The sequence below is a fragment of the Callorhinchus milii genome, unplaced genomic scaffold (assembly GCF_018977255.1).
Source record: "Callorhinchus milii isolate IMCB2004 unplaced genomic scaffold, IMCB_Cmil_1.0 Scaffold5, whole genome shotgun sequence".
NCBI lineage: Eukaryota > Metazoa > Chordata > Chondrichthyes > Chimaeriformes > Callorhinchidae > Callorhinchus > Callorhinchus milii.
In genome coordinates, this window is record NW_024704746.1 from 45,475,406 (window position 1) to 45,619,584 (window position 144,179).

General features: G+C 44.3%; 2 protein-coding genes across 3 annotated transcripts; both read left to right on the forward strand.

Annotated features, from left to right (window-relative positions):
• The first annotated feature begins 2,856 nt into the window (after positions 1 to 2,856).
• LOC103179399 (uroplakin-3a) lies at positions 2,857 to 9,792 on the forward strand. The gene is made up of 7 exons (XM_007894673.2): positions 2,857 to 3,000; positions 3,185 to 3,328; positions 5,754 to 6,003; positions 6,436 to 6,518; positions 7,531 to 7,663; positions 8,303 to 8,494; positions 9,598 to 9,792. The coding sequence occupies exons 1-6, from the start codon at positions 2,943 to 2,945 to the stop codon at positions 8,469 to 8,471; spliced, it is 837 nt and encodes a 278-aa protein (XP_007892864.1). The 5' UTR covers positions 2,857 to 2,942; the 3' UTR covers positions 8,472 to 8,494; positions 9,598 to 9,792.
• Positions 9,793 to 16,901: 7,109 nt separating this feature from the next.
• Positions 16,902 to 108,926, forward strand: bicd1a (bicaudal D homolog 1a). 2 transcript variants are annotated; one of them, XM_042335659.1, is made up of 9 exons: positions 16,902 to 17,114; positions 57,804 to 58,016; positions 68,901 to 69,053; positions 78,242 to 78,679; positions 83,735 to 84,844; positions 86,440 to 86,591; positions 92,580 to 92,787; positions 103,795 to 103,870; positions 108,896 to 108,926. In XM_042335659.1, exons 1-8 carry the CDS (start codon positions 16,902 to 16,904, stop codon positions 103,840 to 103,842), a joined length of 2,535 nt encoding a protein of 844 aa, XP_042191593.1. In that variant the 3' UTR covers positions 103,843 to 103,870; positions 108,896 to 108,926. The 2 variants fall into 2 exon arrangements, with proteins under 2 accessions (XP_042191593.1, XP_007892866.2); XM_007894675.2 differs by lacking the exons at positions 103,795 to 103,870; positions 108,896 to 108,926 and having other exon boundaries at positions 92,580 to 93,035.
• The last annotated feature ends 35,253 nt before the right edge of the window (positions 108,927 to 144,179 follow it).

The following is a 144,179-nucleotide window of genomic DNA, read 5'->3' on the forward strand; positions in this document are numbered from 1 at the left end:
ACTCGGTGCTGTACAGTCTCTTCCCTGGCACCCACAGCGAGACCCACATGGAGTGCATCTGGAGGATCATCAACTCGATGACAGAGGCCCTTTGGCTCCCAAAACTAGTGGTCTTCCAGCGGAACGAGGTGACAGAGACATCCTGCCTCAGGCTCGCTCACGCTAAGATCAGGGGCTACGTATACTGAGGGCCACACTGAAGCTCGGCTTAGCCACGGCAAAGGCCAGATGGGGCCTCACCCCAGCCGGAGCCGCTCCTGCTCTAGCCAGGCCCACATTAGCATCCCATCCCAATGAGAGGGACACATTTGGGTGCACTCACCGGGTAACTCACGAGGGCACCCAAAAATTGAATAAATGTGTGTAACATGTAAATATACAGAGGAATGCTCAAGATGTAAACAAAGAGCATTCCGTAAAAGAGGGAGTGCCGGGCATTTCCCAACTGTCTTAAAGGGATAATCAAAAATCAAAAAAATGTGTGCACAACCTGCACGCTGTGAACCTGTCTACAATCACCAATGAGAGGAGAAGGATAGGGAGGCGTTCTGCAACAGAATAATATGTTGTGTCTTTTCTGTAATGGGTTTGATACTGTCTGAGACAAGTGTAAATATCAACAAATATATATATTTTAATTAAAGTAAAAAAATGTGAGGTTGACTTAATCATTCTGTATGATTAGTTCTGGTAAGTTGCCTCAGTTGGTATTACTCCTACCTCTGAGTCTGAAGATTGTTAGCTTCAAGCCTTATGTTGGAATTTTGAGCATACATCGAGGATGAGACTCCAATTCAGTATTGGTGGAGCACTGCCTTGTTAGAGGTGACTGTCTTAGAGATGTTAAACCGAGGCCTCATCTGCATATTCAGGTGGACATTTTATATAAATAATAGGACATTTTAAGATCCTATGCACTATTTGAAAAGAAAAGGTAGTTTCTCCTAGTGTCTTGGCCAACAATCCTCAAGATAAAAATGGTTGTTCATTTTATGATTGTTTGTAGGCTACTGTTGTTTACAAATGTTTTACTACAAATTGCAGTCACTACTTTACAGTAAACCATTTGAAGCACTTTGAGACATTTTCATGAGGGTGAAAAAGCACTATATCAAATGCAAGGATTAATATTTACGTTCATGCCCCTTTAACATACAAGGACGTTTCAATGGTATCAGTTTGATTTAAGCTGAAAGGCTCATGTAAATCACCACCACTCATCTGCTTTTGCCATTTCAGAATAACAAAAGATTTTGTATTGAGGGCCAGTGTCTTTAATATGAGAAGTCTGTGTGCTTTGAAATGTCTGATCCTCATATACTGTCTTGTTTCTGAAACTAGTACTGAATCTTAAACTCACACATCATGTCCGCAAGTAGCACGTGTTCAGGGAACTGAGAGGTTTTGTACTTGTGTTACCCAGCAAGTTTGAATGACATAAAGAGCTGCAGAAATTGACCATTGTTGGCATGACCATGGATTTCTTTGTTAAAATCAGGAAAACAGCAAAGCCCAGATAAGCTCTGCCCTTTGCTATCCAGCTTTCAACTGTCTGGTCTTCCCTTAGTTACACTCACCACATGCTCCACTAACTTAGTTATCACTTTCAGTTTCACCCAATTCCACCAAGACTTGCTGAATTCCTTCGCAATCTGCAACAGTGTGAATTTTCAGTCAACAATGTTGTCAAATTATAATCAGTACATTTGATTTAACGCCTTATTACATTGAAACCCAACCTATAGTCCCAGCTGAGATCAGCTACTTTGACAACCGTGCCCCTAGGGTGAGTTCCCAATCCTGTTCTATAATCAGTGATCTAAACTGTGTGCACAACTATCTCAGCTCTGATCTCCCCAACATCCAATAGGCTGCTAAACTTCACTATCTGTGACGAGACATAAAGAATGGTGACTTGGGTAACACATAGACAAATGTGCCTTCAGGACAAGAGAGGAGAAAACAAATGCTTATTTAAGGCAATAATATGTGCTGCCTGTGGTCAAGTGAGCTGACACTCACCAGTGTTGCCCATCTATTACCACAAGCATTAGTTTATTCTTTGAGAAAGTGTGCCTTGCAGTCCTCTCAAAAGTTATGGACATTATTATGTAAAGAATGGACATTCCCATTTCTATTCTGCTCTGCGCACACACATACAACCAACAATAATAATAATAATCCTTGCATTTGATATAGCTCCTTATCACAATTTGAGACGTCTCAATCTATCCAGGGGTCAGGCTACCTGCTTAAAATCCAGCAAACAAAATGCCGAAACATCACACTGTGTAGACTGGTGTAAAGTAGTGCTTTCTACTTTGTCTGTTTATTCATTCACTTGATAATTTCATGCCTTGAATTTCATACACTGCTTTATAACTACAATGATCAACAGAATCCTCATATACTTGTTCACACACACATGGATGCTTTTTTTACAAATGCACACTTACATGCTCAAATGTACGTATAATCACAATTACATGTGCACCCAATTACATGCTCACACGTATGTATAATCATACTCACATGGACACTCATCCAAGAGGCATATCTTTCACACATGCGGTCATATTTACATACATGCATGAACTCATCATGCTCATATACACAACACGTACACTGAAACTCTCATTTCCTGCTCTATTTTTAAAATACATATATATATATAAATTGTGCAACTCGATTGAACACGTGGAAGAATGAAGTAGGTGAACGAATTTGATCAGGTGAGTTTGGAGACAGATTTAAATGAGTTGGGAGCCATCAGACCGGTTGGATGAGGGTCTGGGAGAGAGCGGATTGGTTCCTGTGGTTGGGTGACTTGGCGAGACTGCTGGAGCTGAGGGTTATTTAGAGTTGATCTGCTCTCCCGAGTTCATTTCACAGGGGTTGTTGGTGGTGGTGTGTGTGTTTTTTTTAGTATATATATAAAAGGAATGATGAAGCCTTCATTCATTTTATTCAGTCTCCTGGTGCACAATGCGTTCTGCAGAAGTAAGTCATTTCTGCTGCTATTTCCTTTTCACTCTTTTATCACAGAGTTTACCATCCGCTGGATCCTCAGCAATAATAATCCTTGCATCATTTGATAACTGTTCATTGAAGAAGAATTTACTTTTTTTTGTGTGTGTGTTTTTTTTCTCTCTCTCTTTCTTTTCTCTGACTCTTTCTCTCGCAGTTCTTCAGTTCGAGCCAGAAATGCCCTCCGTCTCTACCATCGATGGCCTCCGCACGGCCCGCACGGTGACCCTCTCCAAGCCGCTGTGCGTCTTGCCCACCGGGCACATGATTGAGCTGCTGGTCGTGCAAGGAAACGTGACCCGTAAGTGTTTTAACGATCCCATCCACCCCGTGTAGCTCTCGCCGGCTGGTTGCTGGCTTCCCTTAAAAGCCTCTCGACCATGCAGGCGCTTCATTGTAAACTCCAAGCCAACCCCCACCACCACCTCTAAACCCCCATCCCAAACCCCCAAATCCCCAACAACGCGCACCCGCCGCCTGTGTGGGTGGAACTGTCGCTAACTTTTTCTGCAACGTTTCCAAAATGATGTTCGCGGGTCTGGGACAAACTGATCCAAACTGGCGAGAACGCCAACAGAGATCACCTTCCACAGAAGCTGTCGGCAGCTTCATTCAGTCATTCAATGCTCCTTCCTCCTCTCTGACTGTTGAGCAGATGAAGTGCAGAGACAAGATTTTGTGGTTGTTACGAACACTTGGTATTTGTATTTGTTTTCTACCTAAGATTCTACCTATGTTCTTACCCAACATCTCCAAAAATAATCGTTTTGCAGCACAGTTATTGAATCCCAATTGCCCCATTCAATACTATAAAACAGGGAATCATAACCCCAGGTTTGTGGATATCTTTCACTTGCCTGCGCTCCACAGATGATCTGGAACCAACTGGGTTAATTGGTTCAGTAAATCAATCCTTCAGCACTGCCTGACTTGATGCATTTGAGTCACCGGAATCAATTTGGACAAGATTCTGTGTGTGTGTATGTGTGTGTGTGTGTGTGTGTGTGGGTGGGGGGGGGGGTGAAGAGTACCGGAAATAAACTCCTTCATATGCTCTGGTTGCTCAAGTTTGCTTTTCATTAAACAAGGTGTAGGTTTTAGTCCACTGCAGTCATTGATCAAAGAGACATCAGCACCGGTCGCATTGTTCCTCACTGAGAAACCTGTTGTACCACCACATTCCAGGAATACTTCCTCTCCCTCCCCAAATTAAAGACAACTGCAGTGCTGTTAACAATGGAAGACTGGCGTTCTTTAGAAAAAGTCAGAAACTGGCACTTTTTAAAATAAATAAAAGGCTCTGGCATCCGATCAGCAGCTTATTGGTACAGAGTACTGCTCAAACCATCTAAATTCCTACACTTGCTGTACTGGTATTGGATTCTGCTTCCCCAGCAGTTTTAACTTGAACTGAGGATTCACATGAATTAATCCATGTTCTTTCCAGTATCCCGACGATGTATTTATATTGTGCCCTTCATGTGAATAGTGAGTTGGTTGGATGCTGAGCAGGAGGAAGGGGGAATTGACCACAGGAGCAATCCTACAGGGAGGTTGGGTGGGAGGAAATATGAGGCTTCCTCTCACTTCAAGTTGGTGTTTAGTATTTCAACTGTTGGGTGTCCCCCCTGGTCAATTGGGAGAACACTTGATTCAGTTTATGGTTTAATCCCACGTGAGGACTTTGAATTCAATCTAGGCTGATATTCCAATGCAGTGTTGGGGGAGCCCTGCAGTTTTGGGGGTTTCAGATGAGACATGAAGCCAAGATTCTGTCTGTTCAGGTAGATATTCAACATCCTGTGGTGCGACTTGAAGAGAAGGGAGTTTCTCCTGGTGTCCTAGCCAACAATACTCTCAGATAAGATCGGTCATTCACTTCAGGGTTGTTTCTGGGACATTGCTGTGTGCAAATTTGCTGCTGCAATTGCCTAGCAATACTGTTGCTACACTTCATGGTAAAATCTTGTGAAGCACTTTGAGACCTCGTGACAACTTGCAGAGGTGCTGTATGAAATGTTAAGGATTTATATATAACTAATGATGGCTGTGGTTTATTGCAAACGGAGGAGGTTGCTTCATTCTTGCCACTGGGACAAGCAGTTACTTGTATTGTCTTTATCCCACTGTAATGTGTGCAATATCATGGTGATTTTTATGTCCATTTAAAACCCAAGTGGATTTAGTAGAATTTCAGCCTGGGATATGTAACAAATTTGCTGCTGCAGTAACGTACAAATTTTGCTGACAAACTTTTCTATTTGGTTGGGCCATGCACACCAACGTTTGTACTGTGTAAAATGAGAGTTGGGGTAATAATAAGTAATAATAATCCTTATAAATGATATAGCGCCTTATCACGTCTTTGGGGCATCTCAAAGCGCTTCACAGAATATACTGTAAAGTCAATTGACTGTATTTTGTATGAGAAACATGGCAGCTAATCGCACCAGCAGTATCCCATAAACAGTTGTGGATTGAAGTGACCAATCTTTTAAAAAATAATTTTTTGAAGGAGCTATTACCCCCAGGAAAGCGATCCGCTAATCGACCAACAATTGGATTCCTACTTACAGTGAGGTAAACAGAGGCGTGTGGAGTAAGGAAACTTGCCCAACATGCACTACGGGGAATCGAACCCAGATGTCTCATTTGCGAGGTGATACACACTGCTCTAACTAATGAGCTATAGGACTCCACAAAATGTTATTTACATCTGTTTTCAGCAATCGCAACAAACCTTGATGGCACTTACCAGGCAACTAAAGGAGGGGCAACTGGCCCATACCGAGCTGCACGTTTTGCCAACCCAGAATGTACCTCTTCCAGCTTCACACCCAGCACAGATCCCACAAAGATTCAAACATTGATCGATCGCTATTTCATCCGGGTTGGAAGTGATACCCAGTGTCTGAGCGGAGGGACTGCCCAGTCGGTGCCCTGTAATGCACCACTGAATGAAAATGTAAACTACAGGTAAGGTGACGAGATCCATGGTGTACAGTTACATACTTGACTAAATCGACCTTTCTTACGTGTGAACCACCTGCCCCATCGCTGTACATTTTATGCGCACTAAGATCAGTCATTAATTCTTATAACAATCCACTGACCTTTAGTGACTAGTCCAAAGATTCAATGCAGACAAAACTGCAGAGGCTGTAACTGAAGTTATCTATTGCCTGAAGGAAAGGTAACCTATGAAATAATAATTTGATACAAAAAAATGCTGTGGTTCAGGACATTTTAAAACTCCTTTCCTAACAGACCTGGGTGGGTAGAGACCAGCTAATGATCCTAATCCTATTCTACACGGATTGTCAGCTTGTTTTTCTTGTTCAAAGATGAAGCACAATGTGTTCGCCATACAGTTTAGCACTAATTCACTGCTCGTTCTAAAATTTTTAGGTTCAAGTACGTTGCCCGAGACCCAATAACCTTCATTCTTAGGGATGAAACCGTCTGGTCAAAACCAATAACTCTTCTGCAAGGTAAGTGCTTCACTTGACTTCTGAAATTTTAAGCATGACTGGTGCTGATTGAACAATGCATAACACACTACAGAGGCGACTGCTACTTGTCGTTTCTCCCTTGGCCTATGTGATCCTTTCTCTTCCCCCCCCCCCCCCCCACACCGGCCCACGCTGATGATAAAGCCCCTTGTTCTTTGTTTTGCTCGGCTGTTGCTCCTTTTTGTTTTTTGTTTTTTTAAGTAAATTCCCCCAAATTGCTTCTAGGCAAGACGTCTGATTTGTGCAGGTCACCCACAGTGATTCTAAAATTGCGACGGTACCGATTTGAAGACTATTTGGGAAGTCTTAACCCATTTAGCATGCAGATTGTGAACTCTGTCTCAATATTTTTTGTCCATCTCCCAGCTCTGCACAGGAATCCTAACTTTGGTTTTAAGGCAAACCAATCCATTCTTGCATGTGAAATAACCAAGATAACAGAAGGAAACCATTTCACCTGTCCAGCCTGTTCCACCAGTTTCTTTGACCAAAACGTGTCTCTTTATACTATATTGCTGCCTTTTCTCCAGCCCTGAACGCACTTACTTCCCAAGTATCCATTTGTTTTTAGACATCATCATTGATTCTGGGACAATGCATTCCACAGTCTCGCAAGCCTGTGTTCTGATCTGCTTCTAATAAACTTGGTGCTAATTTTAACACCTTGTCCCCTGTTTCAAACTCTACCAGTGAGAAGAGTTGTCCAGTATGTTGCTTGCTTGTCAGCTCATTATTTTAAATGATATTGTATCTTTGGCTGAAGGTAATGGGGTCACAGGCTTGAATCTTGAGTCTATTAGTCTTGTCCTGTGTATTTACAATAGAATTGTTACAGCTGTAATCCTGGGGCCTACAGTTGTTCCTGACCAGTTAGTGTTGTTGGGAAATGTGCAACGTTGATATCGTCACTTGCTATATTCATAGTATGAACATGCAACTATCCCTCAATTTTTACAATAAAGTTTAACCAACAAACCTTTTTTCCCCCCAGTTCAAGATCCTGCAAGAATTATTACTTGGCCTGGTGCAAGGACTGGAGGAATGGTCGTCCTCACAACCCTTCTGGTTATCATTCTCTTCCTTCTCCTCTGTGCCTTTGTTGCTTTTCTGTGGAGAACGAACCGGTGAGTTTTGGGTGAGCATATATTGTTGTATGATAGAATATGTGGACAAGAGTTGTGGACAAATTAGTTTTTTTTTAAAGTGATGTGGTGGATGCTGTTTGTCCAAGGAGATGACAATTCTAGTAACTATAACCTGGTGATTTCCCTTCCTTCCCAAGATTATTTCCAAAGCTTCATTTCCTTACACAATTTTAATGTAACTTTATTTCCTCTTGTCAGGCAATGAACATAACTTTGTTCAGCCCACATTTTGTTTGCAAGGAAGCTACTTGTAGATTGCTGCTTGAATGGGTCTTGGCAAAATATTATTGTGTGGGATCCGAGGCCTGAATCTGATCTCTAGCTTGCTCTATATCAGGGGCAGACTGGCTACACAGGAAATCAGAAAATTTCCAGAGTACCTCTTTGTTTGGCTCCTGATGCTTACCACCCCGGAGACTGACATCCGGATGAGTGACGGCTTGGACTAGTCAATCGTCACCCAGAGTCTGCCCCGCCTGATGTCACCGTCTGGATCCCAGGGAGCCAGTCAGCCACTGCTCTAACCTGATGCTACTCAGCTAATTGTAAATAGTGGCAGTGTTGTCGAATTGACCATGCACAAATCTTCCATTTCCGCAATGCCTTTTCCTTCTGCAGGTTTGCAGAGAAAAGCTCCTTGTTAAGGCCTACTGAAAGTCAGTACCGCACACATCAGAAAAACCCTGTTTTTGTTGAAGATACCTACGCAGAAGTAACTGAAAATCAAGGTGCACAACCTGAGGAGCAGCAGCGTTATAGCACTGCTACTCCAACACCTTCAGTATAAGATGAAAGATCTAAAAGGTTAATGTGAGTAAAGGGAGAGGGTTCTGAACTGTTCATTTAACTCCTTGCCTATCTATTTTATTTAATTCAGCCTCAATTATCCATCCATCTTCTTGAATACTAATCATAAAATTCTTAGCTACATATTTCTGTAGCTGTACATTCCAACATTATTACTTTCAAGTTGCATTTCTAACCAGTTTGTCCTTTTTATTTCATTTGTTCATTTGTCTTGACTTGTATCCATTTTTGAGTGTCAAATAAATTATTCCCCAATAACTGGGAATGAATTGGCCTCTTCAACTGCCGAGTATTTGATGTAAGCATTACAGTATTTGACCTCCTAATGATGGGGGATAGAGGGAAGAGACCTCATTGCCCTCCTCCACCATTACCTCTCCCCTTGGGCTGCTAAGACCCCAATCCATGCATTCATCACATCCAGGCTTGACTCCACCAACTCTCTGCTCGCCCATTACCTAACTCTTCCCTTCACAAAACGCAGTTGATTCAGAACTCTGCAGCTCATGTCCGTTCCCGCACTGGCTCCACAGCCTATTACCTCCATTCTGCTCCACTCACCCTCCATATCCTGAGGATTCAGTTCAAGCTACTTGTATAAACTTTAAGTCACTCCATGGTCTTGGCCCACCCTACCTCTGAAACTTTCTCAAACCATACAAACCCAGAGACTCCCTCCTCTCAGCAGGTCCTTGCCTGCTGCAACCACTTGTATTTATATAACCCACTTTGTGTGAGGTAGCATCTTGGAGCGCTTAGATGCTATATGTCCCCCCCCTGCCCCACCATTGGGGGTTGGACTTTCAGTCTCTCTACCTCCACTCTCCGGAACTCCCTCCAGCAAGGTCCACTTAAAAACTTTGCTCTTGGATCTCACATTTGATTGTCTTTCCCCTTGCCCTCCTCTCCCACCCTCAGCTTGGATGCAAATCCTGGACTGTCCAGTGCCTTGAGCATCCTCCCAATGTGAAAGGCATAAGATAAATATTAATTTGTTGCACACTGAGTTGCTCAATTAAAATACCAGGTCTGTATTTGTAAAATCTTAACTAAGTTTTGAGCAGCATATGTGATATAATTAACTTCTATTCTTATTTTCTCTCCAGGATACAAACTAAAGACTAGATGAGCTGCATATGACTGTTTGTTAATTTTTATATTCCAGAATAAGCTGCATGATGGAGCCCAAAATTTTGTTTTGTTAGTTACTTTAGAAATTGGTGTTGATTTTGGGTTGTAATTTTTGGGTGTTGAGGTTATCTTTGTAAACACTGCTTGTATTAAACTCATGGTACACCTGAGTTTTTGTTTTATGCTTCTGAGTCTTCACTTCAGCACTTGGGGATTGGAAGTTAGATGTAAACATGTTACACTAAACTCCTAAGACAATGTGTTACTCCTCGGAGCTGAATTTTATCCTTGCATTTGATATAGTGCTTTATCATGTCTTTGAGACATCTCAGCGTGCTTTATAGGGTGAAATGCAGCAGCCAATTGCACACAGCAGTATCTCACAAACAGTCATGAATTGAAGTGACTAATTTATTTTTTTGAAGGAATTATTACATCTGGAAAAGCGATCCACCATTCGACTGGATTCCTACTTACTGCTAGGTAAACCTGTGTGTGGAGTAAGGAAACTTGCCCAACATTTTCCCCTTCTGGGAATCGATCCCAGGTCTCTTACTTGCGAGGCGAGTGCGCTAACCACTGAGCTACAGCGTTCAATTTTATACCTATGAGTCACAGGCTTAAAAATGTTTAAGCAGGTCAATCATCAGCTCCCTTTTGAGTTATAAAATAAATGTCAGTAAAGGGGTTAGACTCCAGCGGTTACCCCCACACACACTCTGGTGTCCCCAAACGTTGGCTCTTGCAAAGCTGCGCCTAATACTTTCTGGAATTAGGTAAGCAGGATGCGTCCCTCCAGGGAGAGTGTGCATTCCATTCCAACAATCTCTGGAATTTCCATGTGTAGGTGGGATGCCTGGAATTCTTGGTTTGAATACCCTTAAGCATGGTGATAGTTTTCTGCATGTATCAGACACTGAGCTGACTCCCAAGAAATTGTCCCTGCAGCTTGTCAACTGCGATTACTGCTAGTTACTTGGGAAAGTGAGCCCTCTTTTAGTTACTTGGGATTATGCGCCCTGTGTTGGCCGTTTACTGAACGAAAATCATGACCACTTTTTATAAGTTGCTGGAGAAAGGAGCTGTTCCTGTGAGAGACTGGTAATCAAAGTGGAAAGGGGCTGCCTGCATGTAAATGAAGCCAGCAATGTGGTTCTTTTCAGTGAGCAGAGAGGCTGAGTAAGTTTCAGAGGAACTGAAAGCAGAAGTTGGGAGTTTGACTTGCAGCCGCACTTCAGAATCGAAGAGACTAATGCCACTAGAGGATACCCTCACAGTCAAAATTCACCGTAACAAACTCCATTTTTCACTTCTCAATTCAAGCTGTTGAGTCAGAGGTGAGAGTGCAACCAAAGCAGGAGGTGGGGGAGGGTCAGCAGGGTGTCAGACACTTGCGGAAACCCATCACCATGCTAAAGAGTATCCAAAACAAACTGAGAATTCCATGCATCCCACCCACACATGGAAAATCCAGAGATAGATTGTTGGAATGGAATGGGCTCTCTCTCCCTGGAGGGATGCATCCTGCTCAGCTAATTTGAGAGTGTATTAGGTGCGTGGTAGGCACAAGCCAAATCTTGGGGACCCTAGAGTGTGCGTTGAGGTACTCCTGGAGTCTAACCTGCTAAAATTGCCCTTCGGGACTGTGCTAAGGGGAGAACAGCATTCCGGTCATTCTTGTCCGTCTTCAATATAGAAAAGTCGCAATACAGGTTAAGCCTGATGCGCCTAAGAAGATGTGTGTCCAAACAAGTCCATTTCATGGTTCTGAGCTCCTCGATGGAAAGGCGTTGAAGAGGGAGTTTGTAGGACAGGATTTAAAGATAGATTGAGAAGGGTGAGATGGGAAGGAGGGAGTTCCAGAAGTTCAGGGCATAGAATCTAAAGATGTGGCCACTGATAGTGGCACAGAGTGGGCAAGACATGCAGGGTGACCGCTGGGACTGATCCAGGAATGATGAAATACACCCTCTGCTGACCACAAAGTCTAACTGCGCCTCCTGATGGTAGTTTGGTGAAGGAGCCGGGCAAAATTTCGCAGGTGACACTTAAATCAATTCTTTTGGAGCTGATCCAAATTAGAAAGAGCCCAAGAGAGATTTATGAATGTAATAATGCGCTGGAAAAGGCTCATATTACTGGCTCCTTTCAGAAAAAATATATATGATTTTTGAAGAGCTCAAAGGCTGAGATGTGAAGGTGAAGGGGTATAAGAGTGATTTGTGTCCTATACTGAGAAGAGGTAACTGCTCTTCCTATCAACAACAACTTGCATTTATATAACGCCTTCACTTGGGGTAGCGCCACGGGGTGCTTCACAGTGGCAGAGTCTGACAATGAGCCAAGGAGGGAGTGGGAAGGTGATTGTAAGCACGATCGAAAGGGAGATCTTTAGGTGGGATTTACAATACAATACATTACATTTGTATAACGCCTTTCACAGCGGGAAGACGTCCCAAGGCTCTGGACAGTCAGGGATTTGGACCTGAGGTGGGGGTAGGGATTGGGGAGGGTGGAGGGCAGAGAGGTCAAAGGCTCAGTTGAAGAGGAGGGTTTTGAGACACTCCGTGAAGGAGACAAGGGAGGGATCGAGGCGATGGGAATGTGGGATGGAGTTCCATAGGGTGGGGCAGAAAGGCTGAAGGCCTGCCTGCCGAGAGGGCTGGGCGGGGCACATAGCCTGATAGCCAGAGCCTGATGAGCGGACAGATTGATTTGAAGAGGAGGGAGAGGGCAAGGTGGAGGGATTGGGGGAGAGAGTTTCAGAGCTTCGAGTCATAGTGGCTAAAAGGACGGTCACCGATGGTGGAACGGAGTGCACGAGGGACAAATAGGAGGCCAGAACGGAGGCAGCCGGTGGTGGAGCAGGTCGGAGAGGTAAGGAGGCGGGAGCGAATAAAATGATTTGAAACTGATCATGGGCTTGGTTTGCCGGTCGGCGGAAATATTTAAAACGTGACAGGCTAATTGTTCAATACAGAATTCGATTTGAATCCCAGAAAAACAAAAGTGTTAAAATCCCAGGATTTCAGATCCCAAATCGTCCACTGTGGGGTGCTGATTTGCAGTAAACCCGTGACACCACCGGAGGACGCACTTACACCCATTGCACCAGAGAACCTTTGAAAGTTGCAGCATTTCAGGCCAGTCGGCGTGGCCAGTGCCTGTGCGGGCTCTCTGACACTTGTTATTTACTCCTCTTTCCCTATAACCCTCACTTAACAGCAGAGCAGTTGAAACTCACACTCTAACAAACTCAGCCATTTCAAACCTGCGGAATTGACCCGCTTCCCTGTTTTCTGTGGGCTGAAAATAATATTGTCGTGGAAAAAAGATTTTAAGAAGAGATGCACAATATAATCTCTTTTTTTAAAAAAAAGCTCCAGAGTGGCAACAGACCTGGAAAATACTATGATTAAAAAATAATAATAACGATTTCGACGACCCCTATTTCACATGATGTCATCCTTTGTTTACCACCAAACAATTTCACCCCTTCCCAGGTAGATTTGGGAATGTATGGGTAGGAAAACGACATTTCCAGGTTGAAATTTTGCTGTTATTGCTCTTGCTGTCCAGATGTTGCACAGATTGTATTTTAATTTCTCAGACAACAACTAGCAAAAGATAATAATAAATTAGTCACTCAATCCGCAACTGTTTGTGGGACACTGCTGTGTGCCACTGGCTGCCGTGTTTTGCCCACAAAATATACAGTCAATTCAATTTACAGTATATTCTGTGAAGCGCTTTGAGACTTCTCGAAGGCATGATAATAATAATAATAATAATAATCCTTGCATTTGATATAGCGCTTTTCACGTCAGGAGGACGTCCCAAATAATTCATTATATCAAATGCAAGGATTATTATTATTATCATTTATATAGTGTCCCTCACACAGGGTAGCATCCTAGAGTGTTTGACACTGGCTAGTTGAAGGGTACATCTGAAACATATGTTGTGCCAGCTGATTGAGCAGGTCTATGGATACTCTCCCTGCAGTCCACAAGGCCATGCCAGTAGATTCTATTCCTTCTAAATTACATTAATTTTCTCCCATGTCTCCCAAAGACCAGTGATTCCTGTGATTTACACACAAAGCCTGCTTGTTTCTATTTCATTTCTAGATGTGCAAATCTTTCTGATCTGTCCCAGCTGTGCTTGGAGCTTCCCCACTAGCTGAGTGGATAGAGGTACCAGGTCACGGAGAGAGAAGTGCAGGTTTGATCTCTGCTGATCTTTGCATTTAGGGTCTACGATTGGTCTCGGGGAAGATCAGACCGGGTTCCTGTTTCTGATCCTGTTGGATCAGCCACTGCGCCCCAAAACTCTTCCTCTATCCCACTGACTTTCTGCTTCCTTCCCCATCTTCAGATCACGCCTGAAGACCTTCCTATTCGACTGTGCCCACGGTAACCTCGCCTTCCCCCCGGCTCGGCTTGGTGCTCTGCCACTGTCTGAGACACTACCTTGTGTAAGGGACGCTATATGAAAGCAAGTTTTTGCTGTTGGAAGGAGTCTGCAACATTCACCATCATGACTTTCACACTTGCAATGACCACTTGGGTGTGTTGCCTGTGAAATGATACCACAGTAGGAGAAAACAGGGGTCAAATTGCTTGCGGACAGGAGCGGGAGAAAGAAATTTAAAGGAGCAAAATTGATGGGAAACAACAATCTCTTTAGGATCATTTTATATAGTTCTACATGTTTTCCTGGATTGCTAAAGTTTATGGGATGATTTATCACAAGTTGTATCTGATTGGTTGTGTGGGAACTGAGATGCTGAGCTGGAATTTGATTTTAATTGTTGTATTTTGGGATTATTGAGCTCTTGCTTTTAGGGTGATGGGATTATTTTAACATCGGAATCTCTGGCTCTCTCAGCAATAGAATTGCACTGAGATACCCAAAGTCTATTGCTAATAAAGTTAACCTGGATAATAAGATCCAGATCTGTGCAAGATGAGTTCATTGCGGAGATATGGATTTATCTGGGGGACACTGAGCTGTAAATTCAGAGTGACCATAAAGTCGTAATACCATTATAATGTTTAATAAATCTTAAAGGAATTATGATATATATAATAGGATGGATATCATGACCTTTTGATCACCCTGTATATGTTTGATGAATTTGTTTGAGATTGTAATCTCTACCTCTCCAATGGGTTTATCTCGCGATACTGAACTCCAGCACCGTGTATAATGGGGTTATCTCGGGACACAGGTACAGTGTATAATGGGGTTATCTCGGGATACAGGTACTGTGTATAATGGGGTTATCTCGGGATACAGGTACTGTGTATAATGGGGTTATCTCGGGGTACAGGTGCTGTGTATAAGGGGTTATCTCGGGACACAGGTGCTGTGTATAATGGGGTTATCTCAGGATACAGGTGCTGTGTATAAGGGGTTATCTCGGGATACAGGTACTGTGTATAAGGGGTTATCTCGGGACACAGGTACTGTGTATAATGGGGTTATCTCGGGACACAGGTGCTGTGTATAAGGGGTTATCTCGGGATACAGGTACTGTGTATAAAGGGTTATCTCGGGACACAGGTACTGTGTATAAGGGGTTATCTCGGGACACAGGTACAGTGTATAATGGGGTTATCTCGGGACACAGGTACTGTGTATAAGGGGTTATCTCGGGACACAGGTACAGTGTATAATGGGGTTATCTCGGGACACAGGTACTGTGTATAAGGGGTTATCTCGGGACACAGGTACTGTGTATAAGGGGTTATCTCGGGACACAGGTACAGTGTATAATGGGGTTATCTCGGGACACAGGTACTGTGTATAAGGGGTTATCTCGGGACACAGGTACTGTGTATAATGGGGTTATCTCGGGATACAGGTGCTGTGTATAAGGGGTTATCTCGGGATACAGGTACTGTGTATAAGGGGTTATCTCGGGACACAGGTACTGTGTATAAGGGGTTATCTCGGGATACAGGTACTGCGTATAAGGGGTTATCTCGGGATACAGGTACTGTGTATAAGGGGTTACCTCGGGACACAGGTACTGTGTATAAGGGGTTATCTCGGGATACAGGTACTGTGTATAAGGGGTTATCTCGGGACACAGGTACTGTGTATAAGGGGTTATCTCGAGATACAGGTACTGTGTATAAGGGGTTATCTCGGGATACAGGTACTGTGTATAAGGGTTATCTCGGGATACAGGTACTGTGTATAAGGGGTTATCTCGGGATACAGGTACTGTGTATAAGGGGTTACCTCGGGACACAGGTACTGTGTATAAGGGGTTATCTCGGGATACAGGTACTGTGTATAAGGGGTTATCTCGGGACACAGGTACTGTGTATAAGGGGTTATCTCGAGATACAGGTACTGTGTATAAGGGGTTATCTCGGGATACAGGTACTGTGTATAAGGGGTTATCTCGGGATACAGGTACTGTGTATAAGGGGTTATCTCGGGATACAGGTACTGTGTATAAGGGGTTATCTCGGGATACAGGTACTGTGTATAAGGGGTTACCTCGGGACACAGGTACTGTGTATAAGGGGTTATCTCGGGATACAGGTACTGTGTATAAGGGGTTATCTCGGGACACAGGTACTGTGTATAAGGGGTTATCTCGAGATACAGGTACTGTGTATAAGGGGTTATCTCGGGATACAGGTACTGTGTATAAGGGGTTATCTCGGGATACAGGTACTGTGTATAAGGGGTTATCTCGGGATACAGGTGCTGTGTATAAGGGGTTAACTTGGCTGCTGAGCTCCAGCATCGTATCAATGTTCCTTCGGGATATTAAGCGTCGGCATCGCACATACCCGGGACTGCTCCGGGAAGCGGAGCTGCGAGCGCTGCGCTGCGCTGCGCGGGGATTGCAGGGAGGGGTCGGGGAGGGCTGAGTCCCGGGAGGACGCGCTCTGTGGCCGCGGGGGGGTGAGGGAGGGGGGGGAGGGCTGACGTCAGGCGGGAGGAGTTTGGTCGCTGGGCTCCTGGCGGCCCCCCCGCACATCCATGGCGGCTGTGCTCCCGCTCTGCGCGCTGACCGGCCCCGCTGGACCGGGGTGGGGGAGGGCGAGAGGCAGTGCAGTGCGCCCTCCGCGCTCCTCATGAGCCGTCCGCCCCCGTCGTTCCCATCCTGAGCGCTTTCCCGGGAGGATTTGAGGCCGGGACCGGGGCAGGTGCAGGGACAGAGAGGGGGGGCTGCGGTGGTCGCCACAGCCATAGCCACACAGCCACAGCCATAGCCATAGCCACAGCCATAGCCACAGCCACAGCCAAGGCGATGGCTGCAGAAGGTGAGGCTCAGAGCCCCGAGCAGTACAGAGCCGAGATTCGCCGTCTGGGCAAAGAGCTGACAGACACCACCCGAGAGAAGATCCAGGCGGCCGAGTACGGGCTGGTGGTGCTGGAGGAGAAGCACACCCTCAAACAGCAGTACAATGACCTGGAGGCTTCATACGAGACCCTCAAACACGAGCTGGAGCAGCTGAAAGAGGTAGAGGAGCGCCCTGCCCTGCCCTGCCCTGCCTTGCCCTGCCCAGCCTTGCCCTGCCCGACCTTGCCCTGCCCGACCTTGCCCTGCCCAGCCTTGCCCTGCCCAGCCTTGCCTTGCCCTACCTTGCCTTGCCCTACCTTGCCTTGCCTTGCCCTACCTTGCCTTGCCCTGCCTTGCCTTGCCCTACCTTGTTTTGCCCAGCTCTGCCCAGGCCTCCCTTGCCCTGGCCAGCCTTCCTTGCCTTGCCCTGGCCAGCCTTCCCTTGCCCTGCCCAGCCTTCCCTTGCCCTGCCCAGCCTTCCCTTGCCTTGCCCTGCCCAGCCTTGCTCAGCCCAGTCCCCATTAGCCGCAACACCCGCCCGATCAATCGCATCCCCTCCTGCCATCCTTCAATTCCCCATTTTCACTGCGGTGAAAAATGATCCTCTTCCCCCCCCCCCCACCCCATACACACACAGACAGACCCCCTGATGTATGTGTGTGTGTGTGTGTGTGTGAGACACCAACCTGTGCTCTGGTGATATAAATCAGTGTCAGAAGTCACCAGTTAAACCGACCATTCATTCATTCATTCATCCATCCACCCCCAACCTGTCCTCACTGGGGGAAGGTCCGCACAGACACCACTGTCGTTTTTTAACAAAAATCTATAAGTGTCAGTGAAGAATAAATGTGTATTTTGGCCACTGTTTTTTGCAAGTGTCTGAGTGAGATCGGTGGGTACGTGAGCGTTTCTGGCGTGACTGGGTATAAAGGCAATGCGGTGTAGAGGATGTGGGAGGCAGTCAGTCAGTCAGTCAGTCAGTGAATCGCTTGCTTTACTGCTGCTGTTTCATTCCCAATTCTGCAGCTTCACTCCGAGCCTGGAAAACATGACGGGTTTCTTCCCATCTCCTGGAAACTGTGTGTTTTTTTTTGCTGCATTGAGCTGATTGGGTTTTGATATTGTTTTTAAATCAGTATGAATTTTGATCTCTAGGTTTGCTTTGTATTTCGACAGTAAACGTGAGTCGAGAAAAAAAAAAGCCTTTCCTGGGGATTTGTCCACCAAATCAATAGACTGGTTGGTGTTATTTACACATTGGTGCTGTCAATGAGCCAAGTCCTAAACCCTTCAAAAAATGCAGCATCAGGAATCAGGACATCAGAGGCTTGAGGCTGGTCTGGGTGGAGATGGCACATTTGCTGTCTGTATTGCCAGCCTCTGCCTGCAGACATGTCTTAGTCATGGGTCAGGTTCGGTTTGCAGAAGAGACCAATGTGCAGAGGATAATTTTGAGGTTCCTTGGCATCTGATGACGCAAACACTTACTGTTAAATGCTATTCGGTGTTGATAGCGGAAACCTTCCCTGACAGCTCACTGTCTGTCACATCACACTCTCAGTGCAGGGGGTCAACAGCCTTGATCTGGAATGAGTGGGCATTTACATTGAACCTCACTGGTTTCACGAGAAAAGATGAGTGTGATTTCCACAGACCCTCACACCCCCACTCCCCCCATATTGCATGTGGATACTTGTGTATTATATATGTGCATTGGATATAAACTGGAGGAAGGGTCAGGGCGTTTTGTATTTAGTGAGATCCATCAATCAAAATGCGAGTGTCGAGTCCAACCCCTCTGATACTGTCTCAGTGATCCTGTCGTTGCAAAAATCATAATGTGTATGAATAGTTCATGATCTTCTACATATTATCTGAACCCAGAGAATAGATTACAACCAGGAAATCTGTCCTCTATTCTCTTGATGTCTCCTAAGTATTTTTTGTGTGCGGGTGGGAGAGAATACACTTGTTTTCTCACTGTGCCCCACTGCCTCGTGATGGTTCTACACAGCGATTACCAGTATCTGATGTTGTTGCCGTCAGTTTAGTGAGAATGAATAGTCTGCAATCGGTTACTAAGAAGATTTGCGCCTCGGATCATTTCACGGAGTTCGTTGCTGTGACTGCACAACCACCACTCCAATGTCATTACCTTTGAGGGGCTGATTCCAGACTGTTTTGGGGAGTGTGGACATAGGACAGGAATTACAACAACGATTATTCTGCTGACTTCTGTTGAACTGGGAGCTGAGGGCTGAGGGCTGCAGTTCTCAACTGCACGTCCTTCGTGTCTGGTGCTCAAAGTCTTTCAAAATACACCCACATACAGTAATTAAGTCAGTCGGATGTGGAGGAGTTTTATAGGAGGGGACTTTATTCAGGGACAGGAAGAGTGTCTACACTGGACCTTGTGAGACCTGGATTTATTTTTACCCGTTGTGAATGAAGCTCTTCTGAGCTCAGTCTCTGACACTGGCGATATCTCCTCTGGATGAGTTGGGGCAGCTCTTGGCCACTTATCAGATGATCACTGTGTTGCTCATAGTGCTCTGGGACGCTACCCAGTGTGAGAAGCGCTAAATAAATACAAGCTGTTGTTGCTGTTGTTCTGCATGTCCTGATATTGGGGAGGGAGGTGTGAAATGATCCATATCTGACAAGTGGGCAGGGGTGTGGGGAATGCTCCATGTATGGGAGTGGGGAGGTGGAATGCTCTATGTTGGGGGGGGGGGGGTGGGGGGGTGGTGGTGGAGTGGAATGCTCCATTTTGGGAGGGAGATGATTATTGGAAGTGCCTTGCCTGGGGTCCAGGAGGGAGGTAGCAAATCTGCATTTGTCTGATAAAAGGATGTCATCCAGTGGTAGGGTCGAGGTTGACACAAGGAACAGAGATATCAACTCAGAGAGTGAGTGCCTGTTCCTCATCTCCCTGTTTGAAAAAAGAAGATACGTAAGCGGGTGGGGGTAGAGATGAGATTTATTAATAATAATAATAATCTGGAGTAGTGGGGGGAGGAAGGGCAACACACAGCGAAGTCAGTCAGACCTCAGCAGGTGCAAATCCCCAGTTGCCTTTTGTGCCTCGTGTGCATTTGCAGCTTGTGGTGAGTTGTCTACCCTCAGGACCTGCTGGGGAACCACTGGCTGCTGCTGAGCTGTCAGGCTGACATTCAGTCCAGTGCTTCTGATAATTGGCCACGTGAGAGTGAAACTGTAAGTGCTCAGCAATGGCAATTAGCGGCACTGCTCCTCTCTGTTACTGGGAAAATCTGGTTTATTCACACTGTTACGCTTTCAGCCCTGAGTGGTTGTGACGAAGGGAGCAAGTGACACAATTTGTTGTATCACGGAGTATTTGCAACTATGAAATGCAAGAAAAGCTGTTAGATAGACTTGGAGGGGGAGAAGTGCGGATTTCTGACCGCCCTCTCGGCCAATGATGGTGTGTGGTGTGGGGAGATGAAGAAGAGAGTAAAGCAGAGTGACACAAAGTGATGTTCCCATTGCGTGGTGGTGGGTGTTGACAGGCTGGTACATTGTACCACCACACAGTGACCATTGTTTGTGTGGGAGTCCGGACAGTGTGAGTTGGCAGGTTAAGGAGGGACATCGCAGCCGAGTCTGATCCTGTCCACGCCTTCTCTCAGAGCTGTCTGGATAGTGAACAGGAGTGGGAACCTGCTGACTATTCACGCTGTGTCTTGTGTGTGACCCCAGCACTGTGGTGCAGCTCCAGGCTGACAGTACTGCTCCGTATTGTGACACAAGTCAGGACCCACTGCATAGTGATAGGGGCTGCAGAGAAAGAGGCAATGTCAGGATTTAAATCAGGTATTAAATGAGGCTGAATTGACTCTACTTTTTAGTAGCAGTAAATTTGCTGTTTTATTTTCTCCCTCCAATCTTCTTTCCTTCCTGAGACATGTGTGTGATGTCTGCTGGTCTCCAGCACGTGTGTGTCATGTTTGCTGGTTTCTAGCACATGTGTGAGATACCTATTCTGAGGGCGTTGCTTGTGCTCGTTCCAGGGGAGGTGTGGATGGTGCAGTTGGTCAGAACATTGCCCTTTCATCTCCAAGACCTTTGTTTAAATCCAGCCCAGATTGATGGGATGAACCTATTTGGTTGGATCTGACTGTGTGGTTCAGAGGTGTAATGCTCTATGAGCTGACCATTGTATCATCTAGTGCTTAAAGATCAGACTATAAATATTCTTACATCAGTGGGTTGCCCTCTTTTAACTGAATTTGCAACAAATGCTTGGGATCGTTGGTGGCTCAGCAGGTTTACACAGAGAGTAGCTGAGCAGCACAGATTCAGAAAGACACAGATTCAATCCCACATCTGTGCTTAGGTTGCTAATCTCACCTGTCTTTCGTGGCCTGGGTTAGGGAATGGAAAATCACAAGGTTTCCCACTTCTGAATACTCCTGGTGATCTCTACGAGAAATGCTTGGTTGTTGATCAAGTACAGAATTGGGCTTGACTCTGAGAGTCCTTGAGATCAAATAGTCTGTCGACACCTCCCGCCGAGATTTAAGAGTGAATAAATGGCACCTGGCAAGGTTCTGAAATATCTGCGAAACTGTTACCCATGTATGCTGGATCAGTATGGAGTTGGCAATTAGTGGAGTATGGAGTTGGCAACCCATGCATCAGTATGGAGTTGTTCTACAATAGATCTATAAGGGTTCTTCCCTTCACTCTGAGATATTTCAGTGTTAACCATCATCACTGTTGTTAACGACACAGCTAATTGCTGGCAATATCACAAGGAATCGCACGTGGTTGAGATCAGAAATGAAGTGAAGAAATGTAATAAATTGTTGACGAAAGAGATACGTGAATGACTAGTGGTGTCAGGTGGTTAGTTACAATATTACAGTGAGTAAATCCAGCGCACAATATTGCAGTCTTCAAAGCAGCATTCTCAGTTTCCAAAAATGTTGCAGTTATTCCACAGATTTATTTTTGTGTCTGGGACACACGGTTCTGGACAATCTGATCCTCTATTAAAACCTACAGTTTTTTTCCTGCTCTTCTTTCTTCTGTAAAGGCACTGTCTTGCAATGGGAATAGCATGGTTCCAAGCGGATGGCTGCCTTTCAGTGCCTCGTCCATCAGTAACTGTAAACATGGGAGCCAGAGGTCCGCTGGCTCCCTATTGCCGAATGGATCAATTTCACGATCCTTACACTCGTTTTCAAATCGCTTCATGCCCTGGCACCTCCCTACCTCTCCGACCAGCTTACTTCCCAACCCATTACTTGTTGCTTCCGCTCAACTGGCCCCGGCCTCCTGCTTGACCCACGTGCCCTCCATGCCACCATCGATGGCTGCACTTTCAACCACTATGCCCTGAAATTCTGGAACACTTTTCCTTTATCCCTCCGTCTTGCCCCTTTCTGCCCCAACTTCAGGTAGCACCTGAAGACCTTCCTCTTCTACCATGGCTCCCCCTCCCCCTGGCTTGGGTTCATGCTTCACCACTGTCAAGTTCTTTGGGATGCTACCCTGCATGAGTTGCGCTATATACATGTAAGTTGTTGATATTGTTCACTGCCTCAGATCAGTAAATCCAGCACAGGTTTGAGATGGAACCTGGCACTTGTGGGAGAACATAACTGCGTGGGGAAAACCTTCCAGCTCGTTTCAGAATTACTCAATTTTCTTAGCATTTGGGAGCCCCCAGACTTGGTAAATTGTTCCTCTCATTCCAAATGGAACCAAAACAAACAAAACCAGCTTCAAAGTTAAGAGTGTATTGAAGACAAAGTAAGCAGATGTGGGTGATTGCTGTCACAGAAAACGTCCTCTTAGATCTCCCTCTGGCACCCAATGAACCTGGGCTCTGTCGTCTCCTCATAGGAACAGCTCACTTGACTAAGAATAAGGTTGCTTCTGATGGGGATGAACCAGTCCTGGATCTGATAGATCTTGTCAAACAAGATGTTACAGCATGGGGGAGGATCTCCTCGGAGATTAGGACCTAGATTGGTAGGTACTGCTGCCTTCTCCCTCTCCCCCCAACCTTCAGGTACCATCCCTGTTTTCCTTGAGAATAAGACCCATCTGCTATCATCCCATACTGCTGTCAATGTTTAAATAATGGTATCTTTGGTTACCATTGAATTAGAAATAATAACATTTACTGTACCATACCTGTTTGTAAATAAGAAATCTGTGTTGCCCTGTTTGTATGTTTGTATGTCAAGCGCTCTGGGATGCTACCCTGCATGAGGGTGCTATATGAATGCAAGTTGTTGTTGTTATGTTTGCCTTTTGTTCTATTTTGTATTTTACTCTAAATTAAAACATCTATAACAATTTTTTTTAGCAAATTCTGGATTCTCTAGTAGTAGTCCTGTAGCTCAGCGGTTAGACCCTCGCAAGCAAGAGACCTAGGTTTGATTCCAGGCAAGTCGAAACCTTGGGCAAGTAATAATAATAATAATCCTTGCATTTGATATAGCGCTTTTCACGTCTTCTAGATGTCTCAAAGCGCTTCACAGAATATGCTGTAAAGTGAATTGACTGTATATTTGTGGGCGAAAGTTTCCTTACTCCACATGCCTGATAATAATCCCTCAAGAAAAACAAACAATAATAAAATTGGTCACTTTAGTCCACCACTGTTTAGTGGGACACTGCCGTGTGCAATTGGCTGCTGCATTTCGCCCACAAATACAGTCAATTGCCTTTACAGTATATTCTGTGAAGCGCTTTGAGATCTCTAGAAGATGTGAAAAGCGCTATATCAAATGCAAGGATTATTATTATTATTACTAACAAAAACAGTAAACCTCGAACCAGTTGTAATTTCCAACCCCACAAAACCCCAATGCCTACACTCTGCACAACCTGTTAGTTGACTTCCTGGTCACGAATCTGCCATTCACTGGATGGAAAGTAGCACTCAGCTGGAAGCTGTAAATAAGCTATAAAGACTTTACACATAAAATAACCATTTCTAAGACGCCTCCAGCTTCAAGTTAATTTTACCTGTACATCAGTCTGTCACTCTAAAATGTAAGTCTTAGTAAGCCAATCTCTTCGATGCAGTGAGCAATCCTTAATTAGGAAGATCAATCTGCTGCATTATTTTTCCAGTTGTGAGAGGGCAGATCTAGGGCAATCCAAATGGATGCTGCCACTGCAATTGTTCCCTGCATTAAACATCCAGTGCGTCTCATAGGAGAAAAGCCAAGCTTCACGTTAGCAAAGCTGGAGACATCAGATCCTCCCCAAGCCTGGCCTTCTCTGACTGGAAAGTGATTGACACCTGTAAACCAAGATACGTAACCTTTCCACACCACTTTATGCTGGAAGAAGAACCCTGTTCAGCGAATCTTTGGCAACACTCGCTCACCCATAGCTGACTACTGGCCTCACAATTCTCTCCGGATGTGGATATAAACTGGATATTGTCAGTCTCTGGGTTTACATGATTTGATATTCTGATCGAAAGGGTGGACATTATTACCACTCCCCAAGGTAGGAAGCTATTTATCAGCTCATGGTGAAGTCCTTTGTAGCTGAGTATTACGCCATCAGATGCAAGTTAAGGTCTTATCCATTCTCCCAGGTTGGCTTCTAAAGCCAGTAACACTGTGCCTCTTGTCAAACCAGGAAATATGTTACAATGTTTAAAGCAGATCCAAGGGGTAATGAATATTTCCTAAACGCTCTGAAGATCTGTGTTTTCACAATATCTTCCATTTCAGTTCTATCTCATTCATTATCTGGATCTCCATTTCTTTCTACCGCTTATTAAGTCAAGATCCATCTCAACAACAACAACAAAATTACATTTATACAGCGCCTTTCACGTCGAGAGGACATCCCAGATCTCTTCTGCAAAGTTGCTTCCAAGGATTTCCTAACCCAGACATCACTTTGCTGCCATTGTACCTTGGAGAGCTCCCTTCAGCCCCAAGACATTCACATGAATGTGAGGCAGTTGCCAATCTTTTCAACCTTAAAAACACTCTTAACATTCTTGTCAGTCCATTGAGTTTTGCTGCCCACAGGGTAGCTCAAGAATAGGTGAGGGAGGAAATTCCAGCTCTGGTGCAAAAATAGAGTGAGGCTTGGTTTATCTAACTCTAAGCAACTTGGATGTTATTCTGTATTGAATTTTTTCATTACATTTCTGCAGCAGTTTCTTTTTCCAATATCCTGCAGGGTCACTTAACAATTTGTAAGGCACTGTCATTGGAGATTACAAAAAAAAGTGTATCAGTCACCTGGGATCTGTAAAAGAACAACAGGATCGGGTATGGAGCCATGTCCCTGCAAACAATCTATGGAGATGAAGTGGAGTTGACTTGATGTCCTAATCCAAGTGTATCGAATGGCAGTCTGGTTAATCTTGTACTGGAGAACAGCACTTTAACTCTGCCTGGACAAAGGGAGTTTATGATTTCATTCATCGCTCTGAGAGGTTACCCAGTGTGAAGGACACTATATAAATGCAAGATGTTGTTGTTGTATTGCAAGTTAATGCTTCCAAGAGTTACTGCATGTAATTAAAGAAATGCTATAGCTATTGATTGTCCCCACGCATTTCTTTCTAAACAACTCAGCTTATACTTTAAGCAATTTCCTGAGAGAAGCTGCTGGGTGGGATTAGCCCAGCCCTCGATGCTCCTCATCTCCGTGAAGCTTGAGCACCATGAGCTGAGCTCAGAATTCCCAACAAGCACTCTAGGTTCTCCTGTTGCTTAGCATTTCACTTGGAAGTGACGTATGGGGGGAGGGGAAGTAAAGCAGGCCATGATCCTGCCTCGGTGGTCTCTGGCATCTTCAGGCAGAAGGCCTTGCACCCGCCCCTTAAGTTCAGATGACAGGCCTGATGGGTGCTGAGTGGGTGATAAACAGTAAAAACATATTTACACCACCTGGGTAATAAACTAATTCTGGGCTGTCCACTCAGTTTAAGTCATTAACCTGAAGAGAACCCAGATGCTCTCGCTGTTGAGCGCCTTGTGTTGAGTGTGGCTCTGCTTCACTGCGCATTGTGCTCTGCGCATATCCATTTAGCTTGCAGCAAGTACGTATTGTGAGCAGATAGCCTGGCTGTACTCCAAGCCTGTGCATTGATGTATTTTTATGGTGTTGCAGCTTTTAGACTCTGATGAAGTAATTCTGAAGTAGATTGCAACCGGCACAGTTCCTGATACTGGCTATAAAGAGGAACTTGTTCATTGCTCTCTCTCCCCAGGCTCGCCCACCACTCCTCAAACTGAGGTCCTGATGATCAGGGAGGAGGGAGGAGCGGGGAGTGAGACCAGATGATGTAGGTATTCTCTTTTGAAGGAAGCTTTGGAGAATATCTATTCCAGTATTCAGTATTTATTTGTGAAAAATAATCTCTCAAAATGATTTGAGGTGTAACAATATATTTTTTTGACCCCCTGAAATCCTGGTTTTAATATGTGGTTGGGAATTTTTTTTTCCAGTTGCCCTTTCTTCTCTCCTCCCGAGAAAACTTGAACTCAAGAAAGCGGGTCTTTGGGGAAGCCACCAGATAGTGGAGGGACACTTTGGGATGTGCACTTCTGTGTTATACCTGATTGGAATGTCAACTTCCCATTGAACACTTCCATTTACGACCAGATAGTGGAGTCTTGTAGCATAGTGGCTGGAGTACTCGCCCTGCCAGCGAGAGGACCCGGGTTCGATTCATAGGCAGGACGAAACTTTAGGCAAGTTTCCTTACTCCAGACGCCTGTTTACCCAGCGGTAAGTTGGAACCCGGTGGTTAGTTGATTGACGGATTGCTTTTTCAGCTGATATTAATCCCTCCCCCCAAAAATATATGAATTTTAATAAATAAAAATTTTGTCACTTTAATCCACGACTGTGTGGAGGACACTGTTGTGTGCAATTGGCTGCCGCGTTTCAGCCAAAAAAATACAGTCAATTCACTTTACATTATATTCTATGAAGCGCTTTGAGACGTCTCGAAGACGTGATAAGGCACTATATCAAATGCAATTATTATTATTAAGATGCTGTAGTGGACAGTCAGCGTTTTATATCTGGAGAGACCAGTGGAGCCACACTGGATGTATGGTCAGGAGGAGATAGCACTGGATGTATGGAGAAGAAACAGTACTGGCAATACTGGAGATATAATACTGGATGTTTTGGGAGAGATAACATGAGATTCATTAAGGGGAGAGTGCCCCAGAAATACAAGGGGATTGATAGACTGGAGGTTTGGGAGATATAGCTGTGGATGTTTGGGGAGAGGTAGCACTGGATGTTTGTTTGGGGGAGATAGCACTGAATGTTGGAAGGATGCTCTTATTCATCAATCATTGCTCTATAAGAGGGGTTGGTGATACAGCTGTAATGTCACTGAGTGAACAAGCCAGGTGAAAAACCCACACGTGGGTTTGAATCTCACTATGGCAGTTGCGTAGTTTGAATTAAATTTTAAAAAATTGATAATTTGAAGTAGCATCCAAAAATGATCGCAAACTCACCAATGTCCTTCAGGGAAGGAAGTGCCCTTCAGAGAAGGTCATCCTTACCTGATCTGACTACCACGTGAATCCAGTCCCGCACAACCTGATTGACGAATAACCACCTTTAAAGTGGCCGAGTAAGTCACTCGGTAAGAGAAGACCCTCCTCTACCTACTCCAGACAGCCAGGGATGGACAATAAATGCCGACTTTGCCAATGTCACCAGCATTCCGAGATGAGTGAAACAAAACGTAGATTTGTGAGGATGGATAAGAGAACCAGTTAGTGGAGAGGAAGCTCCACTGTCCTTTTTTTGTTATATCTGTTTGGTGCCAACACAGCTGGAAGTCTAACAATGTAACTTAGATATTGATATACATCAATGAAAATATTCCTGGTAATTTAAAGATTATAATACAAACTAGAAAGGTGATTTATCTGGCAAACAGAGATCAAAAATTCACAAGAGAGGATTAGATGAAGAAAGTCCTTTGGCCTATTTGATCTCAAAATATCCAATTTACTGCTCTCCCATCACAGGATCAAGTTGTTTCTTGAATGGGTATCTTGATCTCTGCCATCCTTCTTGATAAGCAGTTCCACTGAAGTCAACCCTTTGTGCAAATAAAAACTAACCAGATTCGGTCCTGTTTGATATAAGGGAGCAGAGCAAGGCTCTGTTATATCGTTGCCCTCATACCTCGGGGGCTGACAGCATCACCCTTCATGGATGCACTTTACATCTCACAGAGCCAATACAGAACCTCGGAGTTCTGTTCGACCTTAGTTGTCCTTTATACTACACATCCATGCCATGACCCACTCCTCCTTTCCCCACCTCTGTAACTATCTCTCACCGCAGGTTGCCGAGACCCTGATCCACGCATTCATCAAATCCAGGCTTGAATACGCAAACTCCCTGCTTGTCGGCCTCCCTAACTCCTCCCTCCACAGCCTGCAGATCATCCAGATCTCTGCAGCCTGTGTCCTCTCCTGCACCAGGCTCCGTGACCCCATCCTTGCCCGACTCTACTGGCTCCCCATCCCTCAGAGGACACAGTTCAAGACCCTGGTCCTCACCTTCAAAGCCCTCCACGGCCTTGCTCCTCCCTACCTCTTTGACCTCCTAACCCCTATCAACCTGTCTGCTCCCATCACTCAGCGGGCTTCGGCCTGCTTCACATCCCCCGACTCGCCCGCCCCACCATTGGCGGGGAGCCTTTAACTTCTCTGCTACCACCCTCTGAAACTCCATCTGACAGTTCCTCTGCCTCAGCCTCTTGTTTGCCTGCTTGAAAACCTGTTTCAAGACCCTCCTCTTCAACCATGCCTTTGGTCACCCTCCTATTCCTACCCTCTCCCCCCTCGACCCCTTCCTGATCCCTATCACCAGCTTGGGTGCGGGTTCGTGACTGTACAGCAGCTTGGGACGATTTCCTGATGTGAAAAGCGCTATACAAATGTAATTTGTTGTTGTTGATCTTCTGAATCTTCCACTGAGGTTCGTGATCACTGCAGCCATACAAGAGAAATGCCGGTGATTCCTCCCATCACTTTGTGTGTCTCACCAGCCAACAGTTTTTGGCCATTCACCGAGTTGAATGGATTTTGTGTCAGTCACACTCTCACGAGGCACGTATGGATTACATTTCTTCTTTAAAAGTTCAGCGTGGCTCTGCTTTTCCTTCTTTCTTGTCTCAAAAATAATTGATATATTCTCAACATCTTCTTCAGTGCCCACAACCCAATCTCCTGTAAGCAATATGAGATTATCTCACTTCTTCTTTGTGAAGATGACTCAGTCTGTGACATTGAATGAGAGACGCAGTGCCATTAACTGGTAACATGCTGTGAAGGCCACTTTGCATTGTGTTAACAGTCACCTCTGACTCACTCCTGGTGACGGCCTTGAAGGTCTCACACACCAAATGGTTTCATTCTTCTTCTTAAGGGGAAGATTTTCAAATTGTTGACCCCAATTGATATTTTCAATGTCCTATGTGTCTTAGATCAAATACAAGGACATTTGATGAGCATAATGAGCACTCGACCCATTGCCTCAAGACGATTGCATTGTTTATTGTGGCATAATAATAATAATCCTTGCATTTGATATAGCAATTATCCCATATTTGAGATGTCTCAAAGCTCTTCACAGAATATACTATAAAGTGAATTAACTGTAAATGGTGTGGGCAAAATGGAAGGGAAAAGCAGTTATTGTCAGCAAGGAGTTGGTATAAAATTAGCACAAGACCTTTACTTGGGCAATATAGCAGCATTCCTGGCAATGTGTCCTAATGGAATCTTTTGTGACACAGGGAGAGTGAGAGGCTGTTCTGAACACACATGTTCCATGTGACACACATGTTCTATTCTGAACACACATGTTCCATGTGCACTGACCTCTCAGACAGTGTAAACTGGGAGACATGCTGAGATCTCCCAGCAATGGGGAGGGAGAAGTGAGGGAACAAGTGGAGCAAAATACAATAACTTCTCATTATGAAATATTTGTGCTCAGCATTCTTTCTCAAATTCATTCTTCCATTCAGCTTCCAAATCAAGATGGCAAATAAATTATTTATCAAAATAGCAACTGGTGATAGTGTACTGAAGAGATAGGATTGAAGACTAGCTGCAGAAATCGAGTCTGCAATGATTCTGCCTGTAAGGGCTTTCCCAGCATTTTAATACTAAACCCAGCTGAATGTGACTTGCACATAAGCAGTCAGCTGTGGCAGTACCACTTTCACACTAAGAAATCTCAGAATGATGCCACTCTGAAACCAGCATTGCTGGTGAAGGCCTAACCTCTCATTGTCCCTTATGCTTCCTGTATGCAAGAGCCAGGGCCTGCTCAGTATACCCTGAGGTTTTTGCCTGAACATAGGGTGGGGGGAGAAAAGGATAACCCACACAGACCCACATGTGCTATCTATGCCACGGCACATCAGAGCTCTTGTGCTCTGTACAGCTGAAGTTTCTGGGCTGCACATGTCCTTGACTTTACTCAATTCCCTTAGATTTTTTTTAAATACACAAAAGTCTTGTGAGCGTACAATCTGTCAGCGTGTGATATTCATTTGGACATCTGATTGCAGATTGACTTTGCAACCAAAATTCTGCGATTCTAAGTTACCAGAAATAACACAAATGGAATTTCCTTTGACTGGAATGTGATATGTGGCTTAAAATGGATTAAAAACCTTAAGTCTTGTACTCAGAAATTAGAAGGACATTGTGACGGGACTTTTTTTTCACAAAGTAGATTGGCAAAGAGCTAAGGAATAATCTTCTTAAACAGCAGCTGAGCCCAGGGGCTTTGTTTCAGGAGCTGCCCTGTCAGAAAGGATTTCCATAAAAGATTTATTCAGCGTCTTCTATTCGGAGCTGAGTGGAAGAATCCATTAGACTGGGTGAGCAGTTATTTTGACTTGTGGACTGTACAAAGTAAATGTGTATTCTCAGGAAGTGAATACCTGAATTACCTGGAAAGCACTGGAATTACTTAATATTTTGTACATAGTCAACTTTACCTTGATGAGATACTTGGTGAAAGTGTGAGTGATATTTTCCCACCAATGCCCTTTGCTCTTCTGAAACCAGTCTACTGACTCTTCCTAGGCCTCTCAGTTCCATCATAGGTGTCCAAGCCTTCAATCACGATGCCCAACTGTCTGCAATTCTCTCCCTGAATGTTTCCCCTCTCCCTCCTTCAGAATCTTCTTAAAAGCCTGACTCCTTGAAATTCCCTTCCTCTCTTCCATTCTCAATACTCTATAGTCTCTGTGTTTATCTGAGTTGTGGTGAGGCACTGTTCATTATGATGTAGGAAGGTACCAGGTTCATCAGCACAGACACGATTGACTTCTGTCTGTGCTATAAACTTTCTCTGATTCTGTGACGTTTGATCCCTGATCAGTACACTGATCTCGGGTGGGTGGCATGCTAAACTTAGTTTTATCCCTTTTTAGCTGGAGTTCAGGCTTCTGACCACTGTTCAGTGACTTGCCAGAATAGGTGGACACTTGGTGAAAATAGGATCAGGGATGTCATGTTGCTTGCAACTCAATCTGGGCTCAACTATGAAGAATTACCTTTTGGGTGAGCAACTTATCAAGGGCTAGAACTGCAATGCAAGATGAGTCAGTGTCTTCAGGAGAGGAGGGAAGGGGAGGAAATGATAATAATAATAATAATCCTTGCATTTGACATCTTTGAGACATCTCAAAGCGCTTCACAGAATATACTGTAAAGTGAATTGACTGTATATTTTGTGGGAGAAACGCGGCAGCAAACTGCACACAGCAGTGTCCCACAACAGTCATGGGTTGAGGGGCCAAATTATTTTTACATTTGTTTTGAAGGAATTATTACCCCTGGAAAAGCGATCCGCCAATCCACTAACAACCGAGTTCCTACTTACTGCTAGGTAAACAGAGGCGTGTGGAGTAAGGAAACTTGCCCAACGTTTCGCCCTGCTGAGAATCTAACCCAAGTCCTCAGGCATGCGAGCCGAGTGCTCTAATCAAGCTACAGAACTCCAATAATTTCTGTGTGGTTCAGAAATGCATATTTATTTAGTTCTATCAAGGTGACTTGTGCCAAAAAATAAATACACTAAACAGTAGTCTTCTTATACATGGGACAGTTGTATTATACATCTTTATAATAAATCTTCACATTCAGCTCTTCTTCCCGTGATGGATTCCATGAAAGTGATTTCTCATCTTTCCATCTATAAGAATTGCAGAAAAAATAAACTGAACTATTTGCTCTCAGACTCAGCCATTTCCTCTAACAAGATCTCTGATGCACAGGCAAACATCATTACATCATGAACTATGATTTTAGTGATAAAGAATAGAAATTTGGGGTCACCTAGTTTTATAACACAGGAATGATTCATTGTGGATCTGTACCATGTGATTTTTTTTCTCTCCCATAAATAATTTGCCAGAGGTTGGCGACAATAGATGCAAATGTTATTAATAAAAATCCTTGCATTTGATATAGCGCTTTTCACGTCGGGAGGACATCCCAAAGCGCTTCACAGAACACACTGTAAAGTGAATTGACTGTATATTTGTGGGAGAACGCGGCAGCCAATTGCGCACAGCAATGTCCCACAAACAGTCGTAGATTGAGAATGACCAATTTATTATTGTTTTTGGTTTTGGAAGGATTAATATTAGGCTCTGTGTGGAGTAAGGAAACTTGCCCAAGGTTTCGCCCTGCCTGGAATTTAACTCAGGTCTCTCGCTTGCAAAGCGAGTGCTCTAACCACTGAGCTACAGGACTCCACGTTCTTGTGCAAAGCTTCATGTTGTTAAATGGGTGACGTGAGATCAGCTGGAACTCATTGCGTTTGAACTGATATGTTGTTTTTACTGTGAAGGAGAAGTCTAGAGATCACCCATGAGTGATGTGTGTGTATGTGTTTGTGTGTGTGTGTGTGCATGTGTGCAGTATATCAGGTGCTGTACACTTAGGATAAAACGTAACATATTGAAAGGTTGAAAAAATATAACCTACAAGAGGAAGCTTTGAACAGTTGAGCCCAGATCTTTGTCACTGCCAATGAACAAATTCCTAGAGTGTATTTGCCTGGTGGTAAACACACATTGCTACGATGTGCTAGGAGGTTGTCATGCTGACAGTGATGGATAGTTAGCTCCGCTGCTTATTCAAGACTTGAAGACAGGTGCTTTTGTTCCCATCTCATTGAACGAGAGTGGCATTGGAATTTCATTTCACTCCATAGTGCAGGAAAATTTTATAACTTATTATTGCAAACTCGACTGTCCAACATCTTGGATGTTTCTTCCAATGTGAATTGCACAATATAAATGCAATTTGTTGTTGTTACTTCCTAAATCTGGTGCTCAGGTGGTGTTCACCTTTGGTTTAAAAGTTTGTGTTGCAGATTGGAGCAGGAAGTGTGGTTGGTGTGCAATTCCACAGTCTTGAGTTAGAAAGAATGATGCATTGTGACTTGATTTCAACATAGTGACAATACAGTATGGAGCTCAGCATTACAACTCTTGGCACCCAATGCTGGCAATACTAAAATGAATATCACAGTGATCACTTACCATGTACCTTTAGTAAGAATAGACAGACGCCCCATTCAGCCACGTTGACTCAGTTGGTAGCGCTCGTCTTTGGCTCAGAGGATGAAAGCTCAAATCACATCTTGACCTCAAAGTCAAGGCTGACATAAGAACATAAGAATCAGGAGCAGGAGTAGGCCATTCAGCCCCTCGAGCCTGCCCTGCCATTTCAATAAGATCGTGGCTGATCTTCAGACCTAACTCTAATTACTTGCCCTATCCCCATATCCCCTAATCCCTCTATTTTTTAAAAATATATCAGTCTCAGCCTTGAAGATGTTCAAGGACTGAGCATCTACAGCCTTCTGGGGTAGTGAATTCCATAAATTCACTACCCTCTGAGTGAAGAAATGTTTCCTCAACTCTGTTCTAAAAGGCTGACCCTTAATTTTAAGACTGTGACCCCTGGTTATAGATTCTCCTACCAGGGGAAACAGACCCTCAGTGTCTACTTTATCAGCCCTTTAAGAATCTTATATGTTTCAATAAGATCTCCCCTAATTCTTCTGTACTCTAGAGAATATAGCCCTAGTTTATTCAGCCTATCCTCATAGGTCAGTCCCCTCATCCCAGGAACTAACCTAGTGAATCTACGCTGCACCCCCTCTAGGGCAAGTATGTCCTTTTTTAAATAAGGAGACCAAAACTGCACACAATACTCTAGGTGCGGTCTCACCAAGGCCCTATACAGTTGCAGCAAGACTTCCCTACTCTTGTACTCTAAACCTTTTGCAATGAACGCTAACATGCCGTTCGCCTTCTTAGTTGCTTGCTGCACCTGCAAACTAACTTTTTGAGACTGGTGTACAAGGACACCCAAATCCCTCTGAACACTAACACTATCTAATCTCTCCCCCTCTAGAAAATAATCTGTTTTTCTATTTTTTCTACCTAGGTGAATAACTTCACACTTCCCCACATTAAATTCCATCTGCCACCTACTCGCCCACTCCCCTAGCCTATCTATATCCTGTTGCAATCTTTTTGCATCATCCTCAGAGCTTACTCTCCCACCTAGTTTAGTGTCATCCGCGAATTTAGATACGTTACATTCAATGTCCTCGTCTAGATCATTGATGTAAATTGTAAATAGCTGAGGCCCAAGCACTGATCCTTGTGGCACTCCACTAGTCACATCCTGCCAATTCGAGAATGACCCGTTTATCCCTACTCTCTGTTTTCTACCCGTTAGCCACTCTTCAATCCATGCTAATATGCTCCCATTAATCCCGTGGGCCTTAACCTTGTGCAATAGCCTTTTGTGTGGCACTTTGTCAAATGCCTTTTTAAAATCTAAATATGCTACATCTACTGATTGTAACCTGCTAGATACATCTTCAAAAAATCTCTAAAAGATTAGTTAAGCATGACTTCCCTTTTGTAAAGCCATGTTGACTCTGCCTAATCTTGTTATGGTCTTCCAGGAATCCCATAATGACATCTTTAATTAAGGACTCAAGAATTTTCCCTACCACTGATGTCAGACTAACTGGTCTATAGTTCCCCATCTTTTCTCTCCCACCCTTCTTAAATAGTGGTGTTACGTTTGCAATCTTCCAATCAATGGGAACCATTCCAGAATCCAGAGAATTTTGGAAGATCAAAGACAAGCCATCCACTATCTCAGTGACCAACTCTTTTGAAACCTTAGGATGTAGGCCATCAGGTCCAGGAGATTTATCAGTTTTAAGACCTGATAATTTACCTAAAACCATTTCTTTGCTAATATTAATTCCCCCAAGTTGCTCGTTAACATTGTCTTCTTGGTTCCCCTCTATTCTTGACACTTAGCTGTAAGCGCTGTCCAAGGTATACCGTCCTCTGGTTAATAATAATAATAATAATCCTTGCATTTGATATAGCGCTTTTCACGTCGGGAAGACGTCCCAAAGCGCTTCACAGAACACACTGTAAAGTGAATTGACTGTATATTTGTGGGCGGTTAAGATATTAAACTGAGGTCCTTTCCAGGTGGACAATGAAGGTTCCAAGACACTCATTGAAAAGGGAAGGAGAGTTTCTCCCAGTGGGTCCTGGCCCACAATCCTCTACATAAATCAGTTATATACTTCCATATTGTGTGGAAATATTTGCTGCATTCCTCTGCTTGACAGCAATTACTTGTGAAGTGCTTTGCATCATGTATAGATGCAATATCAGATTGCATTTATTTTTATTATTTTGAAGTCTTGTTATAGGCTTCAACCTTTCCACTTACAGCTGACTCCAAGTCCCCCTGACTAACTCTTCACCTTTGCATTGCTTTTCGTAGCTTCTTGTGGGTTTATATCTTAGTTGAGTTGCCCATTTTGTTGGGCTACTTGCAGCAGCTTCATTCAGATATGAAATCAATTCAGAATCTTAATCTCACAGCAGTTACCATAATGAGGGGGGTATTCCATTTAAACCAGGTCTCTGCTCATTCAACAGACCGTACTAAAGGGAGTCCTTACATCACCAATCTCTGATGTGACAGATGTCTCTCATTGGAGCTGGACACTGATCTCTGGGTGCACTCGGGCTGATTTATAAACTGGAACTAAATTTGATTTCAATTCCACAATATCAGAAACAAGTATGCTTGTTCGTTTTGTGTCATGTTTGAAGATTCGACCTTTATCTTCATTATCTTCAAGTTCTTTGATGCTATCACCTTTTGAAGTCCATGCTGGCACTTGTTAATTGTGGTAATTGGAAAGTTTTACAAGTCAAAAATGCCACTTTTGTTCTTTCATTTCAATGGAAAATGCGCTTTTCCAAGTGTCTAATGAGGATCATTTGTATTAATGTACAAGCGAATCTGGTCTGCAGTCATTAACAATAATTGAAAGAGTGTTACCTCAGGTCATCCAGGCAGTGAAAGCTCTGGCCCCAAGCACCACATCTCATTCTGTTCAGATGTTAATACATACCTCATTCATTCCCTGCTGTGCCTCAAACATATTTAGGAAGATTGGCAATAATGGCTTTCAATCAAGATACCAAATTATTTACACAGGAATGGAGGCTATGGAGTTGAAGGAGCTTAGCAGCTTTTTCCAGTTGCTCTGCCAGAAAGGTTAAATAATCATATAAGATAAATCTAATTGCAGATTTCTAAAGGGCGGCTCTCACTCTCCCCAATATAGAATGGGTTCTCACTTCCTGCAATATAAATATGTCCCTCATTCCCTCCAATGTAAATATGGCCCTTACTCCCCCCCCCATGTAAGGATGGCTTTCACTCCCCCTCAGTGTAAGGATGGTTCTTATTCCCCCAGTGTAAGATGATTCTTTGCCAGCCACTCCCTCAGCTCAGCAAATGGTGACCTGTTTCATGATACCTGCTGCACTGTTGGCGAGTAAGCTTGCAATGTTTTGTGCCCCTACTCTATGGAACTCCATCATGAAACCATCATCTCCCCCTTCAAAGCCTGCCTCAAGTCCTTCTCTTCAATGGTGCTTTTGGTCACCTTTCCCCTCCCTTCTTCCTCAGTTCCTGCACCCCCAGTTCAGATCCATAGCTGGGTCTGTGATGTTCTCGGAGATGTCCTCCCAACCTGATAGGTACAATATAAATGTAATCTGTTTGTTTGCTGAGTGAAGAGGGCCATGGTATCTTGTGTAACTAGGACAGTTTTAGCATTACATCCACCCATTAATAATGTTTCAATCATCAGAATTAGATGCCATGTTTGCATCTCATTATACCTGTAATAGGGGCTTTTAGACAGTTTGTCCCAGCAGGGGAAGGTGCTCGGTAACAGAACCTGTGGATAGATTGAACGTGAGGAAAAGCACCTCTGAGTTGCAGAAATATTCACGTTGAGAATGACATTGAGCCTGTGTTTAGCTAATTTTATCCTTTGCATCTGTTGCTGAAGTCAATCTGAGCAGTGATTGTAATTCAGTGTGGTTATGTTGACGTAAAATATCACGTTGAACCCATTTATCACTGTCACCCTCAAGCTCCTTTTGCTTTACAACAACCGAGTGTCCATGCAGCTCTTATAGAAGGTTTCACTTCTGTAAAGCTTCCGCTTCTAAACTCTCTGGGATGGTACCCTGTGTGAGGGGCGCTATATAACTGCAAGTTGTTGTTGTTCTGCTATGGCTGAAAACCACTTAGCTCCCTGACCAGTGGACGAGAGATGGCATTCACCACTCCAAGATCTTTCCGATTTCACAGTTGCCATCTGAGAGCAAAAGGCGTACTGAGAGGAAATGTGAAGCTTTCCTGAGTGTTGGGGGAGATGAGGAGAGCTGTTTCTTTTACACCAAGCTTACTATCTGGAACTACAATCAGAACTGAGTCAAGTGCTCCATTTAAAGGGGAAATAAATAAATCCAATAAGCTCAATGATACAATAAGATGTGGGAAAAGAATGTGAAAATTGGATTTGAGGAGCTGGTCACACCAGGGAGTGAGCACAGCTCAGACATGATGGTCTGGATGGTCATCAATGTTTCCATTCAAAAAAGAACTGGAGGAATTGAAAATCAAATGTTAATCTAAGATTTTCTAGGAGAACTTGGGTGAATAAGCAACACAGCAGGACAGAGGGCAAAGGTTCAGGATTGTGAAGGGTTGTTTTAGGACTGAAATCCAGGAAGTATTTATTTACACGGAGGATAATCAACAGCTGGAATGAGTTACCAGAAATTGTGCTCGAGGCCAGAACACTGGTGTCATTTCAAAAATGGCTTGATTTTAGTAGTTAGATTTTTTTGGTATTTGGTAAAGACGAGATCAAAGAGGCCAGAGAATTTTACTCAGAATAATTCTCCCTCCCCATTTATGTAGGGAATGTGCCAGTTCTTGGTAGTTGTGATGAGCTCTATTGGAGAGTGAGGGAGGTTGTGATATGATTGTCACATGCTGACTGAAGAGGCAAACAGCTGAATTGTGGAGCTCACAATAATAATCCTTGTATTTGTCACACATTTGAATTGTTTCAAAGTGCTTCACAGGATTTAGTGTAGAGTGAAGTGACTGTGTATTTGTAGACAGATGTATGAATGTTCAGGGTTTTGAGTGTTTGCTGAGCTCTACAGTCAGTTGATTACAAAGAGAGTCTCCAAGTGTGTTACAAGGGGAGATACGCCTTGAGCAAATGATTTATCTGCTATTTGAAAATTGCAATCCGGGCTGATATTTCTTGTGAAGGAAGAACAGTGGGAGGATTCGTTTGCAATCTGTCTATTTGATGATGATTTAAATTTCATACGATATTTCAAACCGTGGTGCTGCTGACCCAGTGAAATAGCGCTGGGTTCAGTGTTCAGACCCTCAGGAACTGATTGCAGCACAGACAGCAATGGGTAGATGGAGCTCAGACAGCCTGCATTGGTGCTGAGTGAGGGAAAAACAGACTGGAGGCAATAAACTGATCTCTCTCAGCTCCACATCCTGCACATAGCACACACGCAATAAATGCCATAAGGCCTCTTGCAGTTTAAATTACACAGGATGTATGTTAGCAGGATAGCCTGCAACATAAACCAGGAGCTGTGCTGGTCATCAATGTTGTGTGAGATGAAAAGCCATCAAATCTTCCTGCCCTTTTTATCTCTCAGTTTGAGAAGCAAAACTACTTTCCCTAATTTTATGCTAATTCCCTCTCTCCTCCCCCCTCTCCCAACAAAAAACGTCTGTATATAAGGTGCACGTTTTTTGTGTGAAGATACTCCAGGTTTCCTGTGATGCTTGAGCTCCAGCAAACACGGTTTCTCTGCCCTTTACAAGGTCAATTGAATTTCCAGCGCATTCACGCATTCCACATGTCACCTCGCACATCTCCTCTTTCTGTATTAGCAATGTGCAGCTTGAGGGGGGGGGGGGGGTCAGTGGCACAATTTGGCTGCATTGCTGAAAGCTGGGAAGGTGTGTCCCTCTCTTTTCCGCCCTCACCCCCACCGGAGGATGTGCTGCAGCACACAAGCTCTTCGCTGTTGCTCGTAGCCTGTGGTTCCAGCATTACACACGCACGTAGTGTCTTGTCTCCTTGGCAATCATATGAGCAGCCACACGCCCCTGGGACCTTGGTCACGTGATGTGTGCTGCCAGCAGAGTGTCCGAGAGAGATTATAACAGCAGGGCCTGGTGCTGGGAGCTGCTCAACAATTATTAGCTCTCCTTAGGTTCACTCATCTGGTGACCCCGCCTCAGCAATATTTACATTTTATTTCTCGATTTCAATCCATTTGCCTCCTCGACTGTTTGTGTTTCCTGGATGTGCAGTGTTGGGGGTGGAATGATAATAACAGTAATAACCTGCTTCCTGTCCTGTGTCCAGCACACTTTAACTGCAGCTCCAATGGGGCTGGGGGTGACCATGGGCGGGGGTGGGGGAGGTGGGGGGAGGGCAAGTAGCTCTGCGTCTGGGAGCTGATGCTGAGGCTAAGTGTGATGTGGCGCTGACACATCATATCCATTGGCGGGCGGGCCTTCTGCCACTCTTCCCCCACCCTATGGAACTCCATCCCGCAGTCCCTCCACCTCGCCCCATCCCTTGCTTCCTTCAAGACCCTCCTCTTCGACTGTACTTTCGATCACCCTGCCCTCCACCCTCCCCAATGCCAAGCCCCAGCTCGGGTCCGAAATTCTGACTCTGTCCAGCACCTTAGGATGTTTTCCCGATATGAAAGGCGCTATACAAATGCCATTTTATTGTTGTTGTTTTTGACACAGGTGATATACCCTGAGTATAGGTATGGTCAGTCTAACTGTGTTTGTAGCCAGGACAAGGCAAACAAGATGCACCCTGTCACCCCGTGCAATTGTAACTTGGAGCATCAGGCCACAGCAGCATGATAACCCCCCTTCACTGCTGGATGTTCACTCCATTTTTCCACAAACAGGATGAGCATTTAATAAAATAATGGTGTATATAAGAGATGTATGGGAGACTATTTTCAGGACATTGAATATATCGCCTACATATACACTGTTCCCTCATCCTCTTTATAATAATAATAATTATTATTAAAATTATATCCTTTTTCCTTCTTCCAGCCACTTCCTCGCAGAGTCCAGGCAGTTTATGTGGCCAAATTCCTTTCTGGAATTTGGGAAATTGATTCCTTTCTGCAAGCATTCGCCACAGTGTTTTGTAACTAGTTTCATTTCTCCTTGTTTTCTCCTGTTGACTCTGTTTCTTTCCTCTATCATGATGTAAGTGTTCAGATAATAGGGAGTGAGTCATGTGTTTGCTGTATGTTGCTCTACTCTCTTGTCCAACAAGTCAACTCCCTCTCTCTATCTCTCGCTTGTCCCTTTTTACACCGTTGGTTGTTAGCATGTGGAATTCTTCATTAGAAATGGCTGTTGAAGCTGAGTATATAATGATCTACAGTGCAGAAGGAGGCCATTCGGCCCACCAAGCCTGCACTGGCTCACAGAGAAAGGATTTTGCTTCAATCCCACTGCATCTACAGCTGAATGTGAATAAGACTGAGGCCCTCTTGATTGGCTCGCGCCAGCGCCTCTGCACCTCAGGCTCGGTAGCATCAACTTCCATGGTTACACACTACAACTCACCAAGGCAGTCAGGAACCTAGGTGTCTTGTTCGACCCTCAACTGTCTTTTCTTCCCCACATCCAAGCCATGACCTGCTCTGCCTTCCCTCAGTTCAGTAACATCGCCCAACTCCGTCACTACCTCACCCCTCAGGCCGCTGAAACTCTTGTTCATCACCTCCAGGCTCGACTGTGCAAATACCCTGCTTGTCGGCCTTCCCAACTCCTCCCTCCACAGGCACAGATAATCCAGAACTCTGCAGCCCGTGTCCTCTCCCGCACCAAACTCCGTGACCCCATCTCCCCCATTCTCACCCAACTCCACTGGCTCCCTATCTATCAGAGGATCCAGTTCAAGATTCTGGCCTGAAGACCTTCCTCTTTGACCGTGCCTACGGTCACCTCTTCCTTCCCCCATCTCCCGGCTCGACGTCAAGTTCCACCACTGTTAAGCAATCTGAGACGCTACCCTCTCAGAACGCTATATAAATGCAAGTTGTTGTTCCATTGTGTTGAATGTGGGGTGACATTGATGCGCTTACTTCTCCACATTCCGGATCCCCCTCCACTCACGAAAAAAAGAGCTTTACATTGTTTGTGAAGGCTGTACCCTTTTTAACACAAAGCACATTTGATTGTATTTGATGCAGCTTTTATTTAGGGAACTGACAGCTTTTCCAGGCGACTCTAGTGAACAGCACAATACAGGTTGTAATTTGCATAGATATGCACATTGCATATTCGATATGGCTGATGGCATGACTCAAAACCAAACATCCCACTTGGCTGGCGCAAGTGCAATTAATATGCCACGAGGGATCCAAGATGCATTTAAAATGAACAGATATTACCGGAAGTCCTATGTCCATTCAAGGTGAGCTCATAATGTGAAAGCTTATGTTTCTGGAAGAGAAACCACACAAATGGGTTTTGCGGTGTGTGTGTGTGTGTGTAGGGGCGGGTGTTCGGGGGGTGGGGGGGAGGGTGGGGGAGTAATCTGTGTTTGAAATGTTGCCATTTGTAATATTTCATATCATTTGGTTAACGATTGTATTTTGGGGGGTTGTTGGATGTTCCGCCAGTTTATTAGATCTTTCTGTGACATTCCACCACTGTTTCTTGATTTTTCTGCTCTGTCTCCTGGTGGGATCAGCTGACAGGTTCTGCACAGTGGCTGTTGGCTTCGTCATGAGATTTCTCAAGAATCATTCATTGATTTAGAAATCTTAACAACTCATGTAAGGTCATGACTGCATGGACAAGCGGCATTGTGGTTCTAGTTAACTTGTTCACCAACTGAACAGGGTATCAGGGTGGCTGTTTTACCCTCTCCTCTTGTGTGCTCTGGGTTTGACCATCTCATTAAATGTACCCATGGCAGGGCTCCTGTTTTACCCTCCATACATCTCTGAGCGAATCTCTTCTGACACTCTGGCTTTCATTTTTACTAATTAAAAGCTAGCATCCATGGCAAGTGCATGTAAGTGGAGTCAGGAATGATGGGGTTGCAATGCCCTGCAGTTGTGTAATCTCCTGTCGTTCACCATCCTGGATCTTGTGTGTGTTACCAGAGGGTGTTCAGTGCTTGTTGAACGAAGCCCCAGAATGAGTCAGCAGCTTTGGAACAGGAGATGCAAAGATTGGTTTCAATTTCCCCCACAAAGCTCTTAATTCAACACACGCACACTTTTGACATTTGCCCTGGTAATGCAGAAAAGCTAGAGATTGATTCTTTTAATATTTCAGCCTCTCTTCAACCTGGCTTCCTCCCCTTCCCCCATCAGTTGTTTTGTGTGCAGGTTATTTTGTTACCATGGCTATAGGCATGCATAAAGAACTGGACAAATGATGGTGTGACCTTGCTTTGAGTTACATACCAGTCGGTTCAATAATTGCATTCCCAGGCAGGCGTTCAAAATGACTGGACTCATCAAGGTTTTGTTGTTCATCATTCACCGAGCCTTGAGAGACTGCCAAAGGCGATCTACCTAGACTTTACAGAAAAATTGACAATCTGCAACTTAACACTGTATATCCCCTCCTCCCTGTTCCAGCACGGGTGTGTTAAATAGATTTAGCATAGAGCAAATAATCTTGAGGCAAGAGGAAAGCCTTTAACCTTGAGCAAGGTGGCCATCTTTGATTCCTCCATGTTAATGGAGATCTTGTAACTTAATTGTAACAGGCTTTCCGAAGTGCCACCCAAAGCGAAGGGTGCTATATAAAAGCAAGTTATCGTTGTTTGTTAAGAAGCAGATCTGTCCTTTGCTAATTCAACCAGAAATTCAGCTTGTAAATTGTATTCTTACATGGGAGAGGGAAGATTAGAGAAGGTCTGTTTTACTATATTTCCTGTTAGATTGCTTCCTGTGCTTCTCTGAACCAGTTGTGCTGTATTGCTATCTCTGTACAGAATAAAGGCATGAAGCTCCAGCCCAGTGTGGAATTGAACAACACAGACGCCACTCTCTCTGGCTTGTGCTCAGTAACTGATCCCACCTCCCGCAGCAGTAGGGACTATACAATTGGCTTTAACACTCCAAGGTTTAGGAAGGAAAAAATACAGCCAGGGGGTTCTTTCCTGATCAGAAACCCCTGAGTCCTGCTGAAAATTTTGCTTGCTTGGACTTTAGCTGAAGTACTGGCAAGGCACTTGGAAAAGGGAAAATGTCACAATTCTTGGCAGAGTCATTAAAATGAAGGTTCATGTGGACACAGGGTTCATTTGAAGGTAATAGTTATATCACTGAGAATTGCATCAGTAATAAATAAATATTCCTTGCATTTAATATCACTTACAAAATATTCAGTCAATTCACTTTACAGTATATTCTGTGAAGCGCTTTGAGACAGCTCAATGAAGTGATAAAGCGCTATACCATATGTAAGGATTATTATTATTAACATGTCATTAAGATGTCTCAAAGCACTTTGTCCCACAAACAGCCATGAAATGAGTAACAAATTTTATCTTGGGGTTGTTGACTGGGACACTGGTCCTCTTTTTGATTAGTGTCATGAGATCTTTAACGTCCACGAGAACAGGCAGATGGGATCTCCGTTTACATTTATCTGCAGGACATGTCTCTGACAATGCAGCGCTCCCCCAGCACTGCACTGGAGTATCATCCTGACTATGAGCTCATTTGGGACTTGAACCTACAACCGTCTAACTCAGGGTCGAGAGTGTTACCAACTGAGGCAGCCTGACACCTGGCTGACTCCTTAGTTAACGTTAAGAACATAAGGTGTTGAGCCAGAGGGCACAGGCACACTACATTCCTGGTTTATGGAAGAAACGCACCTTTCCCAATAGCCTGCAAAACGATGGTCCCTTGGCATCCTGCACAGGGTTTTGGAGGCTAGTCGACATTATTTGTGCATTTCCTGTCTATACCTTTTGAGATTGATGGGATTCTTGATGCTGCCTGTTAGATGTTAACGGTGGACAGAATCTCTGAAGTGGAAATAACTACAGTATGAAATATGGACCTTTTTGACACAACTCCAGGTTAGTCCTGATCACCTGCATGTAAACGGTTGGCGGCCTGCAGTTTTTGGCTGTTGACCCTCATATCCCAGAACAGTCTGGAATCTGTTGGGAAATAATGTTTTTTTAAAAATGTAGTGTGTTGTGATTTAGCGCTTTGAGACGTCTCGGAAGATGTGATAAGGTGCTACATCAAATGACTCAAGTGACTTGCTCTGTCAAAGAGCCGGCACAGACTCGATGGGCCGAATGGCCTCCTTCTGTGCCGTAACATTCTATGAATTCTATGAATTCTATGAAAATGCAAGGATTATTATTATTATTATCAATCCAGAGTCCGATTAATCAAGACAGATCCTAGGGTTCCAGACAAACCAAGCTCCTTGTAATAAGCTGATGAATTCTGAATTTTCACCTCATACTTCAAACTGAGCTGGGGTGGGCTCATTAAAGGTTCTCCCCAATGCAGCAAAATGTCCATATAGTCCCTGGTTTCCCATGTTGTTCAATAAAAGCCAGTGCTGTAATGAGATCCAAGCAAGCATCAGTGTGCTTCAGAACTTAAATCTCCCGCTACTACCATTAATAAGATACATGTTATCTTTTATTGTTACGAACTACAGCTAATAATTGCTATAGTACCTGCAAGAGCACATAAAATGTCCACGGAGAAGGATTTTGTATCAGGCAACGTCATCTAGTTTAGAAAATTGGGCTATCAGTCTCAGTAGCACTGTGTTGACAGGTTGTGAATCAGCAACAGTGTAATGCCTTTTAATTGTGGGGAGACCTCTTATGTTTTGTATAGCCTTTGCTGACTGAGCTAGAGAGGTGTTGCATTAAGAAGCAGCTTATTTCTTTATTCCAGTGTTCCAGATGGTAGAATACTAGCGAAGATCAAGGTTCATAAAGGTCAGAACTAACAATGCAGGTGGATTTAATACAAGTAAATGTAAGACAAGGTATATGGAAACTTAACACTACAAACATGACAAAGATATCTTGAATGTCAGAGATAGATAGAGAGGGAGAGGATATCTCGCTATGATTATTGATCACTCAACATTCGAACAATAAGAGAGGAGGTGAGAGGTTCAGGAAGAAGAATTCATGACATAGATTACTTGATGTGAAGAAGGAGATTGCTGTGGCGGAAGGTTGAGATTGCAATGATGGATTCAGGGAAAAAGTTGCATTTGTGGGTAGGAGGAGGTTGCAGTGATGACCAGTGTTATTACCATTAATAATAATAATAATCCTTGCATTTGATATAGCGCTTTTCACGTCGGGAGGACGTCCCAAAGCGCTTCACAGAACAACAACACAACAACAACAAGATTCCATTTATAAAGCGCCTTTCACGTCAGGAGGACGTCCCAAGGCGCTGCACAGTTGGGTCATGACCCGAGCAGGGGGGAAATGGTCAGGGTGAGGGGAGGGAAGGGAGGGAGCGAGGAGGGGGGAAATGGTCAGGGTGAGGGGAGGGAAGGGAGGGAGCGAGGAGGGGGAAGAGAGTCGAGAGGGGAGCACACTGTAAAGTGAATTGACTGTTTATTTGTGGGCAAACGCGGCAGCCAATTGCGCACAGCAATGTCCCACAAACAGTCGTAGATTAAAAATGACCAATTTTATTATTGTTTTTGGTTTTGGAGGGATTATTATTAGGCGTGTGGAGTAAGGAAACTTGCCCAAGGTTTCGCCCTGCCTGGAATTGAACTCAGATCTCTCGCTTGCAAAGCGAGTGCTCTAACCACTGAGCTACAGGACTCCACAATAGTGTAATCTCCACTATTAATGGGGAGTAATCGCGGTCCCGATTTTCTAATTCTTATTTGTAGGTTTGAAAGGTTAAGTGGAGTGAGCAAAGCAGTGACATCCCTGTGACCCCTCGCCCTCTCCATGCTCAGAGCAGTGATTATTGCTTTGGAGCCCAGCTTTCCAGTCATTGACAGAGAAAGAGGAGCAACATGAAAATGAAGAGGTATTCGGATGTATGTTTTGTCTCCGTTTTTGAAAAAAGCCAGTCAGCAGCCAAATCGTCTCTCCGTTTCAGAGCACATTGCTGTTAATGAAGAAACGAGGCAGACAGGAGCCAGAGGGATTTGCATTGTAACCCTGATGGCCACGTGACTGCATATTACAGCTACATGGGACAGCAGATACAACTCTGATTAAATTGGTGGAGGATGAGAGGTCAACTGGGAACGAGTCCAATCTCAACCAGTAGATGCACTAAAATGTAACAGGATTGATTTACAAGTTGCCTGAGTGGATTATAAATAATCCTAACATTTGGTGTGCAGCACCTTTCACGTCGGGAGGACGTCCCAAAGTGCTTAACAGGATATAGTGCAAAAAGTGCAGTGACTGTTTTGTGGCTGATCTGATGAATCGTGAGTTGACTGATGATCAGAAAGTCACTTCCTCTGTAAAGTAAACATGGTTACTTTGCCATTGCCATGTTCCGCAACTGCGGCGGGTTTCTAGACTGTACAATGTCTTACAACAACTAACCCAGGCCCATAATAACATTGATTGTGACTTGTAAGGGATTTGTATTAACCCTTGGAGAAGAAAAATGATATGAAAGGGTGCAGGGAAATGGGGTGAGAGCAGATGGCTTCAGTGAGAGAACTGGCACCAGCCCGGGTATGATGGGCTGAACTGTGATTCTATCATTGAGGGCTGGGGAGTAGGGCACTGGGGAGAAGGGGAGTGGGAGACTGTAGTAGGAGACTGGGAAAGGGGAGACTGGGGCGGGGCCACGGGGGAGTGAGAGACTGGGGGTGTCGGGAAGGGGTGGGGACTGGGGGAGTGGGTTACAACCAATAATGTACTTTACACCTCAACCTCATTCCAGGTCTGACTCATTTTAGTACGCATGTGCAGCAGAAAATGATAATATTGAGTCACATCACTGAGAATTAAATGGTGAAGGAAGGAATGAACTATTCTCTATTTAATCATTAAAAATGCTTCCTACTTCTCCCCATGTCTCCTGCCAATTGCAACACTTTCGTAAAAACATTTGCTGTTATAATTCTGCCTTTACTTTTCCTTTTGAGGTCTACCGCAGTGTATCTCAGTATCTTAAGAGAGTCAATTAATGCACATGATGAGCTGTGAATTGGATCAAAAGCTCACCTTGCTGTAGGTAATGCAAACAAAATTAGTTCTATTGATTTTGGTGATTGTAATTCATTTTTAACTGAAGTGAGGCATCGAGCTCACAAACCTATTCCACCCCCATCCACCTGGTCAGCCTGCACTGGCTCCTTGTTCCCCAGGGGGAGTGATTCTCATTCTCACTTTCAAATACCTTCATGTCCTTGCTAACCCTAACTCTGCAATCTTCTGCCGCTCATTCCCTCTGTTCTGCAAAGCTGGTCTGCTGCACGTTCCCAGCTCTCTCTGCCCCTGAGCTAGGCTTTCAGTCAGTGTGCCCCTAGCTCTCTGTAACTTCCACCCAAAACCCCTCCGCCTCGTGCCCTTAAAAAAAACTTCTAAAACTTACATCTTTCACCAAACCATCGATCTCCCTCTGACCACACCTGCTTCCCAATGCGCTTGTATTTTTCCTCCTTGTCTGTCAAGTGCTTTAAGATGTCGTCTTTTGTGAAATGCAAGTTGTTCTTCAGTGAGTTTGTTTTCAGCCTCACGGGGTGCTGTGATGTCATGGGGAGGCAGGGATGCTCGTGAAGCATAATCTCAGCCTGGCTCAGTTGGCAGCACTCTTGCCTCTGAGCAGAGGGTTGTGGGTTTAAACCCCTCATCGGGACTTGGAACCCACATAGTCTATGCTGACACTCCAGTGCAGCACTGGAGATATGCTGCATTGTCGGAAGTGCCGTCCTTCGAATGAGATGTTGAACCGAGGTCCTGTCTGTATATCCAGATGGATATTAAAGATCCCATGGGACAATTCGAAAAGAGAAGGGAGTTTTTCCCAATGTCCTGACCTCCACGTTCGTCCACAAAATGCACAATCACAACAATCTGCTGTATATCCTGTGAAGCGCTTTGAGACTTCTTGATGATATTTGTTATGAGGCACTTTGTCAAATGCAAGGATTATTATTGTAGACAAGAATATGTCTCAAGCACTATGTAGAGGTGCTTGAAAATTTAAATGAGACACACACTTACACAATCTGGCTCACTTCATGTGCCTCCAGAAAATGGAGACAGGTACTCTTCAGCTGACACTTTGTGCTGTTGAATAACATAAGCATAAATTTTAATGCCTTAGGAGATGGTTGAGGAATTAGATTTCGAACAGCATTTTATAGAATTTCCAGTCCAACTCTATGCCTATGTGTTTGTGTGTGTACATGTGTAATTATGTATGTGTATCTGCGTGTATGTGTGCATGTGAATGTCTGTCTGTCTGTGTGTCTGTGTGTCTGTGTGTCTGTGTATCTGCGTCTGTCTGTGTTTGTATGTGTCTGTCTGTGTGACTAAGTCTGTGTTTCTGCATGTGTGTGTGTGTGTTTGTGTGTATGTGTCTGTATGCTTGTCTGTATGTGTGTGTGTCTACATGTATAACTGTGTGTGTCTGCGTGTGCGTATGCAAAAGTGCATGTGTCTGTGCGTGTGTGTGTGTGTATGTGTATGCGTGCATGTGTGTGTCTGTACGTGTGTGTGTCTGGTCTTTTCTCTCTTGGGTGTCCCTATTCTCGGACGGTGTCTCTATCTGAACCACCCAGTTGTTTGAGGACATTTACTTTATATTCCAGTCACGGAGCATCAGAAAGGACTGAGCTTTTGAACAGTGAGAAAGGTCACACGTATCTGAGCATGTTAGCATTCAAAAGCCAATGCACAGCAGCTTATCCACATTACACATGTATAGAAATGGATTGTTTTACATTTTGTTTCATGCAGAGAAGGTATTACAATAGAAATGAAGTTCCTGTGAAAGCTGGCAATGTAAAATAAAATCAGGAGATTCTGGAAATACAAAGTCAGCATTTGAAGAAGAAAGCCCGATTAACTTTTCCAGAGCGACCCACCCTTAAAGCATGGTAATTGTGTTTCCAGCCTCAAAATAAGTGAAGCTGAGTATTTTGGTGGTAGAATATTTGGTGGTCATGCACAGTGTCTGTGTGTGTGTGTGTTGGTGGTGGTGGGAGGTGGGAGTGTATGCTGCCAACATTGAAGAACTCTGAATAGATCCACTTCTCTATTTTCAATCATAATCACTTGCTGTGATTATTATTAAGTCTTATGATTTTCGCCTATGAAATATACAGTCAATTTACTTTACTGTATATTCTGAGAAGCGCTTTCAGATGCCTCGAAGACATGATTAAGACCCTATATCAAATGCAAGGATTGTTACTAACGCATTTCAAATTCCTCTTTTGGGAGGCCATTCTGGTGTTGGTTTGGAGGCTGGGGTGCCCTACCAGGATGACCCGGCCCCAGTCTCTATTTTTTCCCTCCTCGTTTTCCTCCAGCTGCCCCAGTTTCCTGGTCATCAGCTGGATTTCTATTTATCTGGTGTTATGGAGGCAACATAATGCCATCCACTGACTGGAACCGTTATTCTAAGTTCATTAGAAAATGTATGAAGAATCAACATTCCAAACCCACGTCACATGAAAGTAGCAAACAGAAAACAGCCCTTGTATTGTGTGTAGAGACTTGTTCTCTTGTAGACAGTGATATCAACAACAACAAGAAAATTACATTTGTATAGCGCCTTTTAGCTGGTTAGACTCCAGCAGTACCCCAAAGCACACTCTGGGCCCCCAAGCCTTGGCTCTTGCCAACCTGCGCCGAATACTTTCCAGAATTGGGAAAGCAGGATGCATCCCTCCGGGGAGAGAGTGATCATTTCAAACAAAGACTTCCCCGGCTTTGCAAGCCATAGTTGCAAGATCGATTTTTGCCCCCACCTTCCTGTCACCCCCCCTCCCTTTCAGTGAAGCAGATTGCAATGGGTGAAACAGGCTATTGTATCAGCTTCTCCATTTTGCATTTCATCCATAAAAGATACAGTCACTATACTTTACAGTAAATTCTGTGAAACGCTTTGAGATGTCTCGAAGATGTGATAAGGCACTGTATCAAATGCAAAGATGATTATTATTGTTATTTCCCCTGACCACTAATGCACGTCATATTTATTGTTGATTGCTTTCCAATGCAGAAGCAGCTTCTTTGCTGTGACGGCAGATGGCAGAATACAGTATTGTTCTACCAACACATCGGGCAGTTTTCAGTTTTTAGTTGAGAAAGCCGGCTAGTGTAAGGTGGCTGCTATTTTTTATGTGCTGTTGGCAATTTGTGCAATTAAGCTGCTGAACAAAAGAAAGCAGACAGATGCCCCTGACACCCAGCATTCAGCCTATGTACTTTCCCTGCTCTCTGACACTGGCTTCATGTGGCCTGTGTATATATAGCTCAAATCCCTGCTGCCTATGAATATAACATTGACTGATTTACCCCTCCCCCCAGTATAAGAATTCAAAATTAGGCAAGATGCCAAGATTTCTTTCAGAAATGGCAGCTGATCAGTTGACAACAGGAAACTGATCAGCAAATTTCGTCCATTTATGCATTTTCTTGAATCCTTTATCCCCTTTGCCTTATTTACGCAAAACGTTTCAATCTTGTAACTGCGGTTAACCTGGAGTAAATAGAGCCACTGAAGTCAGTGTGGGTGTGTCAGAGTGGGAGCTGTCCAAAGTTCTGTTGCATAAGGCCTGTGATATTGTGCTGAACAGACTCCTTATCTCCATCGTGGATAGAAAACCTATTTACAAACAGCTGCTGCAAGGCATTGTGAAACTGGCTGGTCGCCTTGGCTTGGGGTATGCCAGGCGGGAGCAGCAGTGGAGTCTGGGTACCGCGTGGATGGAATCTGGATTATCAGTAGTTTGTGTGCATTTTACAATCTGTCCTCTGTGGAGCCGAGTCTTAATGTGACAAACGTGGAGTCACCCTGGAAGAGAGACAGTCATCTCCCCCATGGCCATTTTTAACTCATGTTTATTCTCATTGGTTTTCTCCTCTCCTGATTTATATTGAACGCTGAAAAAGTACAAATTTATTGGGGGGAGTGATGAATATCGAAGAGATACTGTATTTTTGTTCAAGAAAAATGACTTCTGATACATATTGCCCAGTCCCAAACATAAATAACTTTCAACTTCACTTTTCATACATTATATCTGCTGATATAATGCAGCTGAAACATCCATAAATTGAATCTACTGATCTAATACAGCCATAACATTATATTTACTGATCTAATGTAGTTGTGACATCTATGCTTTGTATCTACTGAAAAATACAGCTGTAATTTCCATACATTATATCTACTGATACAGTTTAATAAAGTACTCCACTAACTCCATTTTTCTTAGTGATCAAACTTCAAGATCTTCAATGTCCCCTGTGAATCCCTTCCTGTCCTAGTACCTCCTTATATCTCTTCTCACTGCTCTATTCACCCCCTTAGCTCAGCTAATTCGAGTTGCCTCACATCCCCCAGCAACCATCTCCATAACCATCGGTGGTCGAGCCTTCTGTTTCTATACCCCTAACCTCTGGAATTCCCTCAATCTTTCCCCCATCTCTATCTTTAATAATAATAATAATAATTATTGCATGTGATTATAGCACCTTATCTTGTCGAGACATTTCGAAGCCATTAACAGGATGTACTGTTAAGTGGATCAATTTTTTATGGGCAAAAGTCCCTCCTTTAAAAATTACTTCTTTGACTCCATGGATGGTCACAACCTCTCTCCTTTGCTTGGTTTCTGGGCCTGACTTTTAAAGTGCGCAGTGATGTTTTGTGAAGGCTATTGTGCTCCAAGCTGGACAAGTAGCAGGAAGCTCTCAGACAGTGCTCTCAATGGCAAATTAAGTTGGTTAAACTGCAGCAATACCCCAACACTGGGGTCACCAAACCTTGGCTCTTGCCATCCTGAATTGAATAGTCTCTTTAATTAGGTAAGCAGTGGGCATCCCTCTGGGGAGAGAGTATACGTTCCATTCCAGATGTAGGAAATTTTCCAAGTGTAGTGGCATGCATCTGTGGAACTCTGTTTTGTTTGGATACTCTTTAAGCATGGTGATAAGTTTCCACATGTGTCAAACACCTATCTATTATTATTTTATGTTACAGCTGATGAAAGCAACATTAGGTCGGGAACATTATGTCCCACTCAGATATGATCACCTGTGTCCATTTCCAGTTCTATAATTTTCACTCCTGTTCCAAACGAGAAACATATCCAACTAATTTATTTAAAGAATAAATGGACATCACCTCAAAGCCTATTGTAGTCTATTCCGTGTTGTCATTGCTATATAGGGGAGAGTAGAGGTCATTTCTTTTAATGCCTAGTCTAAATGAGTCTTGTACATTTTAAGCCCACGCTGTCTGCTTTGTACTCAAAGTCGCACAATTAATGCAAATTTCTTTCTCTTGTGTAAAGAGCAGAAACCTCCACCCCACCCACCCTGCTGCTGTATGAGTTGGCAGATCACAGAGCAGACTCGCTGTTAACACTGCCAGAATCACAACAAGTACCAGAACCAGAATAGAAACACGTGTTCAGCTTTCAGCCCAAGTAATCCATCAAACTGTAACAACTGTGCTTATTTTTAGGCTCATGCTCTAACTTTCTTCCCCTCCCCTCCCTCCCCTGGGACGAGGAGTCCAATAGTGCAGGCTTCTGAACGCAATTGAAAAGCTGCGTGTGGAACTGAATTCAGGTCCAGCATTAAAAGGAAAGGGTTGTCATCTTATCCAGCCTCCCAGCACATTGCCCCACTCAGTTTGATTGGATCCAAGTCTCGTGGATTATCTCACCCACTGTCATATACAAGCTTGAATTAAAGAGAGACTAAATCTGATCAAACCTAGGAGAAAGTATAACATTCACACTGTTGCTCATGGTCGTGCTCCACCATTGTCAAGCCCTCTTGGACGCTACCCTGTGTGAGGTTGTCCCAAGTTGCTGTTATTGTTGGTCTCAGGCCCTGGCTTTGGGCTGGAGCCTGGTAGATCAAACAGTCCAGGTATGACGCTTGTGTGCTTGTAGAGAAAGTTACATCATGGACAGGACCAGTCTCCTAGAGCTTTATAAAGAAAGAAGATGAATATAAATAAACCGGGAGCTGTTCGCTGGCCTCTGGGACAGGTAGTGATAAACGGGCAGTCCAATTCATAGCTTCTTAATGCAGTTACTCTGAGGTGTGTCTGCTTCAGTGTAGTGGAATGGGTCCAGCTGATCTGGTGCCAGACTGTGATATCTGCGAAGCTAATGTTAAACCGATTGCTGTTTGTTCCTCAGCTGGTAATGTTGTCATGATGGTTGTACCTGGACTGCAGCAAACCAACATAGACAGAGGTATTTTGTTGCAGCTGCTTCTATAGTTGAAATTTGTGTTCCTTTTTCCTGGTTTTATCTGGCTCCCTTCCACATCCTGAGAACTCTTCCCATGGATTTTCCAGTTTTGACTTCCATCCTAGTTTTTCTGTGTTATTTTCCTGCCTGCAGACTCACCAATAGTGACCTGACAGCGGGATTTGTTTGTTTTTTGTGGATGGTTCATTCACCACATCAGAGTGAGTGGAAGTTGTATCACATGATTCTGAGCCCCTGGGCAGGGTCTAACCCATCTGCTTGCTATTATTCATACAGTGAGGGTTCCCATCTCACCATCTCCTGACTTTGGGGAGTCAGGAGACACAGCCTTCACTTTATCTCTTGAAACGTTTTTTTTTGTAGGAGCAGGAGTAGGCCATTCGGCCCTTCGAGCCTGCCCCGCCATTCAATCATGGCTGATCTTCTAATCTAACTCCAGCTAATAACCTGACCCTGCCTTCTCCCCATATCCCTTAATCCCTTTTGCAATAAGAAATCTATCTCAGTCTTGAATATGTTCAAGGACTGAGCGTCAACAGCCCTTTGGGGTAGTGAGTTCCATACATTCACCACCCTTTGAGTGAAGAAGTTCTTCCTCAACTCAGTGCGAAAGGGCTGGCCTCTGATTTTAAGGTTGTGACCCCTGGTTTTAGTTTCTCCAACCAGGGGAAACAATCTCCCGCTATCTACTCTCCGACCTATTATCCCCCTACCTACCTGCCCGTACCCTCCATTCCTCTGGCTCCGGTCTGCTACACATCCCCCGCCCCAACTGCCCTACCATCGGTGGCCGGGCCTTCAGCCTCTCAGCCCCTAGGCTCTGAAACTCTATCCCCCAGTGCCTTCGCCTTGCCTCCTCCTTTTCCTCCTTCAAGGCCGGTCTCAAGACCTTTCTCTTTGACCGTGCCTTCAGCTCCCCTCTCGACTCTCTACCCCCTCCTCGCTCCCTCCCTCCCTCCCTTCCCTCCCCTCACCCTGACCATTTCCCCCTTGCCCGGGTCCTGACCCAACTGTACAGCACCTTGGGACGTCCTCCCGACATGAAAGGCGCTCTATAAATGGAATCTTGTTGTTGTTGTTGTACTCTATCATGCCCTTTGATGATCTTATAGGTTTCTATAAGATCCCCTCTAATTCTTCTATATTCTAGAGAATATTGGCCTAAATTGGTCAACCTCGTAGCTCAACCCCTTCGTCCCTGGTACTAACCTAGTAAATCTACGCTGCACCCCCTCCAAGGCAAGTACATCCTTCCTTAAATGAGGAGACCAAAACTGGACACAGTATTCCAGGTGTGGTCTCACCAGGGCCCTATACAGTTGCAGCAAGACTTCCCTACTCTTATACTCTTTTCATAATGAATGCTAACATACTGTTCGCCTTCCTAATTGCTGCTGCACCTGCAGACTAACTTTCTGTGATTGGTGTACAAGGACACCCAAGTCCCTCTGGACGCTAACACATTCCAATCTCTCCCCTTCTAAAAACTAACCCGCTCTACTGTTTTTGCTACCTAGGTGGATGACTTTGCACTTCCCTAAGTTATACTTCATCTGCCACCTACCTGCCCAATCACCTAACCTATCTATGTCTCGCTGCATTTTTTTAATGTCGTCTTCTGTGTTGGCACTTCCTCCTAGTTTTGTGTCATCCGCGAATTTAGATATATTAACTTCGATGTCCTCATCAAGATCGTTGATGTAGATGGTAAATAGCTGAGGCCCAAGGACTGATCCTTGTGGCACTCCACTAGTCACATCCCGCCAATCTGAAAAGGACCCGTTTATCACTACTCTTTGTTTCCTACCCATTAACCATTCCCCAATCCACGTTAATATGCTCGCCCCAATTCCATGGGCCCTTAACTTTTGGACTAACCTTTTATGCGGCACCTTATCAAATGCCTTCTGGAAGTCCAAATAGACCACACCCACTGATTCACCCTTATCTAGTTTACTGGAAATACCCTCAAAAAACTCTATGAGATTTGTCAAACATGACTTCTTTTTTGTAAAGCTGGGTGGGTTTCTCCTCCCACCCCCACCCAGTCACCTATGGTGTACCCCAGCGCTCCATCCTTGGCCCCCTCCTCTTCCTCGTCTATATGCTCTCTCTTGGTGATGTTATCCGCAGACATGGGATAAACCTCCACATTTATGCAGATGACACACAATATCTACTTCCTCTTCAGCTGCGATTCCAGGTCCGCCGATGTTCTCACTGCTTGTCTGGCAGACATTAGGGCCTGGATGAGCGAAAACTTTCTACACCTAAATGTTGATAAGATGGAAGCCATACTCATTGGCTCCCGTCGACGTCTTCGTTCCTGTGGCTATGACCTCCTCAACCTCCCCGGCTTATCCCTCGGACTTACTGAACCAGTACACAACCTGGACGTCAGGTTTGACAGACAGCTGTCCTACTTTCCCCACATACGGTCCCTGACCAGGACCACCTTCCTCCACCTCCACCACATTGCCCGCCTTTGACCGTACCTTATCCCAGACTTAGCCGAAATACTCATCCATGCGTTCATCACCTCCTGACTCGACTTCTCAAATATCGTCTTTGTAGGTCTCCCCAGGTCCACCATGTACAAGATCCAGCTGATCCATAACTCCTCTACCCGCATATTCACCCACACTAAACTCTGCACCCCCATCACAGCAATTCTAGCCAGGCTCTATTGGCTTCCTATCGCCTATTGGATCAATTTCAAGATCCTCACTCTCATTTTCAAATCCCTTCAAGCCCTGGCACCTCCCTACCTCTCTGACCTGCTAATCCCCCAACCGACTACCTGCTGCATCTGCTCGGCTAGCTCCGCCCTCCTATATGTCCCTCGTGCTCTCCGTTCCACCAACAGTGGCTGCGCTTTCAGCCACTACGCCCTGAAACTATGGAGCAATCTTCCTCTATCCCTCTGGCTTGCCCCTTCCTTCCCCATCTTTAGGTTGCGCCTGAAGACCTTCCTGTTCGACCATGCCTATGGCAACCTCCCCCACCCCATGGCTCGGCATCATGGTCCATCACTGTCAAGCGCTCTGGGATGCTACCCTGTGTGAGGGGTGCTATATAAATGCGTTGTTGTTGTTGTTTGGGCTCTATGATGTGTTGATCACTGAAGCTTGCTATCCTTTATTTACATTTGTACCATGGGATTCTCCAAGACACTGTCCGCCCGTCGGGATAAACCTTTGTGACTTCAAAGCACCGTGTGACTGTGAGTTTCCGATTTGTCTGAGAGTATCGGAGCTGGTGCTTTGGATGCTGCCCACAATGTAATATGGGTCAAATTCAATCCCCTGCCATGGGCTACTTCACATCCACTTCTCAATGAGCTGGTTATCTGAACATAACCCTGAGTTTGGTTGTGTCTCATTGCCTTGAAGGATTTGAACTATACGATGTCCCACAGAGCGGTGAGACTTGTATCAGGGTGATCAGGGGCAGGACTGGTTCAGCACAGACTAGGGATCGAGCTTGAGAATTTCAGTGTCTGTATGGCTCAGTGTTACACTGCACAATGTCAAGGAGGAGGAGGGGCAGTGGAGCTTCCCTCATTAGTTGTAATTGTGTTTCCAATATCACATGTTACCCGATAGCAAGTTCTGTATAATGTTTAAGATTGTGCATGATGTTTAATGTGCAGTATTGAAAAGGAGAAGGGAGTTTCTCCTGGTGGCTTAGCCAACAATACCACAAAATAAAATTGTCTGTTTGTGGAACATTGCAAAGCCTAAATTGGTTGCTTGAAAATATACAGTCACTGCACTTTACAGTAAAAGCTGTAAGCATTGAGGCATCTTAACTTCTTGATAAGGTACTTTATCATATGCAAGGAATATTATTATAATCAGATTCAAAAGGAGCTTCTTGTGTGTTTTTTTNCCAGGCATTTGGACAAGCGTATTCCAATCATCGTAAAGTAGCAGAGGATGGGGAGACCCGGGAGGAGACTCTCCTGCAGGAGTCTGCGTCAAAGGAGGCGTATTATCTCAGCAAGATCATGGAGTTGCAGTCTGAGCTCAAGCAAGCCAGGACTGTGGTCACTAACGTCCAGTCCGAGAACGAGCGAGTCACCATACTGTCTCAGGATCTCAAGGAGGTAACCATGAGGGTAGGGAGGCAGATGTAGAGAGGGCTGGGAAGGCGTTGCTTGATAATAGGGTTGTATAGTGTGTTCTCAAAGTATAAATGGTGCCTCGAACCTGGAAAATCTCTGGTAGGGATGCCTAGATACGTCAAACTGACATCAAACTGACATTCCCCACCATCCCAACTCCAGTGTATGTCGTCACACTGACTGGAACAGGTTAGTAGGAGAGGATGGTTGAAGCCAGGACCCTGGACTCATTGAAAAAAGCAGGTTGATGCTGTGATGGTAGGGTGGTGGAGTGGGTCTTCAGTAAGAACGAGATAAGATGGGCTGATGGACCTTCTTCATCTAAATTTCTCTTGTGAGCAACAATAACAAGAGACATTGTTGGTGCTGAGCTAAGCTCTGTGCAGTCAGCGTGAGTGGATGTGGGTGGGTTCACTGCAGAGACTGACTTGCTTTACATCCTGAGAGGCTTTGTTTTTCCAGATTGGTTGTACCATGTAACCTTCTGTTTTTCTGACAAGTGCATTTTCAGCCTGAATGATGGTTAATGGTATTCTATGAAGTGCACTGTGCAGTGGAAAAATCAATGGCTCCTGGTTGAGCCGGGCTGTGCGGTTGGGGCTGGTGCTGCCTCTGCCAGCTTCTAATGCATTGCTTTGCTGTGTGATAGAACATTGGACACAAGTGCTTTCTCACAAAGATTGTGCCCTTTAAAAAGAGAGTGGGAAGAGTGGCACTGCACAGACTGGGAGCTGGGCACTGAGCCAGTAATTGAGCCGGGCTGTGGGGGATTGCACAGCTGATGCAGGCATATGGCAGCTTCTCTTGGACTCGTTCTTTCTGCACCTCTTGCTTGCCAGCTGTTACACCTTTGCCATCGCTCATCTAACAAGGTTCACACTGCGACTGCAATGATTGGACAGGGAAGGAACCGTCACTAGGAAGCTGCCTGGCAGCACTGCCCTTGTGCCCATTCTGGGGAACTCCTGAACTAGTCAAACATTGTAAGCATTTTACAATCAGCTCACAGCAGAAGGGTGGTACTGAACCTGAGGAGCTGAGACATGCTGCCCTAAAATCATAACCACAGAAAAAGTGAATAGCAGGAAAGCCACCAGCAAGTGTCAGTCTAGTTTTCTCAAATGCATTTCTTGCGCAACTTTTTAGGAATGGAGGAAATGCGCATCTTTCCAGAGCTGCGATGGTGTGGGCCTGTGTGTATGGCCCACTACTAAGGTGTTGTAAAGATCTTTTAAGACCTGTTTTTCAGTTGCGTGCCACAGATCACAGATGGTAGCGTGATCAGTGGGGAGCCTTTTGCTGGGTTGGGTGCCAGCACTTGATATTGTGTTGATATTGTATTGATTGGATATCAAGACATTATCTTACAGGGTGTCCACAAAGTCCTCTTACGCCCCTGTTACAAACAAGCGTTATGAGACAACAGAGGAACCGAAACAAGCTGTCTCAGATGCATTTCGCCTTGGAACTCCATCAGGTTACGGAAGATGTCACACCGACGGATCATTATCTGTCATGAAACGAATGGTGTTCACACCGATCCTTTGGATGTCTAAATATTGTACAGTTAAACACTTGTACTGAATACAGTTAGGTACTTCTAAATACAATTATCATCATTTTTCCACATGTGTCAGTAGTTGGTCAAAAAAAACATGGGGTTAACAGGTCTTTGTGGGGACACCCTGTACATGAAAGATGCTGAACAAGTGCAGGTTATTGTAACTGTGACAACCAGTTTAAGGTGGGATGATCCCTTGACAATGTAAAAGTTACACTGACTTTTCTTAAAAGTGAATGAAATCCCACTGGGGGAGCTAAAGCGGTGAGTGCTTGCTCTCTCACAAGTGGTCCTGCTTGGCACTCAGGGCCTTGCAATTCCACAGAGGAACTGGTTCATTCACAGAATCCGTGACAGTCAGCAACAGGATAGCAGGTCAAACGTAGGTCAGACAACGTTGTCTCATTTCAATTGTGAATGTGAAAGCTCGGTGTAAGCAGGGGATGGCTTGCGCTGGGCAAGTGTCACGCTTGCTGGTGGGGGAGGTGTTCTGTGTGCAGGTTACAGTAATCGCATTGTCACTAGTTACTGGTGGAAAGGATTGTGGAGCATCGATAGAGTGGACTGACCGAATGCTGACGTCTCACACAGCAATAGCTCCTGCGTTAAATTAGAGTAAGCCCTGATAGAGATCAAAGGCCCCACGAAAATGACATTGTATTATCTACGCTGAAACAAAATGGAGTAATTTCAGATTTGGGGTTTGTAGAATATTTGATTTCCTGTAACAGGTTATAACTGCTGAGCTCATCGATGAGATAATTAGACTTTGGTCCTCCCGTGTGATAACAACAACTTGCATTTGTATAGTGCCTCTCATGCAGGGTAGCGTCCCAGAGCACTTCAATATTTTGATGATGCTATTGTCAGACACCCACTGACCCTTGCAACAAGAACAACATCAACATCTTGAATTATATAGCACCTTTTATATAATTTTAAAATTTAAAAGCATTAAACAGGTATCAACTTTGAGCCATTCCTCAGATATGGCCTTTGATCAGCCGTCGTACTGGTAGATGACAGATGGTAGACTTGTCAATGGGTGTGTTGAATATCTGTGTAAACCAATGGCAAGTACAACAACCACAAGATTATATTTGTATAGCGCCTTTTAAGTCGGGAGGATGCCCCAAGGCGCTGGACAGAGTATAGCATTTCAGACCCGAACTGGGCTCAGGGAGCGAGAAGGGAGGGGAGGAGAAGGTGGGTAACCGCTGGCATGGTTGAAGATGGAAGGTTTTGAGGCGAGACTTGAAGGAGGCTAAGGAGGGGGCGAGGCGGATTGATTGGGGGATGGAATTCCAGAGGTTGGGGGCAGAGTGGCTGAAGGCTCTCCTGCCAATGGTGGGGCGGGTGGGTCGGGGGACGTGGAGCAGGCCGGAGCTGGCTGAGCGGAGGCAGAGGGCGGGTTGGTAGGGGGTTAGGAGGTCGCAGAGGTAAGGTGGGGCGAGGCCATGGAGGGCTTTGTAGGTGAGGACCAGGATCTTGAGTTGGATCCTCTGAAGGATAGGGAGCCAATCGAGTCAGGCGAGAATGGGGAGATGGGTTCGCGGAGTTTGGTGCGGGAGAGAACACGGGCTGCAGAGGTCTGGATTATTTGCAGTTGTGTTTGCGTTTGCATAGTCGAGCCTGGATGTGATGAAGGCATGAACAAGAGTTTCAGCGGCCTGAGGGGTGAGGTAGTGACGGAGTTGGGCGATGTTACGGAGGTGAGGGAAGGCAGAGCGGGTCATGGCTTGGATGTGGGGAAGAAAAGACAGTTGAGGGTTGAACAAGACACCTAAGTTCCTGAAAAATAGAGTTGGGTGTCATCCGTATACATATGGAAGTTGACCCCATGTCTGCGGATGATCTTACCAAGGGGGAGCATGTAAATATTAAAGAGGAGAGGGCCAAGAACAGAGACCTGGGGGACGCCAGACGTGACAGTGTGGGGGCTGGAGGAGAAACTGTTAGAGACAACAAAGTGGAGACGGTGAGAGAGATGGGATTCGATCCAGGCAAGGGCAGGTCCACAAAGATTAAGTAAAGAGGAGAGGCGGTGTAGGAGGATGGAGTGGTTGACAGTGTCGAAGGCGGCAAAGAGGTCGAGGAGGACAAGGAGACAGAGGGAGCCCTGATCACAGATGTTCAGAATGTCATTCGTGACTTTGACCAGGGCTGTTTCCATGCTATGGGCAGCGCGGAAGCCGGATTTGGAGGGGTTCAAAGAGGGAATGGCGCGAAAGAAAGTAGCGGAGCTGGGACGTCACGACTTGTTCCAGGACCTTGGAGAGGAATGGGAGGTTAGAGATGTGGCTGTGGCTGGAGAGTAGGGATGAGTCCAGGGAAGGTTTTTTCAGGATAGGAGTGATGACGGCTGTTTTTAGGGGGGACGGGAACTGAACCGGTGGACAAGGAGAGGTTAATGACATCGGACAGGAGAGGGGCCAGAAGATGGAGCTGGGAAATGAGAAGAGAGGAGGGGCTGGGATCGAGGGAACAGGTGGTGGGTTTAACATTGCGAACGATGGAGGTGAGGGAGGAGGGAGAGACAGGGTCGAAGGAGTATAGGAGGGAATGGGTGGGTGGGGGGAGGGGTGGGTCATGAGGATGAGGTGATGTGGGGGTGGCGGTGCACAGGGCAGAGGTGGCTGAATGTATCCCCTCGATTTTGGATTCGAGGAAGTCCAGCATCTCCTCACAGTTGGAGTTTGAGGAGAGGATGGGTGAGGCATGGAAAGGTAGACGGAGGAGACGGTTTGTGGTGGAAAAGAGAAGCCTGGAGTTGTCCTTTGCCTCCAAGATACCTTAGAGTAGAAAGAGGATTTAGCGGAGGCAAGAGCGTAGCGGTAGGTCTCGGTATGATGAAGCCAAATCTGCCAATGGACCGTTAGTTTGGATTTGGTCCGAGCACGTAACCGGCGAAGTGTGAACTAAAGTAATATTGATTTGGGCTGCTATTTCAAAAACACTTGGACATTAGGTTTGATCAAGAGGCAAGTGCAGTGATCTGGTGAAGTAACTGGTGAAGTGTGAACCAAAGTAATATTGATTTGAGCTGCTATTTCAAAGCAGTTGGACATTAGGTTTGATCAAGAGGCAAGTCCAGTGATCTCTTATTTATCTTCCCGACTTCAATGAAATTTCTCTGCTGCAGTTGTGCCCGTCACGCAACGAGAACTTTCATTACAATACCTGCAGGATGCTTCTCCGCCTTAAGACTTTATGATTTGTGCGATGGTCAGCATTTACTGAGCTCGCCAGCTGAAAGTGCTTCCAAGTTGCGTGACTGTCCCAATGCAGTCGTTCTGTGGGTAATTGCGGTGTGTGTGTGTTGCTGACAAATATAGATCAGGAAGGACTGAGGTTTGGTCACTGCTTCCGAAGCAACTTGCTGCTGCAGGAGTGCAGAGTGTTGGAGCTACGCACAGGTTGTGATGATTATGGGTATCAGTGAAGCCAGGATAGTAATCTGAATTTTCTTCCTCCCTTCTCCTCCCCACTCTCAAATGATCTTAATTAGTTTCTCTGCTCAGATGTGGAGAGGTTCACACTGTTTTTATCCTGGTGGAAGGAAAATAAGCCAGGAATGTTGGGGATTTGGTGTTGCAGGTTCACTTGCTGAGCTCTCAAGTAAGTGCTTAAGTATGTGAAGGTTCGATACTGCACAAGCTTGAGCCCAGCATGACTGATACAGAGAGTTACCAGTCTCATGCTCATGTCCTTTCCTTTGCTCTTCAAAGAGCACCATTGACAGGGAGTGAGGGGCGCGTAAGCTCTGTGTCTCTCAGTCAGGTCTTTGGATGCTGTGTGAAGCCACTCTACTCATCCTTGTGTTTATCCCACAGTTGCGCTTGGTCCTTCGGCTGGGAGATGGATGGGGATGTCAGCTGGTTTACAGTGTGGACTCTCTCTGAGCAGTGTCTCTGAGCCTTGGTTTATTTCTCACAAAGAAACCACAACTGTCAGTTGATGGGAGATCTTTCCAATCACTGCCGCTGTCTCGTTTAGTTAATTATTGCTGTTTCTGGCTGCTCTCTCTCTTTGCCTGCGGCATTCTTTACTGTTTACGCGGGCAAGTGTGTGTTTCTCTCTCTTTGGGGATTAAATCACAATTTTGCAAACAACAACTCTTGCCGGATTCTGGAAGTGCAGCATGTGGGACTGATGTGTTCCAGAGCCCAGGTCCCGGGAATCAGTGTACTGCACTTCTGGGTGCTGCCAGTATTTGCCATTTGCAAACGTGTTTGTGACAATCATGTTTTAGACCCATTAGATCTGTTGCTACGTGTGTGAGTATGTTGGTCTTTGTCACTATGTCAATCCATCTCTTTCTCTCTCTCTCTGATACTATACCCATGCATGCTTGTCTCTCTTTGTCCCTATGTCAGTCCATCTCCATTTCTCTGACATTGTATCCATGTATGCACTTCTCTCTTTGTCTCTATGTCTGTCCCTTTGTCGTTGTGTACATGTGTTTCTGCCTATATCTCCGTCAATGTATGTGCCTGTCTCATGCCATTGTGTGTCTGTCTTTCTCTCTCTTTCTCTCTCCCTCTCTCTCACTGCAGTGGTGTTCACTGTCACTGATCTACCTCGTGCTTATATTATGTTTCCTGATGTTGCAGCTGCTGTCTCTGGGACCTGTTTCTCCCTTCCCTGCCTTTAGATCATTCTTATTAAAAGCAATATATATGTATGTAGAGCCGTGTGTACCAGCCTGAATAAGAAGCTGCAAAGCCACAGAAATATCAGACTGCTGTATAAATTAGGTTGCAGGGACGAGCGACTTAAACATTCCCTGCTGACATCCAGGGGTCAGAACGTCTTTGGAAATGAATATGAAACCGGCTTTTGTCACATTGATCACAGAATAATGGAAAAAACACACACCTTCCCGGGGAGCCCTGGAGCTGGATGTGATCTGCCTGAGTTAGTCCTGCAGCTCAGAGCAGTCTGGCTCTCTGTGTGCCCTGATCAAGTTATCTAAGATGCAGCCGTACAATAGCGCAAATCTCTTAGGAGTCCCTTTTGGGAATGATTGAGTTAGTGAACACAGAGGGAGGTGTTAATCTCGTGCCATGTCAATGACTGGAGGATGTGGTCATGAGCAGTAAGAACAGCCTTTTCAATTGTGATCACAGAGCCTCAGGCTGTAGTGCTCCCTGGGAAAGCCAGGCCTGACGTGAACGCAGCTCAGTCATTGAAGGGCGATAGCGAGACTTCTGTTTCCTCCACAGTTTCACTGTTAATTTCCAGCGTTCTTCCCTCCCGCACGCTGAGGGACGGGATGGCGTGTCTGTATTCATTTTAATTATAGGAACGTTGTCAATTGTAGGTCATTGTCGTCAATCCAAGAGCAAAAGACAGAGGCCGTCAGTGATCACCAGGTACATCACTGACACATTCACACAGACACACACATACACACACATGCAGTCACACGCATACATAAACACATATGTACTCACAAGCATATACACACACACTCATCCTTGCACCCTCTTACACATGCACATCTGCACACTCACCCACGCATATATCCACACACACTCACACCAACAACAACAAAATTACATTGGTATAGGACTTTTCATGTCAGGAGGATGTCCCAAGGTGCTGGACAACCAGTGGACCTGAGCTGGGGGTCAGGATTGCAGAGGGTAGAGGGCAGGGGGTGAATGAGGGTGACCGAAGGCACGGCCGAAGAAGAGGGTCTTGAGACGGGTCTTGTAGAAGGCAAGGGAGGGAGCAAGTCAAAGGGACTGTGGGATGGAGCTTTGGAGGGTGGGGCAGAGTGGCTGAAGGCCCGCTCGCCAGTGGTGGGGAGGGCGCGTGTGGAATGTGAAGTTGGCTGGAACCCACTGAGCGGAAGGAGTGGGCAGGTTGGTAGGGAATTAACAACAACAACAACAAGATTGCATTTATAGAGCGCCTTTCACGTCGGGAGGACGTCCTAAGGCGCTGGACAGTTGGGTCGTGACCCGAGCAGGGGGGAAATGGTCAGGGTGAGGGGAGGGAAGGGAGGGAGCGAGGAGGGGGTAGAGAGTTGAGAGGGGGGGTGAAGGCTCGGTTGAAGAGAAAGATCTTGAGACCGGCCTTGAAGGAGGAAAGGGAGAAGGCAAGGCGAAGGCACTGGAGGATGGAGTTCCAGAGCCTAGGGGCTGAGAGGCTGAAGGCCCGGCCATCGATGGTAGGACGGTTAGGGTGGGGGATGTGGAGCAGACCGGAGCCAGAGGAACGGAGGGTACGGGCAGGTAAGTAGGGGGATAGTAGGTCGGAGAGGTAGGAGGGAGCAAGGCCGTGAATGGCCTTGTAGGTGAGGATGAGGATCTTGAAATCAATCCTCTGGGGGATGGGGAGCCAGTGGAGGCGAGCGAGGGTGGGAGTGATGTGGTCGCGAAGCCTGGTGCGGGACAGTACACGAGCTGCAGAGTTCTGAATGACCTGCAGCTTGTGGAGGGAGGTGGCGGGAAGGCCGGCGAGGAGAGAGTTCCCGTAGTCCAGCCTTGAGGTGCTAAAGGCGTGGACCAGAGTTTCAGCAGCGTGAGGGGTGAGGTAGTGCCGTAGTCTGGCGATGTTCCGGAGGTGATGGAAGGCGGTGCCAGTTGTGGCGCGGATGTGGGGAAGAAAGGACAGCTCAGGGTCGAACAGAACCCTGAGGTTCCTGACTGGCTTTGAGAGGTGGAGAGTGCAGCCTTGGATGCTGATGCTGTCAGCGCCTGAGGTGCGGAAGCGCTGACGAAAGCCAATCAGGAGGGCCTCAGTTTTGCGCACGTTGAGCTGAAGAAAGTTGTCTCTCGTCCAGGACTCGATGTCAGACAGGCAGGCTGTCGGGACATTGGTGGTCGTGGAGTTGAGGATTGAGGAGGAAAGGTAGAGTTGGGTGTCATCCGCATATATGTGGAAGTTAACCCCATGTCTGCGGATGATGTCACCAAGAGGGAACATATAGATATTGTAGAGGAAGGGACCAAGGACAGAGCTCTGAGGAATCTTGCACAAGACGGTGTGGGGGCTAGAGGAGAAGCTGTTTGTGGAGATGGAGGTGGAGACGGTGTGAGAGATAGGATCTGAACTATTTCAGAATAGAACCATTATTTCTTGCACACATACATCCGCACACCTACACACATACTCACAGCCACAGACACAAGGGTCGGTGCCTGGCTCGCTGTGTGCCTGTCTGGGTGGGTGGATGCCTGGCTGGTTTAAACATGCAGGGGTGAATTTGCTATTTATTTTAAAGCTGTAAATTGGATATTGACTGGATTGTGCTGTACAGAACATGAGGCTCCCAGTAATCGCGGTTCTTCTCACTCATCGTTTATTAGTGATTGAGTGGAGTGGATCGATGGCCCATTAACAGTGACGGCTTTCATTTATTTCTGGAACTGTGAGCAGCAATATGGTCTTCAGAGCCCAGGCACAGGGTGAAAGCACTGGGCGAGCCTTGAATCTGGGGCCCAAAATGATCTCGTCATAGCCATCAGACCATTGTCCTAATATATCAGAATGTGCAGAGTTTGGGAACATTCTTAAATTCAGTCCCAATTGGAAAGCGTTGTCCACAGTGATTTTGAAGGACTGCGGTAAACTGATTTTCAAATTAAGAGTGAATTTAAGATTTTTTNAATACTCTGCGTAACAGTAACATTTTATGTGACTGGTTTTAGGTCATTTTAGGACATTTTAAGTCATAGGCACTCCACTTCATTGAGCCAGTCCGGAACCTTGGTGACTTACTTGACCCTCAACTGTCCTTCCTACCCCACATCCGTGCCATGACCCACTCTATCTTACCCCATCTCCGCAACACCATCACATCTAGGCTCGATTACACCAACTCCCGGCTTGTCAGCCTTCCCAACGCTTCCTACCACGAGCTGCAGATCATCCAGAACTCTGCAGCTCATGTCCTCTCCCGCACTAGTTCCCTGACCCCATCAACCCCACCCTCACCCGGCTCCACAGGTTCCCATCCCTCAGATGGTAGAGTTCAAAATTCTCGTTGTCATCTTCAAGGCCCTCCCCGGCCTTGCCCCTTCATACTTCTGTGACCTGCTAACCCCTTATCAACGTGTCCACTCCCTCCATTCAGCAGACTCCAGCCTGCTCCACGTCCGCCACCCAGCCAGCCCTACCATTGGTGGTTGGGCCTTCCAACTCTCTGCCCTCCCCTTTGAAACTTCATCCCACAGTTCCCTTAGCCTCACTGCCTTCCTTGCCTCCTTCAAGGCACATTTCAAGGCCCTCCTCTTCGATCATGCCTTCGGCCTCCCTCCTACCTTCCCTGCCCTCCATTCTCCTTCCTTCCCTGGTTTGCACCCTCACTGATCCCATTACCCTCCCCCCCCCCCCCACCCCGCTTGGGTCCAAATCTCTGACTGTCCAGCACCTTGAAACATCCTCCCACGTGAAAGGCGCTATGCAAATGTAATTTTGTATTTTGTTTAAGGCTAAAACTATGCATTTGGGTATAGCGCTACATCAAAACAAAGGATTATATTTATGTGAGTCTAGTTCTTGTGACACTGGGGACAGAGAGCAGCTGCTTTTTCTGTTGTCCTCTCTGATGCAGAACTAAATGCTCAGCTTGTAAATGCTTGCTGGTGGGTTCTGAGATCGCTGGTGGGGAGTGTGGCCGCTGAGTTTAGAAGCCTTTAATTAGGGTGACCATATTTTGTAAACCAAATCCGTTGACACAGATAAAACAAAATTGAACTTGCCACAATTCCTGAGGCTGGTAGGACCGGACAAGCTTGTTTGATTAATGACTGTGCTTCTCTGATGAGTGTATCTGGTTTAGAATTATTGATTGCTCAGTTTATTGCTGAAGTCAAGACAGGGCAAATTTGGCCATGGAGACAATACCTCATCCGAGAACTGTCCCCGGAAATCGGAAACGTATGGGTCACCCTACTTTACGTTGCGGCAATGCTATCCCCATGGTGGGAGATACCAACCTAAGGCACAGAATCAAGCATGGTGGCATCATTGCGCCACTTTTGTGTGACTTTATTGGGACAGAGATGGTTGTCAGACTCTTCACTGGCTCCAGAATTACAGGAGGCTTGTCACTCAGTTTGTAATGGTGAGGGCCCTGTTAATAAAAAAAATCCTTGCATTTGATATAGTGCCTTATCACATCATTGAGAAGTCTCATTTGCAGAATATACTGTAAAGTGGATTAACTGTGTATTTTATGGGCGAATTGCGGCAGCCAATTGCACACAAACAGCCAAGGAGTGAGTGACCTGTTAATGGACTGAGACACCTGGTTTCTAACTCCAACTTTCTGTGTCTTTTCCTCCTCTAAGAACAATGAGATGTTGGAGCTGCAGAGATCGCGGATGAAGGACGAGATCCGAGAATACAAGTTTCGGGAGACACGTCTCCTGCAAGATTACACAGAGCTGGAAGAGGAGAACATCACTCTGCAAAAGCTTGTCTCAACCCTCAAGCAAAATCAGGTGTGTGTGGGGGGTGGGGAATTTATGGTCTCAAATGCAAATCCAACTGTTAAAGATACGAACTCAGCAGATAAACTCCACCTTCACATCATCATGGGTGAAGGGGGTAGAGAGGATGGGAATCACTTTTTTGGCACTTGATGGTCAATCAAACCTGAATATTATCTGTGTTGTTGAAAAAGTAACCTTTATTGTTATTATTAACTTTTGACCTGCTGATTTGGGTGAATTACTAACTGCATTGTCACCAGGTCACGGGTCAATAATACATCAAAAAGCCCCAGTACCTCTGTGTGATATAACCCTAAGGACTTCCTAGCTATTCAACAGGGTAAGGGTTTGAAAAGATACCCCAAGTAGGATAAGAACATCATCAAATCTGATAAAACCTGAGCACAGAGTGTGACAAGCTGGGTTGCTGTGTACACAGAGCCTGATTATTTCTCCTGCTGGTCCTGAGCAGACGTTCAACAATGTCCTCATTTTGACTACCATTCCCTTGTACAGCACATTGGAGCTCCTGCACTTTGATCCAATGCACGGACTTGAATTACTTCATATTTTCCAATCTCTGACTTTGCATTGTCCTTTTGGCTCCACAACCTAGGGTTTGGATCCAACCACACTGTCATGAAATCATGTATGTCAAAGCACAGAAAGAGGCCATTCAGTCCATCAAGCCTATCCTCGTGCTCGCTCACCCACTGGAGCACTCCATTCTAATCCTAATTCCCGGCTCTTTCCCCATTCCCCTTTGTATTGTTTTCCTTCAAATACATATTCCCCTTTTCATGTTTTTACTGTTATAGATTCAGCAACACTTGTAACAAAAGATTTCATAATTCCATGTTCCAATAATTCTCTGCATGAAAAAGTTTCTTCTAACTTCCTCCTTAACTCTTTCAGATCTTATACTGAGGTTTAGTGTAATATCTGACACAATAGACCAAACGGCCTCCTTCTGTGCTGAAAAATTCTGTTTCTGTGTGTCATATGATTTATAATGGGAGATTGTATCAGAATAGCTACCAGAACAGTAAATTGGCAGATAAACATGTAAAATGAAGACATAATGCACAGAAACTATTTTACAGTACATTTATTTATTCTTATCCTAATAATAACAATACATTCAGAATTAGTACTGAATTTCTGATACACAAGTGTGCCCAACTTGGGACTGTGAGACTTTGCACTGGGCTGGAGAGAAAGATAAAACAGGTAATGAGCAATGGGAAGCCTTCAAGGAGGAGATAGTTTGTGGACAGAACAAATAACATTCCCACCAAGGGGAAAGGTAGGCCATCCAAACCTTCCTGAATGACTAAGGAAATTGAGATTAAAATAAAACAGGAAAAGGTTTATGATAAATGTCAGGTCCAAAATAAAGAAGATAATCAAATAGAATATAGAAAGTACAGAGGAGAACTGAAAAAGGAAATAAGAGGGGCAAAGTGATTGTATGAGAAAAGATTAGCAAGTAACATAAAAGGGAACCCTAAGGTATTTTATAAGCATATAAAGAATAAACGGTTCGTCAAAGGTGGGGGCTGTGATTAGGGACCAAAGGGGAAATCTTCTTTGGAGGCAGAGGGCATGGCTGACGTACTTAATTAGTACTTTACATCTATCTTCACAAAAGAAGAGGATCCAGCCAATGCCACAGTATCGGAGGAGAGGGTAGAGAAATTGGATAGGATAAGATTAAACAGAGAGAAGGTGTTGAAAAGGTTGACGGTGCTCAAGGTACATAAGTCACCCGGTTCGGACAGGATGAATCCTAGATTACTGAAGGAAGTAAGGGTGGAAATAGCGGAGGCTCCAGCCACAACCTTTCAATCCTCCTCGGGGTGGTGCCAGAGGACTGGAGGTTTGCAAGTGTTACTCCCCTGTACGAAAAAAGACAGAAGGATAAACCTGAGAACTGAAGGCCAGTCAGCCTAATGTGAGTAGTGGGGAAACTTCTAGAGACTATACTCCAGGACAAAATAAATTTTCACTTAGAAAAATGTGAGGTTAATAAAGGACAGCCAACACAGATTTGTTAAAGGCAAATCATGTCTAACAAACCTGATAGAATTTTTTGATGAAGTAACTGAGAGGGTGGATGAAGGTAGTGCAGTTGATGTAGTTTATATGGATTTTCAAAAGTCGTTTGATAAAGTGCCACATAAGAGACTTGTAAGCAAAATAGAAGCCCACGGTTTCAAAGGGACAGTGGCAGCATGAATACAGAACTAGCTGGGAGACAGAAAGCAGAGAATGATGGTTAACGGTTGTTTTTCCTGACTGGAGGGAAGTGTATAGAGGTCGGTATTGGGACCACTGCTCTTTTTGATCTATATAAATGATCTGGAGTTGGGTATAGGGAGTGCAATTTCCAAGTTTGCAGATGATACTAATCTAGGAAAAGTAGTAAACTTTAAGGAGGGTAGTAGCTGACTGCAAGAGGACATAGACTGGTAAATTGGGCAGGCATGTGGCAGATGAAGTTTAATGTGGAGAAATGCAAAGTGGTTCATTTTGGGAGGAAGAATGAAGAGAGGCGATATAAGCTAGATGGTACAATCTTAAAGGGGGTGAAGGAACAGAGAGACCTGAGGGTTCATATATGTATATCTTTGAAGGTGACAGGACAGGTAAATAAATATGTTAAAATAGTAATTGGGTTACTAGGCTTTATAAATAGGGGCGTAGAATACAAAAGTCAGGAAGTTATGATGAACCTTTATAAAACACTGGTTAGGCCTCAGCTGGAGTACTATGTTCAGTTCTGGGCACCACACATTAGGAAGGATGTCAAGGCATTGGAGAGGGTGCAAAGGAGATTTACCAGGATGGTACCAGGAATAAGGGACTTCAGTTATGAGGAGAGGCTAGAGAAGCTAGGATTATTCCCCTTGGAGCAGAGAGTTTAAGAGGAGACTTAATAGAAAATTATGGGGGGAATCGATAGGGTGAACAAGGAGAAATTATTTCCACTGGTGGGTGGGTCGGTAACCCAAGGACATCGATTTAAAATAATAGTTAAAAGAAACAGAGGGGAGGTGAGGAGAATTTTTTTCACACAGCAAGTTGTTTGGATCTGGAATGCATTGCCTGAAAGGGTAGTCGAAGTCGATTCAGTAACAAGTTTTAAGAGAGAAGTAGATAATTATTTGGGGAGGACAAGTTTGCAGGGCTATGGGGAGAGAGCAGGAGAGTAGGATTGATTTGGATAGCTCTTTTCAAAGAGCCGACACAGACATGATGGGCCGAATGGCCTCCTTCTGTGCTGTATAATTTTATGATTCTATCTACGAAATGCTGGAGAGTTGCTAACCTCTGGTAATGGGCTTCTATGTGTATAATGTGCTTACTTTCTGTGTATAATGTGTTGAAGTGCAAGAGAGCAAATCAAATATAAATTGACAGAGGGGCAGTGATACCGGGGCTCAGTGAGTAAGCACAGCACTTAATTACAGAGAGCATCGAGGTCCAGATTCCACCCTAGTCACTTCTTTCTGTCTGTCTGTCTGTCTGTCTGTCTGCCTGCCTGCCTGCCTGTCTGCCTGTCTGTCTGTCTCTTTCTCTCCCTTTCTATCTAAGGCATTTTTTTCTCTTTCTTTTTCTTTCTGGGTATTCTCTCTTCTCTCTCTGTCTTTTGGATATTCTCTCTCTATGGTTGGGTATTTGCTTATGTTTAAGAAGGTTAGCTCTAATGAGACCTCCTCTCCTGGCTTGAGATCTTGACGCAGATTATAAATTATTCCTGTACATTGTTGCATCTACATGTCTTCTATATTATACCAGTTAAACCTCTCTGATGTGACTCCCTTCCCCTCTCAGTTTTCCAGCAAAAAATGTTGAGGACTGGGTGAAGCAATTATTAAGCAGCAGGCATCTGGTTTGACTCCTTCTGACATGGATCTCTGCTCCCCTTCCTCCCACAGCTCCTGCCAGTCAGTCTCCAACCCGCACATGAAAAACAAATCTCTGTCATTAGAAAGCACTTTGGTTTTTAATAATACAGATTAACGCCAGGAAAGGGCAAGCTAAGGTTATATTGCATTAATATTAAACAGTCTCATTAGCCTTGCTTTCTGTGGCACTGATGACTGAACCTTTCTTCTGCTGGATTGACATGTATTCCAAAGAATGAGCACTATGAATAGGGTGCCGTGCCGATTAAAGGTTAATAGTATCTAACCAACACATTGTAGAGGACAGTGTCTGCTTCAAATTTATTTATGACGCTTCTTTAGTTGTTCAGCGTCAGATATTTATCTTGACAACGAGGTGGGGAAAAGAGCAAAGAAGGTGGACCACATTTGGTAACTCTTTCCATCCCACACCCGCCCCCCCTTCTCCCGCACAGACGGGGAAGAAAAATGGGATAAAACAATTAAACAATCAAAAAACTAAGACGATGAATAAATAAGCATAGGGAAGAACGTTGTGCAGAAATGAGTTTCGGAATTAGCCAAGACGTTTTGCTCCCCATTGGCACTGCAGTCCCCTCTGCAGTGGTGGCAAAGAGCTTTTCTGATCAGATCTGTGTGCTGGACATGTCTAGGAGCATGGAGGGAGGTTGTATCAGACACTGGTTCTGTTCAGTGGCTGTACTGTATCAGCATTGTAACATGGGACAGTCACACCAGCATAGGTGACCATAGGAGCCATCAGCAAATCAGTTCCAATGTTAATGCCTCTTCTACTTAAAGCTGCAGTGTCCCGTGTCTGTTCATTCTCTGCCACACTAACGTTTTCTTCCAGAATATTTATACTATTGAGATACTTTTCCTGAAATCAGTCTGTGTGTTCATTGGACTCGTGAAATGAACCACTGTGCTAATATGTTAGTGGGACAACTACTGGATTCTGCAGCTTTAGGGCATCCCTCCCAGGGGGATGAATCTCAGTGCTGCCCTGCCCTTCACAGATGTTGATGAAGAGAGTTAAAATTGTGGATGGTAGTATTTTAAAGAATATTTAAAATGATTCTTAAGTTGAACTTCAACTTTATGATAGTCCAAGCGCGCTTCGGGAATGCCTGAGAGAACAGAATTTGAGAGATGGAGCATTTCAATCCTTCCTGAGAAAACCAATGGTGTTGGCTCAGCTCTCAGTTGATTTCTACACAACTGTCTCAGTTCATGAGTACAACTCGGGTGTAGTGAGGGGAGGGATGGAGAGTGTTTGAAAACCCTTATGATACCAGATTAATGAGCAGTTCAGGATTTCATGCAAGGGATATAGTTGCCCATAAACACACGACAGATGTTTTTAAAAGTTGTATTGCTTGGATGGGTTGCAGCACTCACAGCGCTGTGTCATAGAGTAGCAGAATCTGCAATCACCCTTCCTCTTCCCCAAGGCCGGTTTCTGTGGCCATCCAGAGATTTGTGGACATGGCTTGAAACGTCTGTTTAATTCTGGATCAGAGATAAAAACAGGAACTCTCATCTGCCATAAATAAATTCCTCCCATTTTAACCATCTAGGGTATGATCGCAAGTCATAAATACATTTCAATCGTTTGTATAGTGCCAGTTTTCCAATGCCCCATTCTGAATAATAAATAACCCTCTTCTCTGCAACATCGCTATTAGTTGTTTAATCCAAGGAATATTTTGATGAACTACCAAACAATTTGCTGTAAATTGGGTCATTGAAAAGTCACACACACAGGGCAGTGATCGGAATGCTCCATGTTACACTGTGGGAGAGCTGCGAAAATATACTGCACATGTGATCAAGCGAATCCCATCACTGTGAGACCATGTCCTCTGTTTGTTCTCTGTCTCGTCTGTTCTCTTTATTTCTGTTTACTGAATATGTTTGCCATTTTTCTTTTCTTTACTGTGAATGAAATGTGTATCTTCTGTCTTGTGAGTTCCTAATTGCATCTCCTTCTAACGCAGGTTTTTGCATTCTATTTCTCCATGGGAAGAAGTGTGAGTGATATCGCTGGAGCAAAAGGCTATTGTTGGACATGCAATGCGCTTCTCCTATGTTGCTGTGTGCGTGTGTGAGTGTGTGTGTGGTAGGGTGGGGGAAGGAGGGTTTTGCCCTTGACCTGAGGCTGATGGATGATGATTAAGACTTGGGTATGAACTATATGCAAGATTTCTTTCAATGAAATGACAAAAATATTCAGCAAAAGGCTACCACACCCTGCATAAAGTGAGATGCCAAAACTGCTAAATGTGTCAAACAGGAGACATCAACTTTTAGACTTTTGTCTTGAGACTGAACTGGTGTCACCCTCGAGTGTCATGATTTAAAGGAGCTGAAAAGGTTTGGTGTTTGAAGTCCTACACTCTTGCTTTTCATGCTGGTGTGCTCGGGTTGTGGACCCAGAGACACAGTTATAGTTGGGTGTTTAATCCAGCCCTGAGGCCTAAATGTGAAATGTATCTTTTGGGGTTCAGTGCTACAGAGTGTTGGACATTCAATGTTATACACTAGAGCCCAATGTGAGGACAACCTGCCTCACATTCTGAAATCCAGAGGGGAAAAATGTCTCTCTCCACCTGGAGTCTTGCACAGATAATTGCCTCAGGCACCAAGTTCCTGGCACCAAGTCAGAGAGTTATGGCCGGAGCATGGACATAGGTCTCTCGTCTTACTGCCCCCCCACCCCCACGCACACACTGATTGTTCAACGCACCAGGGAAATGAGAGAGCTGTTAAGAGGAAGGAAAAAATCAGGTAGTTAGTCTTCACATGTGGGTGTCAGCAGTCTATTCAGCTGTTGGAGGAGAGAGAGCTACCACAACCAAACCTGATCTAGCTGTACCCAACATCCACACAGGAACACTTGGTTAACATTTCCTGCATTCCTGCAGGAATTGCTGGTTGGTGATGAAGGGTAAGATTTGATTCGATTATTTCCTCTTTCCCAGGTCCCTAAGACCAATCGTAGCAGCTCATCTTCAACCCCAGTTTAGATGAACTAAGTCAGGAAGGACCAGGGATCTTCTCCTCCTGATGTTCAGATATTTACAATTCAGTTTAACATTGGACAGTGTTTTTGTTACTGAATAACCATTGATTTGACGGCAGTCTAGCTGTTACCCAGAGGTGGTATAGGAATTCCTTGTAGATGTAATGTGGGCAATAAACGCAGCATTATAAACTATATATAGGTTTGCTGTTTAAGATGAGATGAATAAAGATGCTTTGGTGCATTGAGTGAATGGTGCAGGTTCTGGCTCCATGCTCATGTGTGCAATGTGCAAACTGGCGCCTTTGCTGCACCACAAATTGCACATCGCACAAGGTCAACCACTTTGTCACCTGACTCAACTTTTCCTTTTGGTTGCAGCCCAAATGGGAAGCCCCATCTCCCCACTGCCATCTGCAGCAAAACGAAGCCTGCCACTTATCAGAGTTACAAGGAGCTGGGGTGTAGAGGTGCTGATTGGGGTCTTACCTGCACAAAGGGACCATAATTCACCTGACAGAATATGGCTTGTAGACAGTAACGTAGAATCAGCACTCGTAGTACATCATGGTACATCCATGTCCAGCCCCCTTGGCTTGAGTCCCTTCATAGTTGACCTTTCATGTTAAAGCATTGCCTGTCAGGAACAATTTAAATCTGGGCCATGTCACACAGATCGAAATGGGAAACTAAATAGTCGTAACAATTGTTCATGATTTATATTTTCACTGCACTGCCTGGCATGCATGGCTGGAGTACAGGAATTTGGCACTTTTCACTGAGCTGTTCTTTGTCTAGAGTGGCTTCCCACCCTCATCTTGTCCCAGCATTGGCAATATTACCTGGGATGAGATGTCCTTGTCTTCCCACCATCCTTCCTTCTCTTTTGTCCCTGTCGGAGCAGAAGGGAGAGGAAAACCTGCTTTATCTGGTATCATACCTCTTGACCTTTGAAAGATTGTCACGTCCACCCACCTCTTATTAAATATTGTTCACTGATAACTGTCTGTTGTGTTAGTGAGAAAGATCCAGTGGCCAATTCTTTTTGTTAAACGGGATGGTCAAGACTTGAAGGTGACGTCAGCTTAGGGTTATCCCATTTGATGAAATAATGAGCTTTCTCTTCAACAAGAGATGAAAGAGAGCCGGCTCCACGTAAAGCAGAGGTTGGACATGTTGAGAATGCTGCAGCTCTTCACTGTAGCAGGACTCTTTCTATCTCTCTCTCTTGAGGTAACCCTAAGGCATCAATTAGCCTGCAAATCATCTGCATTAGTTGTCTTTTGCGTACCACAAAATAAAGGTAACTCACCTTTCTTCTGGGGAAATGTGTCATGTCTTTGGATGTTACATTCACGCAGGCATTTTTTCTCACTCTTCCTTTTACTGAATTCTTTTTCATTTTTATTGGCTGAGTATGCCTGTGTGCACAGAAGTAGTAGCTTGGCAGTTTTGTAGTGGTACCTATTCCTGGTCACCTCAAAGCAGGCTTTGTGTGTGTATGTGTGTTTTGCATGTCTATTTCAGACGGGTTCATTCTTCTCAAGGTGCACAAATCTCTGCTGTGATGTGGTGCACCGCTGTGAGGGCTCCAGTCTGGTCTCACAAATGGTTAGGTTCCCAGTTGTGTTTTTCACTCCTCCACATCCACTGCATCTATTTCACCTCATTCTATAGCCATTGATTATCGCTCTATCTTCACTCCCCATCTCCTCTCTCTTCACTCTCCAACTCTTCTCTCTTTACTCCCCTCCCTGACTCCTCTCTCTTCACTCCCCGTTTCCTCTATCTGTAGCACAGCTTCTCTCCACCGTTGCTTTCATTTGCATTTCCCTCTCCAGTATCATAATGTCTTTCATCAGCACCTCTTCTTCCTCCTCCTTCACCTCCTCCTCCACTGCCAGCAGGATTTCCCTCTCTCCCCGCCACTCCCCCCAGGATGAATGCCACCATTTATGACATTATACATTGTGGACCAGGATTAAAATCTCTGGGAATCGAGCTGTGCACCTGGCCCTCAGCATAACGGCACCAGCTTTGCACTAACACCAATTGCTTTGTCAGTAGTTATGTCTCCTGCATGTAGGCATGCTGCCCTGTGCACTGTGGAGCACTCAACAATGCCCCAGGCACCATGGGAGGGCTTGAGTGTTATAAGTCATCTCAAGGATAAAATGGCCACAGTGAGCTTCATGGCTTGAAGGTGGAAGGAAATGTGCACTTAAAGCCTCTGAACACTTGTTTCTTTTTCCATTGACTAGGTGGAATATGAAGGCCTCAAACATGAGATTAAACGCCTGGAAGAGGAGACGGTGCTGCTGAACAGCCAGCTGGAGGATGCAATCCGTCTGAAGGAGATCGCTGAGCACCAGCTGGAGGAAGCGCTGGAGACGCTGAAGAATGAGCGGGAGCAGAAGAACAACCTGCGTAAGGAACTGTCGCAGTACATCAATATGAGCGACAGCATGTACAACAACCACATCAACATTGCCGTGGACGGCCTGAAATTCTCCGAAGATGGTAACGAGCCCAACAATGATGACAAAGTAAATGGGCACGTCCACGGCTCCTTGGTGAAGCTCAATGGGGATTACCGGACTTCGACTAGCAGGAAAAATGACAACCCTGTCTTGGTCTCTGACCTGTTCAGTGAGCTCAACATTTCAGAAATGCAAAAACTCAAACAACAACTTATACAGGTAGGACATTGGCTCTTCTGGTTCTCCCTAACTCCTTCCTCTCTTTCTCTCTTTCTCCTTCCTCTGTTCTTCTTTGCTATTTCTCTTTGGCTCTTCCTCCACCGTCTCTCTTTCTCTTGCCTTCACGCCACTGAAGTACCATTCTAATTTCTAATTAGAATACTCTATATCACATCATTTTGCTTCTCTAATGCTCAGATTTTTCGCCACAACACCTAAACCTAACCCAAGTCCTGTTCCACAGAGCTTCATGTCCATCCTGCACATGTAACTGTTTGTTCATTCTGAAAATGTACATTTTTAAATGAATTCAAATTCCGGAATTGGGATCGGGTCTAAGTTACGATATTCAAAATTTGGATTTGTGCTGTTCACTGTTGCCTCCAGTTTGAAAAGTCAAGTCTGGGCAATTGCAAACCAGAAGCTGCAATTAGCACATGGACTCTCATTTGTTCTTAGCATAAGTTTGACTCCATCATTCAGGTCAGCTCTGCGTCAGTTTCAAGGTCAGTGTTCTTTTATAACTGTTACCTACCAACTCCTAACAGGAAGGAGTTTGGACCCTGGTTGAGCTCTGCAGCACAGATTTGATGCAAAATGTAAAATTCATTATTTTGAATTCCCTCCCCTTCCCCGCCCCAAACCAGTTACAACCTCTGCCTTGAACATCCCAGCCATTGGGAAAATTACTTTTATTTAGTATGAAAGTCTATATTGGAAAATGGGTGATTGGGGGGAAGAGGGAGATTGTTGACTAACACTGCAATGATAACAATTGCTAATTTTATTGTTATTAATGTACATTATTGTATTGATCCAAGTAACTCTTCGGGAATTGAAGCAAGAAATCAGAATGCAGCCTTTCACTCGATGGATTTGCAACCACACAACTCTTTTGGAAAGTAATTTTCACTGGTGTTCAGCTCACTACGAGACTCATTTGACTTGTTGTATTGATGCGGCCTTTCACAGGATCAAAAACAAAGAAAATGTCATTGCCCCTGGCAAAGGGTTCTTTGAAATAGATTTAAAAGAAATATGGGGAAATGCTGGAAATGCATTATAATTTATTATTAATGCAGATAGAGATTAATCCTTGAGTATTTTAATAATGATAATCCTTGCATTTGATGTAGTGTCTCACACGATATATTGTAAAGTATTGTGACTGTGTATGTTGTAGGCTGATGTATATATCAGTATCCTACAGACAGCCATGGAATTAATGAACAATTTTATTTGGAGGATTGTTGGCCAGGACTCCGGCTAATAATAATAATAATCCTTGTATTTGATGTAGCACCTTATCATGTCATTGAGACGTCTCTAAGCGCTTCACAAAATACACAGAATTTTGTGGGCAAAACGCAGCAGCTAGTTGCGCATATCAGTGTCCCATAAACAGTTGTGGATTGAGTGAACAATTTAAAAAAATATATTTTTGAAGGGTTATTACCCCTGGAAAGCTATCTGCCAATCGACTAACACCCGGGTTCCTACTTACTGCTAGGTAAACAGAAGCGTGTGGAGTAAGGAAACATGCCCAAGATACAAAGTCCGCTACGCACTCCCATTTGTGATGTCCTTCCTGACCATCAACTGGTCTGGGTTGAAAACTGCCAAGAGTGTCAGGATGAATCCTGGTAGGTTAGAGAAGTGCCCGTATCCTGGGCTGTAAGCTGTTCTGCATTCAAGATTTTCCATCCTGCCAAAGTGGATTTTTTTGTATAGATAGATGTTCCAGGATTTGATCCAGGCCAGGAATCCTGCAAAGTCATGGGAATTCCAAGGACAAACCTTTCCTCCAGATCCAGTGGTGTGTTGGCCTCAACAGGCCAGCTTTATACTCAGCATTCGTCCAAGAATTGCTTGGAAACAGCAATTATGGATTTCTCTGTTAGCAGGAACTGTGCACAAAGCGGCTGACTAGCATTGAATCATGCTTTAAGTTGCAGGAAATGGAGCCCCGGCAACATAATGAGGCAGTGTGCACCATGCAATATAAAAAAAGGAATAGCTCAGTGACATCCTTAAAGGGAAATGCATTCTGCTGTATTTGCCAATGATGCTGAAAGGAGCTGCTGTACACTCACTTGCTGTTCTCAGTTAGATTACTGTACTTTGACCTGCTGGTTGGAGACAGCTTTCGAGAAATGACATTGGAGACAATGCTTTGCATTAAATGGAAGTTTAGTGCATTCCGACAAAATGTGTGGATGAAGTGAAATCATTGGGTAGCTCTTCTACTGGTGTGATAGCTTGATGTTTGCCCGTTAACAGTATCAACAGGAAATTGCCTACTAATACACAATCACTACATTTTACAGTAAATCCTGTGAAGTGCTTTGAGGCATTTTGCCAAAGGCACTTCATCATATGCAAGGATTTTTATTATTTTAAAATTATAATTGTGCCTAATTCCCTGTCTCTGCCCATATTAGTGCCAAAGCTGCCCCCAGGCACTAACCTTTAAGCTTCAAATCTCATAACATTATTATCTGCAGAAAGTACATTAATAAATGACACTGAAAGCAGATGATGGAGCAAGCTGATAGTAAAAGATTTGGATAATGGGAATGAGAATAGAAAAAGACTTGCTTGAAGAAAAAATACTGATATATTTGAAGGAAATGGATAAGGAGTGAAATATTAGGAAAATGCAGAATGTTGGAGGATGATAGACTGGTCAGAAATCTACTGAAGATAAAAAAATATTAATAGCTAGCTGGGAAAAATCCCTGCTCCAGTGATCAGTCTGTCTCTCCAAGTCCTGCCAATGAGTCAGGCTGAGTGGTCTGTCATCAGACGGGCCCTGGAGTACTGCTGACAGATCTGTCTCAGAAACTAGACAATCAAGACCACCACGGAGGGCTGACTCGTTTCTGACATTCCCTTGCCAAGCATGTCACCTTGGTCAACTGCAAGGAGATCCTGCTTACCTCAAGGGGATAGATAGTCACTAAGTGGTTTATGCTTATGACCCACCAAGTACAACAACAACAACAAAATTACATTTGTATAGCGCCTTTCACGTCGGGATTGTCAAGTTCAGAGAATGTCACAGACGTTTGGTGTACACAGGCCATATTTTAGACTGCCCAAGAGGACTATTATTCTGCCTTGTTAGTGTGCGGCCTGAAGGTGGTATTACATTTCCAAGTGCAGAGTCTCAAAATTTCTCTTGCAGTCACAGTGTATTCCTGTTAGTGTGTAAATACAGTGGAGTCCTGTAGCTTAGTGGTTAGACCACTCACAAGCGAGAAGACCTGGGTTTGATTCCTGGGCAGGGCAAAACGTTGGGCAAGTTTTCTTACTCCACACGCCTCTGTTTACCTAGCAGGGATCAGGAACCCGGTTGTTAGTCGAATGACGGATTGCTTTTCCAGGGGTAATTATCCCTTCAATTGTTTTTAAAAAAAGCAACCACAACAACAACGACTTGCGTTTATATAACCTCCCTCACGCAGGATAGAGTCCCAGAGTGCTTAATAATAATTTGATCACTGAATCCATGACTTTTTGTGGGACACTGCTGTGCACAATTGGCTGCCGCATTTCGGCCACAAAATATGCAGTTAATTCACTTTGTATATTCTGTGAAGCACTTTGAGACGTGTCAATGACGTGGTAAGGTGCTATATCAAATGCAAGGATTATTATTATTACAGCTCAGAGACGTTTGCTGCCGTATAAACAGAAGGAGATTTGGAAACATTCTATTCTGTTTACTACGAAGGTAGAAGAACCTTTGCATAGCTTTGCGACGACTGCTGACATTTCCACTGTGTGTGTAAATGGACAGAGTAAAGGAAAAGTATCCAGTCGCTGACTCCATAGGGCCCTCTGGAGGTTGAAAACAGCGTATATGGGGAGTGGATGAGACCCAGAGTCAGTGTCATGCAGTCCCACATACCTCTGTGGTTTCCTTCAGTTCTATTCTTTTGCCTGAATCCTCCAATCTTTTGACTCTGGTCTGCTCCTTAATCCCCACACAAACCATTCGTTGTTGAGCTTTCAGCCAGTATGCCACTGCTCTCTGGAATTCATTCCCAAATCCCCTTTGCCTTGTGTGTTCTATTCCTGTCCACGAAACCCTACTTAAAAAAAATCTGCTTGACAGTGATTTAGTTTGCATTCTCAAACGCCCCTTCCTGCCTGCTTCATGATCTCCATGTTGCTCTGAAGCGCTTTGGGATGTTCATTTTTTGTGAGTGCACATTGTTCTTGTAGCAACAACAACATCAACAAAATTACATTTGGATAGCGCCTTTCACGTTGGGAGGACGTCCCAAGGCGCTGGACAGAGTTTCGGACCCGAACTGGGGGTCGGGATTTGGGAGGGTGGAGGGCAGGGGGGAAGCAGGGTGATCGAAAGCACGGTCAAAGAGGAGGGTCTTGAGATGGGCCTTGAAGGAGGCAAGGGAGAGGGCGAGTGGGCGGGACTGCGGGATGGAGTTCCAGAGGGTAGGGGCAGAGTGGCAGAAGCTCCGCCCACCAATAGTGGGGCAAGCGAGGTGGGGGAATGGTATGGTAGCATATTTCAGCATGGGTAACACTGCCCAATACCATGAGAGAGGCATCAACAACAACTTGAATTTACATAGCGCCCTTCACGCAGGATAACATCTGGGAGTGCTTAACAATGACGGCGTGGATGCTGAACAAGGGAGAAGAGAGAGGGGGAGAGGTGACCACAGGTGTCAGATCGCATAGGATAGTTACCAGGAATGAGAAATGTGTTCACACAGCGAGTTGTTCGGATCTGGAATGCATTGCCTGAAACGGTGGTGGAAGCAATTCAATAACAAGTTTTAAGAGAGAAGTAGATAATTATTTGGGGAGGACAAGTTTGCAGAGCTATGGGGAGAGCGCGGGGGAGTGGGATTGATTGGGATAGCTCTCTTCAAAGAGCCGACACAGACACGATGGGTCAAATGGCCTCCTTCTGTGCTGTACAGTTCTATGATTCTATGAGTCTATCTGATATGATAGGGAACAGGCATTTAAAAGTTTCCTCTAATAACCACACTAATCTTTTACTTCACCTCTCTGCAGGTGGAGCGTGAGAAAGCCATCCTCCTGGCAAACCTTCAGGATTCTCAGACTCAGCTGGAGCACACCAAGGGAGCGCTGACAGAGCAGCACGAGAGGGTTCACAGTCTGACTGAACATGTACACGCCATGAGGAGGCTGCAGAGCAATAAGGAGCTAAAGGCCGAGCTGGACAATGAGAAAGGACAAGACTCCGCAGAGGAAAGCCATGACTATGAAGTGGACATTAACGGACTGGAGATTCTAGAATGCAAGTACAAAGTAGCCATCACGGAGGTGATTGACCTCAAGGCCGAGCTCAAGTGCTTGAAGGAGAAATACAACAAGTGCGTGGAGATTTACACCGAGGAGAAGAGCAAGTACGAGAGCAGAGTGCAGGAGCTGGACGAGCAGGTGACCTGCCTGGAGAAAATGAACAAAGAGTACAACGAAAAGATAAACCGCTTTGAGAAAGAGATTAAGACGTTGACCGAGATGGCAAATGAGGGCCACAATACCCTCAACACCGCCCAGGATGAACTGGTAACATTTAGTGAGGAGCTCGCCCAGCTCTATCACCATGTGTGCTTGTGTAACAATGAAACCCCCAACAGGGTCATGCTGGACTATTATAGACAGAGCAGGGTCACCCGCAGTGGCAGCCTCAAGGGCCCAGATGATCCAAGGGGTATCTTGTCCCCACGTCTTGCCCGAAGATGCATGGCCGCTCAGAGTGACCTAAGGAGCCCCTCGGACCAGTCTTCGAAAGAGGCCCCTGAGAGCAGCAGGGAGACCGCCCAACAGAGCCCGACAAGAACGGTCAGCGTCACGGTCTCGCCCGTGATCACCGCTCCTCCCTCCTCCCCCGTCTCCGACAACAGCGACATCCGGAAAGAGCCCATGAACATCTACAACCTGAACGCCATCATCAGGGACCAAATCAAACACCTGCAGAAGGCGGTGGATCGATCGCTGCAGCTCTCACGGCAGCGGGCAGCTGCGCGGGAGCTGGCCCCGATGATCGATAAGGATAAAGAGGTGCTGATGGAGGAAATCCTGAAGTTGAAGTCCCTGCTCAGCACCAAGCGCGAGCAGATTGCAACATTACGGACAGTGCTCAAAGCCAATAAACAGGTAGGGAGATGCCAGGAGACATGAGCTTCTCCGCTCTTAACTCTCAGCCCATTGGGCTGCCTGGTATTCAGGAGCAGGTTCTTTGGCTCATCTGTGAAAATGGAGTGCGTCTGGGAGGCAATTCCTTTTTTGCCCCTGGTGCAATCCCTCAGAGTTTTCTCCCTGTAAGGTAGTACTTCACCTAGTGATAGATGCAGTGCCAAGGGCTGTGTGGGCTCGTAGCTGTTTATCCCCGGCTGCAACGGGACAATGAATCCGATGGCCGTGTGCTTATTGTGGAGGAAGGGGTGTGGAACAAAATTCCTCAGTAAACAGAAATACTGTATAATTGAAAGGCACTGCTTCATTGAGAGACACTGACCTCAGACACTGTCATTAGGACTCAGCTGTTGTAAGTTTGTATGTTGTGCTGGCCCACATCATGGCGATGGGCGCTGTTAAACAGGTCCGAATTGGTGCAAAGTCCGAGCTTGTCAAAGACCTGCAAGATTGGAAACTCAAGAGGTCTGCGAACGAACTCTGAGTTTTGAGTTTGGATTATCACATTTGTTAACTTTGGCCTATTTCTAATGTATGCTTTCTCTCTCCTCCCTTCCTTCCTCAAACATTGGACCCTGGTTCAGACATTTTCTGAACCGCTCCAGTTCTAGTTCAGGTTATTCTGGCCTGTCTCTAAGTGCACCAGATGAGTGCAGTAACTTTCGTTGTCATTATCCACCTGAAGCTATTTGTGAAAACGTGCTGCACGATTCCAATCTAGAGTTGGCTTCTCATCTCCAGTCACTCCCCATCTCCAGTCACTCCCCATCTCCAATCACTCCCCATTCCCACTAGGTCCCCATCCCCACTGGCATCATGTCCTCGGTGAATCAAATTCAAGATCCTTGTTTTCAGCTTCAAATCCCTCTACGACCTTGCTCCACCTTACCTCTGTGATCTCCTGCAGCCTAACTGGCCCTGTTGCTCCCTCTGCTCAGTGACCACTGGCCCACCTCATGCCCCCCCCTGCAACTAGCCATTCTGTCTCTGCTCTCTTGAACTCCATCCTGGAGTTCCTCCACTTCGCCCCCTCCCTCCTCACCTTTGAAATCTGCTTGAAGACCTATCTTTTTGACCGCTTTTTTGGTCACCTTTCCTTCTTGATGCAAAAGCTGCTGTATAATTGTAAATGCTGTAGTTGAATTCCACAATGGCATAGCTGGAGTTCCAGTCAGGATTTTCTCTGATGTTTTCACCTCACAATGACTGTTGCAAGATGTGACCTAGATTTGAACAGGCAAATTTAAGGTCCATTCCCCTCTCCTACTGTTTCCCATTGAGGATCGTGGGACCTTGGTTAATATCTCAATAAGCTGCTGACAGTATTTAGGAAATTCCCAATGTTTTGTTTGAAACAATACTGGTCATTCACAGAAGCTTATTTTACAAGAAGACAACATTTATGCAGAACAAAAATTGATATGCTTCTCTTGAATTGCACAGGACTGTTCTGGCCATTGTCATGTAGAGTTTTAGTGAATTTGAACCCGGTGTGTGAGGGTCTCTCTTGTGCTGCAGTGATCTTGCTGTAAGACCCTGTGCATTGATCCCCACAGACCGCCGAGATTGCCCTGGCCAATCTGAAGAGTAAATACGAGAACGAGAAAGCGATGGTGACCGAGACGATGATGAAACTGCGGAACGAACTCAAGGCCCTTAAGGAGGACGCGGCTACCTTCTCGTCCTTACGTGCCATGTTTGCTACCAGGTGAGAGATGTTGCTTTTCTCCACTCTCACAGTTTACACAGCTACCTTCCCCTCACACTTCACCAAAAGTTTCTCCAGGTCTGGTATATGATCACTGGTCTCGTTGAGTGTCTGTCTGCCAGAGCAGAGATTTACAGTGAAGTGCAATTAAAATGCCTTGGAAGGTCGGAGAATGGCCAGTGAATTCCACCCTGCAGCTGAGCCCGACGCTATGTGTTTTTGTATTGAGAAATATAGGGGAAGAGACAAGGCCCATACTACAAGACATCAGCATGGATGAATGGAGTAGAAGAGAGGTCAGTAAAGTTCAAGAAATTCTGGATAGATGATGCCGAACTTGATTTTAAAAGCCTGCATATAGTAGGAGGAATGAAACACTGAGACTCTGGTGTGACCAATACATGCACACACTTGTAGTAGGGGTAGGGTGGGAGAAAGAAGCGCTTGTTGTTTTGGCAGAGTTTTACTTTGCATTTTACTGGGTTGTGTTTGGCCAGGGAGTGCTTAATATTAACCCTGGGAACAAAGAGAAAGAATATTCTGCTCCCCACCAATAATACTTATTACCTTGAGCACCAATGGGAAGCAAATGTGTTTGTCAGTCTGGTGTAGTGGTAGCACTGTTGCCTCTGAGTTAGCCCCACGTCGGGTCTTGGAACCACAGTCTAAAGTAAAGCTCCAATGTAGTGCTAGGATTATGTTGCGTTGTTGGAAGTGCCATCTTTCAGATGAGACGTTAAACCAAGGTCCCATCTGCCCATTCAGGTGGATATTAAAGATCCCATGGCACTATTCGAAAAGAAAAGGGAGTTTCTCCGGTATCCTGGCCAACAATCCCCCAAATACGTGGAATCCTGTAGCTCCGTGGTTAGAGCACTCGCCTTGCAAGGAAGAAACCTGGGTTCAATTCCAGGCAGGGCGAAACCTTGGGCAAGTTTCCTTACTCCACACGCCTAATAATAATCCCTCCAAAAAAACAAAAACAATAATAAATTGGTCATTTTCAATCCATGACTGTTTGTGGGACACTGCTGTGCGCAATTGGCTGCCGCATTTCGCCCACAAATATACAGTCAATTCACTTTACAGCATATTTTGTGAAGGGCGTTCAGAAGTCTAGAAGACGTGAAAAGCGCTATATCAAATGCAAGGATTATTATTAATATAAATTTAAAAAATTAGTCAATCACTCCATGGCTGCTTGTATGACATTGCTGTATGGAACTGACTGCCGTGTTTCCCCCACAACCCACACAGTCAATGCATATATCCCCTTAATGATGTGATAAGGCATTGTTTCGAATATAAGGATTATCATTATTATTATTAAAGTCCTTCAAAAATAATTGCACCAGTTGGACTCTACCCATTTTCACACCTGTTACCCTCAGGGAAAGCCTGTGTATTTAACATGATACGGTTAGATCTGGTGCATCTGGCTTCAGTTCAGCTGATTTTGGGGCAGATGTGGTCAGTTTCCAGCCTGCTCGTTCCTGTGACGGTGCTTATGGAGTTGAGTAAATTTTCCATTAGCTGATGACCGTGGGCAAATCCCTGTGTTTTCACGTTTCACATCTACTATAATATTCTGTCCCCATGGGCTCTAATGTAATACATAATATATTAATAATCTCATTTGCAAAGCTTTTCCGGTGCAACTTGTGAAATGTGAAATCTGGGCATGCTGTCAGTGACTGCTGTTTTTAATTTAAAAATGATCCTCTGTTATTTAATTAAAAGCATGTGCAGAGCAAAAGCCTCTCAATGGGAACATCCTCAAAGCCAGCGACTCCTTTATCTACTTGAGCCTATTAGAAACATAGACAATGAAAGTTCTTTCGCTATCAAATTCAGTGGCTTTGGCAATTTGCATTTAGAAATGGAAATCCCAGTATAAACATAATATCCTAGTCCCTGCACTTAGCAATGGTAGGGATATCTCACATAGTGTAGAATGAGCAAAAGCTGAATTGGTGTCTGAGATTCTCCTTAAATACTGTGATACACTATAAATCTTCCTATTGAATTGCTGCTACAAAGCCAGGTTTAAATACTAAGAAGCTCTACATTTACCTTCACACATTGGTGCTGTGATATGTCCCACTGAGCTCACTTCACAGAGATCACTTCTGGTAACAAGTCTACGATTGTGGCTGTTGCTTTGATTTGAAAGGCAGAGAGAGTGTGGGAAGGAGAGGCACCACCCCATCTCTTCTGGTCATGGGCTTAAGAGCAGTATTGGCACAGGCACTGGATTATATGATATGTCAGCTGTGTGATCTCTGTGAACAACTGCATTGGGATATTCAGGACGAGAGGGAAAGATAACAATTTAAAAATACATATTATCGTAATTATTTTATAAAGAATGTTCTTATGACTGATGTTAAGTGGATATAAGGGAACTGCTTTTTTGCCATCAGCTTGTGATCTGTGAGCTTTGTGATCTGTGAAGAAGCTTCATACATTTCAGAAATCAGTGCTACTGCCAGGCCAATGAGTTGATCCATGTCAATGTGTGATGAGAGCGTTGGCCTTCAGTTTCCACCCTTCCCACATAGAATCACATGATCTCTCTGGTCAGTTCTTTCCTCTGACAAGCTGCCTGGTCAAGTGACCCACTGTGACATCCCACTGTCCTTGTCCTTGGTGCTTATGCATTATTTATCATTGACTGATCAATATCTGTCAACCAGACTTCATATCTGCATTTTTGGTGACTTCATCAAATTACTCTCATTTTGCATTCTGTCCTATGGGTGTTCATTTGCGAGGTTTCCCGTTACCTGGCAGATTGGGAATGCGCAATCTTGTGCCAAGATGTTGCCAACAAACATCACCGGAAAAAGTCACGTGGATTGTACATTTAGAAACAGAAGTCAAGTCCGAAAATTATAAATTATGTCAAGGGTTTTGAATGGAAGCCAACAGTAACCTCTGCTCCATTGTAGTGTTGACAGAATTGGAGTTCAATATTGAACTACAGCTTAGTAATTTTAACAATTGGGCTTAAAGGGATTATCCTGTGATGAAGAATTTCTAGGTCATTTCAGCTGTGGGATCTGTATTGGAGTTCAGGCCACATCACATGCTCTGAATACTGATGTATAACTTCTTTTTGTATTCCTCTCTCCCCCATGAATCTTTTTTCAGTATCATCTCTTATCATAACATTAATAATAATAATAAGCCTTGCATTTAATATAGGGCCTTAATTATCATGTTGTTAAGACGTTTCAAAGCACTTCACAGTAAAATGAATTGGCTGTATTTTGTGGGCGAAACGCGGCACCATTTGCACATAGCAGTGTCTCACAAAGAATTGTGGATTGAGTAAATAAATTATTATTTTTTTGAAGGAATTATTACCCCCGGAAAGCAATTCGCCAATCGACTAACAACCGGGTTTCTACTTACTGTTAGGTATGAGCACCACACTCCCTTCAAGGTAACTACAGGTGACCAAAACAACAGCTGTAATATGGAAGTAGTGGAGCATTTGGTAGTGGATTAATGACAACAAAAATAATAATAATCCTTGGATTTGTTATAGCGCCTTATCAGATAGTCAAAATGTCTCAAAGCACTTCATAGGATCTTTACTTTGAAGTGTAGTATGGTCTATTTGTTGGTAAATTCTCCACAAATGGCTTCTCCACTAGCCCCTGCACCGTCTCGTGTTCCTCAGGGCTCTGTCCTTGGTCCCCTCCTCTTCAATATCTATATGCTCCCTCTTGGTGACATCATAATAATAATAATAATAATCCTTGCATTTGATATAGCGCTTTTCACGTTGGGAGGACGTCCCAAAGCGCTTCACAGAACACACTGTAAAGTGAATTGACTGTATATTTGTGGGCGAACGCGGCAGCCAATTGCGCACAGCAATGTCCCACAAACAGTCGTAGATTGAAAATGACCAATTTAATTATTGTTTTTTTTTTTGGAGGGATTATTATTAGGCGTGTGGAGTAAGGAAACTTGCCCAAGGTTTCGCCCTGCCTGGAATTGAACTCAGGTCTCTCACTTGCAAAGCGAGTGCTCTAACCACTGAGCTACAGGACTCCACAAAGTCCACAAATCATCCGCAGACATGGAGTCAACTTCCACATGTATGCAGATGACACCCAACTCTACCTCTCTGCCTCCACCCTTGACTCCAGGGCCATTGCTGTCCTGACAGAATGTCTGTCAGACATCAAGTCCTGGATGAGAGCTAACTTTCTTCAGTTGAACGTCAACAAGAACGAGGCTCTCCTGATTGCCTCCTGTCAGCGCCTCCTTAGCCCAGGCACTGACAGCATCAGTATCCATGGTTGCACACTCCACCTTGCTAAGCCAGTCCAGAACCTTGGGGTCTTGTTTGACCCCCAACTATACTTTATACCCCACATCTGCACCATGACCCGCTCTGCCTTCCTCCACCTCTGCAACGTCTCCCGGCTCAGCCACTGTCTCACATCACAGTGCACTTTACTTTTCTCCGTGTTGTATTTCATAGTATCAGAGAAATTACAGTATAGGATGATTTCATTGCATTGGTTGAAAATAAATGTGCATTGTAATTACTGTTTACTATAAATGGGATTAAATTGGCGGAAAGTCACCTAAAAAGAGATTTGGGAGAGATGGTAGACTCATCACTTTGAAATTCATACTATGCCGTACAGTTAGAAAGACAAACAGAATTCAGGATTAGGTCGGCAAAGCAGTGGAATACGGGCCTTCAACAGGTACCTTGGACAACATAGTTCAAATGAGATGTTAAATTGAGATTGAGTCTTTCTGTTCAGGGAGACATTAAAAACCCGTGCCACTTTTTGAAATGAGAAGGGAGTTTCTCCCCGTGTCCTGCCCAATAATACCTCCCCTAAATTGTCATTCACTTCAAGGCTATTTGTGGGACATTGCTATTCTCAAATTGTCTGCTGCGTTTGCTCACAAAATACAGTCACTACACTTTACAATGAATTCTTTGAAGCACTTTGAGATATTTTAACAAAGTGATAAGGTGCTATAGTAAATGCAAGGATTATTAATGTACCGGTCTGACCACCAATATGAGAACCTCACTATAAAAACACAAACTGGAGGGGATGCAGTGAAGAGCAACAGCATTGATCCCAAGTGCAAAGCAGTTGAGTTGAAGAAACAAATGACCAAAAAGAAGACAATTAAGGAGGATCTTGTGTATAAAATATGAAATAGCTTAGATTGCGTAAATCCAGAATATTACTTCATTAGATTTCCACCAAATCGTTTGGAGAATCACCCAGGAAAATAGAGACAGAGAAAATACATTTCAAATAGTGAAATGTGCTTTTAAATTTGTTGACAGAATGATTGTTTTTTACTTTGAAATTATGTGTTAAAATAAACTGGCAGGTAAGGTGGCAAATGAAGCAAAAGTGATCGTTGTATTGGATAATGTATGGTGTGGAGTGGTCGGGCATTTCAGTTGAGACTCTTACTGTGTTCACAAAAAAAGTCAGTGGCAAATCTTTCTTTCTAGTGTGACATACAGTAATTTGGAATTATATAGCAACTTTCACATGAGGTGGCGTCTCAGAGCGCTTGAGGCAATCTCTGACCTCAAATGCTTGCATCACTTAGCAAAAATGAGGGATAGCTTTTCTCCATTTGCTAAAAAACTATGCTGGCTCGACCTTTTTGAATGATGAGAGCCACTGTGAAGGAGCAGGGCTGTTTCTTGTTGTTTAATATACAAGAGTAAGCGCTCAGTAAAGAGTTGCCCAGAGCTAGTGATGGGTACACAGATTGTGTATTTCCACTGACAGGTAATCTGGCAAGTGTATGGGTGGGAGGGTGGGGGGAAATGAACGAGTATATGTCAGCCAAAGGTCATGCTCTGCACTTGGGCTGTGGAGTAGAAGCCTATGAGGACAAGCACTGCAGATGGTAATAATATCTGTCTGTCAGAAAGAGGCTTGTTGGGACTGACTTTGTTGTCTCTCTCCATCCTTCCAGGTGTGATGAGTACGTGACACAGCTGGACGAGATGCAGCGGCAACTGGCAGCGGCCGAGGACGAGAAGAAAACGCTGAACTCCCTGCTGCGTATGGCGATACAGCAGAAGCTGGCCCTTACGCAGCGGCTCGAGGACCTGGAGTTCGACCATGAGCAGTCTCGGCGCAGCAGGAGCAAGCTGGGCAGGAGCAAAATCGGCAGTCCCAAAGTAAGTGTGGAAGCAGGGGCAGGCAGTGTGCCTTTCCCAGCTGCTATAGACATTCTGACCCTGCTCGGTCAGGACTCCGAGCAATAAGCAGGCCTCGGGTGGCTGACAGTGGTGCTCACAGGGCGAGTCATACAGTGGCGCTGGCAGAAGAGATTAAAGGTAAAAAGAGGAGCACTCCTCCATCAGCACACAGAGATTGTCATCCCCCTCTGAAGGACAAGCGTCTTATTTTAATTTAGCCAAATGTAACAGCCTGAGATTTGTGCCTTTTTTATTTTGCACTACATTTAAAAAAAAGAAATTCACACATTGTTTGTTTGTTGAAAGGTTGTGCTAAATTAATCCTATGAGAGAAATGTCAGGGTTAAAGGGGAGCGAGTTGAGTGAGCAAAATCTTGTGGGTTATCCTCCAGTTGCCTGTACATGTGTTTTCAGAAATTTCCTTAGTAGAAGGTGGATAGGGCCGCAGTTCTAGTGGGTACACATCGCAGAGACCCCGGACTTGTGAGAAGAACCCCCTCGTCCTCCCCATTCCCAGCTATGTTACATGGAGAATTTGAGTCAGTGATCAGTGAACATTCCACAAACCAGCTTGAGGCCTGGGCTAGACCTTCCCTCCTCACTGTAGAAGATGCATGTGGAGGTGGGTACCAGCCACTAAAAGCGGGAGAGTTAGGGAGTCATCCTCTAAGCACACTACCATTTATTTAATACTTTCATTCTTTTCATTCACCACCTATCTGAAACATGGGTTGAGCTGGAGGGGAGAGAGGAGCCATATTCTGGGCTGTAGCTTTCTTCTTGACTGTTGTGAATGCTTCACAACAATGTATGAGATGTTACCCACCAGTCTGGAATACCGAATGGTGTATCACAGCTATTCACTCACCCACCTGGCCAGCTAGACTGGAGATGACTGGCTTCCAATGATGACTGGTGAACTTGTGGAGAGTCAGGACATAACAGAAATAATAGTGGCTGAATAGCAATAAAATGTCTCAACTGACCAGAAACTTCAAAGGATAAAAATGGGAAGTAGATCCCACGGGAGATACAAAGGTACAAAGCGATTATCCCATCAAGTTCAGATTGTGCTGGGAACTCCGAGAGCAGCACTCCAGCAGATCGTGACCATCTCCTACACTTGAGATAGAGTTGGTGCCCGTGAGGGCTGGTCTCCTTAATGGTCTCTCTTGTGCACTGTCTGTTTGTGTGCTGATTGGGTATGTTTTCAGGCCTTTGGTGACTGAATCGATCTTGTTTTGATGTAGTAATTTTGCCAGTAGCCTCAGGTAGGTATAAATTTCTACTCAGGAACTCATGTTACCATGTTAATTCCTCCCCAGGATTTACCATTACATTGTTAATTATAACTTAGGAACTAGTGTTACAATTTGAAGTGAAAAAAGGGAAAAACCTAATCCAGCCACAGAAACCTTGTTAAAGCTAACTGATGGGAAGCTCAACCAGTGTTAATCTGCTGAGAAAATACTTGGAAAAAGTGAGCAATTAACACTGCCTGGACCACTAATTACAAGGTGGGAATGGGAAGACATAATGGGAATGAGAGAAGTGGTGATACCAAGTGGGAGAGAAATGGTGAAGGTAGGTAGGCCAACACAGCTGAATTTGTTGTGGTTGGAAGAAAGATTAGCTCCTTCGATATCATAGTAAGGCCATACATCCCAGAGGCTTTCTGGTTCCTCTGATGGCTGTACTGAATGAAATGGTCTAAACTGGGAAGCAGTCAGAACTTTTGATGTACTTCAGCGCCCTGGGTTAGGGAGGTGAAAATCGGTCCAAATTCCTACTCCTGAAGGCTAACCATTAACCTCTGCTGGGAAACGCACGTGTGTAGACGTCGGATCAGGACAGGATCAGGCTGGGATTTAATGGCTCTTGTGGCCACATACCTGCCAACACTCAAACTCACACATGAATACGACCATATGGGCGAGGTAACGGAGGGCGCCTGGAATCTGTGGAACCGTTTCCCAGTGGAGGGTAAAAGGAAAGCGTTCAGGAGAGGCAGGGTGAGAAACGAATTGCAAGGGTGCGACAATAGAGAAAAGCTTTAGGGGAGGTTTGAGAGGCATAAATTATGTATATTTCAATATACATAATGAGGGTAGATCTGGAGGGCAGAGCTTTCAGATCAGAAAGCTTCAAACAGGGCTCTGTCACTCAATCTGGCCTGTCCTGGTGCATTGTCAGGCTGTCTGCTTCTGCTGTCACAAGCACTTTATTATCAGCAATTTGGATGCAGGGAATCTAAACTCACCTACTACTGTCTCCTGTTTTCGTTGGGAGGAATAATGGCCACTGAGTTTTTTGATGCACAAACTTTAAACGTATTATTTCAGATCAGTGGATTAAGACACTGGTGTAGAGTTAGTTCAGAAAGGCACAATCCTTGTGGCAGTCACTGCAGTCTCTGGGATATTAGATCAATGCTTTGCAGGTTACTGATCTGCAATTTAAATCGCTTTGACTTGTAATGGAAGATGCGTTGCACCTTGATATAGTGCTCTTACTCATTGTACGGTATCATTGACCTGGAAAAATTTCTCTATCCCCACCACATACACAAACCATACTGCAGAATGTTTAGCCTTATTTTGCCTTGAGCATCTGTTGCTGCTGCTTTTGTCTGCCTTTCCTCCACAGCAAACCATAATAATAATAATCCTTGCATTTGATAAAGCACCTTATCATGTCATTGATATGTCTCAAAGTGCTTCATAGAATACACTGCGAAGTTATTGACTGTATTTATGAGGTTTAGTTCAATTCTAGTATTTTTTCTCTTGAATTTGCTGTTTAATTTTGGCTCAGGTTGCACAAAACCATACTGTGGGCAACAATATGGCCTTGTTTGTCTGTCATCTTCAGTGCCTTCTTCTCAACAAACGCTTGTCTTGGTGTTGGCACTGGAGAGGGAAGGCACCACAAACCTGAACGCATTCACCAGGATTAACATGGTCCCTTCTCGCTCTGAGGAGACATCATCCCAAGGACAGTTTGGACAATTGGAGTTGACAGGCTACATACTGAATAAACAGGCTAGCTTCTCAGCAGTTACCACCCAGATTACAATCTCAAACCTGCCTTCCTGCCTTTCCTCAGACCTTTTGGTGCTGAAAATAGTTATTCCTGACTCAGCTCTTGTTTTACCTTTAGGACCTTGTTAACCTGAGGGAGGAATTGATACCTAGATCAATTGTGAAGGAGACTCCTTATATTCATGCTGGGGGCAGGGAATGCCCTTCAAAGCGAGTTTCTTTGACTGTCTTGGCCAATACTCTTCAGTAATTTACTTCACGGATGTTGTGAGACCTTGCTGTGTGCAAACTGGCTGCAACATTTGCCAGCAAGTACACAGTCACTCCATTTCACAGCAATTATCTGTGCAGTGCTTTGAGACATTAAGACATTATAGCACATGGTTAAGTGCAAGGATTGTTTACGGTCCTAGTGAAATGACTTGACCCATGTAACCATCAGACTTTTTAATATTGCTCTCTGAGCTCACATATTTCTTTCCTTCACCTTCTCCTCTCCCCTGGTCCCTAACTCTTAAGATTACCATATAGTTAAAATCATTGTCAAGGAACATAGCTGCTCTGTTCACCCTGGTGTCTCTCAGAATTCATGCTTCAAAAGATGAATCTCTAGATTTCGTGCATCACAAGGAGGAGGTGATTCTTCAGGGATTTTTGTCCAGGGATAATGTTTTGCTCAGTTGATGAAGAACCATTGTTCCTTGTGTCTGGATGACCACAGTTGATCAGACAGTACGGCTTTGCAACAGTGTTTCTGGACAAACTCAACTTACAGGATATTGAACAGGAGATTTACAACAACAACAACTTGCACTTAGCGCCCTCCATGCAGGGTAGCATCTCGGAGCACTTAACAGTGGGGGAGCCTGACTCCGAGCCTGGGGGAGAGGGAGGTGGCCATAAGCACGGTCAAACTGGAAAGTCTTCAGGCGGCCTTGAAAGAGGGGAGAGGGGGGCAAGGTGGAGGGATTGAGGGAGAGTGTTCCAGAATTTTGGGGGGTAGTGGCTGAAAGCACGACCTCCGATGGTGGGACGGAGGGTGCGAGGGACAAGCAAGAGGCCAGTGCCAGTTGAGCGGAGGGGCCGGGTGGTAGATTGGGGAGTGAGGAGGTCGGAGAGCTAAGGAGGTGTCAGGGAGTGAATGGATTTGAACACAAGAGTGAGGATCTTGAAGTCGAGGTTAATTCAAGGTTTAACGTTGCATGAACCTGCTCCGGACCAATGGCACTATATATCTTGAACCAGTTTTTGACTTGTGGCTCTGTTGAATATTGACAGTAGCTTGAAGTAACCATTCTGATTTTCCCTTCTCGTTGAGACCTAGTGATAAATGATGTGCAGTTTCGCAAAGTATTATTTCCTTGGCTCCTTGGATTGACCATAGAACTTGAGAAAGGATATTCTTTCTCCTATTCTTTCCACATTCGGAGTCAGTGAGGGAAGTATTCCTTCTTCACTAGTTGCCCATGACATGATATGTGGGACATACCTAATGAAATCAGACCACTGACATGAAGGTTCAGGCACTTGATTCTTTCTACCGAGGTGCTCTGAAATGCCTGGTTCTCCACCCAGCTCTTCTCTAGGTTTGTCCTCAGTGTGAGAATTCAGTCAGTGAAGAGAAAGAACCCTTCTTACACCCACTTATTTCTGAGTCATGAAGGAGTGCAATATCGCTTCAGACATTTTCTCTTGTTTCTGTTGTGCTTTCTTACAGAAAGTTTTTGAATATATATTGTATATATGCAAATATGCAGTTAGACAGATTTTCTGTCTGGCCCTGTCAAAGGGCAACCAGGAATTTATAGTCTTTCAGTGAAGCCTTATGTTTGAAGTGTCCTGCAGTCAAGTGAATTGATGCACTGCCTATGGATTATCTTGTGTAGTGCAGAAAAAGGTAGTCATTGTTACACCACATAAACAGGCCATTTGGCCCATCATGTCTGTGCTGGTGTTTTTAAAAGCAGAGCTAATTTGGGGGTTGGCTCTCTAGGAACGATATAACTCTTAAATATTTTCTGATTTAGATTTAAACCAGAGACCTCTCGATCGACAGTCAAATGTTCTACCACTGAGCTTCATCTCCTTTAGTCATGTGGCGTCGGCTCAAATCTAAGAATCGCACATTCGAGTGATTCCTCGACCGCCGTCCTCACTGCAGTGTACGTTTCCAACTGAACAATATTTATGGCTACAACAACAGGCTTTCAGTCTGCCTTTACCAGCACAGAGCACCATCCATGTTTATGCTGATTTATAATTTATTACCTTTGGTGACTTATAATTTATTTTCCAGTATCATTAAGTTCATTGAAACCAATGTGAAAGGTTTCATATAATTAGCATATTCTTGAAATAACTTATTTTGCTGAACAGGGCAAGATACTATTTATTCCTTTTTGCTCAATATTCCCTCGCTCTTTCTCCTCTCTCTGCAATGTTTTGACTCTGCATTTCTTAGCAGGCTGTCTCCTCTCTCTTCTATCTGGCATAGTTCTATCTCACCTTGTGCTATAATAGCTCCTCGATGCTCAGTATAGATCAGGATTTCTGCCTGTGCATTTCTAAGTATCTATTAGTATCTATTTATAATGATTTTGCATTCCGCTCCATCCTTGATGTATGAATACAGCTTCTAGTGTGCCTCAGGCTTCTTCCCTCCCTGCACTGGCATAACAGATCTCTCTCACCTAGTGCCATAGTAGCTTCTCGATGCACAGAACGGCTGAAAAATCTGCCTGTGGATTCCAACTACCATTTCTTTCAATCACAAGTTGAATTGCTTAAGAAAGCAGGTGACAAGATCCTTCTCTTAAAACATATAAAAAATAGTTGCACATGTATTTCAGGGTCTTTGTTTCAATTGAAAGAAGTGCATTGTTTTTGTTGATGACCCCTTGTTTGTTTGTTGTGGACTCTATGTGGCTTCAATTCTAGGAACTCACTGGACTCTTCCAGATGAATACACTCAGCAGGTTTTTCCCTTGTCAAACCTGGTTTAATGCTCACCTGATCATAAGCCATATTTGAGTTGAAGGCAGCAGATAATTATTCAAGGAAACGGTTTGTTGTGACTTTTGTTTTAGGTATTTCATTCATGACCATAAGCTGAGTCAGCCTGTTCTCAAAACAATCTGAACATGTTTTGACAGTCTTTTAGACCATCAGAGTGCCTGGTCTGTACCATCAGTGAGCTGTTTTTGTGTCTGACCAGTACAGTGAGTTGATCAGTTAATATTTTGCGTGGCAGTCTTAATTTTGTGATGATTTTACTTTCGCTCCAACCTTTATGTATAAATACATAATGTGATAAAATGCTGCATGGCTACATCAGACGTGTAACAATCCACCATCATACCAGGTGGTCTGAATGACCTTGTTCCCTTAATATTATTCTGTTCAAAGGTGTATCCTTTAAATTTACTGAAACAAAATAGTGCTACCTGAAGTCAGTACAGTTTTGTTGCCCTTCCTCTCCACCTCGTGTTTAATTCATTTTTCCTGCCACTGGTTCCCAGGCGCCCTCCTTGCCCGAGTGGTCGTTTTTCATGTGTGAGCCTTAATAGTGAGTGTTGGCAGGCTAGTCAATTGTGGGGATCCTCATAGCCATGCTTGATCCTGTCCTCATCCCACGTCTGCATACGTGCAGCTTTCCGAAGGAGACTCTGGCTAGAAATCAGGAGTAGGAACTTTATTTAGCTTTTTCTCCCCTTCCCTAACTCAGGAGCACCGAGGCTAATTGTAATGCCTCTTTTGCTGCTCTGACATAGGTTGGCTGACTGAGCACACATTGAAATCGACCCTGTGACCTGCATGAGTTGCTGCTGTCAGAGCAATGCCTTTAACCATTAGTATCATCAGGGAACCTTCAGATCACTGGCCTCATTTAAGAAACAATTTGTTGCTGTCTTCAGAGGACAGTCGGATGCATATTCTGGAAGGATGCGATTAAATGGTCTGAAGGGCCTTTTTTATCCGAACCTTTCTTGTGATTTTGTGATAGAATTTTAACACTGCGAGGTGACTTTGGCATAGACCAAAAGTATTATATTGAGATTGTTCTGCATTGCTGCTTATGGTGATTTTTGGCTTATATCAGTGTGCTTGCCTGAAGCCCTGTGTCATCAGCCTAGTGTCACTGGATGATCTACCTCTAAGCGCCACTGTCTGACCTTCACATGCAGCAGTTCCTTCATACAGTACTGGCTTTCACCCAACGAGTTTGATTGAGTGTTAATTTCCTTCATAAATCAGCCTGGTTTAATCCCGCAGATTTGCTTTAAGGACGTTGGAGGGTTGAGCCACCACCATATATTGGCTAAGATTAACGAATGTCATTCCTGAATTTCAGATAGAATTAATGAATCATATTCCTGGTTGGTTTGAAAGCATGATCCTAGCTGACTGAAATTTTGCCCTAGATAGCTTTAAAATTGCCATTTTAAATTATAAAACTCAACAACAAGAACACTCTCCTAGTTCAGAATCTTTATTTGGTTTTAATCCCGCCCTTTCTCATTTTTAGTGCTGAAGTTTATATTTGGCCCAAGATTGGATATACTCATTAAAGGGAAAAAGCTTCCCAAATGTTAACATTGTGGTTTGTCATGATCTTAGAAATGCCCATGAGCAAACTACTTCGCCAGGTGCTGTAAGCCTGTGTAGGGGATAGATTCCACCATCTGTCTGAGGTAAAGTTCCTGTCAGCTATGTAGGTCTAATCATCCAACTATCCACCTAATGTACCATGCACAATCCATCATCTTACCGTTGCGTGTTCTTCAGTACAATTTGACAAAACTGTAGCCCTTTGAAGTGTTGTACATCATTTTTGTAAATTCCAATGTAAATATTGGGTGTCCGGACCCATGTTAAATGTTGTCCGTGTGTACTGCATTAATGAAATCTAACAATACATCATAAGACTCCGATGTTTGTTTCGTTCTGTTAGCTTTCTGCAAATTACTAACCTCATTTAACAGGGGGATTTAGTGAGGAATAAATCTTCAGTTTTCTTTTTCGTACCCATGGCTTGTTGAAGATTAAAGACCCTGTGTGCCAAAAATGTTTGCATCTAAGATCCAGGCATGTGCCCTGACCTCAACGTCAGAGCCTGTGCGTTAGCCGAGCCTTGTTTCCCTGTTGCCCATTTCACCTGAATGACCTTTTTGGACTTTTTTGGGATTATTCAATACATGATAAGCGCAGCTAACCTCTGGTAAGTTGGTGTGGGTGCTGGAGATTTAGTGGCCGCTTTACCCTCTCAGAGTCGGATCAACCATCTGTTTAGTTCAACTAAATTTGATCATTAAATCAGAGAGAGTTCTTGCCCTTCCCTGAGGCACTGCCACTGTCTGACTGACAGTTGAGTGCGTGAGTGGGTGATACACACGCAGTTGCATTCTTGTCTTTTTTAGTGGGAGGACAGAGTATAATCACGGGCTGGCTGCACAGCTGATTCATTCCCCTAAAACATTGAAACATGTAGGCTTTTTATAGAGAATGTCAAGTATTCGAACTGAGGCACTGCAACATCGTCCTCTGAGAACCCAGCCTACTCATATAAGTCTATATAATACAGCCGTCAAATGAGTTAACTCTTGTTACCTGCATGGCAATGCTTCCAGGAGAAGCAGGCAGAAAATGAGAACAGAAACATGACATACTACTGTGGGAGAGATACCTGACCTTTGTACAAAGCAAATGCTATACTGTGTTATGGCACAGAAAGCCATGAAAAAGGAATTCCCATAATTTGAGAGTATCACTCATTTTGGTAAAAGCTTTGAGAGGCTTTTTTGCACCTTTAGAAAAGGACGTGACCTCTGTGTCACTCAAGTGTTCTGAATTTAATCCTATTATAGAACTCCCTGAATTTTATTATTCCCTGAAATTTATTACTCACCGAATTCAATACTGCCTGAATCCAATACAGCTTGAATTAATTACTCCCTGTTTCCATATCACACATACGGCTGTCTCTGTATCATAGACCTGCTTGTTCATTCACTGCCTCCATACCATGTCTGTGCCTGTATGCTGACATGAATTTGGAAGCACTTTTTTCCTCTCCTGTTACAATTTCACCTGATGTTATCTGATTAAAAGGATGCCCCCTCCTCTCCGAATTCTCTGTGAATTTCCAAATTAATAAACCCAATCCCTGACCCTCTGTGTCTGTAATCCAAATGGAGGGATTCTCACAGTCTCGCGGTGTACCTGTGCCTAAGAGTAAATTGTGTTCTGTTGATGATAGATTTACCAGCAGCAGTAAAAGTCACTAAATCTACTGCTGCCCACACGCAGGACTGCATCTCTCACTCACTTACATAACACCCACAAGACATTATTTGACCTCAGTTACTTTTGTTCCATTAATATAATACAAATTCACATATCCCCTCATAATACCCTCACACCATGATAAAATGAATTCTAAAGTGCTATTTTCAAAACGACTCCGGCATCAGTGATATTGTGCGTTCCCACGTCAACCCCACATCCAGCGGTGGACGCTATGACTCGCCTCAGATCAGACCGCTGGTAAGTTTGCTGCTCTTTTGTTGGTGTTTGTTCAGCGTGTTTTTCTTTTTGGTTTGCGATGTATTGGTCGGTCACACAGATCATACTTTCCATTCGTCAGGGCTGTGTGTGAGACTCGACAGACTACCGGGACATCAATCAACCCGGGGTGGGTTAGAATCATCACATTCAAGCCTAAATCAGTCCTTACTCAACAGCTTGACACATGAACACTTTCCAGCAGGTGTCACTAGACAGCAACATTGAGAAGCGACGTTGACTGATTTCCACACATGCTCCTCCCCGTCCTTCCATAACCCAACATTGCTGAAACCAACTGGACTCTTTCCCCCAAACCCCACCACCCTCACAACAGACACGCACATAGCACCCTCCCCCCACCCCCAGTCAGGATCAGGTACCTCCCTATAAACTGGGAATAGCTCCTGGTCATTTCTTGGTTGAATTGCTTTTGACCAGAAATCTAGTGCAGAATCCTAGTGAGCCATTGGAAGAATATTTTTTGTTACAACACACAACAGGGTTTAATGGCAAGTGTTGAAGAGTCGGTAAAGATAGCTGTTTGACGTGCTAGGCAAACCCAGTTTAAGGCTTTTGTAAGACATTTACAAATATACATCATGTGTCAAAAAATGTCAGGCATTCAACTGTCAGCAAGATTCGGATTTGTAAACCGGTTTGTTTTATTGTTAATGTTTGTGTTAGTGCAGTGTTTGCCAGCACACGTCAAGTACATCAATCATTAATGCTGGCTCGGCAGTCAGCTCACAGCCTCTTTCCCTCTCCCGCCACACAGTCAAATTGTGTAAAATGTAAATTACTGAGAGAAAGTGAACCATAGTAGCAGGCCTCTGGGGCAGTCCAGGTTTGCAACATGTTGATGTTTGGAAGGGGAGAGTGGACATGTTGAAGTCTCCCTCCTGCTACATGTGCACACTCAATTGGTGAGACTGAGTGAAAAGTACCATCTTAGGAAAGTCTTCCTCTGTAGCTGATGTTAGCTGCCCTGACTAGGCAAGTGTGGGGGGGGATCTGAATTGCTGCTGGAGCTGAACCCATTAAACTTTCATTGAAAATGGCCTCCATGCCCACTAGTATTGCCACATGTGAATAACAGGATCTCAGGGATGTGATTCACAGGGAATCTTGAGTATTTTGATGCAGACAATGTGGTGAAATTAGCCCTTTTTCAATCAGCAGGAGTTCTTCTCTGAGGGGGATATTGGCACGACTGCTCTGGTTACAAAGGCTGGACAGAAGCTCTGCAGGAGAAAACAACTGTGATCACAGTATATAATTGGGCAAAACTTTTCCTCACTAAATCTCTCCATTGCATCTTCTATCATGTTTACTAACCCCTGTGCTCTATTGTGTATTTGCCTAATTTATGAGTTTTTTGTAGATTGTCAGCAGTTTGCTGCCTCCATATCGCCACATGGCTCACAACTAGACAGAGGTCGTGACTCAGTGACCGAAAGGTAAAGCTTTTGTTGCTTCCGAAGCAGTCCAAAGCATGCATTGTCCATGAACCGCGCTCTACAGTGCCTCATTCTCTCTCTTCTGCATTGTAACAACCCGCTTTCTCCTCACCTCAACGCATGTTGCCATCACACTGAGCAGCAGACTCTCAGCTCTTTTTCATACTCTTTATGCCATAGACATTTAAACAGTGAATGAAGTGTGTGTGTGTGTGTATGTGTGTGTGTTTGGGTTGAGGGGAATAAAAGTTAAAATGATTTTTTTGTACAATTTACCAAAATTAAGCCTGTATCGTATTCATAGAATTACACAGAGTGTTACTGCATGAAACAAGCCATTCAACCCAACTCGTCTGTGCTAGTGTTCATACTCTGCACAGTCCCCCACCCCTCCTTATCCCTTCTCCCATCTCCCACACCACTCTATTCCCTTCTCCCTCCTACATTCAGTTTATTGGTTGAAGCAGTGGTGCACTGCTTTCAACTCAACCCTCCAGCGCCAACTTGAGGTGAACCTTGCCCATCTGGTGGTCTGTCGATTGTAACCATGGCAGATACTTCTGGAAAAATGGCAAGGAAGCCTTGAGAGGACCAGTGACTGGGGACAGCTGGCGTAGTGCTGCTTTCATAGATCGGGATACCGCTGATCATACAGTGTCTACACTTGGGCTGCAGGTTATCACACTGAAACCAGCCCTTCTACCCGAGTTTAACCATTAATGCAACAATTTGAACAGAAAAAAACAGTAAAGATGGTTTCAATTCGGTGTTAAGAATAAAGTGCACTGCATACTTCCTCCCTTCCTTCTACTCTATTCCCTTTCCTTCTTGTTAGTAAGTCAAATAATAATTGTTGAATGAATTTGTACAATTTATTTTTTGAAAAAGGCAATAATCATCTTACATCAGCCATTTGACATTTGCTTGTTCCTTTGCTTCCCCTCACCCTGCGGGTGCTTCTTGTCACTCTTCAGTTTTCTCTCTTTGGCGTTTTGTTTGGCCCTCAACTATCCTTTCTAACCCACATCCTTGCTATGACCCACTCTGCCTTCCTCCACTTCCACCACATCGCCCGGCTTCACCACTGTTTTTCATTACAGGCCGACGAAACCCTCATACACGCATTCATAACATCCAGGCTTGATTATGCAAACTCTCTGCTTGTCAGCTTCCCCAACTCCTCCCTCCGTAGACTGCAGATGCTGCAGATCATCCAGCACTGTGCAGCCCATGTCCTCTCCTGCACAGGCTTTGTGACCCCTTTACCCCCATCCTCGCTCTACTCCACAGGCTTCCCTTTACATAGAGGATACAGTTCAAGATCCTGGTCCTCACCTTCAAAGCCTTTTATGGTCTTGCTCCCCCCTACCTCTGCGACCTCCTAACACCCTACCAACCTGCCTGCTCCCTCCGCTCCGCGGGCTCCAGCCTGCTTCACGTCCCCCGCCTCACCTGCTCCACCACTGGTGGGAGAGCCTTCAGCCACTGGTGGGCAAACCTTCAGCCACCCTCTGGAACTCCATCCCGCAGTACCACTGCCTCACCTCCTCCCTTCCCTCCTTCAAGACCCATCTCAAGACACTCCTCTTCGACCATGCCTTCGAACATCCTTCCCCCCGTGCCCTTCATCCTCCCCAATCCCCAGCTCAGGTCTGAAACACTGACTGTCCAGTGCCTTGGGACGTTGCTCGACGTGCAACGCGCTATACAAATGTAATTTTGTTGTTGTTGTTGCCTCCATTTTCAACTCCCAAGACCACTGATGTCCTGGCAGACTGCCTGTCATATATCAAGTCCTGGATGAGAGCTAACTTTCCTTAGCAAGACCGAGGCTCTCCTGACTGGTTCGCGCCAGTGCATCCACACCTCAGTCACTGGCAACATCAGCATCCATGGATGCACCTCACCAAGCCAGTCAGGAACCTAGGCATCTTGTTCGACCCTCAACTGTCCTTTCTCTGGCCGTGTCATGACCCGCTTTGCCTTCTTCCACCTCTGTAACATTGCCTGACTCTACCACTGCCATACCCCTCAGGCTGCTGAAACCCCCATACATGCCTTCATTACATCTAGGCTTGACTACACCAACTCCCTGCTTGTTGGCCTTCCCAACTCTTCCCTCCATAAACTGCAGATCATCCAGAACTCTGCAGCTCGTGTCTGCTCCTGTACCAGGCTCCGTGACCCCATCACCCCCATCCTCACCCAGTTCCACTGGCTCCCCATCCCTCAGAGTATAGTGTTCAAAATCCTCGTCCTCACCTTCAAGGCCCTTCACGGCCTTGCCTCCTCCAACCTCTCCGACCTGCTAGCCCTTATCAACCTGTCTTTCAGATAGTTACATGGCAGTTACTGAACTGCATTTGATATAGCACCTTTCACATTGGAAGGACATCTCAAAGTGCTTCACAGGATTTTTACCTTAAAGTGAGACTGTGCACAACAATGTCCACAAGCAAGTCATGATGTGAATGACCAATTTTATCTGGGAGATCGTTGGCCAGGACACTGGGAGAAACCCTTGTGTATTGTTATGAATCATTCACGTTGAGCACAAATGGCTAGTGCAGTCAGTGGGAATCAGAAACATTGTCATTTTCTGTACAGGAAAGGGCCACTCAACCTATTGTATCTGCGCTAAGAGTACCTAACTTTTTACATCATTTTTTTTTATTAATCCCATCTCGAAACCTGAAGGGCAACAAGAATTGAAATCAGCTTCTCTGGTCCACGCTAAGTTTTTGCCGAACACCTTGGGGCAGAACAATAATAATAATCCTTGCATTTGATATAGCGCTTGTCATGTCTTCTAGATGTCTCACAGAATATGCTGTAAAGTGAATTGACTGTATATTTCTGGGCGAAAAAACACCTAGTTCTAGTCTCAGTTCCTACCCCCAGCTGGGTATGGTACCATTTGCCACCTGGTTAAAAAACTTCTCTCTTGACGTTTGCCATCCAGTCAGAAAAAAAAACATTTTCTTTCAACCTTCCAGCATATACTCTTATTGTTGTTTATTGATTGGAAAGATTTTTAAACCCAGAGTTCCAGAAATAATGGACTTTCACTGGGAGGTTATGTCACATAAGATCGATATTGCCTTTATTTAAAAAGACCATTAGAAGTAACTCCTGATATTGAGATTATATGGATTGTTGGTACATTGGTTGATCTGGATTGAACTTCTGAGGTGTATAACATTTTAAATGGGATTCAACAAGTAAACTCAGAGCAAATCTTTAGGATGCACCAAGATAGCAGAACAAGCTGACATAGCTTTAGAGTTACAAAAGGCAATTTCAGGACACATACCAGGAAGTTTTTGTTTCTCAGAGAGCAATTAATTACTTGGATAGGTTGCCAAGAAGGGTAGTTGGGGCCAAGACACTGAACTCATTTAAAAAGCTTTATATAGTAATAGAAGGATGATATGGTGGGTGTTCTAAAGGGATGAAATGAGCTGAAGGGCTTTCTTCATCTGAACAGATCTTGTGAAGTCTGGTTCTCCACACATTGGTCATTTTGCTACTGAATCATCCCATAAGTGCCTATTTGTGACCTGACAGATGGAGAGAGGGAGAAATGAGGCAGTTGTCCTGTTTTTTTAAAACAGCGCAACATTCCTGTCCATCAGTGGTTAAGACTTATTTAGATAGGAACCATCATTTGAACAGAAACTGCATTGCTTGGACAAACAATTCTTAGATGTCCATTGAAACTAACAGCCACCATGTGGCTCATTCAACCAATGGGGCAGATTGCGGCCTTCTGGTCTTTTCCATAAGCTGCTCCAACAAACAAAAGTGAGCAAGCACAAGCCAGCGAGGGAAGAGCCCATGGGAATTACATTAGAGGACATGTAACTGATTGTAAACTACATCTAATTACAGAGACTACTGCACCAAAACACACCATTCAGCCAACAAGATCCAGTTTATACAGCATGTCAACCTCCACCCTAATAATCCCCTTTCCAGTGTCCCTCCTGATTCTCTCTCATATTCCCCTGCATACCCTTCTCCCTCAAGTATGATCATCAAACATTCAGGATTAAATTGTGAGAGAATAATTTGCTTGATGAGTTCCATTTGGGGATTTAAGAGATTTGCTTTGAATGATCGAGGACTTTGGTTGGATGACTTTATTGTAACACATGCATACCATGTCACTGATCCATACCATCAGACTGATCCATACCATGAGATTGTTCTGTTGAGGAAAGTCATTGGCAATTGCTGTTAACTTGCCTTAACTTCACATCAGTACCCTAGGGAGAGTTTAAAAGTGCAAGGCAATAAAATAAGATCAGCCAGCAAACAACTAGCCTCCAATGCTTTTTACATTTGCTGCAGGCAAGCACAAAGCTGTTGGAAATCCATTACTCTGCAACATAATGACATTTACAAATTCAGAACACTGTGATTCCCCACCAGAAACTGAAAACTCACGTCTCTTTCTGTGTATTTTCGTTTGTTTTGTTTCTTGCTTTGAATCAGCTTTAACCAAGCCTACAACTTTCATCTTCCAGCAACTTATTTTACTTGAGGAAAACTGCTAATTTACATGATCTTTCCTTTCACATGCAGCAAAGGTGCTTTGGGAAGTTGATATATTGGTTTTATATTTTATCAGAAATTGCAAGTTATAGTGACAAGGAAAAACAAAAGGAGGGGATCGGGTGGAGGATGGGAAGAAAAAAACAGCTCTGTATTCTTCGCTTTCTGCAATCATCCAGGTGCATGTCAAAGATGAATCCATTCTGGGGCAAATTGTATAGAAATTGGTGATTAACTGAGAGTGATTACAAGGCACCCATTGTGTGCGCGGTGGGGGATAAAAGGGGCTGAGATTTGAGAGGTCAGACGGTTTCATAAACCAGGAGAGACACTTCAGATGGTTTCTAGTGGCTGAGTCCAGAATTGCTGCCTTGAAATCACTCTTAAAAAAAAAGTCTTTCTTTACAATGATGCTGTGTATACTGTTACATTTTTATTCACTTCTGCATTTGCTTTTGTTGGTAACAGCAGCTCTTAGTGTGAACATCGAGTGATCCATGTCATTGATGCCAGCGACTCTGACCCTTGAAGGATTAAACGCTGCAACGTCGTTCCCACGAGTTTATTGAGAAATAATGTGGAGCTGATTTGCGGGACATTTATTGGCCAGTATATACTGCATCCGGATTTCTTTCCTCAATGTTTGCTCGATTGTGCCTGTTCATTTCTTACTGTTTTTGGTTTTTAGTTTTCAGTCCCAGTGTAGCTCTCGAGGGAGAGATTTCACATTCCAGATCCCAGTGTGCCCAATCTCTAAACTGCCTCTCTGTCTCCTCCCCATTTTTAGTCCTGCAGGACCTTGTCCTCCGGAGAAAGAAGTGGCATTCCTCTGGGATTGGTGCACTACCTGGAAAACCATTGAAGTTTTCTGGTTTTGTTGCTTCCCTGCGGAACCCAGACTCCTACAGAGTGGAGGGAAGCATTGAGAAAGCACGACACAAAGCACAGAGCTCTACCTGCCTGGAAGATTTTCTTTCCAGTTTATACCCCCCCACAAACAACCCACCCCCAATAAAAACCCACCACTTTAATTGAAGTCAAACATGCATCTAACTTCCAGAAAGGAATGGCTTGTATTTATTAATTTTATAGACCTATCGTATAGAAAGATTTCACAGGCAATTACTATTAATTCCAGTGACTATTTTGAGACAAACAAAGCAGCTATTTAGACCAACAAGGTCCCACAAACAATGAGGAGGTGAATCACCAATTCCTCCAGAGGATTGTTGTCCTGGAAACCAGGAGAAAACATGTCTCCTTTTGGATTTTGTCATAGGATCTATCAGGTTCACCTGAAAACAGGCAGAAACTGGTAGTCCCCATTTGCCTTTGCTTCAGAAGAATAGGAGAGAAAATGTAGTAACAAGGCTGACGGATTTAACCTATGTTATGGGCCACATCAGCCTCTGAGATCAGCCAAATGAATCCATTTCAAAGCGTCCTTTCAGTAATTGATAATGTGATGCACTTATTTTTTTTCCTGTAAGAGTTTGGTATGTGATGCACTTAATTGTTTGAACATTTTATTTATTGAATGATTTCTGTTATTACAATTATTTATATTGTTTGGAGATGAAGTTTATGATTATTTTAAATGGGAGAAAAAATAAGGACTTTGGGATAATTAAAATTGCTAGATTGAAGTTATTACTTGGGTGGAGCAGATGACTGTTACTGGACAAGAGTAATGTAGCAATCGGTCCCACTAGCCACCAGCAATGTTTGCTGCTGGGCAAAGTCCTTTCCACCTCAGTGTTGATTTGTCCTTGTATTTAACTTATTGATGGATGCTCTTTGGTTTGTACATTTTCCTTAAAACGGGTCATGAGTGTATTTATTTAAATTTGGGGTAATTGTGATACGAAAGTGGAGTTTGCTTAATGTAGCCTTTTTTTTAGAAAACATTTGTTTTATTGCATTGCTTCTTTGCCTCTAGGACAAAAGGTTCTAGATTTTTGTGTGTGTGTGTAAAAATTCAAGAGTGAGGGAAAATCTGGTAGAAGTACAAAATGCTGTGCACTAAGGTGACATTTATTTTCTAAAGTGTGCGTGGAAGGGCTTGAAACTCCATCTTGGTGTGGATTGTCGTGTGTGGTCACCAACTTTACACCATGTGTGGTGAAATTAGCGAGCAGCATGTTGCTGCTTCACATTTGATTTTGTGACTAGTCTATTGAATGGCCTGATGTTTATAGGGGCATTGGCCCATTAGGTACGACAGTGGAGCCTTGAATTTAAGATGAGAAGATCTAGTTTTGATGACTGGTCTTAGTTGCTGTTTGCACTGGGGTTTTCCTTAAAGGGTAAGCTTTACTAGTCTCGCTGAGGTCAGTGAGAAAACAAGCAAGGCTGCTTTGAGGGTATGATCTTTTAGAGCCCTTTAAATTCCTCATTCGTCCATTTATAACTAAATCCCAGGCTGGTGTCCATCGTTAACAAATGTTGGGGCTCACCCTATGGCTTCAGTCTTGGTGGTAGTAAGCGGAATTAGCCATGGAAGGAAAGGGTCTCTTCCCCTACAGCTAGTGTACACACTCCTCTCTTCCTCCTCGCTCGCCCCTAGCAGATGATCCAAGAAAGGCCATTGATAGCAACCATGGGAATGTTTCAGGGCAAGTTGGCAGTGTGAATGCTGAGAGCTAACATGGGAGGGAAAGATATTTGGGGTTTAATCTTGGATTATGGTGACTATCTCTAGCCCTTGTCATGAAAGTGGTTGGCACAATGAACTGCTTCTCTGAGTTTCTTGCCCCCATTTCATATTCCTAACTAACTGCTAAGATGGGAAATACCTGAGATGCTGGTGTTTTGCCCCAGTTTAAAGCAATTGTGTTTCTCCAGCAGGACTTGTGTTCTTGTCATTAGAGAAATCACTTGCAAAGGTTGTCTGGACTCTCCATGAATGCATTTGTTCATATTTTAGGAAAAAGCAAACTGCCAGAAGGTGTTAGCTATACTGTTTGTACTTTTAAGCCTGGGCCTAACCTATTTATCCTGTTGTTAAACAGCAGCCCTCATGGCTGGTTTTGGGAGGCACATCCCCCCCCATTTTTTTCTCACACTATTGCATTATTATACTGTACAAATTTCACTTCCTCCCTTCCTGTAGATTGATCAGATGTCACAGAACTCTCAATCTTCCATGTACCTCCTTTGCTTTTGTATGACACTGACTTAAGAATCAAGAAACACCAGTGTGCCTAACCCGTGCTGTTCACTGACAGATTTTTAGTTTCATGCTGATAACAGGAAATCCCATTTTAGCATGGAACGAAATATTCATTATTGTTAGTGAACAGCATGTGTTGGAGTTCAGTGATAATTGCAACGCAACCAGACAGTTGCATAATGTTCATCTCTTTGGCTTATATAAAAATTGGCTTGATGGGGATAACAGTGGCCTCCTTCTATACTGTAATTTCAATGAATTCCAGAGTTTCACCAAGCCTTAGATGGCGTATTCATGAACTTTGCCCATGTGACTTTGGGCAAGGTCACCAAGATGCCATTGTTTCTGCACAATAGGTTAAGGTACACTTTCTGGAACACTGTTTGATATTTTATCTTTACTCAGTAGCAAATGGCGATGGTGAGTCAGAGAGAGAGAGAGAGAAGGTTACGGAGTGTGAATCATATGGTGATGCCCACTTTAACAAATGTATCCTGGATTTGTAGATAGGTCTTTTTTTTCTATGTTATGACAAGCTTGGTCATTGAGCACGAATTGCCGAGAAGTTAGGCTGTTCTGAGAACCTATGTGTGGTTGCTGTGAGAAGTCTGTCTGCTCATTTCCAACGTGTTCTGTTTTGGAATAGGGCACCTCAAGCTGACTGAAGCCACTTGGATGCTTTCACCCCCAACTCAGCTATGGAATCCTACTTTCATCAGCTCTCAGTCCAGCATAGACCTTGCATGTCCCTTCACAATAACCTGATTCCTTGCAATCCTCATGTTTTACCAGCTTGCTGCCTCTCCTAATTCCACTGCAGACTGTCTGGTGACTGCACTGTAATTGCATTATTTATTGCTTTATTTTTTACTTAATGCCTATTTTGTGCCTTTTTGTTCTGGTGATGCTAATAAAGTCACACAAACCCAGTGTCATTTTAATTTGCATGGCTTGAAATTTGAGAAGCTGTTTAACCATCCAAAGAAGTGTTGTTTTTGCCCATTGCTAAAATTGTATTAACAGGTACGGTTGAGAGGTACAATGTGGTAGGTACTGGCCCCGGTGGGCACTTGGCATAGGAATTCTTACACTTACAGGTCTTTGTACTCAACTTCATGGAGTGTTCCCCTCCCACAGTGGAGTTCATCACTCAAAGTGTATATTTGTAACTAATTGGCTGACAATGTAGATTATAGGAACTGTCTTTATCCCCTATACTGGTCCATGGAACTTACTGTATTAATCCTGGTCTGTAAAGTACTAATGGATTTGTTAACTCCTGAAGTAGACCTGCATTTACAAAACTTGTAATTGAATTATTCATTTGTAACAAGAAAAGCAAATCTCTTTGTCACTGTGTCTGTCACTTATATTGTGAAAGACACAGCCTGAGGCTCCCAGCTTCTGAAATGGGCCATGAAGTATTTTTGTGTGTTTTGGTGACCGAGTTTGACATTAGTGCTGACAAAGGTTGAAAAAGGGAAGCCGGCTCCGAGGCCTTGAATTGATTTGGAAACAGAGAAAGTGGTGAACATCCATTTGGAACGATTGCTGTTTCGTCTGTGCAAGTCGCCATGGATTGACCACCCCAGCTCCATGTGCTTTTCTGCACGGGCAACCGTTCCTGTCAGTGGAACAACTGCCAAAGAGCTTCAGAGATGAACGAAGGCAATATGATATCCGTTTTTAAATTCTTTCTTAAAAAGCAACATGCAGCTATGTAACGTGTATCTGTTTCCAATAAATAGAGGAGACGCCTTGTTTCTTGTCATCTTCTCTCTTTCCTTTTGTCTTCCCAATTGCTTTAAAGAAGTGGGGAGGGTACGCTGAAGCTTGACCTTCTCACTGGGCTTTCATTGCTCCTGATCCCTTCAAGCACTTCACAACTGTCGATTAAGGGGTTTTCACCTTTTTCTCCTGTCAGTGACATTGGGTGAGGGGTGGTGGGGAGAGTGCGGGGGAAGAGAGAAAGAAAAGAAACTAAAGTGAAATAATTTTTCATTAGGAATTAACAAAGCAAGCCAAAGGAGAAGCTGATGGAGATTTCAGAGTGTTAGTTGACTCATGCCTGGCTTACTGTGTCAAACTAGTGGGAGGCAGCAATAAACAAGGCAAGATTGCTGGCTGAGATTGCCAAATCAAGTGTGTTTTTAGGTCACACTTGAGCTGTGTTGTGCTCTGGGAAAGCTGCACCGAAACTAGGTTTCGCCTACAAATATACGGTCAATTCACTTTACAGTCTATTCTGTGAAGCGCTTTGAGACGTCGAGAAGACGTGAAAAGCGCTATGTCAAATGCAAGGATTATTATTATTATAACTACTGGATTCCCTCCAGGCCCCAGAGGCAGAGCAGAGCAACGAGAACATTTAGACATTTTCAATTTTGACAGCAAGATCTGAATTTCCACACTTTGAAGGCAGCTGCACAACAGTTGAATGCGCAAACCTGCACCATTCTATGTAGTGCAGGTGTGAGGCGTGACACACTGGGGCTTCCCTCCAGACCACACCCATGGTGACAACAACAACTTGCATTTATATAGCTCCCCTCAGGCAGGGTAGCGTCCCAGAGCACTGGGAGCTGAGACAACAACCCTCGCAAGTATTTTTTTTATTTTTTCTTGTGTTTTTTTAATACATTAGAATACATTAGAATATACAGCACAGAAACAGGCCAACTGGTCTATGCCGGTGTTTATGCTCCACATGAGCCTTCTCCTGCCCTTCCTCAACTAAGCCTTCAAGCATAACCTTCTATTCCTTTCTCCCTCATGTACCTATCTAGCTTTCCCTTAAATACATCTATGCTATTTGCCTCAACAACTCCTTGTGGTAGCATGTTCCACATTCCCATTACAATGATTTTTTTCATTGCTTTTCATTTTATTTCATGTTATTTCTCATTTGCGATAAACATGGGCCTCTATTTTTGAATGATGAGACAAGCTGAGGCTTTCAACCCTGAAAAGTGATGTCTCAGAGGGGAGTTTATAGAAGTATATTCAATTTTAAAGGGGGTTGAAAACAATATTTAAGATTCAATAAGAAAATAGAAAAAAAGGACCCAGGTGTAGAATTGCAAAGGATTCTGGTTTCAGGAGAAACACCAGGAAGTATTTTTTTATTAACAGCATCATTTATGATTGGAACAGATTGCCTGGATGGGTGGTTGAGGCCAGGATACATTTAACAAGCAGCTTGATGCTGTCATGGGACGATAAGATGGATATTCTACAAGGATGAGATCAGATGGGGTAAAAGGCCTTCCTCATCTGCACCTCGGTTGTGTTGCACCTGAAGGAGTGAGAGGAGGCAATGTAACATGTGGAAACCTCAAACATGGTTTTGCCTTTGATTTAGGTGTCCACATAGAAATAACCTTAGCGATTGCTCCTTACCAATGCGATATGCCACATTTTCCTGCCTACACCCCTTCCTCACTCTATGCCACTAAAATCCTTATCCACACTTTCATCACCTTCTGTATGGATTTTTCTAAAACAAATCGTAATGAACTGCTTGCTGTCTCTCAAGCTCCACCATCTATAAACCTCAACTCAACCAAAACTCTGCTTCAAACTCCATGTCTATCACCCCAGTCCTCAACAGGCACCACTGACTCCAACAAATCCCTTCATCTAGCAACTTTCCATCTCTCTGATCCCACCTACTCTACTCCTCTGCCTGGCAAACTCTGGCTTGCTGCATGACCCTTTCCCTACCTGCACCATGATTGGTAGCCAGGCTTTCCAATTCTACATTCTAATACCTGAAACTCGCACCCTCTACCCCACTGTTTCATTCCCTCTATCTATCTTCAAGTCCTGCTTTAAAAACACAACCAAAGACCAAAGGAACAACTCTGGAATACAAGGAGGACTAGAGCCAGTGATCAAAGAAATGACAGTCCGGAATACATCAACAGGCAGGTGGAAATCTACTGTCACATTGTTTCCAGAAGCAGGCGGTAAGTTTTCATGAATGAAGCCCTTCAATTTTACCAAATAATGTCTGTTACAGATGTTTATTTTTTCTCTTTGTGGGGCTGTAAATGACCGATGTATCAATGTGCAATGTGGTTTGGTGACATTGTAAAAGGGCCAAGTTGTTTTGCAGGAGCTTACTTTTCCCACCCAGGAAAGTAAACTGAGATCACTATTAATTTTCCATTCTATAAAGTTCTTCCAGTCTTGCAAGAAGTGTAGGACAACCAACCATTGGGTTCCAGGACAGTAACTCACTGAAGATTTTGAGCTGCAGTATGTGTGCTTCTAGACATGGACTCGATGCTACACTACCTCTACTATTAAAATAAAGTGACATCTTCTATGTGCACATTTGAACTTGTTATCACTGTGTGTGTAACAGTCTGTGTGAAATATTAACACTTTTTAATTATTTTGCTGCCACACATTCTTCTTCACCTTGCACATCTCTACGAACAGTTACTACATTTTCAGAAATGTTGTCAAGTGTTTTGAAACATTCCCAAATTGATGGAAATTTGATTCATTTCTGCTCAGCACTCGTGTTGTAAATCTTTGGATTTGATCAGCAAATCAGAAACACTGACCTCAGAGGTATCAGTAATTTCTTAATATTTAACAAGAACTACAAAAGGTAAACATAGAGAACCTACTACAGTTAGCAGAATTAGTATGCATATGATTACATTGATCTCATTGCAAGTCGGACCATGGAAATCTCATTAGGAGCTCAAGCATCTATGTTATATTAAAACAGCTAAACTAAGATTGTATATATATATATATATATCAAGAGCAGAATAAGTTCTACACAATCACATGAATACAAACTAAATAATCATCAATATTATTGCATCATATAATTAAAATAACAATGTGCGGTGAATGTGCAACTAACTCCATTGTCCGGCCCCATCAATGGAAGTCGTGCTAGGTGAGGTGTTATATTACCCGGTCTGATGTAATGTGGTGTGAAAAGAAGTTCAGTCTCTCGGCCTCCTTGCTCGTCTCTCTCTCACTCTCTCTCTCAGTCTGATCTGCCGCCTGTGCTGCCCCTGGGTCAACTCTCAGCTCTTTCTTCAAGACCGGTACCGATTTCAGCTCCTCGTCTCTGGGTAGCGTTCGTGGAATTGGAATACAATTGCGGACATTACACTGGAATTGCTGAATTCAAATTGCCAGGTTATCTATGCTGTTCCCTTTTTCTGGCTCTTGATTCCTTTCCTCTGCCCTCTATCCATTTTTCCTCCTTCATTATCGTAAGGTCCTGTCTCTTGAACTGATCAGTGGATCAGCTCAAGAAGCAAGCAGGATGGTTCCTCCCAAAGTCTCTGCAGCTCAATCTGCTACAGAATGCCGTCTCATTCCAGAGCGACTGCAGGGCTCTTTCCCTGTCTACCTCTGCTGAGTCTCATGCTTTGTTGAGTCTTATGCTCTCTGTATTTTACTCTAAACTTATACCTCTCTAGCAGCATCTGGACAATAACCAGATCTTTCCTGGTCAGTGTCCTGCACCTCCTAACTCTTGACCTGTGCCCCTTTAACGTGGTCACTCTCATCTAGAATGTTTTTAGCTCATCATTTTTTTACAGTGTTTTTTTTACCTTAGCTCGTTTCTCTGATTTAAATGAACAAAAAAAAGTTGTCCATCATGGAGTGGAGTCCTGTAGCTCAGTGGTTAGAGCACTCGCTTTGCAAGCGAGAGACCTGAGTTCAATTCCAGGCAGAGGGCGAAACCTTGGGCAAGTTTCCTTACTCCACACACCTAATAATAATCCCTCCAAAAAAAAAACAATAATAAATTGGTCATTTTCAATTTACGACTATTTGTGGGACATTGCTGTGCGCAATTGGCTGCCACGTTCGCCCACAAATATACAGTCAATTCACTTTACAGTATATTCTGTGAAGCGCTTTGGGACGTCTAGAAGACGTGAAAAGCGCTATATCAAATGCAAGGATTATTATTATTATATCTCTCGCATTCTGGCATTCTTCCCTGTTCTCGTGACCATCTTCCCCTGGTCTCCCTAATCTCTACCAACCTCCCTTTCTTTCCCAGATCTTGAGACTACTTGCTTCTCACAATGATGCGTTGTTTCTAGCAGTGTTTTCTGAGACCAGACTGTACCAGCGTGTTATCTGAGTCCAGCAGCTCTTTGAGCCTTCTAACCGTCTCTAGTCAAACAGGCTGTTTGATTCAGTGTTTGATTTCATCTGTACCTAAATTCATTATAGTCTAACATCACAGTATTTGTTTCTGATATTACCATATGTTTACAGTGTGTAGCTTTAATTTATGAGATGCCTACAAAATGCACAGTCAGTACATTACATTTACATTAAATTCTGTGAAGCACTTTGAGACATCTGCCTGACGTGCTGAGATGAGAACCTGTATTAAATGCAAGGATGAGTATCATGTATTTTTAGTGCTTTGAAGATGGATTTTTATCAGTTCCCCACTTGGACACTGGAGGGCATTTTCCACCACACTGTTGCAGTCAGAAATCTTCATGCCAAGACATCCAGAAGAACCTTTTATTTTCCTTTTCCAAATATATATTAATATATATATATACACACACACAATTGTTTGCATTTTCAAACAAATTAACTGTTCATTATTTCCTCTACCGAAAAGTACTTTTAACAAACTAATAATAATCCTTGCATTTGATATAGCACCTTTCATGTCAGGAAGGTGTCTCAGATGATTTTATTAAAGTTGTGACTGTGTATTTTGTAGGCAAAGATGGCAGCCAATTTACATGCAGCAAAGTACCACAAACAACTGTGAAGTGAATGTCCAAATTTATTTTGAGGGATTGTTGGCCAGGACATAGGAACAAATTCCCTTCTCTCTTTGAATGATGCCATGGAATCTTTAACATCCACCCAAATAGGGATCTTGATTTAACGTCTCATCTAAAGTGCTCGCCCAGCACTGCATTCAAGTGTCAGCCTTGACTGTGAGTTCAAAGGCCCGATGTGAGACTTGAACCCACAACCTTCAGAGGTGAGAGTGCTACCAAGTGAGCTAAAACTGACACTTTTTCAGTGGTGACAGCAGTATATTATTGTACAGCATGCTTTAGACTGCAGAATGTGCCACTGCGTTAATGACCAGGGTATTTCTAAGATTTAAGGTAATTTTGTTGACACATTACTGAACAATAATAATATAAGAATAATAATCCTTGCATTTGATATAGTGCTTTTCACGTCGGGAGGACGTCCCAAAGCGCTTCACAGAACACACTGTAAAGTGAATTGACTGTATATTTATGACTGTATATTACAAGAATCTGACAGCCACAAAAGAAGTTCGGAAATACTTTGTCAGACACAACTATTATTAACCTTTTAAGATGAAAATTACTTTTATCTCAGGGGAAACTAAGTAAAAATGCATTACATTAAAAAAAATAATCCTTGCATTTCATATAGCGCCTTATCATGTCTTCGAGAAGTTTCAAAGTGTTTCACAGAATAATAATAATAATCATAATAATCGCAGAATATACTGTAAAGTGAATTCACTGCATATTTTTTGGGTGAAGTTAGCCCATTAACCCGAGCTGTAAGTCAGCCTGGCTCAGTGGGATTGGGGGGAGGGCAGGGGGGGAAGGAAGGTGATCGAAGGCACGGTCAAACAGGAAGATCTTGAGATGGGTCTTGAAGGAGGCAAGGGAGGGGGTGTGTCGGAGGCACTGTGGGATGGAATTCCAGAGGGTGGGGGCATGGTGGCTGAAGGCTCGACCGCCAATGGTAGGCAAGGCGGGGGAGGTGAAGCAGGCCGGAGCCGGCTAAGCGAAGGGAGTGGGCAGGTTGGTAGGGGGTAGAAGGTTGCAAAGGTGGGGTAGGGGGTGGGCAAGGCCATGGAGGGCTTTGAAGGTGAGAACCAAGATCTTGAACTGTATCCTCTGTGTGATGGGAAGCCAGTGGAGTCGGTCTAGATGGGGGTTATAGGATCACAGTGCCTGGTGCAGGAGAGGACTCGAACTGCAGAGTTCTGGATGATCTGCAGCCTATGGAGGGAGGAGATGGGGGTGGGGGGCAACAAGCAGGGAGTTTGCATAGTCAAGCCTGGATGTTATGAATGCGTATATGAGGGTTTTGGCGGCCTGCAGTGTGAGTCAGTGGCGGAGCCGGGCGATGTTGCAGAGATGGGGGAAGGCAGGGCAGGTCATGGCACTGATGTGGGGTAGAAAGGATAGGTGAGGATCAAACAAGATGCCAAGGTTCCAGACTGGCTTTGTAAGGTGGAGTGTGCATCCATGGATGATCATGCTGTCAGCGCCTGAGGTGTGGGGGCACTGACAGCAGCCAATCAGGAGAGCCTCAGTCTTGTTGACGTTCAACTGAAAACAGTTAGCCCTCATCCAGGACTTGATGTCTGACAGACATTCTGTCGGGACAGCAATGGTCCTGGAATCAATGGTGGAAACACAGAGATAGAGTAGGGTGTCATCCCCATACATGTGGAAGGTGATCCCATGTCTGCAGATGATGTCACCACCACCAACAACAACAACAAGATTCCATTTATAGAGCGCCTTTCACGTCGGGAGGACGTCCCAAGGCGCTGTATAGTTGGGTCAGGATCCGAACAAGGGCGAAATGGTCAGGGTGAGGGGAGGGAAGGGAGGGAGCGAGGAGGGGGTAGAGAGTTGAGAGGGAAGCTGAAGGCACGGTCAAAGAGAAAGGTCTTGAGACCGGCCTTGAAGGAGGAAAGGGAGGAGGCAAGGCGAAGGCACTGGGGGATGGAGTTCCAGAGCTCAGGGGCTGAGAGGCTGAAGGCCCGGCCATCGATGGTAGGGCGGTTGGGGCGGGGGATGTGGAGGAAACCGGAGCCAGAGGAACGGAGGGTACGGGCAGGTAGGTAGAGGGATAGTAGGTCAGAGAGGTAGGAGGGAGCAAGGCGTGAATGGCCGTGTAGGTGAGGATGAGGATCTTGAATTTGATCCTCTGGGGGATGGGGAGCCAGTGGAGGCGAGCGAGGGTGGGAGTGATGTGGTCGCGAAGCCTGGTGCACGAGCTGCAGAGTTCTGAATGACCTGCAGCTTGTGGAGGGAGGTGCCGGGAAGGCCGGCGAGGAGAGAGTTCCCATAGTCCAGCCTTGAGGTGATAGAGGCGCATATAGAAGGAGCATATAGATATTGAAGAGGAGGGGACTGAGGACAGAGCCCTGAGGAACGCCACATGAAATGGTGCGGGGGCTAGAGGAGAAACCGTTTGTGGAGATGAAGTGGAGAAAATGTGAGAGGTAGGATCTGAACCAGTCAAGGACAGAACCATGAAGGTTGAGTTGAGAGGAGAAACAGTGGAGGAGGATAGAGTGGTCAACAGTATTGAAGACAGCAGAGAAGTCAAGGAGGATGAGGAGGCAGAGGGAGCCCTGGTTGCAGATGGACAGAATGTCATTTGTCACCAACACCAAAAGATGGTGCAAAATATGTGCTGCAAATGAAAGACATAAATGTAAAAGACAAATTAAAAAATCGATCATTCACTTCAAGCTGTTTGTTGGACACAGGTGTGAGCAAATGGCTACTGCGCTCACCTACAAATGCAGTCGCTAAATTTTATAGAAAACTCTGAAGCACTTTCAGACGTTTCAATTTGATAAGGAGCTGTATCAAAGGCAAAAAATAATTATTTAAAAAATAAATAAACTGCATTCTGCAGTCAAGGATGTGACAATGTAATCTCTTGTACGTGTGCCAGAAGTTGCTTCTGTCAGTGTTTGGCCTCAATGATAAGACACAGGAGCAGGAGGAATTAATTGGACACAGCACACCCATTTGGCTGGAGCAGTAATTTATATTAATGATTCTATTTACTTCAAAATGATTTTTGTCTCCTTTCAGTGGAGAGCAGATGGCACTGAAAGAATAAAAAGCTTTCACAGTTGGCATCGCTCCACCGACAGGGCTGCAGCATAGTTTGTAATTAAAACTAAAATTTGCTTTCATTACAGTTGCGTCAATTACCTCCCTGGCAAGCGACTGATAGGATGCACATGAGGAACTGAGAGCAATCGCATCAGTCCACTCGTCAGACCTAAATGATTGTCTGCAGCTTCCCATCGTGTATCTGTCAGTTACAGGACAGACTACATCAAACCTGCTAATCAAACCCAGTCTTTTTATAGATGTAGATCTATCTTGGATAGCTCAGTAGTTAGAGCACTCTACTTGCAAGTGAGAGACTGGGTTCGATTCCCAGCAGGGCGAATTGTTGGGCAGGTCTCTTTTCCAGCCCCCACACAGTCTCATGCAGTGTTCCTCAGGGCTCTGTCCTCGGTCCCCTCCTCTTCAACCTCTACATGCTCCCTTTTGGTGACATCATCCCCAGACATGGGGTCAACTTCCATATGTACGTGGATGACACCCAACTCTATCTCTCTGCCTCCACCCTCGATTCCAGGACAACTGACTTCCTGACAGACGTCAGGTCCTGGATGAGAGCCAGCTTTCTACAGCTGAATGTTAGCAAGACCGAGGCCCTCCTGATTGGCTTGTGCAAGCGCCTCCGCACCTCAGGCACTGGCAGCATCACCATCCAAGGAAGCACATTCCACCTCACCAAGCCAGACAGGAATCTGGATGTCTTATTCGACTCTCAACTGTCTTTTCACCCCATATCCATGCCATGACCCGTTCTGACTTTCCCCACCTCCCCAATATTGCCGGACTCTGCCACTGCCTCACCCCTCAGACTGCCAAACCCTGGTACACGCATTCATCACCTCAAGGTTCGACTATGGAAACTCCCTCCTTGTCGGCCTCATCAACTCTTCCTTCCACAAGCTACAGATCATCCAGAACTCTGCAGCTCGTGTCCTCTCCCACACCAGGCTCCGTGACCCCATCACCCCCATCCTCGCCCAGTTCCACTGGCTCCCCATCTCTCAGAGGATAGAATTCAAAATCCTCAACCTCACTTTCAAGGCCATCCATGGCCTTGTCCCCTCCTACTTCTCTGACCTGCTAAGCCCCTATCAACCTGTCCGCTCCTTCCCTCCATTCTGGAGCTTCGGCCTACTCCATGTCTCCTGCCCGATCCGCCCAGGTTTTCAGCTTCTCTGACCCCACGCTTTGTAACTCCATCCCACAATCTCTTTGCCTTGCTCCCTCCCTTGCCTTCAAGGCATGACTCCAGACCCTCCTTTTCAACCATGCCTTTAGCCGCCCTCCTATCTATCTGCCCTCCCTCATCCCAAACCAGCTCCTCCCTCCACCCACGATCAGGTCCTGATCCCTGACTGTTCAGTGCCTTGGGACGCCCTCCCGACGTGAAAGGCACTTTACAAATGTAATTTTCTTGTTGTTGTATTAAACAAGATATACTTTCACAAACCCATATTGACTCTCCTTGATCAGTACTCCATCCCCATGGTGGATTCTGACCATCGCTGATATTAAACTCCAAGCTTGCCTGGGTCCCTTTCACCCTCTTGATGTAAAGAGGTCACTGCACAAGTTGGCTGCTGTGTTTGGCTACAAATACAAGGTCATTATACTTCACTGCACTACACTTTTGTGAATGGATTTGAGGCATATCCACTAAGTGATATGGTGCTATATCAAATCCAAATATTATAGTAATTAATAACTAGGCCTTTAAACCCTAGTTTTCCCTAAAGCTCTGGCACTTCATTCTCTTCCTCTGTAAAGACTGAAGCAAAGGATCCTTTCAACAAATTTGTCATGTCCTTAGCTTCCACTATTGTGGCAACTTTAACCTAAATGGACTCGCCTCCTCCTTTACCATTCTCTTTTCTCTTGATGTATTTATAAAATTCTTTGTTATCATCTGCATTTCCTTTCATATTCCCTCTTAGCCTTTTGTGCTATTTTCTTTTGCTGCTCTCTATATTTCACCATCTCCAGTTTTACCACTGTTCTCTTGTAAGTCTATTACTATCTTATCAAGACGTTTGGTAGTGCTAACTCATTTGCTCACCGTAATAGAGATATGAAATATCCTTCGGATAATTTGTCAAAATCTACGTTTTATTCTTATCATTCTCGACAGATGAATTATTTCAGCATTATCTCTATATGGAGTCCTGTAGCTCAGTGGTTAGAGCACTCACCTCACAAGTGAGAGACCTGGGTTCTGATCCCGGCAGGGCAAAATGTTGGGCAAGTTTCCTTACTCCACACACCTCTGTTTACCTAGCAGTAAGTAGGAACCCGGTTGTTAGTTGATTGGTGGATTACTTTTCCAGGGATAATAATCATTAAAAAAAACAATAATAATTTGGTCGCTCAATCCACGACTGATTGTGGGACACTGGTGTGCGCAATTGGCTGCTATGTTTTGCCCACAGATATACAGTCAATTCACTTTACAGTATATTCTGTGAAACGCTTTGAGAAATTTAGAAGACGTGAAAAACTCTATATAAAAAGCAAGGATTATTATTATTATTTCATAGACCTTTTCCTTTAGTTTGAAACTGGTAACCAATTTAACTATGGTTGCCTGAAGCCAGAAGTACACCATTTGCCTTTTACCAGGTTTTGGTACGTATTAATTATCTCTTTGAACAATTTCCGTTGTTTGTCAGTTGATTTACTAGCAATTCCTGCCACCCTATATTAATAAGCACGAGCCGCAGAATGTAAGAACTTTCACTTTTATAGCGCTTTATTATGTTAATCTCCAACAGAATTTAACAGTAATTATGGTCAAGTGTAGTGACTGTTTTTATAGGCAAATACAGCACCAGCAACCTCTCAGCCATTTAATCTGAAGGATTGTTGGCCAGGACTTCTCCATCTTTTCCATTAATGTCAGGGAGCCTAAAACCCAACTGAGCAGGTAAACAAAACCTGAGTTTACCATCTCATCTAAAGGAGGACATGCCTGACATGGATATTTCCCTGTGTTGGGAATGCAATGTTCACTCTCCATGGAGGGATGCACCCTGCTCACTTGGAACTCGTATAGTTCAAGCTGACACTCCAATGCAGTGCTGGGGGTGTGCTGCTTTGTTGGAGGTCCCATCCTTGGATGAGACGTTAAACCGAGTTCCAGTCTGCCCATTAGAAAAGAGAAGGGAGCTTCTCCTGGTGTCCTGGCCAGCAATACCCTCTGCCCCACCGAATATCGGTCATTTACTCCATGACATTGCGCGTTTACCAACACAATCACTCTACAGCATATCCTGTGACTACACTACACTTTGAAACATCCTCTTGACATGAATGAGATGTGGTCACACTTAAGCATAACATGTACAGTACAGTACATCCTGGATTGGAAGAAAGAGGTTACTGAGTACAATAGAAACTAGGCAGAGGGAAGGAACACAGAGACCTCAGGAAGGACAATAACTGGTCTGATGATGAAACTGAGATGTTTCTCTTTGACTGTAATAACTGTGCCTTGCTGTGCATCCCATTCCCTCCCCCAGTTCAATCCTGACCTGCTTCCAACTCGACCACAACTCAACCACTTCCTGACTCTACCCCGACCCCGGTTCCCAGCTTCACCCAACCCTTACTCTACCCTGGTCTCTTTCCCGATTCCAGCTCAACTGTGGAGTTGATATATAGCACTCGACTCGCAAGTTGGAAGACCTGGGTTTGTGTCCCGGGCAGAGTGAAATGTTGGGCAAGTTTCCTTACTCCACAAGCCTCTGTTTACCTAGCTGTAAAGCACTTTTCTGGGGGTAATAATCCCTTCAAACAAACAAAATAATAATAATTTGGTCACTCAATCCATGACTGTTTGTGGGAGGCATTTAGAAGACGTGAAAAGTGCTACATCAAATGCAAGGATTATTATTATTTATTGTTATAATACACTGTAAAGTGAATTGACTGTATATTTTGTGGGCAAAACACGGCAGCCAATTGCACACAGCAGTGTCCCACAAACAGTCGTGGATTGAAGTGACCAATTTTATTTTTTTTTCTTGAGGGATTATTATCAGGAGTAAGGAAACTTGCCCAAAGTTTCACCCTGCCAGGAATTGAACCCAGGTCTTTCACTTACGAGGCGAGTGCTCTAACCACTGAGCTATAGGACTCCTGTGTTCTATGAAGTGCTTTGAGACATCTCAAAGACGTGATAAGGGACTATATCAAAAGCAAGGATTATTGTTATTATTATTATTTCAACTCAAATCACTGGGACTTTCGCTACTTCAAGAAAACTATAGCAAAGATTGGATGATTGAACTCAATTGTCCATATCCACAACACGGAGTATTTGGTAACTGTCTTGGAGAATAAACACTATTATAATACAAGAACCAATGAGTGTGTCATAGCAATCACTATAAGAATTGATCCATTGTTGTGGCTTTTCAGTGGGATTTCCTATTCTGATAAACACCCGAGTGTGAGCAATGATGAGACAAACTGGGATCTGCAGCCTTGAAAGGAGATGTCCCAGTGGGGATCCAATTAGAGATGTATAAGATGCCTCTTTTTGAGCAGTTGAGTGTTTGACACCTGTGGAAATCCATCACCAGTTTAAGAGCATTCAAACTAGACTGAATTCCATTTGTGGCACATATGGAAACTTCCAGCTGAATCCCTACCTCTGTCCTGGCTCAATCCCGTTCCCTCCCCCGGCTCAATCCTGACCTACCTCCGACTCAACTACGGCTCAACCTCTCCCTGACTCTACCCCGACCCGGGTTCCCAGCTTCACCCAACCCTTACCCTGGTTCTATCCCGGTCTCTTTCCCGATCCCAGCTCAACCCCCAACCATTCCCCTGTTCAACCTTGCCTGCATGTTGTGGCAGAATAACTGAGAGAGATTCTCGGTGAAGCTCTGTGTGGAGTCAGAATGTGAAGTGTGGGTTAATTAAAGAATTGTCAGCGGACCAGTGTGCTCCATTGAGACACTGTGGAAACAGCTGGAGTGATGGTGTCAGTCACTCAGTTTTATCAGACCTACTGTGATTTCCACCTGATATCAATGGGTATCAGAGGCTGCCGGACACATGATCAGGCTCTCCTCCCACTGGACTGCCCTGAGAGCTGACAGGGCAGGAAAAGAAACATGCAATATTTTCCTCACCCATCTTGGGATATGGACCTGCTGTGGGAGGGTCAGCAGTGAGTGCCCACGCCTGGCTGCTCTGGGGAGTTGGCGCAGGGGTCGTGAGCTGGGACCACCGCGGTACTTGCGGAGTCGGTGCTCCCACAAAAGTTTTGGGTTGTGAGTCCTGAATTTTTAGTGGGGACAAACTGAGATGAACCCCAAACCACTGTAGCACAGGGAATGGGTTATAAAATCATTGTAACGTGACTGTCACTGTCCTGTTAATCCAAACATCACCTGAGTGACAAAGACAGGCAGTGAAGGCTTACCTGACAGTGATAGAGACAGAGACAGGCAGTGCAGGGTTACCTGAGTGATAGAGACAGGCAGTGCAGGGTTACCTGAGTGATAGAGACAGGCAGTGCAGGGTTACCTGAGTGACAGGGACAGGCAGTGCAGGGGTACCTGGCAGCGATAGTGACAGGGACAGGCAGTGCAGGGTTACCTGGCAGTGACAGGGATGGGCAGTGCAGGGTTACCTGGCAGTGATAGTGACGGGCAGTGCAGGGGTACCTGAGTGACAGGGACGGGCAGAGCAGGGGTACCTGGCAGTGATAGTGACAGGGACAGGCAGTGCAGGGTTACCTGACAGTGATAGTGACAGGGACAGGCAGTGCAGGGTTACCTGAGTGACAGTGACAGGCAGTGCAGGGGTACCTGGCAGTGATAGTGACGGGGACGGGCAGTGCAGGGGTACCTGGCAGTGACAGTGACAGGCAGTGCAGGGGTACCTGGCAGTGATAGTGACAGGCAGTGCAGGGTTACCTGGCAGTGATAGTGATAGTGACAGGCAGTGCAGGGGTACCTGACAGTGACAGGGACAGGCAGTGCAGGGTTACCTGGCAGTGATAGTGATAGTGACAGGCAGTGAAGGCTTACCTGACAGTGATAGAGACAGAGACAGGCAGTGCAGGGTTACCTGAGTGACAGGGACAGGCAGTACAGGGTTACCTGGCAGCGATAGTGACAGGGACAGGCAGTGCAGGGTTACCTGGCAGTGACAGGGATGGGCAGTGCAGGGTTACCTGGCAGCGATAGTGACAGGGACAGGCAGTGCAGGGTTACCTGGCAGTGACAGGGATGGGCAGTGCAGGGTTACCTGGCAGTGATAGTGACGGGCAGTGCAGGGGTACCTGAGTGACAGGGACGGGCAGTGCAGGGGTACCTGGCAGTGATAGTGACAGGGACAGGCAGTGCAGGATTACCTGACAGTGATAGTGACAGGGACAGGCAGTGCAGGGTTACCTGAGTGACAGTGACAGGCAGTGCAGGGGTACCTGGCAGTGATAGTGACGGGGACGGGCAGTGCAGGGGTACCTGGCAGTGACAGTGACAGGCAGTGCAGGGTTACCTGGCAGTGATAGTGACAGGCAGTGCAGGGTTACCTGGCAGTGACAGTGATAGTGACAGGCAGTGCAGGGTTACCTGGCAGTGACAGTGATAGTGACAGGCAGTGCAGGGTTACCTGGCAGTGATAGTGACGGGGACGGGCAGTGCAGGGTTACCTGGCAGTGATAGTGATAGTGACAGGCAGTGCAGGGTTACCTGGCAGTGATAGTGACGGGGACGGGCAGTGCAGGGTTACCTGGCAGTGATAGTGATAGTGACAGGCAGTGCAGGGTTACCTGAGTGACAGGGACGGGCAGTGCAGGGGTACCTGGCAGTGGCAGTGATAGTGACGGGCAGTGCAGGGGTACCTGGCAGTGGCAGTGGCAGTGGCAGTGACGGGCAGTGCAGGGGTACCTGGCAGTGATAGTGACGGGCAGTGCAGGGGTACCTGGCAGTGGCAGTGACGGGCAGTGCAGGGGTACCTGGCAGTGGCAGTGACGGGCAGTGCAGGGGTACCTGGCAGTGGCAGTGGCAGTGACGGGCAGTGCAGGGGTACCTGGCAGTGGCAGTGGCAGTGGCAGTGGCAGTGACGGGCAGTGCAGGGGTACCTGGCAGTGGCAGTGGCAGTGGCAGTGGCGGGCAGGACGGGGTGACCTGAGCGGGTGGGGCTGTGTCCGGTGGGAGGAGGACTTTCCAGCACAGAGGCAGAAAGTCGCTGAGAGTGACGGAGAGGCCACTCGGCACTGAGGGCGGCGGTGCTGTGCCGTCAGTATGAGGAGGGCAGAGCCGCGCGGACTGTGAGGTGGAGCCTCCGCTCGGGGTTTGTTGCAGTGTTTCCTTGGGGTTGTGTCCCGGGGATCAGGGAATGATGCAGAAAGATTTCAGGAATGTCGCCTTCAGGAAGACGAAGGAGAGATCCTCGTTGCAGAGACTGGAGCCGCTGTCGGATGGGACGGGTAAGAGGGCACTGGGGGGGGGCGGGGGGGGGAGGGCACTGGGGGGGGGGGCACTGGGGGGGGGGGCACTGGGAGAGAGGGCACTGGGGGAGGAGAGGGCACTGGGGGGGGCGGGAGGGCACTGGGGGGGAGAGGGCACTGGGGGGGGAGGGCATGGGGGGGAGAGAGGCACTGGGGGGGAGAGAGGCACTGGGGGGGGAGAGGCACTGGGGGGGGAGAGGCACTGGGGGGGGGGGGGGGGGGGAGAGGGCACTGGGGGGGGGTGAGAGGGGTGAGAGGGCACTGGGGGGGGGAAGAGAGGGCACTGGGGGGGTGAGAGGGTACTGGGGGGGGTGAGAGGGCACTGGGGGGGGGGGAGGAGAGGGCAATGGGGGGGTGAGAGGGCACTGGGGGGGGTGAGAGGGCACTGGGGGGTGAGAGGGCACGGGGGGGGGGGGTGAGAGGGCACTGTGGGGGGAGTGGGGGTGGATCACGGTACAGGGGTTCCTGACTCAGCATTAAACCGACACTTTAAATGTCGCTTTCCCTCAACAATGGAGAAGTCACCTTCAGGTTATGGCGGAATAATCCCTCCGGCGCGAGGACGGATTAAAATAAACTCTCCCCAACAGGTTTACAGCTCCATCCCTCTGCCAATCCCACCCGTGTTTGAGAAAAAAAATAAAGTCTTGACCTCGAAGGACAGGTTTTTATTTATTTACCTGTCGTTCTTTCAGTGTCAATAGGTTTCAGTGTTTAACTTGTTTGGGGAAAAAAAAAGAAATCGACTGCTGCTTATTACATTGTGCTTTGGGGAGTTTTGAAAACGTTTTCCCAAAGTGGGTCTCTTGAGGTGGGAAGAACGAGCAGAAGAACACGATCTGTCACCTTCAGTTTGGTTTTTGGAGACTATCGTAAAACCCATCTTTTTTTGGTCGGCCTGGAGTCTGACACACACATAAACCCATCACTGTGCTAAAGAGTATCCGAACCCAACCGAGAATTCCACAGGTGGATGGTACCCACACAGGGAAAATCCCCCTTTCCCGGCAGCAGTGGTGACCAACCCATGGCCCACGGGCCGGAGGTGGCCCGCAGAGCTTACCAAACATTCGCACTAGCCCAGGTGGAGTCTGTTTTAAATCAGTGTTTTGTTTTCAGTAGAGACTGAAGGGTAATGTCTATGGTGTGGCCATAAACATAAATCAAGCAATATTCAATCAAGAAAATTTATATGGTTAGCTGATCAAAAAGGCCAGCCGCCCACTGCTCCAGAGAGACAGACACACCCTGCTTTATCTAAATCCAGAGAGTAGTAGATACTGGTTGATGTGATGCAAGGTTTGGGGACCACAGGATGTGTATTGGGGTACTGCTGGAGTTTAAGTAACTAAACCCATATAGCTTGTTATTGAAAGCACTGTCTGGCATGCTTTCCACTCCTTGCCCAACTCTTCCTGTTAAGGCTTTGGCTTGCAGGGCTAACAGGAAGAAACTGATCTGCCCTTCAAATCCTGCTGATGAGCCAGATTTCCTGGGCTGCCCCCTCAGCAGTGTCTTGGAGTACCGGAAAGGAACTGGACTACTGAGACCACCACATGGGGCTGAACGTACATCTTTGAGAATGTATTTCTTAAGATGTTTCCAGCCTTTCATTTCCAGTGGTGGTTCACTGGGGTGTCGTCGACTGGCATATTGATAAGCTGGAGAAAAAGTGACTGAAGGAGTTGTTGACACTGATTTTGAAAAAACTCAATGCCAGTGATTTGTTGCACCCTCTGCGACATTCACTACATGTGGGGCTGGGGTGTGGGAAGGTAGAGCTGCCATTGCCGCAATGCACTGAATATTGCTGTTAAGAGTATTTTTTGGGTGAAGAAGGGCTGTTTTCTTCAGCAACTCTTCATAATTAAGATGTCTATTCTTGCTGTTCCAGGAATGCATTTACTTGGGGGTGTCAATGAAGAGTAGAGCTCTCAGCTGCATGCAAGTTATTTCAGAATGTATCACTGTGATAGCAGTGTATTTATCAGACTGCATTGCTAGATGCCCTTCACATTAGACATCCACTGCAACTGGGTTTTCACTTAATTTGTCCTTAAATACAAGTATGTTACTCCTAGCACTGGAAGAGAGAATTGAGGGAGAGGAAGGAACTTTCAGCGCCTTGGGACGTCCTCCCGCCTTGAAAGGCGTTATACAAATGTAATCTTGTTGTTGTTGTTGAACAATACTTATTTAAAGGCCCTGTTATTCTCAATTCCCCAGTAATATAATACAGAATAGGTTGTGGTTTAGCTTGATTGTATGCTCCCCTTTAATTGCAAATTCATTTAAATATTTTTCTGACAGTTTTCAAAAACTCATTTATTGCTAATTACATTGGGGCATCCTTAGTTCAGCTTCAACTGTTTGTCTCGAGTCATTGACGGATGCTTTACTTGAATCCGAGGTCCCATCTGCCTTTTCATTTGGAGGTTAAATATCCCACAGCACTATTTAGAAAGAGAAAGGAGTTTATCAATCAATCTTATCTGGAGGATTGTTGGCCAGGACACCTTCTCCTGGTGTCCTGGCCAACAATCCTCCAGATAAGATTGGTCATTCACATCATGGCTGTTTGCGAGATATTACTGAGAGTAAATTGGCTGCTGGATGTGCCTACAAAATACACAGTCACTACAGTTTACAATGAATCCTATGAGGTGCTTTGAGACTTCTCGATGATGTGACAAGGCTCTATATCAAATACAGAATTATTATTATAAATTGTTATTGCTGCTTGTACTGGTTGTTATTTCAGCAGAGAACTGTATTTTATTTTGCAGCGTAATGTTTTGCATTGAACAGTTGAATCATTAACTTCCATTAGAATGCCAAGGTTAAAAGAAATAAATAGGAAAAGAACATCAGTGCTCACAAATTATATTTCTAAATGGTTCACTTATTTCCGTTGAGTTTTTTTTGGATATTTGAGGAATTCATGAAAAGGAGGGAAGTGGGTTAAGGTTAGAATCTTTGATTACCATATACCTCTTCTGATCCCAGAAGAGAAGCTTATACATGAAGAGGGATTGGGCTGTCCCCCACACCCCCACTTCCCCCTCAAAATCTGGTGTAGAGTTGCTGGAGACTGCTCACTAGGCTGGTCTGAGCTGCTCTTTCATGGCCAGAGATGGGGTGGAGCTCTGCATTCATCTTTATTAATCAGGGAAATGTGGTGATCAATAACTTGCAATGCAGTACCCTGTACATGTGTAGAAAGTAATGAACCACAAGTGAAATATGACTGTAATCTGGGCAATGATTGCAGCCGCTGTCATTGCAGGATGTCTCCAAACAGAAGAATATGCTTTGGCCCATTGTATGGGCTAATCAATCTATCTCTTTGTGTGAGTGTGGACTGAAGAGTTAGTGAGATAGGTTGAGAAATAGGTTCATCTATATCTCACTCATGATCAGTGCTGCCGTTCATGTTTTGAAGATGAGCACTGGCCAGGATTATCCTTGCAGCTAGTGAGCATGAACAGTTGCTGTACATCCCTGAAAGTGATCTAAAGAGAATTTGCAAGTCACAAGCAATGAACTACCAATAAGCATCTGCCTGTTTAAATGGTAAAATGTTGACACATTGGTGGATGTTGTTGGCTGCCCGGATCTGCAGTGTTTTGCAGCTATTCTTGTTCTTTTGACATTTGTATGGTAAGAGGGGGGAGACAAATCTAAAGTCATTTGCATTAATATATGGAACTGCTCCTCTTTCCGTTTCTCTCTCCTCTCCCTTGCCAAATACTGCCGATTGTTTTTCAGTTACCTTTGTATCCAGCTTGACATTTGAAGGCTGAGAGGGGTGGCAAGTTTTTTGGAAACGTTTCAGGAGTTTCACAATCTGGAGTGACTCAAAGTAATAATAATCCTTGCATTTGATATAGTGCCCTATCTTTTTGAAGATTTTTTTTAAGAAGAATTCTTAGAAGAACTTGAAGGAAAACAGCTTTGAAACTCAGGTTTAGTAATTTGCCAAATTCTGCATGCTCTGAAATGTTCCGTCATATTCTAAAAATCAGTTCATCAATGGAAAATGTACTAAGTCCTTACCCGTATGTGATGTTGCTTTGTGATGCAATGTCCATTTATAATCTGTGCACTAAAACATATGATTAAAGTCCTTCACTACCTGGCAACGTCTTTAGTTAATGTATGCTCTTCAACACTAAATCTTATTTCAATAGTAATATCAAAAGTACTGGCTAACCATGATAAAAGCAGGAAATAAATTAGATTTGTCTCAGTCTGACCTGGTTAGTAATCCCATTCAGTTACCTCAAGTCAACAATGCTGCCATTTGGATCCTGCCTGCCAATTCCTTCCACTGGCAGACCGCCAAACCCTTTGTGTTTGTGGCACAAATGCACGTACACTGGAAGTTATACTTTATCCTTCCTGGTGGATAATTCCAATCTATTCAGTGAAATGTTCGAAAGTAAAGATAAGAAAATATATCAACCTCCAAGCTTGCAAGAGGTGATAGTTTAATCAGGGATGGCTAACTTGCGAGCCCGCATGCCTCTTCTACTCATGTGTAAAGTATGTGGTTCTCAGGCCACAAGTTGGCCATCCCTAGTTTATGTGAATTGATACATTTCGAGTGCAAACAATCAATAAAGTTTATAGTTCCTCTCACCAAGTAGACATTGGCTGACTTTCTTCAGGGCATTTATCAGCTGTAAATCAAATCAGCTGGCAACCACCCACAGTGTGCCAATTGTCCACTATCATAAGAAAATTAAGGAGAGCTGGAAACAATGTCTTGAACAGCAATCATGTCTTGAACAGCAACCCATGTCAGTAAAATTCGGTGAAATATCTCAAGATGAAGTGACAAACTTGCTTTGTTGGATAAGGGATGCAATGAAGTGCTTTTATGCCTTTGTGTTGTCCTTCACCAAACAACAGCAGGCGGTTTTCCAATAATAATATTGAAAACAGATTTCAGGAGCAGTCACAATTGTTACAAGGGCGTGGCCTTTTATTGGCCTCTGATCACTTTGGGGATTTGAAAATCTGACCTTTTTAAAAAAATCTCAAAATTGCGAATCACCAAAAAAAATTAAGTTTTTGTACAAAACAGAAAGTTTGCAGACATCAGTTTAGATCTCCAGGTTTTCAGAATGTGTTTGTGCAACCACCGCCAGCAGATTTTTGTGGTCTTATAAAATCATTTCTCAATCTCCAGTTGAAGTTGGAATGCTGCTTGCTCGGTTCAGTCCCTTATGTGTTGGGAGGATGACGCGTTGTAGTTGCCAAAACTGAATACAGTAAAACATGCATGGAATTCAATCCTTCCTATTGTGCTCATTCACTTTCCAGATGCCCAGAGAAAAGAGTTCTCTTGGAAGTGCTTTGTTCTGTTTTGTGAATAATTATTGCTCTGTATATGCCACCGACCATGGGCTGTGTTCCGTTCTTAATAATCTGTGCTGAGGTCCTTTTTAAAACAAAAATAAAATGTGAGTTTATTTTATGTTTTCCCTCTACGAGTTTATTTTATGTTTTCCCTCCAATAGTGGAGTCCTGTAGCATATTGGTTAGACCATTCACCTTGCAAGCAAGAGGATCTAGGTTTTATTCCTAGGTAAGATGAAACGTTGGACAAGTTTCCTTATTCCTCATGCCTCTGTTTATCCAGCGGTAAAATAGGAACCCAGTTGTTAGTCGATTGGTGGATCACGTTTCTGGGGGTAATAATCCATTAAAAAAAAATTTGGTCACTCAATCTATGACTATTTGTGGGACACTGCTGTGCGCAATTGGCTGCCGCCTTTAGCCCACAAAATATACAGTCAGTTCACTTCACAGTATATTCTGTGAAGCACTTTGAGATATCTCAACGTTGTGATAAGGAGCTATATCAAATGCAAGGATTATTATTTAATTTTCCCATTTTGCAGTTGGCACTAAAGCTATGGGTAGAGTCATAACCTGCAGTCCCTTCTCATTTAACATACAGGGAAATCCTGACCAGGCTCTATTTAATATTTAACAGTGGAATTGCTGATTGAAGCATTGAGGAAATGTTTGCCTTTTGGCCACGCTGGGCCACACATCAACCTTCGACCCATCAATGATGTGTCCATGCTCTGTATTTAATCTGATTTCATTATTTATCATTTGTATGAGTATTGATATTCAATCTTGCCTGTGATAACACCTTCCTTTGTGCCGGTCTTGTGAAGCCAATGGTCTTGTAGCTCTCACCTATATCAACTCCCATCAGTGCTCTAGTTCATTTACAACAGTTCAAGGAAACAACAACAACAGCAACAAGATTCCATTTATAGAGCGCCTTTCACGTCGGGAGGACGTCCCAAGGCGCTGACGTACCACCCTAACAAGTAGAGAGCTGCTCAAAGCAGCTGTAAGAGCAAACAAAGAACTTCCTGGTACACAGTCTGAAAAATAAAACGTTCCAGGCAGTGAGCTAACCATAAACAAATTAATTGAGCGTTTCCAATGCTGGAAACACTTTTGTCTTTGCTCTCTGAGAGGCTGTTATCCAAACCTTCCAAACAAAAAATGGGGAAATGTGGTGCAAATTTTGACTTATTTCTTACTATTCAAAAAATTCAACAAAACAAGGCAGATATTTATAAGATGCGTGCACACTCAGATTCCACCATGCTGTGCATACAAGGTGATGTGCGAGCATTCCTGAAACACAACACATTCGTGTGCAATTCTGTGCAATCTATGCGCATTACCAGAACCCATTATGCTTCAATAGAATGCGATGTGGACACAGTTCCTGAACCCATCATGCTGTGTGTACATGCCATGTGTGCACATTCACGGAATCCACCACGCTTGAACTATATGCGCATGTTTCCATGCTTCCATGCTAGAGTCACAACATTATTGGGTTTTATATTCTCATTTTAGCGCTCAGTAATGCATTAACTGAAAGTTTGAATAACGTTTGGGCAAGAAAAGAGGTTCCATGCAGCTGGCATATGGATTGTCTCTGCTTAACTTAGTTTAAGTTATGTTACAGTCCTTTCCGGATGGAACAGAAGCTAAAACATTTTAATCTTTGTGTTTATACTTTGTACCTATATGTTTTGAGATCTGTCAATCTTAAATAAATAACAGCTCAGAGAATCTTTCAGCTCTGAGCTCAGGTGTTGAATAATGCAAACAAATTGTTTGGCAGTGAAATATTTTCATTGTTTAATAATAGTTTATTTTCCTTTCAAATTGGATCTTTCCAAGAAGGTGACGGAAGAATACTTGCGGTTTGTGAATTATTTCCCAAAGGATATCTGGCATGATCTAGCATGTCCTGCAGACTAAGTACAGTAGTTGAATGCACTGCTCAGTGGCTTGTGCAGGGAGGAGGGATTATGAAAATCGCCTTGGGAAGATTTGTTTGCTGCAAAACAAAGAAATGGTGTTTTGTGAAGTTGCGCAAACACTTTGAGCATCTGATTACAAACTAATTGGGTTCCCCTCTGTTCCTGACAAAACTCTGAGCTAGCAAACCATTGATTGTAAACCTGGTGAATCTCAAGAAGAGGACAAGGAGTGGTTGGCATTTCCTTTTGAAACATTCTTCATCTCTGATTCATCCCTTATGCCTTGTACCTTTTTTTGAACGTGAAATTGATGTGTGAATGCACCCTCTCGTGCCAGAGAGCCTCCCCAGACTTTCATTTCCTACTTGTCACTGTGCTTAATTGTTTTTACAAGTGCAAAAGTGCTAAAAATGCATTGCGGTTGGCGATATGATGTTCAGCATGTTCTGCAGGCATCGTTTTTGTTTAGGAACTGGACACACTTCACTAGAATGATAATGGTACTTTACTGTGTTCAAATATGAACTCAGGGAGTGCTTTACAGAATGCATTTAGATTCTCTCCCATACATACACACACACATCCACAATTATCCATTGCAGTACTGGTGCTTCCTGCACACCTGCAAGTTCCTGTGAGTATGTGTGTGAAATGCAAGGATTATTATTTCATTAAATTTCATTGCCTCTTAACTCTCCTGTGGCAATAAGGTTAGCAACAGAGAAACAATTCTGTTAAGGGTAGTTTGATGTTCAAATGAATGCAACAAGTTTCTTTGCTTGCAGCAACAAAATGCATTTAATAATAATCCTTCCATTTGATATAGTGACGGCTAATTTTTACACAGTAATGTCCTATAAACAGCCCTGATGTGAGTGACCAATTTTATCTGGGGAATTGTTGGCCAAGGCACTTTTTGAATAGTGTCATAGGATCCATAATGTCCACCTGAACAGGCAGATGGGACTTCAGTTTTAATGTCTCATCCGAAGGACAACACCTCCAACATCCCTAGCACTGAACTGAGCCCTTAGTTTTGAAGGGAACAAAACTGTGGAATAAAATGATAACACCAGAAGATCCGAGTTTGACGTGGTGCTGTGTTAATTTGTTGATAGATAGCTGATTCTTTGCAGACATCTCAAGGAAAGATAACACCTCTTTAAACTGTAGCAATGGGATTCTGCCAAAGGGTTTTTACTCCATGTGTGACCTGGAGCTTGTAAGTTAGATATCACTGTACTGTACTTTTTCAGTTCCTCCCTCACAAGGTTGGCAGTCACCCATTGATATCTTGTGACTTGTAACTTCTGAAGATTATTTGCTACAAAATATCTTACCTGGTAACATTTTGTTTGTAGAAGCGAAAATTCCTCTGTGCTTTCCTAAGAGCTTAATTTCCAGGATATGTTCTAAGAACATATAATCCCAGTTGGGAAAGGAAATCTATAAGAATGCCTGGAGTCTGCCTATCTGATCTGTTGCCTATCCAATCTGTCATACTGGAACTGTCATTTCATACAGGCTGCAGGAAGGATAGTTCAGGTTAGGACACTAGTCTCACTCAAGAAACATGTCTCTCTGTCTCTATGTGTGACGACACTGTGTAAAGCCAGAAATAATGTATTGATGGGAGGATAGTAGGACATATTCAGGAAGGATGAGATCAATGGGTCGAATGATCTTCTTTATCCAAAGATTTCTTGTGATCTTGTGAGCACCTTGTGAGTCTTCAATAGGTTCCAGCGCCTTGGGTTGTCCTCCCGATGTGAAAGGGGCTATACAAATGTAATTTTGATTTTGTTGTTGTGTGGGACTAACAATGAGGTTGAAATTAAACTCGAAGAATGGCTCACCAGTAAGTGTTGAGTTCTGCTTAGAGTATAGTATATATATGTGTACTTAGAGTATAGTTGTGCATTTTGCCCACAAATATACAGTCAATTCACTTTATAGTATAGTTTGTGATGCACTTTGAGACATCTCGAAGACCTGAAAAGCGCTTTATCAAATGCAAGGATTATTATGTATTATAGTCCTTGTGAAAGAATTCCATTATAAATTTAGAGCTCAGCTCGTCAGATATCATCCAAAGAGTTACAAAGTTAGATGAAAGATTTATCTGGTTTTAATGTGCAATTTATCCTGGCTGTGGCAATTCACTGCAAAGGTGTTCAACAGATCTGAATGTGTTTTGCAGAGATGGATATTATAGCTTTTTATCCCAGTGGGATGTTTCCTGAAACCATCTAATTTCCTCATATATTAGATCAAATAAATTATTTCCTGCTTTACTCAGTGTCGGCACATAGTGAGACATCCCTGGGTGTAGAACACTCAGCATTCATGTTAATTATGCAATTGAACTCATGTTTTATTCATATGTATTAATTGCTGTGTTGGGCTTTGAGTTTATATCCGGTGTTTATTTCACTTTATTTTTGGTGGATTTAGTGCTTGTGATTTACATTGTTCTCAATGGGATTGCAACCAACCCTAATAATTCTGCAATATCCAGGAAATACCATCATTCTTCATTCTTAGTATTTGCCTGTGGAGTATTCCCTATTTCATCATTCTTAGTATTCAACTGTTGAGTATTCCCTATGTAAAATACTACGGATAATAATGAATAATCCTTACATTTGCCTTTGATACAATGCTTAAACATGTCATCAAAATGGCTTGAGGCACTTCACTGTATGTTGTAGGTGCCTGTAACTAGCATGCAGAGACATAAAGAAATGGTATGTCTGAGGACCATAGCCTGCGTGCTACATTTTCTTTACCCACTCCCTGATTCCCATCCCCCAACGGATCCAGTTTCAAATTCTTCATTTTCCCCTTCAAATCTCGCCACAGTTTTGGCCTACCCTCTCTGCGACTTCCTCAAAATATACCAACCTCTCCGCTCCCTTTCACTTAAGCGCTCTGAGACGCCGTCCGGCGTGGAGGGTGCTATATAAATCCAAGTTGTTGTTGTTGTAGGTATTAACCTGCTTCATATTCCCCACTCTACCTGACCTACCATTGGCTCTCAGCCTAAATGCCTTCACTCTTTGGAACTGTATCTCAGAATTCATCCAAATTCCTCCCTTTCCTCTTTCAAGGTCTATCTCAAGACCTTCCTTATTAACTGTGGCTTTGGTCATCTTTCCACTCCCCATTCGTTCTGCTCCCATCCCAGTGTCAGGCACATTGGGATGTCCCCCTGATATGATATGCTCCATATAAATGTACATTTGTAATGTACTGTTTATTGATTCACTGATAGAAAGAATGTCCCCCTATTTAAGACTGAATGTTGTGAACCGGTAGTTTTCTGCTGCAGTTTATAAAAGGTCAAGCCATTGATGAATTTCATCTAAACTGCACCATTAAGTCCGAGCAATTGTAATGCATGTAAACTTGAGACCAATTGGATCTAACCACAAAGACTGCAATGGATTGTACTTTAAAACCAAAATCTTAAAACCAACTACTTTGACCAAACCTATGATAGATTCCATGAGCTCAGTGTCTGACCCAGTATTTGAAAAGCACACTTTAATGAGACATTATCTGAGGTGGAAGGCGTGTTATAAATAAAAGTTGGTGTTGTACCTGCCCTGACTATTTCTATGTTTCAATTATGTAATAAACTGATTCTTACTTTTTGTGGAATAATTTCTGGTTCTGTGTTGAATGCCTCAAAAGTTCCTAGAGATGAAAAATAGCATGGAGGAACTTTGAGCACTGGTTTGACAGGACCATCCAAAGAATGATACTTTTGATTATCTGTAATAAAATAGTACAGCACTGAAGAATAGGAACATTTCAATCCATTGAACTTTTTTTTCCTGATTGACGGTCTCATTGAGAAACTGAATCAATTATTGGGAATATAAATACAGTACTATGAATATCAAAATGAAATAAGGGATGAGGTTCTGTGGAGCTGGTGACAATGATAGTATAATGTGGATTACACAACGAGTTATAGCAAGTCGAGGTGACTGAAGTGCTGTTATCTAAAAATTGAAAAAATATATTCTTTGACCTTTGTACCTAAGAACGCAATAAAGTGAGCGTTAATCCCATGCATTGGCATGGTCAAAAGTTACTCAGTGTAGGGAAGGAGAGAAGCACATAGCAAACTGTAACTTCCATCTCCCAGGGGCTCTAGTGTGTGTGAGACAGAGAACGTGATCTGAACCAAGACCCTTCAGGTGACGTGCATTCCTGCCCGGGGATAACTGAGGTGGCACTGACTGTACCAGATGTGACAAACAGCATGGAGTTGTCTGTGAAATGCATACTCTTCTATGATATCTGGTATGCCAAACAGGTATTGAAATGTGCAGTGATGAAAATCTGTGAGGGAATTGGTTTGTCGGAAGATGTTTTTCAGAGGGACAGGGTTGCTCTTTGGAGGGAGGGGTTTGGGGATTTTTGTTACAAATCTGTGAAGGGAAGGATCCTTCACAGATTTGTAACAAAAGCAAGAGTAATTTAGTCTTGATAGGTTGCACACTGCAATTGGCAGATGCCTTTGCACCATTTAATGATGGCCTGAGTCTCTCGTGTTACTGAAAGCAGTTGGACACTGCAATATTTCAGTGACGTTCAATGAAGAATCTTTAGGTGTGGATTGTGAGTAAGAAACCCTGGGCAAGTTTCCTTACTCCACACGCCTGATACTAATCCCTCAAGAAAAAAAATAATAAATTGGTCACTTCAATCCACGACTGTTTGTGGGACATTGCTATGGACAATTGGCTGCCACGTTTCGCCCACAAATTCACTTTACAGTATATTCCAGGCAGGGCGAAACCTTGGACAAGTTTCCTTACTCCACACGCCTAATAATAATCCCTCAAAAACCAAAAACAATAATAAATTGGTCATTTTCAATCTACGACTTTGTGGGACATTGCTGTGCGCAATTGGCTGCCGCGTTCGCCCACAAATATACAGTTAATTCACTTTACAGTGTGTTCTGTGAAGCGCTTTGGGACGTCCTCCCGACGTGAAAAGCGCTATATCAAATGCAAGGATTATTATTATTATTATATATTCTGTGAAGTGCTTTGAGACATCTGGAAGACGTGAAAAGTGCTATATCAAATGCATGGATTATTATATTGTTATAATTATCGCAAAAATGTGCATCAACCTGATTTGAGGAGGAAGAGAGGGGGGGGAGCTTTTATGAAGAAACAAAGGTACTCTATCAAATAATACATTTACTTAGTGGGGGTGGAATAGAAGAAATAAAAGTTTCGGAGGATTGGACTCTTATATTCTTGTTTGTCCAGAAACAAATGGCAGAAGATAAATAAATATAAATATATATAAAGATCAGGGAATGCAGAAAGTTGCCAGAATATAACTTGAAATATTTGCAAAACCTATGATGCATCCAACCTTCCTTCCCGTCCTCCTCCTCCTCCTCCTCTTTCCAGCATTTTCTTGTATGGTTTGAAGCTGCAGGAAGAGTGAAAGAAAGAGTGAAAATCAATCTGAACTGTGGTGCAAACCAGTAATAATAATAATAATAACAATAATAATCATTGCATTTGATATAGCGCTTTTCACGTCTTCGAGATGTCTCAAAGCACTTCACAGAATATACTGTAAAGTGAATTGACTGTATATTTGTGGGCAAAACACAGCAGCCAATTGCGCACAGCAATGTCGCACAAACAGTTGTGGATTGAGTGACAAAATTATTTTTTTTCTTGAGGGACTGTATTCCAGGCATGTGAAGTAAGGAAACTTGCCCAAAGTTTCACCCTTCCAGGAATTAAACAATGGACTGGAGGGACAATAAACCTGTAATGGCCTGGAATGTTTACTGCTCAGTGATGTTTTTCCTTTTCCTGTAATTTCCAATGGTTCAACTATGCACTTAAAGTTAAACAGCTTTTGGCTCTTTGTGGAATACTGCTATGGGAAAGTGCAGAGTTAGACGTGAGGAAATCTGACTTGGAGCGTCAGCTGTTGGAAGGCATTACCTGGAGTCTGCGTTAATGAACACACTTTCATCTATATAGACATTGAATCTACCTTGTTTGGTCTGCAGAGACTTGAGTAGCTGCTGCTTAAGCTCCACACCTCCAACTTGTGAAATAGTCGCTCATTTGGGAAGGTCCATGCGTCCAAGCTGTGGGCTGGAAGATAGTGGCAATGCTGTTCTCGTGTTTCATGTTGAGCACTGTGTTGCCCACCAGGAAACTCGGGAGTTCTTGGTACCTGCTAATAGCTCAAATTATTATTATTATTATTGTTATTATTATAAATGTGAGCTTGTCGGATGTCAACAACAACAACAACTTGCATTTATATAGCGCCCTTCACGCAGGGTAGTGTCCATTTAATTGGACTCTAAGGAAAAGGCGAACGCCATTCAGCCCCTCCAGCCCGCTCTGCCTCAGACCAATACATGGCTCATGTACGATAACCTCCCCTTATCCATGTATGGATTTCCTAAATATTGGCCCATTTTCTCTTTAAGTCCCTCAACTGAATTCTCAGCTGTGACTTTCTGGGGTTGTACATTCCAAATTCTTATTGCTCTCCACCAGAAGAAATGTTTCTTTATCTCAATGCTAACCCGTGACCTGTAATCTGTAACCTGTCGGTCTATTGTTAAGGATCTATCCCTTCGTAGTTAAAGGGCCAACCAGGAGAAAAGTCGCTCACTTCTGGATTTGTCAAGCCATATGGGAATTATAATAATAATAATCCTTGCATTTGGCATAACACCTTTCACATAAGGAGCTAATAACAACAACTTGCATTTATATAGTGCCCTTCACGTGGGATAGCGTCCCAGAGCGATATCCCAAAGTGCTTCACGGATAAACTGCAAAGTGGAGGTTCTTTTTGTGTGGACGAACACGGCAGCTAATTTGCACACAGCAATGTCCCACAACAGCCATGGAGTGAGTGACCAATTATATTTTGGGGGATTGTTGGCCAGGACACCGGGAGAAACTCCCTCCTCTTTTCGAATAGTGTCTTAGGATCTTTAACGTCTACCTGAACAGCCAGCCGGTGCCTTGGTTTAACATCTTATCTAAATGATGGCACCTTTGACTTTTGATACCTCCCTCAGCATCGCACTGAGAAGTCAAGTTAGATTACGTGAGTTCCAAGTTCCAATGTGGGCTTTAACCCAAAACCTTCTGATTCCGAGGCGAGAGTGCTGCCTCTGAGACAGTCTGATACATTCGCAACATTTTGATCAAATCATCCAGCAAACGCTTCCATTGACAAAGAAAGTCTATATATGGATATATTTGGAAATGTTGATTTAATGTTTGCACGAACGTACTTGGAATGTCGTCTTCTAAAGTGATTAAGAGTCCACTTGCACCCATCTGCTTCTTTACACTTCAGATTTTGGTATCAAATTTGAAATCTGCAAGACAATCTCAGCGTTGTTTGCCTCATTCTAACCCTCTTTGTCAAGATAACTGTGGTCTCTTCAAATTCAATAAAGCCTGCAATATCTTCATAATAGTATCTGTTTCATGTTGGTTTGTGGGACCCAGAACATGAGTAATCTGCAGGGTTGATGATGGTCGTGAGTAAAGTTGGAGGGGAAGGGCTGCGGTGGCAGAAACAGTGATAGGCTTGACTTTCTATTCTCAAACTCAGTTACAGTAAAATTGGTTACAAAGGAGCTTTGTTGTTTGAGTGCTGTGTTCTGGGCACTTTAACAGTGGTTTATTGTAGACGTTGATCTCGTTGTATTTCATGTGGTGCACAAAAAGGACTGAGCTGGAGAACAAAATCCTACCTCAGGAATTTCTCTCTGCCTCCTCCCAGTTTTCTAAACAAAGATTGTTTTTTTTGGAGCTTTACAGAAACTGATCAAAAAGTTAGAGAAAGCTGAGTTTTAAAAAAAAGTATGTGA

Coding starts and splice junctions, on each gene's coding strand:
- LOC103179399 (XM_007894673.2), top strand. CDS start 2,943: ATGATGAAGCCTTCATTCATTTTATTCAGTCTCCTGGTGCACAATGCG. Junction 3,329..5,753: donor CGTGCAAGGAAACGTGACCC/GTAAGTGTTTTA, acceptor ATCTGTTTTCAG/CAATCGCAACAAACCTTGAT. Junction 6,004..6,435: donor AATGAAAATGTAAACTACAG/GTAAGGTGACGA, acceptor TAAAATTTTTAG/GTTCAAGTACGTTGCCCGAG.
- bicd1a (XM_007894675.2), top strand. CDS start 16,902: ATGGCTGCAGAAGGTGAGGCTCAGAGCCCCGAGCAGTACAGAGCCGAG. Junction 69,054..78,241: donor CAACCCTCAAGCAAAATCAG/GTGTGTGTGGGG, acceptor TCCATTGACTAG/GTGGAATATGAAGGCCTCAA. Junction 78,680..83,734: donor TCAAACAACAACTTATACAG/GTAGGACATTGG, acceptor ACCTCTCTGCAG/GTGGAGCGTGAGAAAGCCAT.